Here is a 124,602-nt window from a genome sequence, read left to right on the forward strand (position 1 = left end):
CCGCTGTGCCACCTAGCTGCCCATTCTATAAAGAAAGGAATTTTTAAAAGTGCCAAAGGCTCATTGCTCATCAAGCTCATCAAGCTGATTGGGGTCTCCCCTACATACAGAACTGAACATAACACCCCCAGATACGGTCTCACTAGAGTCTAAGTACAGCACAATTATCACTTCTCTTATGGACATTTCCTCTTTTAAGCAATAAGCATTTATTAAGCACTAATTATATGTGAAGCAGCAAGAAGACTCATTTTCCTGACTTCAAATCTGCCCTCAAACACTTCCTACCTGGGTGACCCTGGGCAAGTCACTTAACCCTATGTGCCTCAGTTTCCTCCTTTGTAAACCGAGCTGGAGAAGGAAATGGCAAACCATTCCAGTATCTTCGCCAAGAAAACTCCAAACGCAATCACGAAGTGACACAACTAAACAAAACAACAAAATGTATCAAACATTGTGTTCTGCAGTGAAAACACAAACGAAAAAGATCGTGAGCTCGCTAGACGCTAGAAGGTAGAGATAAATTGTTTTGCATCTTTTTGTGTCCCTAGGGCTTAGCACTGGGAGTAGCACATAGCAGGAGCTTAAATAAATGTTGATTTATTGAAAACAAAGTCCTGCTCTTGATGGATTTATGTTCTACTGGGAGGAAACAACATAAATAAATAAGTGGGGGAGAAGGCCACCAACTAATGAAAAGAGACCTCTTGAAGGAGGGGAGCTGAACCTTGAAGGGAGCTCCAGGAGGGGAGAAGTGAAGAGGAAATATGGTAGTGCCTTCCACAAAAATAAGAGGCTGCCAAAGTTAGGAGGGTGAGTTGACTCAGTTTTGTCATCTGTTAAATGGGAATGAAAACATCTGCAGTGCCTGCCTCGTGGGATTGTTAAGAAAGCCACATTTATAAAACACATCTGTAAAAGTCACAAAGCCACAGCAACAGGCTGGAATGTTACATAGGCCTGCTGTGTCTGAGCCGTGATCCTTGATGCTGGGAAGGCGCCAGCTGTCACTTCCACTCTGGGGATTCATCCTTCAGGTGCTCCAGCCTCTCAACTGCACCCCTCCTTCCTAGAACCAGAGGACCACGACCTAGCACACTGCAAGCACACTGATTCCTAGGGAGGAGGGGAAGGACTTGGAAGAGTCCAGGAACTCCGTTGGTCGGGGGCTGGGGGAGGGGTATTCTGCTTGCCGATGTGGAACGATCCAATCGGTAGCATCATAGGGAACATTTTGAATTAACTCAATAATGCTTCTAGAAGCAGGATCAAGTCCACATTGAATATCAGGAAAAGGGATGTTTTTATCCACAACTATAAGTATGTTGCAGAACTTCATAGAGGCTGAATGGGATGTCCCAGTGAAGACTTCTCAGTGTAATTAAGGTAATGAGTTCAGAAGGTAGGATAGGGTTAAGAATAGATTTCTGTGAGTTATTTTTTTTTAGTGACATATATCAGTAGTTAAAATTTGTCTAGTGGTTAAGTCTTAACTTACATTTTAATCTTATTCAAATGCATCTTTGCTCCTAAAGGAATCTGGCTCCAGAAAACCCTTAAAAGGTTCCTTATCTACTCCCCTCATCTCCCTTTGACAGGATCTTTTTTCAGATGTCTTCCAGTTCCCAGCATTGTCTGTTCAGTGCCTAAGACCTTCCAAAATAATTGTAAATTATCTTCCTAACTGCACATTTTTTATTGCTTCTTTGACATTATCTCAACAAACTAAGAAATATAGAGATGTATACTATGTCCTTTGTCCTATGTTAGAGTCTGGCTTGTGAGATTGTGAGCCGAGTTAATGGACAGCTGTGAGGGAGGGGGAATTGAACCTTCAGGGTTATATAAAATCGACTTCTACCTCTTCGGGTGGTCTCCCCTCATCAGAGCTTACTGATGGAGGGACACCCAAATCTCGAGATTTGAAATAATAATAATTACAGCTATAATAAATTAACTTTCTGCTTCTCCTTGGACACCTCTGTGTTTTGTTTTATTTTTAATTTGAGTGGCATCCCACACAAGGCTAAAAAAAACCCCAACTTAAACAAACAACCTAGGCTTCCCCTAGTGAGTAGAGCTGGGAGAGTCCTGAGCTCTCCTTCTCTTCCTAGAAAAAAGAGCTTGAGCCGATCTTGGCGCAGGGCCTTTTGGGTGATGTAGTTTCCTTTGAGCCTTCTTCTCCATTGGTCGAGGCCGGCCAAGGACAACATTTCCCAGCAGGCTCCGGAGGGCCGTAACTTGGTTGCGAAGGAGGAGGGTGTATTTTGTGTTCCCTTCCTTCCAGTGGGCTCTCGGCCGTAGCTGCTGCCTAGCGGGCCAATCGGAAGGCGCAGAGCCCCCGCGCTCCACGTCCTCTGATTGGAAGATTCAGACTCAAAAGTCCGCTTTCAAATCTTTAACGGGTAGCGAGTTGAGTTGCGGCAGCTGGAGGGATACTGCACCGGCTGTACGGACTGGAGGTGAGTGAAGGGGTTGCCTGACCCCGCGTCCTCTCCGTTTGTTCTCCAGCGTCAGTCCGCTCCCTCTCTTCGGAGCCCCGCAGCCTCCGGAGGGATTCGGGGGGGCGGTGGCTGTACCACGCCTTGTGGACGCCGCCTCCCTCGCCTAGTTTCCCGGGGCTTCTCCCCGGCCTCGCCCGTAGAGCTGGAGGTCTGGGTGGGCCTCGTTCCCTACCTCCTCCTTTCTTATCCTCTTCCTCTTTTCTCCAGAGAAAGTGTTGGGAGCGTTGAGGGGTCCAGCCGCCAGCCTCGCTGACTGGGGGAGGGGAAGCCTCTGGCATAACAACAGCAGCTCCCGTTTTATTGTGTTTTCCTCTCTGCAGCCCAGAGATAGGGAGAAAGAAGGTGGGCATCATTGGCCCTCTTGTACATCCCTTCCCGGGCTTTAGCATCCGCGTCAGGCTCCGGGGAAGTGACCGACCTAAGATCACTCAATTTCTGAGAGCTCAGGTTTTCTGGTTTCCAAGCATGTGGGTGGGTGGTTTGTTTTTTGTTTCTGTTTTCTTATATTTATTTAAAGGATTTAAGGTTTACAAAGCACATTTCCTTCCACTACCTACTGGTTGGGTTGTTAAATATTGTTCCAATTTTACACATGGGAGAAACTGAGGCTCAGCCAGGTGAAGTGATTCCCCCTCCCCACCCCAGTCACTATTAAAGTCTGCAGACATTAAAGACCTACTATGACCTCAGCCCTATGATAGGGAGTGGTGATGAAAAAACTTACTTTTCAGTGGAAAGTAGATTTGCAATCGAAAGAATTAGGTGTGAATCTCCACTCTGCTATTTAAAACCTCTGTGACCTGGGCAAGTCTCTTCACCTCTCTTAGCCTCAGTTTCTTTACTTGTGAAACTAAAGGAAGAGGGACTGGATGATGTCCAGGGCCTCTTCTAGCTTTCAATCTATGATCAATCCCTACCCCCTCAAGAAGCTTGCTTTCTGTTGGGCAGACTAGAACATGTACATGTACATAGATGAGTGAGAGTAGTAAAAGACTACTGATAAGTGGAGCCGGGGGCCAGTTAGTAGTTCCCAAGTTGGGACTCTTAACTTATCTTTTATTATCTATTGATATTCTTCCCACTAGGAACAGATAGCATTCTTATTTTAAACACGTGGAAACGAAACCTGAGAGAGGGAGTCATCCTAGAGTCTGGTCAGTTACTACCCATGTGACCTTGGATTGGATGTTTAATCTTTGTAGGCCTTAGATGGCATCTCTGAAATGAGCAGCTCCTCTTCCTCCTCCTCCTGCTTTTCCCTCCTCCCCCTTTCCCTTGGAAGAGATCATCCTTGTGCTTCTTTTGTGAAGCAGCAGCTGAAGAGACCCCCCCCCACCCCCACCACCACATTTACTGTGGCCAGGATGAAGGAAGGGGTCAACACTGAAAACAACGACCACATTAATTTGAAGATGGCAAGGCAAGATGGTTCAAGTGGTGCAATTTAAGATTAAGAGGCACACACTACTTAGTAAACTAATGGAAGCCTATGGTGAATGACAGGGTTTGTCAGTAAGGTAGATCAGATTCCGATTTGATGGGCAACCAATGAAACAGACACATCTGCACAGCTGGAAATGGAAGATGAAGATACAATTGATGTTTTTCAGCAGCAGATAGGAGGTGTCTACTGAAAATATAGCCTGCAACTCTATTCCAGAACTGTGCTCCCAAGGAAAACAATACATTCACAATTAGAAAACCAAGATTTGGTTCATCCACTTCCTGACTACTACAGTATAGTTTTCTCTCTTCTTTGATTCCCTTCCCTCATTCCTTTATTATACATAAAGTAACAGGTGTATGTGCACAGGCATAAGGCGTTTTTTTTTTAACTAAGTGGCTGATGGTATGTTTTGTTTTGATCAACATCAAATGAAGGTGGGGAAGGGAAAAAACAAATTGGTTCTGTAAAAATGTCCCCTTTTTCCATTAGTGGCATGCTCATTCAACTTTTATCTTTACATTCCAGTAAGTTATTTTGCTCTCGCTGTTGAACTACAGCAACAAAAAACCTACAGAAAAATCCTTGCATACCTTGTTTGACTGGATGATTTCAATGTTTTTCTTTTATTATTGTAAAACCAAAGATGATTTTATAAATTTTTTTGTACGTAGCTGTTACATATGGGGTAATCTCTGTCTCTCAGTAGCATTTTCCCTTCAAGTCAAACATCTTGTTGTTTAACTAAACTTCTTGTTTAAAATAAATAAAGTGAAGGGGGTTTAGACTAGAACGTCTCTGAAGTTTCTCCTAGCTCTGAGTCTCAACCTAAGTGACTTAACCAGTCACACAGGTAGGGAGAACTCTCCCTCTCAGAACTGAGGTCTTGTAGTGCTCCCATCCACACGATATAGTTGAAGGAGCATCAGATTTGTGGTTGGAAGATCTGGGTAAGGTTTAAAACACTATAGAAACAAAAGTTATCAGTCAGCCAATGAGCGTTAATTAATCACTATGTGTCAGACACCAGTAAGCCCTAGAGATAAATCTAGTACCTTTTTACATGGCTTCACTTCTGATTTCATTCTCTTGTATTGATGTTGCATCTTTCTCCCTTGGACATCTTTTTCCTGCCTCCCCAATCCCTGGTTATCGTGAGGGCAAGAAAAGCTCTTGAATCCCCAGTGCTTTTCCTAGGACACTTCTTTTGTTTAGGTGGTAATAATGCCCAAGTACCTATTCTGCAGTGGACTTTGCTTCTCTCACAGTGTTCCTGTTGAATTTCTCTCATTCATTATTGTAGGCAGGGCTTCCTATGTGCTAGACACTTTGGGAATGCAGAAGTATGAAATGTAGCACTTACTCCAAAGGAGCTTCTTTTCCATTTAAGGATGTACAAAACATTTTGAGACTAGTACAAGTTAGTTTCTGATATATCTTTCAAGGAACCTTGAATGATTTTGATGTATGGATCCAACATCTTGTTGGAAGAGAACTTTCAGGTGCTGTTTTCTGGTTCCAATTTTTTTTTCTGTGATCAATAGACAATAAGCACATTGAATGAACTTGTATTCTCTACATTTTTCAGACTGTTTGTGATGGTAAAGATGTGTTTCATTGTACAATATAACAAAAGTCTGCCTGTTTCCTGCTAAAATCCTTCATTGAAAATGATCTGTGTGTGTCAGTGGGTCTCAGAGATTTTTTATAGCTGTGAGACAAGTAATACAGTCTCTTATGTGTTGAAAATATCACCCAGAAGACAATAGAGACATGCATGGTGAGTGTCAGTAGGTTAATAAAAGTCATCAGTGAGGAAGAAGAACAGCAGTAAAATAGAAATAAAGAAAGTCGTCAGAAAAATGTACAGAAAAGAATATGGGCTGGTCATATTGGGGACAGTTGAACAGCCCAAGTGTTCAACTGTTATCCTTTTTATGTCAAGAGAAAGCAAGAAAGGCCTTCACCTTATGTACATCTTGATCTAACATGGCTTGGCAGTAATGATTTGGGATCTATGTTGTTGGAAGGAACATTAAATGAATGAGATAATAGATTCATCTTAGTATAAACTGGTTTATCCCTTAGTGCTATATTGTATGGTACCTGCTGTAAGGCCTAATAGTAGCCAGGAGGAGAGAGCTGCCTGGAGGAGCTAAGAAGAAGTAGTGAATTATCTGTCAGTAGTGGTCTTCAAGCAGAGCCAGACAGACACTTTTTCACAAAGCTATGGAGATGTTTAATGCTTCAGGTTTGGATTGAACTAGCTGGCCTCTAACAGTCTGATCACTGAAGGATAGACTAATTTTGGGAATGCTTTCATAGAGAAGATGGAAAAGATTTAGCTTCCTTAACTACAGGTCCATGAACTTAAATAATTTTTTTGGCAACTATATTTAATATAATTTGTTTCTTTTATAATCTCATATATTTTAATTTTATTCATTGAAAAACATATTTCTAAATAAGGGTCCATAGACCTCATTAAGCTGCTAAAGCAGCCTATGATACAGAAGGGGTTAAGATTTAGATAGAAGAGAGAGAAGAAATGAGGGGAATGAGCATATCTTGTGCCCAGGTACTATCTCTTAACTATTGTCTAATGGACTAATGTTTAGACTTTGTCCTCAACATGATTTAAATAACCAGTTGATTACATTCAGCCTTTTTGGAAAGTTGTCTTAAACTTCTGTTTGAATTATCTGGTTTAAGAAGGGATAGCTTTCCTTTAGCATCTATCCAGCCTTAGGTTTGTCGATTCAGCCTTCATGAAATTGACTTCTCACCTCACTAAAATGGGAAATGTCTAATAGAAATTCTTTGTTGTCTTATTTGGTACAAGTAATTAATTACTTTTTTTGAAGTGAACATAGTTCTTGAAAATCTCTATATGTTGGCCAGAGAGCAGGGAGACACCTCTATCGCCATTGATTTCTACCTAGGGTCTCAGGTGTTAATTCATTAATATGAAAGCGTTAACTCCATTAGTGAAACAAGAATCTGTGATAATCCAAGTTAAAGAAGATGACTTGTCACCAGGAAATACATATCATTTTGTAAAGGGGGTCTACAGAGTATTACTCTGCAGTAAGAAATTATAAGTTCAGAGCGACATGAAAAAATCTGTATGAAATGATGCAGAGTGAAATAAATAGAACTTAATAAGATATATATACAATGAAATAAAATATACAGTGTATAATATAATAATATTAACATTGTAAATGCAAAGACTTCCTCTTTTTTTCTTTTTGGTGAGGCAGTTGGAGTTAAGTGACTTGCCCAGGATTACACAACTAGTAAGTGTTAAGTGTCAGAGGCTGGATTTGAACTCGGGTCCTCCTGACTCCAAGAGCTCCATTCACTGCACCGCATAGCTGCCCCAAAAAGACTTCTAAAAGGAAGTTGAACTCAAGAATAATTGAAAAACCAGTGAAGGTTCCATGGAACAGATGATGAAACATACATTGGGACCCCATTTTCCTTCACCTAGGATTATTCCTCTTCTTCTCTTATCCCTCCCTATACCACCCTATTCACCCCATTCTCTGAGAATTATAACCAAATCACATTACCAGAAATAAACCTGGAAAGGGTGAAGGGCATGGTGGTATGTTAATGGACTGCTCTTTTGTTCCACTCTACCTTGTGACTCCTTTCCTGGCCACTGCTCTTCCATTGTCTTTCCAGGTTATTAGAACAAGCTTCTTAAGGGCTGGGACTCGCTCTCATATTTGTATCCTTGTACTTGGCAGGTTGTAAGAGCTTAACGATGGTTTTCATTCATTCGTCTTGGCAGTCTTGCCAGGGACTTGGGTACTGACCTTCTTAAAGCTTTTCCTTCTGTATCTCCCTTGGCTTCCCTCATTCAGAAGTGTTTCTTCACAAGAGGTGGATCTCTTTGAGAGTATGGTAATCCATAATCGTCCACTAACATTTCTTTAGTGCATTAAGGTATACAGAACGCTGATATTTAAAACAGCTCCCAAAGAGTAGTGGGGTGAATGTTATGTTCATTTTATAGATGGAGATCATGGGTTCAGAAAAGTTAGGGGACTTGCCTAGGATTACCTAGCTAGTGAGTACCAGGTGTCTTAACTCCAAGACCATTGATTTTTTTTTCTCGATATACCAGGCTGCTTCTTCCCATTCCCACCATCCAGGGATTGCAAAAGTAGCTAAGTTTGGTGCACAAGTGCACAGCTATTGCTATCATAATGACACTGGCAAATTTTTTTTCACAGGATGAACTATTTACTCATTGGATTGTCATTTCTTCAACCCTCTCTAGGTATTCTGTCCAACCATCTACTCTGGGCTTTTGCCTCCTGTTCACTATCTGTTCTTTCTCTCCCTACCTCTTTTACTCCATCTAGTTACCTTAACACCAGAAGATTTATACCCATGCCAAGTCCTGCTTGTTTCTTCTAGGATGGGCTGTTGGCAAAAGGTTGCACTCCAGTCTTTCAGGTGATTTGGGAGAGGTTACACTGGGCTTTCACTCCCAGCCTGCGGGCAAGTAGACCCGCAGACAGACATGTCATTTTGAGATTTCTTTAGGTATTTTTGTTTTGTCTCTTGAGGTCTCTTGAAGGGTTAATTCTCATAGATTGTTAGAGCTGAAAGAGACCTTTTGAGCCCAGCCTAACAGGTTGTTCATTCAATACTTGATGCACCTTCAACTTAGTATTTTTCTTCATTTCTAGTGAGTCCTTAAACCAGAACTTTGTTATTTTGAGTACCAGTATCATCAGTTTTCACTTAGGGCCCAAGGCATGACTAAAAGTGGACTGTTACTCATAGACTTCTGGAGGTAATGGTCTATCCCTCCAGGGAAAGTAAGATCTTGAATTCATTTGTTCTCTCCCTACGAGAAAACTTCTTACTTTTTGAGGATAACATATAAGGGGTGGAGTGAGGAAAATGTTGGAAATATTCTATTTGCTTCATGTTTCTTGACAGTGATGGATTAAAACAAGTGTTCTTGTGTCCTGTGCTGACTTCTGGGTGTTTGGATGCTGGGGGATTGTCATTGGATTTAAAATTGACCCAATTTTGGAAGCTTCTTAGATCTGTTTCTGTAAACAGATCTGGTTTCAACATTGAAGAAGTTAGCAAACTTAAATGTGGAAACACAAAGTCCATTAAACTTCCTTCAGACTTAGTCTGACTTTAACAGTTAAGACTGCATGCTGGATTATGTTGCCATTTACTGGCTCCTGTTAATCCCTTACGTACAAGAAAAAAAATATGTAGGTGTTTTCTCCCTGGGCATGATGAAAATAACTTGACTCCATTTAACTTGTGGTGCTGTAACTAGATCTCTCCTCCCTTGTGAAGGGGTGTCCCTCAGGGAAATGGCTAATTGGATGGCTATTGGTACTTGCTACCTTGTTCTTTTCCTAGATTATTTTGCTAATTTTGACTTACCACCAAGAAGTGATCTGTACCTGCTACTCCCAAAACTCGAACCGTTTCATGATTTACATGATTTATTTTTTTCTACTATTTTAAATGGCAAAGTTAGTTGGGAATCTTACCTTAAAGTGCTTTACAGGAAAATTTGCTGGGGTACTTTATGATTTCAGTTTCAAAACACAGAAGAAAATAATCTTTTGAAAGCAATTAAGTGTCCAGAGGTTTAACTTTGCATTTTGGCCACTGCATCGTGTAATTTAATTTGCAATTTTTCCTCATGGAATTGAGGCTGACAGAACTTTACAAGGTGGATGGAAGTTAGGGGGCATCCAAGTCTGTTTTTCTTAGAGTATTGCAGCGACTTGACCACTGTCTCTGCACTGCTTAGAATGTACTGTCTTGCAACTAACTGCCTTCCACAGGCTGTACTATTTGATTTATGGAACTTGTCAAATCTAGTCTATTTTTGGATGGAGAGTGAAGAGAGACAGGAGGCTATGAGTGGCTGATATCAGGAATACGTGGAAATTGAGAGATTGTTTTGCAATTTCTGCAACTTTTTCTTATAAATAACTTATTTTTCTGGTTTTTCCCTTTTCAGTCAGTCCTCTGAAACTCATGCAGAAGCTTAAAGTTTATTGGAAACCCATGAGCTTTATAGCTCACTAACTTTTTTTTTTTTGCAGGAATTGCAGTAGAGATTTAGCAATAGGAACAGGATTGCAAATATAGACAGCTCTAATCAGGGACCAGATTTTCAACAAATGTTTGAGCACATTATAAGCAAAGTGCTGTGCTGGGTATTCTAGGTGTCATATCTAAAGACAAATGTAGAAGACAAATGCTATCCTCACGAAACTTAAAGTCTGACAGAGAGACAACCATTCACTTTTAAACTGTTTTGCCAGGTCATAAGTACAATAGAAGTTCATGGAATGGAATGTGATCTCATTGGCTAGTGATCATGGATTTAGAGCTGGCCCAGGGCCTTAGTACATCTAGGTCATCTAGACCAATCTGCTCATTTCAGAGATGAGGAAATAGGCTCAGAGAGATTTAGTCATTTGCCCAAGGTCACAAAGTTACTAAGTCATAGAGCTGGGATTTGAACCCATGTCATGTGACTCTAAACCCATGTCTCTCTCCACTCTACCACCCTTTCTATGTGTTCATTCTAGGCTGGAATACTCAGAGAAGGCTGAGGGAGGAGGTGTGGGACTTGAACTGAGCTTTGAAGAATGGGTGGTCTTTAGGGAGCGATACATTTTGGGCAGGAAAGACTTAAGTAAAGCCGTAAGCAAAATATAAATAGGTGGGAATATGTATTCCCATCCATGTTACAGGAAGTATTGAGAACATGGATCTGAGAAGAGAGAAGGCTGCTTCCTGGGGAGGGCTAAGGCTAAGTAATGAGGGTATAATCTGATTTGTGGAGACCATGAAAGGCCTGAAAAGCCTGAACTTGACATAATAGGGGGTCTGTTGTAGGTTCTTGGTCAGGAGAGTGACAAATATTCTGTACTTTCAAGTGAAGAGGTGTTTATTAAGTGCCTCTGTGACTTCTATGCCAGGCATTCTGGGGTTCCTTTAGAGAGCTGACATTCACACTCTTGTACTGCTGACAATTGAAAGTCTTAAGATAGAAACACACATCATCTTTTGAGTACCATAGACAAGAATGACGATTTGGTTTTTCTGACACTTTTGTTTCGGAGCATTTTGTCTTGTTTCTGCTATTCATTTACCTTGCATTTCAGTGACAGAAGTGCTACTCTAAAGTTATTTTTGGAGTGTCACCTGAAAGAGAGAATTTTAGGTAATTGTGGAGGTATATAAAACCATTTATTTGGAGCCTCGACTTTAGACATATCTAGTTTAATTACCTTATTGTCTAGTCTAATTGTCTTATTTGACAGATGAGGAAATTTAGGTCCTGGGAGGGGAAATGGCCTTGCCCAGTTAGTAGCAGAGGCCAGAGCATGATTCACATCTTCTGAATGCTAGTTTAGGGCTTTTTATACTACATTGTGCTTTTTTTGCATTTTCATGACATGCATTCACTTGAATTGTAGCATTTGAATCCTCCTCCATGTCAGTGTGTCAACTCTCACAAGCTTTCAAAGCACAATAAAACATTTCTCCTTTCATACCTGGTTGATGTGTGGCACTAAGTAAAAACAGATAGGCAGACAAGCAGATACTTCTGTAGAGAGCCTGAAGCTGGAATGGAAAGATTCTGGAGGTCAGGAAACCTATTCTAATCTCAGCTTTTCTATTTAGGTAAATTCCTTCTGTTCAGGTCTCAGCTGCCTCGTATGTCAGATGGTCTAGATGGTGTCTAAGGTTCTTACTAGTTCTGAACATCTACAATTCCATGTGTAAGATGACTTCCATGCAGTTGCAGTCAAACCTTAATTCAGCAGGAATGCTTGGACAAGTGGGGAATATTTGAGCCAGAAGGAGCCTTAGATATCCTCCCTTCCCTTATATCTTGCCTGAGGTCACACAGCTAGCTAGAGGTAGAGCTGGGACTAGAACCCAGTTTCCTGGCTTGTGGTTTAGTGTTCTTTTCTCAATAGTTTAGGTTTAATGGAATTTACCAGTAAATTGAGGGTTAAGCATCAAAGCCCTTTTGTTTTAGATTTTTTTTATTTTTAGCCCTTTTGTTTCAATCCTTATTGAAAAAGCCTTTCTAAAATCCCAAAGTTTGCTCTTCTGCAATATTAAAAAGAATAGACAGATAAAATGAACAAAATTGGATTTTTACTTGGAGATCTTGTTGGGACTCAATTGTCTTTCCATTTATTAATGTTGGGTACTAGACAGAGTGAAGGTATAGGAGAGAGAAGTCCTCATTGCTTCTCACCTGGATTACTGTAAGTAATTGTTTACTGACTAAACTACTTACATTGTCTGTGTTTCCTCACTTCAAACCTTCCTTCACCTTGCTGCCAAAGTAATCTTAATGCGCAGTTCTGATAATATGACTCCCCCATTTGAAAGCTTCCAATTGCCTGATAAATAAAATTTGAACAATTTAGGTTGGTATTCAAGACTGTATAATGGGAAGCATTCCTTTGCAGTCTTAGGTCTCCTTCGCTAGTCCACTTCACTCATCCCACCTTACAGCCAGCTGGGCTGTTCACCATTCCTCAGCCTCCTTTAGCCCTCTTCTGGCTCTGCTTTTGTCGACCACTGTGCCTGGACCACTGAAATGACAGCCTGTCTCTTCTTGTTGAAATCCTTTTTCTTTAGGACCCAGCTAGCTCCCTTCTTTCTTGAATCTTCTTTGGAGTTTTACCCTGGTCACTCAGTTAGAAGTGATTCTTGCCTCTTCATATCTCTATTGTTCTTTTCTGTGTTTTTATATTCTTATTTGCATTCTAATTATGTGTTCATGTTTTATTTGATACCCCACTTACCCCATATTGTGATTTTCTTGAGGACAAAGACTGTGTCATTGTTCCATCTTTTTATCCACAAAGCATAGCACCTTGTGTTTGCTTCTACCATTTTTCTCCCCGCTCTCCCCAGCCTCTTGAAAAATATACCCATTTCTTGAAACTCTACTCACATGTTATCACTTCTGTGATGTCTTCTCTGATCTTTCTATTTTTGGGCCTCCCTAAGATTTATACCTCTTATTTATGCTCTGTTTTGAATTGTAGTCTTTTGTATGTCATGTATTCTGCTAGATTGTAAGTTTGATGGAGGCAGGGACCATTTTTTTAACTTAGTATAACTTTCAGTGCTGAGCTTAGCTTTCTGAGGGTAATAGTTCCTTGAGTTAAAATGTTGCTGTGTTATGAGAGAGGATGTTTTCTCTTGCTTTCTTATAGGGTAAGTCATAAATAGCTGCCTTCCAATGAACTGGTTCCTAATTTTGCCACACTAAAGCTCTGGCGTTTTGCATCAGAATCAGCTAATTTTGAAACGTGATGCTGAATCTCTTACTTGGCAGCTTGGCTTGTTTGGGGGAATGCGATGACGCATGTGCCTTTTTTTTAAAGTGAGGAGTGTTGACAGAAACTCAATCCTGATTGAGGGTAAAGGAAAGCATCCAGTTCCCACCATGCCTGCAGCTCTGTTAACAGTTGGTTTTGGCCTTGGCTTATTCCATTTCCCACTTAGCTCCTGTGGGCTTTAAAAAAACTTTCTGTGACCTGAATTTGCCCAAGGTACTTACCTTGGTTGAAATATTGGTGTCATTTCTGTACTTAAGTCACTTGACCTCAGTTTCCTCATCTGTAAAATGAGGAGATTCTCTTAGCACCCCCCCCTTCCACTGGCACTCTGATCACATTGCCAGTTAAGCAAAACAATTGTTTTAATTGAAGAGGGTCAAGTTAGGCTTTTATGGAAGCAGAGGGAAGAAAAGGGTCTGGTTTGCTGGTATATGAATGTAATGCAATATTTTTTAACATTAAGAAATATGAGGAATTCATATTCAAGGAAACATGGGAAAATCAAGCTGTGATATGTTCAGGGTCTCCTGCATACCCCAGGTTCAGTGGCCTAGAAAATATAGCAACTCAAGAAGACAAGTTAAGTTGGCTTCAGGGCAACACTTGTTACCATAAAAGTCCTGCTATAAATATTTTGGTATATGTTAGAACTTTGTTTTTGTCTTTAACTTCCTTAGGGAATATGATCTGTCATGGAATTTCTAGGTCAAAGAGCGTTAACAGTTTGCTTACTTTTATTGCATAATTCCAAATTCTTATCCAGAATGATTGGTCAATTCACAGTTCTGCAAAAATACTAAGATTCATTTTTAAAGTTCACCTAAATATAGGTTAAGTACTTCTCTCTGTGGTGTCTTTTTTTTTTTTCCAGAAGCAATTATCTTTCTGGGAGTTTATGACTTGACTATAAGCTTGGTGTTTGGTTTTAGGAAAAACCCTTCTGTATAAAAATCTGAAAGAAATGCATTTGCTCCATAGGAGGTTGCTTTTAACAGTGAGATATTTAAAATGGGATTTCATTGATGAACATGGTTTATGGACATCTTTAGTGCTCAGGCACTAAACTTAAATTATGTTAGAACTAATAGGTCTGCATGATGAGCTAGTGTTGATTTAGCAGAAATCTAGGCTCTGCTAGCCTGTGAAGAAGTGTGTTTAGGGAGATCCAAAAATCCGTATCTGGTTTTGTAGCTCTTAAAAGGTTAAAAAAAAAATCAAACCAAAAGATACTGTATAAGGTGTTTTACAAGAGTCTAAGGTGCTGTATAAATTTCGGATATTAGTGTTAAATATTCTTATCTTTGCACACCTCCCACCTTGTTTCAGTCCCACAGTCTTGAGTTGCTGTTTTCAAAATGCTATGAGAGGTTGATGGATCGCATTCTCTCCTCTTACCTCCTTCCCTTTTCCCCCTTTGGTCTCTTCCATCACATTCCAGCCTGGGAAGCATGCCCAGTGACCTGGGGTAGACATTGAATCATGGAAATTTTAGATTTTTCCCATGCCCACTAATGTTTGGTTTGCCCAAGTAGGAAAACCGTATAAGATTGTTGGGTACAATCCTCCTCCAAGATTGTCCCAGGGGCATTTTAATCATCATCACTGAGGAATAGTTTGAGAGCCAGTCATATCCTGCTGAATGGCTCCTTGGTAGTGGTGCTTTGAATGAAAATGGAGGGAGAAAAGAAGCCACTAGTAGTTTAATACTAGTAGTTTAACTAGAAATAGAGACTCCAGTTTATCTGGCCTCCAGTTAGAAAGATAAAAAGAAAGGATAGGAGCTCTCTTTTACACTTTTTGGGCTTTCCTTTTTCTAGCTCTTTTGGAACTTGTCTGTAGAAAGACTTTAAAGTAGAGCAGAAAAAGTATTATATGTAGATTTGGGAAATCTGGGTTAAAATCCTAGCTTTGACATTTGTTGTGTTACCACAAACAAATCCTTAACCTTTCTGAATGTCTGCCTTGTGCCTTTTTCCTCCACTTCTTTTTCTCAAGCTTCCTTTTTCTTCCCTTCCCTCTTAGTATCTTTCTTTGCTCCTGTCTCTCAGCCTTAGCTAATTCTGTCTTTTTGCCTATTCTGCCCCTCCCTGTACCTCAGCCTCATTCCCTCTCGACTTTTCTCTCTCTTTCCTTTTCTCCTTCCTTCTGCCTCCCAGCGCGGCCAGGATCCCTCATCCTTCCTTCATTTGACCTGCCCATCCTTTCCACCTGTCTTTGGGAGGCTTCTGGGTATAGTGCAAAGGGCACGTAGGTTCACATCCCACCTATGGCACTTATTCTCGGTGTGACTTGGGGCAAACCACTTTATCACCCTGTGTGATTTGGGAAGTGGACAAGGTGGCCTCTGCTCCCTTCTGGCTCTGGATCAATGATGCCTTATTAGCTTTTTTCCCTTTCATAACTAAACTCCCAAAAAGAGTTATCCATACTTGTTTTCTCCATCCTCCTAAATACTCTCATTTCCCTTGGGGTCTGTGATATTACCTTCTCTTGGCCTTGCCTGCCTCTCTCTCTTCTGTTACTCTATTTCCTTTGCTGGATCACCACTCATCTTCAGCCTTTTGAACATTAGTGTCCTTCAGTGCCCTAAATGCCATCTGTCTTCCCTACCTTGTCAGCTCCCCTAGATTCAGTTATCACCTCCATGGCAATGACTCCTAAAAACTTCCCTCCCAGGCTCTCTCCTGAACTCCTGTCTGATACCCCAGCTTCTGCTGGATGTCACTTGTGTGTCCCGTCAGGATCACTGATGGAACTTGCCTTTCAGGCAGCATGGTATGGTGGGAAGAAACTAGATTTGATATCAAAAGGACGTGGGCTTGAATCCTTGCTCTCATACTTAGGGTTCCTTGTATGACACTGGCCATTTCAGTTGACCTTTTTGGGCTTGAATTTCCATGTCAATAAAATAAGGGAATTGGATTATATGACTTCTACCATCCCTTTCACCTCTAGGCTTGTGATTGTCTCCAAAACTACCCTTCCTCCAAACTTCTTCCTTTCTGTATAGTGCACATTCATCATCTCTGTCAGCCATGTACACAATCTTGGTGTCATCTTGAGTCTTTCTTTTCCATCTGCCTGTCCCAAAACTTCCCAAGTCTGGATTCTACCTCTGTGTTGCCGCAAATCAGTCGGTTCTCCACCATCCTACTTGAGGTCTTCATCATCTTTCACTATGGTAATAGTCTCCTTGCTTCAGTTTTCTTCCCCCCTCCAAGCTATCTTCTTCATAGCTGCCTAAGTAATCTTCATTAGGCCTGGGTTGTACCATGCCACTAAGCTGCCCTACAGCCTTCAGTGAAGTCCTCATGGCCCCTAGGGGAAAATAGAAACTCCACACTGCCCTGACACACCAGAGGGCTGTAACCGCCTTCACTAGCTAGACTTCATGTCCTCTCTTTTGTACATTCTGCATGATTGACGAACTGAGCTTGTGCTTGTTCCAGGCCTTCATGCAAACTCTTCTCTGTGCCTGCTTTTCTCTGCCCCAGAATCCTTCCTTTCTTCAGGGTTCAGCTCATTTGCCACAGCTTCAGGGAAATCTCTACTAACTGCTCTCTTTCCTTTCCCACCCTCACCCCCCTCCCCAGTTGCTTAGTGCTCTCTCCTGTTTCAACTTATCTTAAATTTACTTTTCTAGGTTGATTTTGTATCTTAGACTATTATTTCTTTGAGTTCAAGGCTTATTTAATTAAAAAAAATTTCTATCAAAATGCCTTTTATGTAGTATGCACTTAGTACATGTTAGTTATATTGAATTGAATTTGTTGACAGCAAGATTGCACCATATCACCAGGTGCTGAAATACCTCCAAGGTAAGGAAACATCGTCTTATGTCATTGTTTCCCAGACTAATTTTACTGCAGAATGTGCTATGGAATATACCCACAAAACAGAGGGATTTGAAAAATTTGAAGGCAATGTGGAAGAAATCAATTCTGTTTTATACCAGAAAGTGGATTAAGGATTTTTGATATAAACATGTTATTTAAAATTTAAATTGGAAAAATATTGCTAGCATCATAATAATTTTCTCATGCAGCCTTTTCCACCACATTTCATTGAGTACATTTTGACTACTTCATGGTCCCACTCATAACTTGTTTCTTCCTCAGACAGTGATTGCACCAGCTAGAGGGACTTGCTTCTGAATAAAGAAGCGGCTGCGACGATGTCCCAGAGCAAAGCCTCTTATACCTTTGATGCTCCAACGGCCTTCATCAATTTCACATCTTTGAATAATGAAGATATATATAATGTGGACTCCTGGTTTGGTAGGTATCTGCTTTCTTTGGCAGCCTTGAGGACAGTGTATGTGCCAGTTGACATCCTTTTCTGCTTATATTAAGTATTCATTCTAGTTGTACCCCCTTTGTTATAAGGAGGTTTATTTATTGCCTGTGAAACTAAATTCCCAGTCAATCAGTAAACATTTGTTAAGTGCCCCGTGTGTGCCAGGCATTGTGCTAGGTTGCTGGGGATAAGAAGGAGCTCACATTCTATTAGTAGGAAACAGTGTGTGCGTGCGTGTGTGTTAATTTTTGGGGGGTGAGAAGGTGCTAGTAGCTGGGAGAGTCATGAAGAATGAGGTGTTTGGAGGAAATGAGGAGTTTTGAGAGGTAGAGGTGAGGAGGATGTGTACTCCAGGCGTAGGGGAGAGCCTGTATAAAGGCATGGCTGTGGGAGATGGAGCATGGTGTGAAGAACTTCAAGAGGGCGTGAAGAGGAGTGGTGTGCACAGAGCTGCAGGTAGGCTGGAATGAGGTTATGCAGGGCTTGAAAATCAACCCAGAGCGTTTGTATTTGATCCTAGCAGTAGGTAGGAGCCAGTGGAGTTTATTGATCAGGGCAGTGATGTGGTCAGACCTGTGCATTTGAAGAGTGTCATTTTGGCAGCCATGTGGAAGATGGATTGGACAGGAAAGAGTCTTGAGGACAGAATAGGATTCTCTTTATATTTATTTTGGACCCTATCGAAAGTGCCAAATGGGAAGTCAATTCTTAAACTTAAGTTATTTATTATTATCTTTATTTAAAGATCTCTTTTTATTGGTACCTTGCTTTGTGTTTGTGTCAGGCTAAATGCTTGGAAGAATAACTGCAATGGTCACACCATGCTTTTGTTCAAAGAAAACAGAGGTTTGGGTGGGGGTAAATGTTGAAGCATAGAGTGCAGGGGCTATGGCTAGACTGCAATTCATGTGACTTAGAGCAAGACCTAGTGTTAAAAAGTCATTGTGAATGCAGTGTGGTTGCTTAAAAAACCAGCGTGATCTTAGTCCACATGAATAGAAAGGGGGGAGGTTATAGGCCCTCTGTCCTCTGCCATGGCCAGGTCATGTCTGCAACCTTATGTTTCACATCTTAAGGAAGGTCATTGACAAGCTGGATCAAGTTGGAGTACACTACAAACCACAGAAAACAAATAGATAAGGAACTTGTGAAATAGCTCACAAGCCAGGAAAGGGAAGGGAATAAGCATTTGTATAGCACCTACTATGTGCCAGGCACGGCACTAAGCGCTTTACAGATGTTTTCTCTGATCCTTACAACAGCCCTGGGAGGTAGGTGCAATTATTCTTCCCATTTTATAGTTGAAGAAACTGAGGCAGACAGGTTACTGTGACCTGCCCAAGGTTACACAGCTAGTAAGTGTCTGAGGCTGGATTTGAACTCAGATCTTCCTGACTCTAGGCCAGTGCTTTATCCCCTGTGCCACCTAACTGCTTGGCACTGCAATATTACTGTGTTGTAGTGGTGTCAGTTATTTTGACTTTTTCCAAAGTTATCTTCCTCTTCAAAAACAGAACAGCTAATGATCTGTTGACTTGTTTGTAATTTTATCCTTCAAAAAGTAGTGGATATAAATAAGGGGGATTTCTATTCTGGACCTGATTGTCGCCAGGAAAAAAGAACTATTGTTGGGATTTTCATCCATTTTCATGATGGAAATCTTGGGGGATACACAACCATTCAGTTTTAGAATTTGTGACAGAAGAGAAGAAAGCAAGACATACACCTTCAGTTTTTAGGAGAGCACATTTCATAGGGTTTAGAGAAAAGATAGGTGATCCTGTGATCTCATGGACTAAAATTCTACAGGGGAAGCCGGCCCAGGAAGGCTGAAGCCCTCAGGAGTAGAATTCTGAAGACAGAAAGAGAAACTATTCCAATGAAGAGGTAAAGGGGTAGTTGTCTGAAAAAAGACCTGTGTGGATACAGAGGATCAAACAACTTAAGACTATGGAAAGCTGTGTACAGAGAATGGAAGCAAAGGCAAGATATGCCACAAACACAAGATTCCATGGTCTTGCAACAATGGTGGGGTCTGCTGATGTTCAGAATGAGCTGAGGGTGGCAAATAAAGCAGAGCATAATGGGGAAAGGTTTTAAGTAGCATTGGGCTGAGAGGGAGAAGAGGGTCAAAGAAAAGGTGTCAGGAGTTTGGCTTTGTGGGGGTGGGATGCTGGTAGATAACAGAACACAGAGCTTGCTGTTTGACTCATATTTTTCTTGTTTTTTCCTCTCAAAGAGAATGATCTCTCTCCTAGGAAAAACAGAAAAATGGCTAATAAGGAATTGATACCCAGTACACCAGGAGATAATAGGAGAGCACCTGCCTTGGAATTTGTCACCAAGATGAGATGAACTATGTTCTAGGGCACTGAAAGAATTGGCAGATTTGATTACTGAAGCACTGTTAGTGACCTTTTCAAAGATTATGGAGTTTGGGAAGAGTACCACAGGACTGGGTAATGGCAGATGTCCTGATTTTCAAAATAAAAGGGAAGAGAGGAAGCCTAGAAATTGTTGGCCAGTGAGCTTAATTTAGATTTCTGGGAAAATTCTGGATTAAAGAGATGATGAGTGGGCATCTGGAAGAGGAAATAGTGATTACAAAGTCAATATAGTTTCATCCAAACAAGTCTTGCTAGACTATTTCCCCTGTTTTGGAGCAGGATTATTTGGTGGGTAGATCAGGAGAGTGCTGCAGATTTTAGCAAAGCATTTGACAGGCTCATGCTAGCCTATGGGAAAGATAGAAGAGATAAGTTATAATATAGATAGGTGATATGTAATCTATATTCTAATAATGTTACATCACAAATAACATAATATAAATATATTACTATAATATAGCATGTATAAAATATGTGTCTATGATATAGATAGGTGATATATAATCTATAATCTAATAATGTTACATCACAAATAATAAGTATGTTACTATAATATAGCGTGTATAAAATATATATTTATGATGTAGATAGGTGAATCTGGAGCTGGTTGAATGACACAGCTCAAAGAATTTAGCTATTAATGGCTAAAATTAGTTTGGAAGGAGATCTTTACTGCATTGTTATAGATTCTGCCTTTAGTTTTGATATTTAATATCAGTGACTTGGATAGGTCCAAAAATCGTGTACTGATCACATTTGCAAATAAGACAGCTGGAGAAAAAGCACATTGGATGACAAAGTCAGGATCCAAGAAGATTTCTACAGGCTAGAATATTGAACTGAAGCTAAATAAATACAGTTTCATGTGACCAAATGTAAAGCTTTATATTTGGGTCCAGAAGAGATTAACTTAATGAGAACAGGAAGGGGTGGGGGTGCATGGCCAGTTAGCTAACAGTTTGTCTGTAAAATATCTGGTTGTTTTAGTTTACCTTAACCTATTGATAGTTAATACTGTGATATGGTAGTCAGAAATTTTTAATAGAATCTTAGAGTACATTGAGAAGCACAGGTACAGCACAAGGGAAGGAAAAGTCTTATTGTACTCTGCCTTGGCCAGACTGTGTGATGAGTTCTAGGTACCTCATTTTAGGAAGAACATTGATAAGTTGAAGATCATGTGAAGATTGTTAATCGAGACAGTGAAGGGCCACCTTATGATGTTGAAGAGCCTTGGAATGTTTAGCCTGGGGAAAGGACATAGAAAGGATTTGAGAGGCTATCGTGTGAAAGACAAATGAAACTTGTTCCATTTGACCCTCAAGGGCAGAATTGGGGACAGTGGGTGGGAATTGTAAGTCGGCTAAATTTAAGCTTGAAATAAGGAAAAAAATTCCTAAAAATTTGGAGCTCATCCAAAGTGAAATGGACTGCCTTAGGAGGTAGCTGATTCCCCCTCACTAGAGGGCTTCAAGCCAAAACTGGATGACTGTTTGTCAGGAATGCCCTACAAGGGATTGTGTTAAAGCATGGCTAGACAGGGTGGCCTCTGAGTTAGTTCCCTTCCAACTTATGATCCTCTATGCCCATAGGAGAGCAACCAGAAGGGTAGGAAGACTGAAGACCAATGTCGTATAAGCGTCAGTTGGTTAGCCTAAAGAGGGGAAAATATAAGGGAGGCATGGTGATTATTTTCAGATGTTTGAGGAACAATTATATGGACACTGTAGACTTATTTTGTGTACCATTTTACTGGAACAGATCTCAGCTCAGTCTAAGGAATGATTTCCAAATAATTAAGGGGTGTTAAAAAAATATGATTAATTACCGTCAGTGTCTAGGTGACTGACCAATTTGAGCTGGCCTTTGTATCTGCTTCTCTTAAAAGGAGTCTAATATTTTATTGCTCTGAATAATGGCCATACTTGTTCTACCCAAATATAGCTTGTCTAAAACCTGAGTGTAACCTATGACTGTTGTTATTTTTCTTTTTGTGTCCATCTACTTTACTCCTAAAGAGATCTCATTTTAGGCATGTCACCTTTTTTGGGAACAATAAAGAAGAGCCTGTTAGTAGTGTAGAGAGTAGATGAAGATATAACCTCCAGTAGGGTTATCTCCTCCCCATCGCTCCATTCCATGTCCTTGACGTCTCAGAATATACTGGTATAAAATACTGAGAGAGCCTGTCATAAGGTCTTTGTTGCTTTTTGAGCTCTTGTTTGACCTGGGTTTCTTCTTTCCAGCAGAGCCCTGACTGCCTGCCTGTGTTGGGTTGTATTCTCAGCTGCCCCTGGCAACATTTTTTTTTTGAAGTGAGGCAGTTGGGGTTAAGTGACTTGCCCAATGTCACACAGCTAGTGAGTGTCATGTGTCTGAGGCTGGATTTGAACTCAGGTCCTCCTGACTCCAGGGTCCGTGCTGTATCCGCTGCACCACCTAGCTGCCCCTATGGCAACATTTCTTAATGCCACAAAACTTTCAGCAACAGCCAGTAGACCCGAGACCTAAGAGAGAAGCACTCTTGTAGGAGACCAGCTATGCAGCTGAGATTTGGAATCTCCTTGTAGATGAAATAGCATGACCTTTAGATAGCTTACAAATCTCTTAGATATTAAAGCCTTGCCACTACATTTTCTTAAGAAAATCACGATATAGTTAAGTTGTAGATAACACCAGGTCAGGCCTATAAAACGTCCATTGATTACAGTGCTGAATCCTTACTTTCACTATTCTCTAGCGTTTTGTGAAGTATCTTCAATATCTTTGGTAGAAATTTGATCCTAAGCAGTCCTTCACCCTCTTTCTGTGGGATCACATTTAGATTTGTCGTCCCTATGGTCCACAAGATTCTTTGTTTTATTTTGTGAATGTTTTCTTTGAGTATAAACTGGTAAGGGTTTTAGGTATCCTTCCAGGTGAATGTGCATGTTTGGCATGGCATTGACTTGTACTTTCTTACCTGTTATTTGTTCCAGCTGTAGCTTAAGATATGCCACATACCTTCCATGTGACCCTGGGCAAATCACCTAAGCTGTCAGAGCCTTAATTTATCTATAAACTGGGAGTACGTGGTGCTAATAGGGCTGTCCCATAAGTTTGTTGTGAATAAAGGGTTCTGTAAACTTTAAAGTGCAGTCTAATTGTGAGTATTTATCAAAGTGATCAAGGTGATCTTGCTTTTCTACAGAGGAGAGGGCCAATTTGGAGAACAAGCCTCCTGAAGATGAAGAAGTACCAGGGCCCTCCTATAGGACGACACCTTTGAGAAAGGCCCATGTACCCCAAGCAGTTGTCCTGCCTCTGAGATCAGGTGAGTGGCCCGGAAAGAAAAGATATCATAGAGAGAGATGAAATGGCAGCACAGATGAGGTGTGAGTTTAGATCTTCGCTCTGTTGCCAACTTAAGTGATCTGGAGAATAAGCTAAGTGCTCTGTGTCTTGGTTTCTTCTCTGAAATGGTAAAAACCTATTTACAATATAATAGATATGAAACCCATGAAAATTCTATATAAATTTTATTTTAAAATTTTATTTCATTTTATATTTAGTTCAGTTTTGTCTAATTTTCAGTCCCAAATTCTCTTTCCTCTCTCCTTCCCCCATCCATGAGAAAGTAAGAAAAAACCAATTACAAATAAGTATAGTCATGCAAAACAAATTTCAACATTAGTCACATTCCAAAGGGGGAAAAAAAGGCAAGAAAGATAGCAAAAAATATGCTTCAGCCTTGAATCAGTCAGCTCTCATTCTGGAGGTGCACAGCAGGTTTCATCATCAGTCCTTTGTAATTTTGGTTGGTCATTGTATTGATCACAGTTACTACGTCTTTCAACGTTGATTAACTTTATAATATTGTTGTTATGGTATAAATTGTTCTTCTGGTTCTGCTTACTTCACTTCATACAGGTTTTCCTAGGTTTTTCAGAAACCTCAATTTAATTTTTTAAGGCTTGACCTATCTATCTTGGCCAAGCTGGAAGTTCTGGGGCCCAATCCTACTATGGATTGGCCCAGGAATTTTTTTTTTTTTTGGTTAGGCAATGGGGTTAAGTGACTTGCCCAGGGTCACACAGCTAGTAAGTGTTATGTGTCTGAGGCCGGATTTGAACTCAGGTCCTCCTGAATCCAGGGCCGGTGCTCTATCCACTGCGCCACTTAGCTGCCCCTACACCACTTAGCTGCCCCCACAGGAATTTTTAACCTGCTGTTTCCAACCTGGGCTGCTTTGCTCTCTTTAGGCAACCTGGGGACCTCCCACTCCCAGGGTCTGTCTGTGTTGTTGAACTTAGTGCAGACACTCAAATCAGCATAGTCTCCTACAGCTCAGAACTCCTAAGCTGAAAAGATCTGTCAGCCTTAGCATTCCCATGTGTTGGCATCTGCCACCAAACCCAGCTATGTGAATATGGCATCATTGGGGGGAAATTGGACTGCTACAGGACAATTGACCATCACTTAATCTTAAGTATCTCCTATAGTACTGCTAACAGAAAATTTACTCATATTCAGGTTTTGAACAAATAACGTCATCCTGCTCTGGTCATTATTTGGTTTGACAAGAACAGGATTTTATGTATAGTGTTAAAAGCCAGTGGAACAGCATTTTTGCACACATGGAGTAAAGAAGATGACTATAATTAATTGCTATTTAGAGAAATTAACTCTGATGGACTTTGAGTACTGGAGTTGATCATTGTGGACTGGATAACTTACTGCCACTGTAAGGCCAACTTTATCAGATAAAGCCAGGTAGAAGGAATCTCAAGGTAGTTTACTTCTATAGTCACAGTCTCTGTTCTGTTCTCACTTTTGAAGCGGTTAATTGAAATGAGGGAAAGAATTACATGGTGAAAGCATACTTTTCCTGCAAAGTGGAAATAACATCTCAGAATAACATCACGGAATTTGATTCTAAAGTGTTAACGACATTCTGACATTCTTTGTTGGCATAATATTACATAAGGTATGCCTGTATTGTGTGGTTTAATTCTTTTCCTGTTTGGTCATCTGTCCAGCCCTAAGTTTAACTCAGGTTAAACCTTATTATAAAACTATAAAACACCCACTGTGCATGCATACTTTGTCTGAGTCATGTATCTAGTTTCAAAAAGATGACCAGTGTCTAAATTGCTGGTTACCAAATACAAGCTCAGAATCTTGTCCATTTGGTCACAACATAAGCATCTTTTAAGAGGTCATAAATCCCTGTTGTTTATTTCAACATCAAGAGCCTCTTTAAGTGTAAATCTGAAACTGACCCCAATCGCGTCATTAACTAGATCTGTGGTATCACACAAATGACTGTCCTTCTAACGAACCTGTCTTCCCTACATGGCCTGAGCTGTTAGAATGACTTGAAGTCTATTAATTATGTCAGTTGATTCATGAAGATAGGCAATATCATCCATCCAACAAGTGTTAACTTAAGTATAGACTTCTGGGTAGTGCGTTCTACTTGGAAGTGGAAGAGCAACAAAGATTAAATAAGACTTGATCCTTACCTTCAAGGTAATAATTTATTCTCGTAGAAGGTAAGGCGTATATACAGAGAAGAGTTTAATTTACATCATTTTAACATTTATAAGAAGTGAATATTCTACATTCTTAGGACTATTTGTATATGTCTTATCTGCTCTATGAGACTGCAAGCTCCAGGATGGGCTGTTTTCTATTGTTTTAAAAAAATTTCTCATAACTTCTAGCGCAGTATTTTGCCTGTGGTTGGCCCTCAGCAAATTTTTGTTGAATGACTTAAGTACTGTGTACTTATTTGGTCTTTGTGTTTCCTTTGATTAGAAAGAGATGTAATGTTTACCCAGTTTCTCTCTCTCTCTCTCTCTCTCTCTCTCTCTCTCTCTCTCTCTCTCTCTCTCTCTCTCTTTCTCCCCCTCTCTCTCCCTCTCTCTCTCCCCCCCTTTAAAAAAATCCAGGGACTTGCACAGAACAGAACAATAAAAAAAGTCCAAAATGAGTAGCAATAATTTATAGAAACTCCACCCCCAAATCCAGACCCTCACTCCCAGCCTTTCACTTACTATTTTTTAACAATTCTAGCAAGACTCATTGTCTGCTTTCTTAACCTGTAGTAAATTAGAGGTGGGAGGGGCACGTTGCAGGAAATTAGCTGAAAGAAATGAGGACTGACAATTTAACGGTTAGGAAGGAAGAAGGGGAAAATGGTGAAAAGCTTACACAACTTCAAAAACATAGCAATATGGGATAATTCATTGTAGAGACAAAGAGTCCTGCATACCTCAAAGGTCCCCAAGGGCAGTGTTGTATTATAATGCAGTGTTTGTAAAGACAACCCTTGAGGCACCAAGAAAAGTTAATATTATGTTAACTGCATAATTTAAGAAGGCAGGATAGTAAGCTTTTGCAGTGTTTAGACTTGACATTTTGGTGGAAGTCCCCATTTCCTGACTACAGAGAAGCTAGTTCAGGTTTTTAAAAACTAAATTATGAAACAAACCATTACTTAAAAACAAATAAATCCCCAAACTCCCCTTGGTGCTGTATCTGTAATTTATAAAGAAAGGAAACTGGAAAGTCTTTTGGATTTAAAGTCAGAAAGGCAAGACTTGTGACCGTGTCAAGTTGTTGAACTTTGTTGTACTTTCTTCGTATATGAAATGAGGTTAATAATACTTACTTTATCTACCATAAAGACTTATTTTGAGAGATCAAATGAGCTAATATATAAAGCATTTTGTAAAACACAAATGCTATATAAATAACTATTGTTTTTATTGCAAGTATTGAATACTAACATGAGCATTTTTACCCACTGAGTAGTCCTTTGCTCTCTCTAGGGGTCTATTATATGCAATTTTATGTATTTAAAATTTTGCATTTAAAAGACTTCTTCTATGAAGGAGGTCCATAGTCCTCAACAGACCACCAGAGAGGTCCAGGGGACCATACACACAAAAAAAGAAGAGCCCCTGATCTGCAGCACTTTTTTACTCTTCTTTTGTCTTACATCTTTGGTTTCCTGTGCTGACTCTGTGTCTAATACATATATAGATACATATGCATGACTCTTTGTTTTTCCATTTCTCAATGTAGTCGCCAACACTTATGTGGAAACAGAGAATCCATCAGAAGAATGTGCTCCGTCGGCTGCTTGCTACTCCTTAGGCTTCCAGGAAACTACCTCCAAAAATGCCCCTGTTTTGGGATCCCTCGTTCCAGGCCAGTCCCAAAGGTAATACCAGTGCTTGGGAGCCAAGAATGGGTTCAGACGTCAAGGCTGGGCTTAAGCGGACAGAGGCAGCACGTCTCTACTGAGCCCTGGACACGTGGGGATTGCACTTCCTAGGACAGATGGTGCCTCTGTCCTCTTCTCCTGGCGCGGACTCCTGTCTCTCCTCCTCTGCTCGGAATGGATTCTCCCCATCACTCCCTGCCCCAGTCTTTCTCTAAAGTTCTTCTTTTCCTTCAAAGCTTAGTTCTGCTGGCTTCTCCATGAAAACTTCTTTGATTCTCTTCTCCCAACCCTTGGAAATGCTTTTTCCATCCTCATATATGCCCCAACTCTCCTTTGTATCCTATTTATTGTAGGTGGTGTTCCTCTTCCCATTACCATTTGGTCCCTGAAGGCAAGAATTTGAAGCCAAGAACTTGGGTGTGTCCTTAGCACTTAGCACAGGACCTAAAACATCTGAGAGACAATTAATTAAATGCTTGTTTAACTGAATGGCATACTAAAATAATAGCTTTTTGCTGCAAGAATTAAGCTGCACTTGAAGATTCTTTATGTCTTAACAGAGTATTGTAATAGAGTGTCTACATTCAAATTGCATTTTTGTTGCCTTGTTTCCTGCCTAGTAATAAAATTCCCTTGTAATTTACAGGTCCAGGGTTCCTGCTTATTGGGTTGTGTGAGTTGGTGCCATCCTAACATGCCCGCCATGTATTTTAAACTAATCTCAAGGAAACAGGAAAGCAGAGCATTTGTTTTTTTTTTATAGCATAGCTAGGTGGAAGAAATGACAGATTAATGGTGCCGGGAACCAATGTCCTCTGGGCAGGTGACACTGGGACTGCTATTGCTTAAGCACAGCATTTATCAGCTCAGAAAAATCACATTTTGGGAAGGGAATCTCAGTCTTACTTAATTTCAAATTGAATCAGAAGACGCCACGCAGGTGGAGTACACGGCAGCAGTCTTACTGTTCTTTGTTAGATGTTCATGGGGCTTTTTAGAGTTATGATGTCATATACCTAGAACTGGAGGGCTCCTCAGAAACTTTGGGGTCCAGGCACCTCATTTTACATATCAAGAAACTGAGGCTTGCAGGGGCTAAGTGGTTTGCTGTGTCTACAGAAGGAGAAAGCATCAGAGGCTGGATTTGAATTCGGATCCTCTGACTCTCAAGCCAGTTCCCTTTCTATCACAGGTGCTGGTTTTCATGGTTTGTTGTCTTGGGTAGGCTGAGACTCAAACCTGACAGAAAGAGGCTAGGAGCAGTTCTGTTGGCATCTTTAGTTACCTCTTAAATGTTTCATTTTATCTTTGACAGAGGTCTGTCATGTGGTTACCATGAAGATATTCCCCTTTTCTAGCCATATCCTGGACATCCTTCAGGGAGAGAGCAGGGAGGCAGGAAAGGATGGCATGTACAAACAAGTTTCTATGTTATTTTCACATGCGTTCAAGTAATAGGCTAAGAATAACTAAAAACCCTGTTAGCTACAGTAAACAATGAGAGGGTTTTTTTTTCTTTTAGTATTGCTGTAGGAGAGGTTAGTTTGTACTAACTCAAGCTTTACTGTGAATGTAGTAGGTTTTAACTTTTGATTAGTTAGCTAATAAGAATTTATGAAGTGCCTGCTATGTACCAGGCACTACTAAGTGCTAGGGATACAAAAAGTGGCAAAAGACATTCCCTGCCTTCAAAGAGCTTATGATCTAAGAGGAGACAACAAGCAAACAAATATGCAAACCAGCTATATCCAGGATAAATAGGAAATAATCAACAGAGCCACTAAAATTCAGAGGGATTAGAAAAGACTTCCTGTGGAGCATGGGATTTTAGCTGGGACCTGAAGGAAGCCAGGGAATCCCAGGGAGAACATTCCAAGTGGCTGGGGACAGCCAGGGGAAATACCTGGAGCCAGAGTTGGAGTGCGAACATTCCAAGTGGCTGGGGACAGCCAGGGGAAATACCTGGAGCCAGAGTTGGAGTGCAGAGGAGAGACGGATGGGTCATGAATGGGTGGGAGGTGTATTCAAGAGATGTTGCAAAGGCGAAATTGACAGACCTTGGCGACAGATGGGCTGTGGGGGGGTGAGAGATAGTGAGGAGTCAGAATGACTCTTAGACTTTGAACCTGAGGGCCTGGGAGATGGTATTGCCCTCCACAGAAATGGGGAAGTTAGGAGGGTAGAAGTTTTAGGGGGAAAGATAATGAATTTGGTTTTGGACATGTTGAGTTAAGATGTTGCAGAACGCCTTGGGTGCACACAGCTTTCCCAGCCCTGCAAAGGGCCTTCCTTGTGTTGGCTGAGTAGAGCCTCTTAGTTTCATTCTTAACTCCCTGTGTGATTTTTTGCTGTCTTATCCTAAGAAATGTTTTCTAGCTGATTAATTTGCTTTATTGTATTACCTGGCCTCTTTTGAAATGTATTTTCTTGATGATTTTGTAAATATCACTGTCCTTCTTAAATCCTTCCCCGCCTCCCAGTAGAACTCTCCTTTGTGAGAGATAAATATAGTCAAACAAAACAGATTGACACATTGGCTAGTCCTGAAAATGTATCTTGGATTTCCTCACGCTCATTCACCCAGGCTTCAGTGGGCTTACTTGTCCCTTACAGCCCTCAGGCCCTTTGTGGCTGTGATGTTGTGATACTATTCTTTTCCACTAATCTGCTGTATAACATTAAGAAACCTCTGTTTTATTGTGGAATGTACAAGTTGTGTAGCAAATATTGAAATCAAGAAGAGACTTAATAAAGCACTTCCGTATTCCCCCAGAATTGTGATCTCACTGATGTGGATATAAGTTACTTTCTTTTTGAATATATTTTTAAAATTTTTTGGATATTTTATTTTTTCCCCAATTACATTTGCAATTTTGAGTCTCAACTTCCCTTCCTCCTTCCCTCCTCCCCCTCCTTGAGACAGCAAGCAATTTTGATATAGGTTATCCATGTTTAATCATGAAAAACATTTCCACGTTAGTCATGTTGTGAAAGAAAACACTGCCCAAGGAGGAAAAACACACACAAAAGTAAAGAAAATGAAAAATAATATCCTTTGATCTGCATTCAGACTCCATCAGTTCTTTCTTTGGAGGTGGATCGCATTTTTCATCATGAGTCCTTTGGAATTGTCCTGGATCATTGTATTGCTGAGAATAGCTAAGTCACTCACAGTTGATCATTGGACAATATTGCTGTTACTGTGTACAGTGTTCTCCTGATTCTGCTCACTTTACTTTGCATTCGTTCATATAAGTCCAGGTTTTTCTGAAATCACCTTGCTTGTCATTTCTTGTAGCACAATCTTATTCCATCACGATCATGTTCAGCCATTCCCCAATGGATGGGCATCCCTCAATTTCCAATTCTTTGCCACCAGAAAAATAGCTTCTATAAATATATTTGTACAAATAGGACCTTTTCACTTTTTTTTGTCCTTTGATATCTTTGGGATACAGACCGAGTAGTAGTATTTCTAGATCTAGGGGTATGTACAGTTTTGTAGCCCTTTGGGCATAGTTCCAAATTGCTCTGCAGAATCATTGGATCAGTTCACAACTCTACCAGTAGGGCATTAGTATCTCATTTTTCCCACATCCCTTCCAACATTTGTCATTTTCCTTTTCTGTCATACTAACCAATAATTTGTGAGGTGGTACCCCACAGTTGTTTTAATTTGCATTTCTCTGACCCATAGTAATTTAGAGCATTTTTTCATGTGACTATAGATACCTTTGATTTCTTTCTCTGAAAACTGCCTGTTCTTATCCTTTGACCATTTATCAATTGGGGAGTGACTTATATTCTGATAAGCTTGACTCAGTTCTCTATATATTTAAGACATGAGGCCTTGATCAGCTTTCTGCTTGCTTTCTGATCTTGGCTGCACTGGTTTTGCTTGTGCAAAAACTTTTTAAATTTAATGTAATCAAAATCATCTCTTTTACATTTCATAATGCTTTCAATATCTCTTGTTTGATCATAAATTTTTCCTTTCTCCATAGATCTGACAGGCAAACTATTCCATGCTCCCCAAATCTGGTTGTGGTATCACCCTTTAAGTCTAAATCATGTACCCATTTTCACCTCCTGTTATATGGTGTAAGGTATTGGTCTATACCTAGTTTCTGCCATACTCTTTTCTAGTTTTCTTAGCAGGTTTTGTCAAACAGTGAATTTTTATCCCAAACCCTTGAGTCTTTGGGTTTAATAAACACTAGATTATTATGTACCTAATTTATTCCACTGATCTATCATTCTATTTCTTAGCCAATACCAGATTAATGATTACTACTTTGTAATACATTTTGAGATGTGGTGCAGCTAGGCCACCTTCCTTCACTTTTTTTTTCATTAATGCCCTTGCTATTTTGTTTTTGTTAGAATTCAGTTATGAATCCATCTGGCCCTGAGGATTTTTTCTTAGGGAGTTCACGGACTGATGGTTTGTTCAATTTCTTTTTCTAAGATGGGGTTATTTAAGTGTTCTATTTTTTCTCTTAATTTGGGCCATTTATATTTTTATAAACTGTCAAATTTATTGGCATATAATTGGGCAGAATAGCTCCTAATAATTACTTTAATTTCTTTTTCGTTGGTGATGAATTCACCCTTTTCATTTTTGATACTAATAATTTGGATTTTCTTCTTCCTTTTTTAAAAATCAAATTAACCAATGGTTAATTGTATTTGCTTTTTTCTCCCCCATAAAATCAGCTCCTAGTTTTATTAGTTCAGTAGTTTTCTTTTGATTTTGTTAATTGCTCCTTTGTTTTTCAGGATTTCCAGTTCAGTGTTTGAGGATTTTTAATTTGTTCTTCTTCTAGTTTTTTAGTTGCATGTCTGATTCATTGATTTGTTCTTTCTCTATTTTACTGATGTAAGCATTTAGAGATAAAAATTTTCCACTAAGTACTGCTTTGGCTGCATCCCATAGAGTACATATAAGTTTTAAGAACCTAGGTTCTGGGGGCAGCTAGATGGCTCAGTGGATAGAGCACCGGCCCTGGATTCAAGAGGACCTGAGTTCAAATCCGGCCTCAGACCAAATACTTGAGACTTAGCTGTATGACCCTGGGCAAGTCACTTAACTCCAATTACCTAACAAAAAACCCCCCAAAACTAGATTCTATCATGAAATGTTTCATTCAGGAAGCATAAAGGGGGAAAAGTAAATACAAATGAAAGGCAGACCCTTTATGCCCTTCATACAGTGTTCACAGGAATCTTTGACATAAATAACCTATAACACATGCCTTGTGTAACTGTGATCCTGGGGTGATGCATCTTGGGACTTCTGTTCCCTCATTGTCAAAAAGAGATCATTAGACTAGATAATTTCTAAGGTCTTTGCAAGCTCTAAAATGTTATGATTGTGTTCTAGAAGCCACTGTTAAGACTAAACAAGAAAAGATTAAATTACTAGGGTAAAAACCACATATGTCTTCACTAGGTAAGAAATAAATCCCTACTCCTGGTCCATTTAGGGCAGTTAGGTGGCACAGTGGATAGCACTCTGGGCTTGGAGTCAGGAAGATGAGTTCCTCAGACAGTTCCTAGCTGTGTGACCCTAGGCAAGCCACTTAACCCTGTGTGCCTCAGTTTCCTCATCTGTCAAATGAGCTGGAGAAGGAAATGGCAAACTACTCTGGTGTCTTTGCCAAGAAATTCCCAAATGGAGTCGCGAATAGTTGGACATGATTGCAAAACTACTGAACAATAACATTAGTACACTGTATCAGCTCTTGCTGGTTTCTTCTCCAGGGTGAGTAGAAACTTGTCTGCTCAAAAGAAGTCAGAACAGCGGCAGAAACATCAGCTCAGAATGAAAGCAGAAAGACATCCTGTTGCGGTGGTCAATGATGAAATGCCTCCCTCCAAGAAAATGAGAGTGTGAGTAGCCAGTTGGTTGGGTTTTTTCCTACTTTAGGTGACATTGCTTATCCCTTAATCTTCTCATACTCAGGTGAGAAGGAACCTTTCCTTTGACTACATTTTTTGGGAGGGCAATTGGAATTTGCTTTTGCATTTAGTAAATATTACTGCCAATGTAAGGTCAGCTTGTCTCAGGTAGACTTTCAGTAGTCACTGAGTGTTCTGGGGACACTAATGAAATGGTAACTAAACTGAAAACATACCTGTTTCCTAAAAAGCAGGAAATTCAAGGCATGCCCGACTATGCATGCACTGTTGACTGCCCTCTTTTCCTGGATCTTCTTTTGTCTCTGGATTTTTGGTCAGACACTGCTATCTCTTGCTTCCCCTCCTACCTGTCTGACTGCTCCTCAGTCTTCTTTGTTGGATCATTCATTATCCATGTCATGCCCACATTAATAGTATGTATACCCCAAGGCTCTGTCCTGGGCCCTCTTCTCTGGTTGTTCTTTATCATCTCACTAGGTGATCTCATCAGGTTTCAGGAGTTCACTTACCAAATCTGTGCATATGACTCCTTGATATGTATATCCAGGACTAGTCTCTCTGCTGAGTTCTGATTTCACATTATCAACTGCCTATTAGGCATTTCCAGCTACTAGGTGGTACCATAAGCATTCCAAATTTGACATGTCCTAAACAGAGTTCATCTTTCTTCCTCACATCTCTCGTGAACCTCTCTTTCTATGGAAAGCACCATCATCCCTCCAGTCTCCCAGATTCACAACTTTGGTGCCATCTTAACTCTTCAGTCTCCTCTACCCAACGCTTGTGCTTGTGCTCTCCCCTGCCTTCCCCCAAGGTTGCCTGCGATCTGCTTTCTGTGTGGCTTATGTAGGTTCTCTTCACCATTAGAATGTAGACTTCTCAAGAGCAGGGACTCTTTCACGTTTGTCTTTGTATCCCCAATACCTAGCACTGTGAATTATGCCAGGAGGTACTTAATAAATGCGTGTTTATTTTGATTATGCTTTGCTTGATTTTATGCATGCCTCTGGGCAGATCAAATACATTGTCTGCTTTTATCCTTTTGTACTCTAGCACTGAGGGCAAAAGTAAGCCCATGGAAGGTAGTGCTTCCAAAAATGGTGCCCAGAAGAGTGAGCCTTCCCTGGGACGACCTGCAGGCAGAATAGCTGTGTCTTGCACGCCACCTATAAGGTGAGGATCTTCCCTTGCTGGTATTTGAACTGTATATCAGGCTCATGGATTCCTTTAGAAGTCTAAGTGGGTGGTGACTTGATGGTTTCCAAATGAGCCTTGACCTGGTTATGATGACCTTAATGAAAATGTATCTGGATTCATGTTTCGGGACTTTGGAAATGACCCTTCAGGATCATTTGAGTGTTAGCATCTTTTGTCCTCTCTCAGTCCCATCTTTATTTCTGACTAGCTTGATTTGCCCTTTAGGAAGAAGGTTCTGAAAAGTACAGAGGAACAAGAGTTGGAGAAGAGACTGAGGATGCAACAAGAGGTGGTAGAGATGCGTAAGAAGAATGAAGAGTCCTTGAAAATAGCTCTAGCAGGTATGGGTTAGCTGCAGCCTCAAGGCCGCAGGTTATGCGCCCCTGAGTCTGTATAAGTAAGATATGATTATTAAAGCACTGAGACTAAATGTGTTGTACTGCTAACTGTAGCACCACAATTTGCCCTCTAAACATTGGTCTTCCTGAGGATTCTTAGGGGCTTTGGTGTAGATGAGAGAAGGAGGAGTAAAACTAGTTCCTGGAACAATTACCAATAATGTTACCTGGTAATGGAAACATGATACCTTTTCAAGAATAAAGCAGGATTGGGAGGACTAAAGCCTGACTTGTTCTGTCCTTTGGCAGTATCCACAAAGACACTGTCCAAAAGGCTGAGTCTAACCCTCAGAGTGCCAGTGTCAGGTTAGGAAGCTGGCAGTATTATATGTCTCTAGGTCAGCAAGTTAAGAGTGTTAGTTGATCAGTATTCTCTGTTTATGGTGATTACATTTCCAAAGTTTTGGGTTTGCTTTTTTTTGTCCACTCCATCCAGGGCAGCCTCTGAAGAAAACAGTGAGCCAGGTAACCAAGTCAGTTGACTTCCACTTCCACACAGATGATAGGATCAAACAGCACCCGAAGAACCAGGAAGAATACAAAGAGGTGAATTTTACAGCTGAACTTCGGAAGCATCCTCCATCGCCGGTAAGGTGATAGGCAAAGTGAGCCTCAGTTACCAATGTATTCAAAGTGACATTGGATTAGTATTCTAGGTAATTATTACTTAAATCTCAGAGGAGATTTCTAGGAGTAAAAGTAGCAATATGTAGGTTAACACCTTGGCCAGCCATTCTGGAAAATAATTTGAAATTGTACCAAGCACTACATACCCTCTGATCAATCAGGATTACTACTGGATGTCTTTTGAGCATCCTCGGTACAAAGCACTGGTCAGATGGTGGGAGAATAGTGATTTCGGTGAGAATGGGGCAAAGACCCACATGAGGCAGGGCTCTGATGACCTATCTTAAGTCACTTTTCTTCTCTAAACCTCGGTTTCCTCATCTATGAAATGGAAGTTATCTTTTTATTACTTCACTTGTGAACAAATTTGCAGTGAGGAAAGTGCTTTATAAACTGTAGATATTAGTAATAATTTGATAATCCAAGAACATATTAAATCCATGTAAACTAACTTAACAAGTCCAGAACAGAATGAAGACCAAGGAGACCTGGAGTCATTGAGCACAACCAGACCAGATATGGTTAATTAGAAATAAATTCCATGGAGTAGATGAATCTTAATCAAGTGTCTTACATAGTAATTTACATCATTTATCTCATTAGATCCTCTACAACAGTCTCATGATGCAAGTAGAACAAATGGACTTTATACTTAATTTACACGTGAGGAAAGTGAGTCCAAAGTCATACATTAGTGAATATCAGAGCTGGAACTTGAGTCCAGTTGGCCTGAGGAGTCCATTCTTTTTTCCCACAAAACAGTCATGGCACAGTGACAGTATTTATGGGAAAGGAAAAGAAAGGGTCATCCAGAGGCTGTAATAAATGTGGTTAGGATTTCTCTTTCTCAGTAGATACTGATAGAGTATGTAAAGTGATTGACCTCATTTGCTTTTCTGTGAATATATCCTACCCAAAGAGCTCCAGTACTGGAGTCAGAACAACGAGGTGTGAGGCCCTAACTTTGACATTAGCCATATTACCTTATGAAAATCACTTAAACTTATTTGGCTTCTTCCTCTGCCATAATAAAATGGAGATAATTTTGTTTGCTCTGGCTACCTCACAGTATTGTTATGAGGATAGGGCTTTAGGATTTGTGCATAGGACTTGTACCACCAGGCCAGGGGTTAAGGCTGCAGCAATCACAGAAACCACTTTAAAAAAAAGTTTTCCAAACACTGAAAGGCTATTGCTGTTTTTTTGCAGAAAAGTTCTCAAAAGAGATTTGTCATTTTGCACACATCTTCTCTGTCTGCAGGCCCGGGTAGGCAAGGGACCTACCATTGCCAAGCCTTTCAATTTGTCCCAAGGAAAGAAAAGACCTTTTGAAGAAACAACCTCTACTTATGTCCCTCTGGCACAGCAAGTTGAAGCTTTCCATAAACGAACACCCACTAGGTACCACCTGAGGAGCAAGAAAGATGATGAGGGTAAGTGTTCCCCTCTAAAATTGGGTGAAAAACTTAGTTGAGAATTTTCCTTTGTTGTTTGTATCTGAAGCATCCATCTGGCTTCATAAGGAACCGTTCATAAGGAGCTAACAATACAGATCTTTTTTTTTTTAAGGCAGTTGGGGTTAAGTGACTTGCCCAGGGTCACACAGCTGGTAAGTGTCAAGTGTTTGGTCTGAGGCTGAATTTGAACTCAGGTCCTCCTGACTTCAGGGCCAGTGCTCTATCCACTGCGCCACCTAGCTGCCCCTAACAATACAGATCTTAAAAAAAAAAAAGCACATCACTTTGTGTAAGTAGCAGACATATGACATGATGTCTCTTTGACTTCTTGAGTCTGTGACACGTCTATAAACTTGTGGTTTGTGGAGGGGTGGTGGTGGAGAATGGTTTTATTCCCTGACAAGTTCATCCATTTGTTCATAATACTAAGTCAGATTTCTCTAATGCTTTAAGGCTGAAAGGTCATGTTTATCACAGTCATCCTATGAGCAGATGGCACAAGTTTTATCCCCATTTGACAGATGAAGTGGAATGTGTTTGATTCATATAAGTTCAGTTACAGGTCTTGTGACTTCAAAACCAGCTCTCACTCATGTACCTAGCCTCTGTATGTCTTTACCATTCTCACTTGCTCTTTTCCCCTTGGTCATTCCCCCATCTCCACCTCTTTGTAGCATTGACCAAGCAGAATAAAGAAACCCAGGCAGAAATCAATTCCGTTTCTTAATATGTGACTTGGAAGGCTAACATTTTGGCCAAATAAGTCAACACAGGATCTTATGTCCTAGAATCTCATTGTACTTCTGTATCGATCGCATATAGACTTTATAACACTGTTGTGTAACATAGACAAGGAGGAACACATACTGTTTTATTGTAAACTTCAGTGCATCTCTGACTTCAGCAATGTGGGTATTCCTTGGAAAGGGATACTTTGCAGCCTGCCTGCACTTTGTTGGCCTGTGAGCGCCTTGTTGGGTCCTCCCATATCTCCCAGAGGATCATCTAGCACAGGTGTCAGAGATCTTCAACTCCATGAGTGCCATTGTAGCCCTTAGACTGTTACCTTTCTGTCATTATTTTAAAAGTTTACCTCCTTTTCTAGTCACATATTTAATAAAAATAACTGACATTCATGTAGTGCTTTAAAGTTCACAGACATTTTACACATAACTCATTGGAGCCTCACAACAGCCCCATGAGATAGGTACTACAGGTAGTAGTATGTCCATCTTATGGAAACTCAGGTTTAGTGAGTTTAGTTAGGCTGCCTGTGGTTACACTGCTACAAGTATCAGAGATGAGATTTTAAGTCCAGCACATCTGGAGTGTAAGAATAATATTATTAATCCACTCAAACATATTGGCTCTCCATTTCCTATACCATCTCTTTTATGCTACTTCTTACATATAAACCATCATTGCTAACAACCTTGCCGTTGTTCTCTGAATCACTCTTAATTTTAATTCTTTTTTTTCCTTCGTAATTTATTTTTAGTTTTCAACATTCACTTCCACAGGCTTTTGAGTTTTAAATTTTTCTCCCCCTCCCTCCCCATCTCGGCGTACAGTCTGATACAGGCTCTACATATACATGCCTATTAAACATGTTTTCAAATTAGTCATGTTGTAAAGAAGAATTAGAACCAGTAGGAGGAATCATAAGAAGAAACAAAACAAAACAGAAGGGGAAAAAAAAGAACAAATAGTATGCTTTGATCTGCATTCAAACTCCATAGTTCTTTCTCTGGATGTGGATAGCATTTTCCATCTTGAGACTTTTGGAGTTGTCTTAGATCCTTGCATTGCTGAGAAGGGCTAAGTCTATTAAAGTTAGTCATGGTACAACATGGCTATTACAGTGTACAACGTTCTCCTGGTTCTGCTCACTTCACTCAGCATCAGTCCATACAAGTCTTTCCATGTTTTTCTGCAGTCTGCTCATCATTTCTTATAGCACAGTAGGATTCCTCTTAATTTTAATTCTTCAAAGAATAATGTTCCATGGTTTGCAGCTACAGACAGTTCTCACTTTATGTAAATTCACATTATACAAATTCCGCTTTACATAAAGAATTCTGAAAGAAATCCATATTCCAAAAAAACCCAAACAAACCTGTGATAACTTTACTATGCTCTCTTGCTGTTTCTGCCCCTTGACTTAGTACTCCACTGAATTCCTCCTGCCCCCAAGTGGAAGTAAAAGAATGGGCTTGTGGAGAGACCGCCTGCTGGTGCTGGCTAGTGGTGGGGAAGGTTGGCTTGAGACCTCTGCACTTTGCCCACCATGTATGTTTACCCCAATCTGTCTGCTATCCAAACTGTTTGTATACGACATTGCTAGAAGAGAAATCAGTGTTAAAAAAATGTGGTTTTGTGTCAGGGACCAACTAGAGATTGTTGAAAGTGCAGTGTAAATTTCCAAGTATAGTTCAGCTGACCCTCTTCCTACTCATCTCTGGGCCTAGCTCATCATTCATCTACAGTGCCTGTCCAAGACTCATGTTCAGAGGGACTGATTCAGTGGGCTCTGTCCATCTTCATATCCTAGTCTAGACAATAGGGACTTCTTCATCCATTTGAATTTTCCTGTGTAGATTCTTAGACTTCACACTTGAGTGGTTTGGGATCAAACTGACAACTTTGTGTGATGTCCTGGGCCTGTCTACAAACAGGTGTGTGCAGCACCATGTCGTGCTAGTCAGTAAACATTTCTTATGCATCTAGTCTATGCCAGACACTGTACTAAGGGTTGAGGATACAAAGAAAGACAAAACCCAGTCCCTTTTCTCAAGGAGCTCACAGTTTAGTGAAGGAGAAAACATGCAAACAGTTATGTAAAATCAAGATATATACAGGCTAAACTGGAAATAATCACAGAGAGAATGCACTAGAATTATGGGGCTTTGGGAAGAGCTTCCCTCAAAAGGTGGGGTTTTATCCAGAACTTGAAGAAGCCAGAAAAGTTGGGAGGAGGAGATGAAGAAGAAGGGCATCCCTGGCATGGACGACAGTCAGTGAAAATGGCTGGGAGTTAGGAACAGCAGTGAGGCCAGGCCATTGTTACAGGATCACAGAGTATGTGCAGGGTTGTAAGGGATTAGAAGACTGGAAGACTAGGACTCAGATGTGAACACCAGAAGATTTTCTATTTGATCCTAGAGGTGATAGGGAGTAACTGGAGTTTATTGAGAGAGAGAGAGAGAGAGAGAGAAGAGAGAGAGAGAGAGAGAGTGTGTGTGTGTGTGTGTGTGTGTGTGTGTGTGTGTGTGTCTGTCTCTCAATCAGACCTACACTTTAGGAAAATTACTTTGGCAGTTGAATGAAAGATGGATTGGAGTGAGGAGAGAGTTGAGGCAGGCAGACCCAACAGCAGGCTGCTGTGGTAGTCCAGGTGTGAGGTGATGAGGGCTTGTACCAGACTGGTGGCAGTGTCAGGAGAGGAGGGGACGTATTTGAAAGATGTTATGAAGGTGAAATTGAGGGGTCTTGGCAACAGATTGGATCTGAAGAATGAGAGATAGCGAGGAGTCAAGGATGATACCTACTTGTTACCTAGGTGACCCCAGGTGACTGGAAGGACAGTAGTACCCTCAGCAGGAAGAGGGGAATGTTTTTTGGCAAAAGATGAGTTCAGTTTTGGACACATGTTTAAACTGCTCTTTGATTTTTATTCTGTGCTGGAGATCTAACATAAAAAGGGTAAACACCTTTGTTGAGAATATTTCTTTTTTTTTCTACATCTTTGACATTGATAATAGAAGATAATTGTTACATATTAACATATAAAAGTGGCTTATGCATTGGAGGAGACTCTTTAATGCTGCATTTTTCTCTGTAGAGTCAAGTCCTCTTAGTGAAACAGAATGGATCTTATGTTCTATCTATACCTTTCAGTCATTTGTGTGACTGGAGCTGTATACTCTGCCATAGAAAATCACTCATCAGTGCCTTATTGTTCCCTTCTGATATTTTCTTTAAAATACCCTCAATACATGTATTGACTATTCTCATAAAGATTTTATAGAGATTAGAAAATAGGCCTGTGGCTCACTACTTATTGATTAGTTGGCCTTTTTTGGGTAAATCAAATTGTCCATTATTTCCCTCATTTATTCAGGATCTTCTAGGTATCTTGGAAAATCAGTCCCTCAAAACTGTTTACCTTTCAGCATGGATTTTTTTTTCTGTGTATACTTGATCTGATTTAGCTATTCTTCCTGTGTTTATCATCTTCCATTTTCACTTTCTCATATAGTCTAATTAGGATTGAATTGTTGGAGTCCATGTGGTAGTTCTACTGTCAACAGTGATGAGCATAATTTGTTATAGAATAGATGACAATTGGTTTCATTTTTATTTCTGTGGTTTTTTTCCTCCCTGGTTTCATTTATATATGATCCTGGGATCACAGCTTTAGGACAAGAAGGGACCTTAAAGGTCATCTTGTCCAACCCATTCATGTTATTGCTGAAGAAACTGAGAAGCAGAGGAGCTAGTAACCTGCTCAAGGTTATGCAACTAATAAGTTCAGAATGGCTTAGAGTCTCACTTCAAGGAGATGGTTTTTCTTTTCACTATTCTTCACTGTTAAAATAGGTAATAACAACAGTCCAGCGTTTATATAGCACTTTAAGGTTTGCAGAGTGCTTTGTAAATATTCCCTCCTTTTATCGTCAAGACAACCCAGAGTGGTAGGTGCTATTATCATCCCCATTTATTCAGTTTTAAGGAGTTGTGTTAGTTTGTTTATTGATTTGCACAGGGCTGCAGGTTGGAAATTAACGATCTGTAATGTGCCCCATTGTCGGTCAGTCATAAGGTATTTTGTTTGGAAAATGGAAGAGACTCATTTGAAAATCAGTGGAATTTTTCACAAGAAAAATGAACTTAAAAAAAAATTTTAATGAATGAATTGGTCTTTCTTTTCCAATCTTGTCCTTTCTCTTTGAATAAAAAGAAAGAAAAGCAAAACTTTTGTAACAAGTATGCATAGTTGAGCAAAAACAAATTCCCTCATTGGCCATATCCAAGAACTTTATGTCACATAATGCACTCTGAGTCCACCCTCTCTATGTCAGGATGTAGTTGTTATCACTGGTCGTCAGGAATCACGGATGATAGTTGTATTTATTTGTCGGAATTCTTAAATCTTTCAAAGTTGTTTCTCTTTTACAATGTTGTTATTGTATAAATTGATCTTTTGGTTCTGGTCACTTTGTCTCTGCATCAGTTCATAGAAGTCTTCTCAGGTTTCTCAGAAGCTGTACCTTTCCTCCTTCCTTTTACAGTACACTGTACCATAATTTGTTTAACTCTTCTCTAGTTGCTGGGTAAAATTTCCCCCTTTCTCCCCTTAGTTTCTAGGTTTTTTTGCTACCACAAAATGATCTCTGAAAATAAAAGAAAGTTCTCTTAATAAAGCTAGGATTGATAGCTATTCCTTTCCCCCCATATATTATTTTGTTCATGGGTTTGGCAGGTTAGTTCAGCTTGGAAATTTGAATGGCATTTAGTTTTGATTTCTAAAATAAATTATGAATAATGCTGTCTGTTGCTAAATATGTAGAGACCTTCATAAAAGAGACAAATGTGGTATAGTTGAAAGATCATTGTACTTACAGGACTGGGATTCAAATCCTGCCAGGTAGTTTGTGACCTTGGACAAACTGATTCATCTCTCTAATTCTCAGTTTCCTAAGGAGGTTGAACTAGATGATGTGGAAGATTCCTTCCAGCCCTGCATAATCATGTGATACCTGAAGATCCTTGGGGCTACTGATTTTAAAAGCACTTATCTTCTTTGAGTTGTTTATCAGTATATATGTTAATTTGTTTCATTCCTATTATCCCACCCAATTACAAAAAAGTCCTGTATTTGACTTTGGAAAGTTAATTTTTTTTCTTTGATACAAATATCTATTTCCTGGGAATTCATAGTACTGGGAATAGTCACTGGGCATTGAAAGACCTTTTCTTGAATCTGAATGAATAAAGATATTATTTGTGGTGATCATAAGCAGAGTAGTAGAAAGTGATGATAAATATGGAAGCCTGCATTAGCCACTGGGGGGGGGGAAATAGTCTCCATACAAGTGACTCTTGTTTGTTTTATAGTAAAAAGAACATTAATGTTTTATATAAATCAGAAGCTTTTCCTCCTGAGTGGAGTGATAGATTGGATGCTAGTGAAGACTGCTAAAATATGCCAAGGCACCATCTGCTCCTGACAGTTATCCATAGAAAAATGTCTACATTGTGACCTGGATATAACCTAGCTGGAGGCCCAGCTGATGTCAGGGAATCCAGTGACACTTTTATGGTTTCGCTTTGTAGGTCTGTTACCCTCCAAACCGTCAGTGCTCAAGATAACAAACCCACAGACTCCTGTATTTAAAACTAAGCAGCGCACAAGGCCTGTCACGTGCAAGAGCACAGCTGAGTTGGAAGCAGAGGAACTTGAGAAAATCCAACAGTAAGTCTCCACAGAACCATGGAAAATCTAGCTCTAGCAGTTGATGCACTTCCTTACCTGGTGATCTGTGGGAGTCACACTACATGTGTCCTTTTCTCACCCAGCCTCGAGGTGAGGAGCCCAATGACTGAGGCAACAGCTAGGGAGTCAGGTTTGAGTTGGGAGAGGTGAGGGAAAAGAAGCCAGCTATTACTTAAGAAAACCATTTGGTATTCTTCCAGATTAATTTGTGCAAATTTTACTCTTAAGCTGCTATATTAATAGCTTATTTTTGTGTAGTGCTTGGCAGCTACAAAGTGCTTTGTAGAGACCTTATTTGATTCTCACAACTCTGTGAAGCAGATAGGACAAATATTGTTTTACAGATGAGAAAATTGAGGCTTAGTGAGGTTAAATGCCTTTTCCATAGCTGTTCAGTTACCAGGAGGCAGAACAGGTCGTCTGACTCTTAAGTCCAGTGTTCTTCCCATTAACTGTGTTTCTAACACCCAGGGTCTTGTTATGCTAATGCCACTCAGTCATCTAAGGTTAAATGTTGTTGAGATGGGATATAGAAAGTGTTCTCCTCCTAATGGTACTATTTATTTTAGTGCTTGTGGAGAAGAGAAGCATGTATTTACTATGAGTAAAGAAGAGTCACATTCTGTGGAGTAATTAAGTGTTAGGTCATTATATAATAATTTCTCCTTTCTAGCAATATTGGAGGATGATATTACTCTATGATTATTGATACTTTAATAAAGTTTAAAATATGCTATTTATGAAGAGAAATCTCCATGATGATTGTTTCTGTCTTTGACACCATCTTTTTTGTTTGTTTGTTTTACTTTCTTGAAATCCCATTAATCATTCCACAGATACAAATTCAAAGCACGGGAACTTGACTCTAGAATCCTTGAAGGTGGGCCTATCATACCAAAGAAACCTCCTGTAAAGCCACCCACTCAGGCTATTGGATTTGACTTGGAAATTGAGAAAAGGATACAGGAACGAGAGGCAAAGAAGAAGTCAGAAGAAGAGCACTTTGAGTTTCATTCTAGGCCTTGTCCTACCAGGATCTTGGAAGATGTTGTGGTAAGAATTTTTTTTACTTCCTCAAATGCAAGTAAAAGTGTCTGAGAACCAGAAATTGAATAAGATGGGTGGGTACCAACTTGGTGGGATTTGTATTTATGTTTTAGTTTTTAACAAAGTAAGAAAAGGTTGGGGTATGGAATTAATTGGGTCAGGTTAATTGCAATTTCTGGTAGTTTTTTTTTTAAGTATAATAAAGGCCATTCATTCTTCCCCATTCTGGCATGGAGGTGAGTGACCCTATGTTCTCAGCGACTATGTCAGCAGTTTGTTAGTAATAATGATGATGATGATGATGATGATGAAAGCAATGATTATGTAACAAATAATGAATAATAGAATACCTAATGATAATATATTAATATAATGTAGTTATCATGTTATATAATGTGTTATATCTATAATTATGTTATAAATAACCACATTAGTATATTATAATAATCTTAAATCATAATTATTATAGCCAGCATTTATACTTCTCTTAAAGGTCCCAAAAAATATTTTACATGTATTACCTCATTTGACCATTACAACAAACATGTGAAATAGTTGCTATTTTTAGCTCCATTCTGTAGATGGGGAAACTGAGGCTGAATGAGGTTAAATGACTCTCTGTGGTCTCAATAATTTGTGTGTATTGGAGCTGAGATTCACGCTCAGATTTTACTGACTCCCAAGTTCTAGGGTCTATCCAAGGTGCTGCCTTCTTTCCTCAAGTCCTAACTGTTCTTGTGGAACTAGAAAAACAAACACTTTCTAATGGATTCATAGTTTTGTTGATTGTACTGGCTTTTAAGGCATTTGTATCTCAGACTGTTTTTTTTTCCTTTTTTGGTAAATTTATTGTTTATTTTTTAACATTCTTTTAAAAATTTGGATTCCAAATTCTCTCCCACCATACTACCCCTCCCCCACCCACTGAGAAGGCAAGTACTATTATGTCCATAATACATGTGAAATCATGCAAAACATTTCCACATTAGCCATATTTTTACAAAAAAGCAAGAAAAATGTAGAAAGTGAGGAAATTACATTTTAATTTGCATTCAGAGTTCATCACTTTTCTGTCTGGAGATGGGTAGCATTTTTCATCATTTGGAATTGTCCTAGATCATTGTATGGATCAGAGTAGTCAGGTCTTTCATAGTTGATCATCATTATGACATTGCTGTTACTGTGCACAATGGTATCCTAGTTCTTCTCACTTCACTTTGCACCAGTACATGTAGGTCTTGCCGTGTTTTGCTGAAACTACCCCTCCCTTTGTCATTTCTTAGGGCACAATAGCATTCTGTCGTAATCATTTGCCATAACTTGTTCAGCCATCATTCAATTGATGGGTGTCCCCTCGATTTCTAATTCTGTCACCACAAAAAGAGCTACTATAAATATTTTTGTACGTCTAGGTCCTTTTCCTTTTTCTTTGAGATACAGACCAAGTAGTGATACTGCGGAGTCAAAGGGTATGCACAGTTTTATAGGTCTTGGAGCATAGTTCCAAATTGTTTTCCAGAATGGTTGAACCAGTTTGCTACCCTACCAGCAATTCATTAGTGTATGTCAGGCCTGCATAACCAAAGGATTTCTTGTGGCCCGTGGGAACATAGAGGAAAACATCCTTTGCATATAGTAGAGATCCTTTGGCGTGCTGCAGTCTGCCCTTGGACTGCAGGTTGTGCAGGCCTGGTGTACATATTTTCCCCTCATCTACTCCAGCATTTGTCATTTCAGATTGGTTGAGGTAGTACCTCAGAGTTGTTTTCATTTGAATTTCTCTAATCGGTAATTATTTATAGCATTTTTTCATATGACTATAGATGGCTTTGATTTCTTCTGAAAACTGCCTGTTTATATCCTTTGGCCATTTATCAAGTGGAGAATGGCTCCTGTTTTTATAAATTTTGACCTCAGTTCTATATTCTCTATATATTTGAGAAATGAGGTCTTTGTCAGAGAAACTTGCTGTAAAATTTTTGATATTACTTCATTGTTAGTGATACCTTTTAGCAAAATGTAGTTTCCCTGATTATCTCTTTTAATTAGGTCTGGTTTTGCTTTTGCCTTGTCAGACCTCTTTCAAGCACGTGCACATGTGGCTGTGCAGTGATCTTACTTTGATTCTCTGTACTTATCCGAGTTTCTGTCTATAATCTGCAGTGTATGTATTCTAGTCTTGATGAATGCAGGTAGACTGGGAATCAGAAGGCTTGGGCTTTAGTTCTGTCTGCATGACCTTCATTTCTCCTTTTGTGGTCTCTTGCCTCCTCAGTAAAATGAGATTGCATAAGGCCTCGACAGCTCTGGTATCCTTTTGTTTCCCCTACCAAATCTCTTAGCTTTTTAGCAGCTGCCGTCTTTTGTTGTTAAGGGGTTCCCTGAACTTGTCCTTTTGAATTGTCCTATTTTCCAGAAACACTGAACCCAGTAAACTGACCTTTTCTAATCCAACAACCACATATTCATAAAGGATATTCTTTAGGCCAGACCTACACAGTCTGATGGTTTTCATTACTTTTTCCAATTTAAGTCTAAATTTTGCAATAAGCTTTTAATTTGAACATTTTATACCATGTACCAAAATAAGCAAGCACCAAATGGATAAGCAATCTAAATATAAAATAAAATACTAACAAACTAAAGGAAAATGGAAAGAGATGCCTTTCAGATTTATGGTTTTCAGGAAAATGTATGTGCAATAGAGGATATGTTTTATTTATATCTTTACATACCTTTCCAACTAGATTATAAGCTTCATAATGGTAGGAAACCTCTTCTTAATACTTCTTTGTGTTTCTTATAGCCAATTAGTCTAACAAATGTGTTCACAGAGGGCCTCTGTGTAAGATTTTGAGCTTGTACCTTAGGCTAATATAACAATAATAATAATATAACCGGGTACATTCTGTGGTTGAGAGCAAGGGGGTACAAATGGATAGATAACTAAGATGGAGTGTTCTCACTAACGTGATCCTGGATAGCTTTGTATTAAGCTAAAAAATGAGCCATGGACTTTAAAAAAATTAACTACTTTAAAAAGGGGTGGAGGGAGACGTGAAGCAAATGTTACCTCAGGAAAGTATGCAAGAATGTGCCTGCTAGCCCTGGTCTTCCTGCATCTGACTCCTCAATTCAGTTTCAAAATACCTCTGCTAAAATTATCCCCTCCATTCACTGATACTACATGTCTGCCCATGTAGTGCCCCCAGATTCCCATTAGATTTCAGAATCAAGTTCAGATTTCATTTTCTTACCTTCAAGGCTTTTCAGCATTTCTTGCTCTCACATTCCTTCTTTACAACTTTTTACCTCTAGCTCATTCCCCAAGCCCAGAGGAAATGAAATTTTAAGTAGAGAGGAATAGCACTTTAAGGTCACAAAAAAAATAAACAAACTTAGACTCGTAGTTGAAAACACAGGTTAAGTTGAAAGAGTTGGGGCCCCAGGATGATGGAGTGGAAAATGCCTTCAATTCATGATATCTGATCCTAGTTTTGCTTACACAAGACATTCCATTTCCTTGCTGCTGTCTATTCCCTGTGCCTGGAATGCACTCCCTCCTCTCTTCTGTCTGTCCGAATCCCTACTTTCCTTCAAGGCTCTGCTCAAGCTTCATCTCCTGTGTGGAGTCTTCCAATCCCTCTAGCTGCTAGTGCCTTCTCCCACTCCTCGTTATCTTTTACCTAGTTTTATATACTCATGTATACATGTTGTGTCCCTTGGGTAAATTGTAAGGTTCCAGAAATTGTTTTTCTTTTGTCCCTGTGTCTCCTTTGCCTAGCACATAACAGTGTTTGTTGGGTGATTGGTAGTCTTTTTAAGCAGTACCAAATAACTTATTTCACAGGCTGTTTATTTTTTCTCCCTCTCTCACCCAGAAAGCCAATCTTTTATAACTAAGAATAAAAAAAGAGATTTTTTTTCTTCTGTTTTGTTTTGTTTCTTCTTTCTTGTGGTTCCTCCTGTTGGTTCTAATTCTTCTTTATAATATGATTAATGTGAAAATATATTTAATAGGAAGGTATATGTAGAGCCTATATCAGATTGCACGCCGTCTTGGGGAGGGAGGGGGAGAAAATTTAAAACTCAAAAGCTTATGGAAATGATTGTTGAAAACTAAAACTAAATTAATTAAAATTTTAAAAAAGGTACCATAGACCAAAAAAAAAAAGAGAGAGAGAAAGAGAAAAGAAAAAAAGCAGCCCAGCAAAACTGAGTCCAACAATATATTTAGTGTTCCACACTAATAGTCCCTCACCACTGAAAGAAAGGCATGGTGCTTTCTCATAACCCTTCTTTGGACTCAAACTTAGTCATTATAATCACTCAGCATTCAGATTTTTTGGTTCTTTGCATTTGTTTTTTTTTTTGTAGTTATTATGCATATTTTCTTGGTTCTCTTTACTTCAGTGTGCATGAGTTCATATAGTACCAAGTAGTTTTGATTACTCCTTTTTGAAATTGGTTTGAGATCTAATAATACTACCTTCCACCTTCCTTACTACTTTTTTTCATTATTTCTCTTGACCATTATCATCATCATTATTATTACTGACATTTTGTTCTAAATAGGGTTCTTGTGGTCCATGAACTTAAAAAAAAAGTATTACTAGCACACATTAAATTAATAATTAAATAATATTCCATAAATTAATTTAGTAAAAACTGTTTCAGTACGATCGATTTCTTTTGAAATTTTACGTATTTTGTTTTATGCTTTTAAAGACATTCTAAGAAGGGGTCCCTAGGCTTTACCAGACTGCCAGAGGGGGAAGTCTACAACACAAAAAAGGTTAAGAACCTCTGCTCTAAATAAAAGATTTTACAATTTTTGTCTAATTCCATACACTAGCTCCTTGTTAGCCCCCCTTATTTTCAATATGGTCTATCTAATATTTGTAGGCTTTCTCTAGGAAGAGTAATGATACTTTTCCAGAAGTCTCCCTCAAAGTTATTTTATATGCTTTGTATTAGTCTTGATGACAGACTCTGCTATTTAGGAGGGAAGGAATGGTATCTTTTTTTTTTTTTTGAGGCAGTCGGGGATAAGTGACTTGCCCAGGGCCACACATCTAGTAAGTATCATGTGTCTGAGGCTGGATTTGAACTCAGGTCCTCCTAACTTCAAGGCTGGTACTCTGTCTACTTTGCCACTTAGCTACCCGGAGGGAATGGTATCAAGAAATACATCAGGACCTTTTAAGTGTAAAAAATGTTCTGCCATTCAGTCATTATCTTGAATGCCTACACTTTTTGGCACTTTCCCCCCATACTCCCCTTAAGGTGGAATTCGACCCTCAGTTTCCCATTGTGGCAAGCTTCTAAGTACAGCCTTCTGTGTCGTGTACCTTTTATTCCATCAATGTCGCTTTTGCTCATAATTGTTTTAGGAACCGCTCTTGGAATTGTCTTCAGGCCCAGTGATACTTTTTATAAAAAAAACTTTTTAAAGTTTTGTTGGTGCCTTTTGTTTTTAGATTAGTTCTCCTTACCTCCCAAGAACCTTCCCTTGAAACAAAGAGTAAAGTCTGACTTTTTTTTTTTGAAATTCTAAATGGTGACATTGATTTTTTTTTTCTCCTGACTGTGGTTACAAAGTACTTATGAGCCATGGCTGGTGAATACAATGAATGAATGAACTAAGTGTGTCAATAAAATAATGAGACTGATTATCTTGTGTGTGTTAAATGTTGAAGGTGTCATTTAACTCTGTAGAAGCTGAATGTCAACGAAGGTCCTCTGAGTAGGTACTTAGGAAGGTGACTGGCTGGTGTGTAAGCTTCAGGGCACAGTCTTTGTTCTCCTGGGAGACCTTGGGGTAGACTCGGGCTTCTTAGCTAATGCACCCTTTTTTCCCTCCTCCCAGGGTATTCCAGAGAAGAAAAAGCTCCCTACCACAATCCCCAGATCTCCTGCCTTTGCCCTGAAGAACAGAGTCCGTGTGTTCACCAGAGAAGATGAGGTGATTTGGGGAGGGGTGGGCAGGGATTCAAATCACTGACTTTTTCTCTTCAAACATGTACCCTTTCTACAGTTGTTTGAGTTCAGTATTTACCTTTGTCTGGAATTGACTTTTCAGAAGTGGGTTGAGAGATTCTAGCCCCTGGTTTGCTGTGCAGAGGAGTGTTGTTGTGAGTATAGGTATGTGCTCAGCTCTTTATATACATAGCCTCAACAGTTCTTGACAGTAGAGTTGAGGGGGCTGTACACAATGGATCAATTTACAACTCAGGCCCTTATAGAGAGATGTGGCAGTAGAGATTAGCCCCTGAAATTGGCCATTATGCTGCCTTTGGTACATGGTGTTCTAGGTTTCTAACCCCTGTCTTGGAGTATACACAGACTGTTACCAAGCTACAGGTCACATAAAGGGGTGTCATCTGTCTGATCTCTTTTTGCCCCAAGGGTCCTAGTTCCAACAGATGCACTGTGTGGCAAAGTTTCATGAAGTTAGTATGCGTAAACTGTCATTGATCAGGCTAGTTTCTTATTTCCTCTCCTAAATTGTCTATAAATATCTCTATGGATAGGGTAATTTTATAGCAGGTATCAGACATAAGGTTTTTTTTAGGCACATTTGTAACTAAAATACTTGTTAACTCTGAACCAAAGCCATTTATATGTTCTCAGTCTTGTTTTGGAAGAGACGTGAAGTCAGGAAGCCCAGGATTCAAGTCTCGCCTCAGACATTTATTAGCAGAGTGATCTAGGGCAAGTCACTGAACCTCTCTGGGCCTCACTGTCCTCATTGGTAAAATGAGGGAGTCGGATTGAATAGTCTCCAAGACTCCTTCCAGCTCTAAATGTATGCTCCTGTGTACCCCAAAGATCCATTCTTGTAAGGTTTGACAGTGAAACGAAGGTACGCTTGTTATCACAGTGAGCTGAACTAGAAGATAGCAGGCAGTAGAATCCAAAATAAGATTGTGATGTTTCCTGTCTGTGTTCAGATGTAAATAACTTTAGTGCTCCTTTAATGGAATGCTTTTATTTCACTCACAAACTATGTAGTCTGGGAGTTTTTATAGCTCTCTGAGCCTTTCAAAGTTCTTTTATATGAATTCTCTCTTAGTAGGATAGGTGTTGTTCCCATTTTCTGCATGAGAGAACAGGCCAGGAGAGGGTGATTATATTATGTAGCTAGTTAGTGGTAGGGCCAGTATCCTTAGGCCTAACCCCCAATCTGTAGCATTCACAGTTCCTGATGTGGAGGAGCTCTGTTTGTGACTGGACTTTTCCCTCTTAGGAAGAAGAAGAACCAACAGTGATCAAATCTCACCCCATGCCACACTACGGGGTGCCCTTTAAGCCTCGAATCCCAGAGCAGAGAACCGTGGAGGTTTGCCCCTTCTCCTTTGATTCCCGGGACAAAGAGCGGCAATTACAAAAGGAGAAGAAAGTAAAAGAGCTACAAAAAGGAGAGGTAGCTGTTTGCATTTTTGCACTGAGACTGAATGATGAATACAGTGAGCCTGTTAAAGATGGGGGTGTTAGCTTTCAATTGTTACAGCCTAAGTATTTTCCTTTTTCTGATTGCATTCAGTCCTTGAACCATGTGGGCCAATGGTGTGATGCAACTACCGAGAAAAGCCAATGAGATCTTACGCTCAATATGTGGTATCCAGAATGAGTTCTACTGTATTTTGTGCTGGTTAGATGAGATTTGGAATATTGTGTGCTCTTTTGGGCACCACATTTTAGGAGGGGTGGTTACAAATTAGTGCCACTAAGATGGTGATATGTCAGGGGATGTGTCCTAAGTATTGCTTTAGGTAACTAGGGAAGTGTAGAGAAGAGATGGCTTGAGAGCAAGGGGAGACAATCACATCTTTGAAATATATGAAATGTTATTGTTTGGAAGAAAGTATTTTGGGGGAACTGGGACCGATGGGTAAAAGTTATACCAAGCAGATTCACTCAGTGTAAGTAAGAATTTCTTCACAATTAGAGCTTCTAGCAATGGAATGGGCTGCTGAAACAGCTGGCGAATTCTATGTCAACCTGGGCAGGAAGACTCAATGAAGACCTGATGAGATGTAGAGATGGTTCCTATAGGGAGTAAAGGACTGGACTGTTTTACTTCTGAGCCACAGAATCCCAAAATTAGAAGGGATTTGATAGGTTGGTTATCTGGTCCAGCTGGTACGTGAACAGATGTCTAATAAACTCTACAATATTTCTAACCAAAACTCATTTAACTCCCCCCTTGAACGTCGTCAGTGACAGGGATGGGGAAAGGAGGAGGAGGAATATGTCACTGTTTATCAAGGCAGCCAATTCTCCTTTTGGACAGCTTGGATTGTTAGGAAGCTTTTCTTTTATATCACAAGCTGAAGACAGCATGCTACAGTTTCCAAGCATTTTTCTTTTGTCAATACCTTAGAACTTCTGCATTAGAGAAGAGCCATTTGACCTCATTCACAATGAGAACTTCTCATTTTACAGGCAGGTGCCCAGAGACATAAAGTGGGTTGCTGTGACTTCCAAAGGCCTCCTTAAAGCCTGGTCCCCTTATTGTGTCATGAAGGTGGCTCTCAGCTGGATGAACTTTGTTGATTATCCTTGCTGTGGTGATCATTCTTGAGTTCGGGGGGGGGGGGGGGGGGAGAAATGCCACTGGTAACTAACCAAAGCTTAACTGCAGGTGTGGAAGGAAGAGATCATCCTAAGTCCTAAAAACCCACAGAATCTGTGAATTACTAAGAATATACATTCCTTGAGGGAAGGGACTGTTTTTATTTTTTGTAGTCTGTTGGCCTCACATGGTACTTGAAATATATTAGACACTTAATTAGTGCTTGTTGAATTAAAACATGGACTTTGTACTCCTGTTTATTTATTAATTTAAAAACATTCTGAGAGTGGGTCCGCAGGCTTTAGCAGACTGACCAGTCCACAGCACAGAAAAGGTTAGGAATCCACGTACTGGACCTTGTTGCTGTTAACATCTTGATGTGCTTCCCTTCTCTGGGCTGTTTGAAATTTAGACAGTTCTCCTACTATACAAATTTGACTTCCCTGTGGGTGATTGCAGGATCCTGCGTCTGCACAGTCTCTGGCTCCTGACAGGCTGCTGCACCTCACTGAAGGGTTCCAAGACTGGGCAGCCCCATGCTGAGGGGGCTCAGCCGCACAGAGCCCGTGAGGGAACAGGTGGGGAGGTCTGTGGAATGGTGCACTTACATTAAGCGAGAACTGTCTGTTCCCTTAGATTCTCTTGGTCACTGGGGTTGTTAAGTAGCGGGAGAAGCTTAGGAATCAGAGGTATAGATGTGGCGTGTTGTAAATAACTGCCTTTGGACCCATCTATGTTCTCATTTAGAAACTAGTATTCAGTACTCAGTGGCAGAGATTTCTGCCGCTGATCTGACCATGTGCTTCCCACCTTGGCTGAGGAATTAATGTAGGGTGAGGACTGTGTATATATACAGGGTTAGATCATAGAGAGAAGATTTGGTACCTCTAGAAAGTCTGCCCCTCCTCTAGTGTTCAGCCTGGATGTGGCCTTGTTTGGAAGTTTGTGTTCTTGCTTCTGGGTCAGAGCCTTGGCCTATGGGAGAAGAATCTGCTCTGATGTCTTGGGGCAACACATGAATCCCCGAGAAGGCCCCACTGGTCTGTCTGTGTGTGTGTTAAGAAGAAATTGGGTATTATAGTTTGAGCTGGTCATATTACTGTCAGTAGCAATCACGGATGACAACCAATTCTTGATCAATTTGACTAGGCATATCTGAGATTGTAGCTCTGAGGCTCTGTCTATATCATGCAGTAAATTATGTCTCATACTCATTTTTGTCTTTTTTTTTTTTGATCAGGTTCCTAAATTCAAGGCACAGCCCCTGCCTCAGTTTGACACTGTTAGCCTGCCAGAGAAGAAAGTGAAGACTCTAACCCAGCTTGAACCTTTCCACCTACAGACAGATGAGAGAGGAGCTCTTAAGGCTCAGACTTGGAAGCACCAGGTGGGGACAGAGGGAGAGCAGTGGGGAAGTTACTAAGAACAGACGGAGCCATTGCACTGAGAGTCTGTCTGTCTGTCTGTCTGACATAAGGATTATATTTCAGAGAGTAGCTCTCTCAGCAATTACCTAGGACATGTCACCATTTACTAAAGTTCCTTAAAGGGGGAATATCTTTAAAACTTAATCAATTTGTTAGACTGATTTATTTCACATTCTGGAACTCTATAAACCTGCTTGTTGTATTGTATTATATTGGTGTGTTGACGAGCAGAATATGAATGGTAAGAATGCTTTCTCAGGAGAATGTGTTGTAAGTAAGTTTGTTAGACAGTAGATAAACATGAACATGGTGAATCAGTTGTCAACTAAATGTTGCCTTATTTGAGAGCTGAGTCTTTAGCTTATCTGGGGGAAAAAAAAGTCTCAGAAGCTCTAAATCTCACATTGTTTTAGCTGATTGTTTAGAGCCTCTGTCTGAAGGAAACTATGACCTGATCCCTGTTTGTGGGAAATCCCCTCCACTGCACCAGAGTTCTGCTTCCCAAGAACTAGCTGAATTCCCCTCACTGGTGGTGTTTTCTGGCAGAATGTCTAGTTTGGGTGATTATTGTTTTGTGATTAGTATATTTAAGTTGCCGATTGTCTATATGTGTTTAAATCAGGCTTCTGTAATCTCCCCTTAGTGTACGAGGTTACCTTCACTAGTGAGGAGTAGTGAGCTGGAGAAATGTGTCATCTCAGTGTATGGTTGACTTTTTTCCTCTTTGTTTTCTAAAGCTTGAAGAAGATTTAAAGCAGCAGAAAGAAGCAGCTTGCTTCAAAGCTCGTCCAAACACTGTCATCCATCAGGAGCCCTTTGTTCCCAAAAAAGAAAAAAAGCCAACGTCAGGTGGGATTATTGTGTCTACTTCCAAAGTACTTGGGTTGGTGATTGAAGAAGTTGCAGTGAGACTTCCGGGGCACAGAAAACTGCTGAGACTTTGTAGTTCAACGCAGTCAGTTGTGTCACTAAAGAACAGGCCTTTTTGGAGAAAGGGGAAATTTCTTCCTTTGTCCTCAAGGGAACATGGAGGTTGGGTTCAGTTCAGAGAAGCAGAATGTGTCTGGGGCCAAGAGCTTGGGTAGATGCAGCTGGCACTTCAACAAGAAGTACAGGTTTTCCCAGCTGTAGGTGAGGGCAGTAAGAGCCAGGTCTCCTCTTCTAGGATTAGGTCTTCAGGACATCTCCCGTATAAGATATTGTTAGAAATGGCTTTAATGGAATTGTGTTGTAGGTGGTGTTCTTTTTGGGCACTGGCCTGGTACTTGGGATCCCTAGGTGCTAAGGGCCAGCTCCTCTTTTTATCCAAGGGCCCTTCTGGTTCTAGTGTTCCGTGATTCTGGTTCTGTGGCATTTTTAAACTTTCATCTTTATGCATAATTAGACATTGTATGGCACTGAATTTCTCAGGTCAAGTGCATATCTGCAGGTAACTATTGTTTTGTCTGTCCGTGACTTAAAATTGCTGTTATCATACAGCCTAATATAGTGGAGTATGGGGTTTGGAGTCTAAAGACCTAGGTTCAGATCCTGCCTCTGCTTCATCTGGTGACTTGCCCAAGTCACTTAAGTTCTCTGGATCTTGGTTCCCTTAATTGTAGATGGAGCAGGTTAAACTAGATGATCTCTAAGCCTTCTTACAACCCTAAATTCCAGTGAGACCTAGAAACCCTGTTTTTTAAGTTCAGCTTTTGGCCTTCTAGTTGTACTAATGTTCTCCTGTTTATTTTTTTCTTCCTTTCTCCCTTTGATTGTTTTTTTTTTATTAGTAAGAAGCCACAGAGAAGAAAACCAGTTGATCCATGAATTTAAGATTTTTTTTTAAACTTTCAGGGAATATTTTGAGGTCTACTCACATTCAACCCCAATCTTCCTTCTTTATGGCACTGCACAATGATACCTGTTTGAAAAGATGACCTGAAGCATTGTGAAGTAGTCCAGTCTTACAGAGATAAAATGTCTCTAGTATTTGTTGTTGTTTAGTCATTTTTCAGTCATGTCTGACTCTTCAGGACCCCATTTGGGGTTTTCTTGGCAAAGATAGTGCAGAGGTTTTCCCGTTTCCTTCTCCAACTCATTTTACATTTTACAGAGAGGAAACTGAGGCAAACAGGGTTAAATGACTTGCCCAGGGTCACACAACTAGTAAGTGTATGTGGCTGGATTTGAACTCAGGTCCTCTTGACTCCAGGCCTAACACTGTATCCATTGTGCCACCTACTTGCTCTCATCTCTAGTATACCATATTTCATAAGGCATAAAGATGCAAACCTATTTAAGAAAATTTTTTGACAATTTTGAGCTGAAATATTCATTCTTTGAATACCCTTACAAATCAAGTTATTGATATAGATATGAATTTTGTATACTTTATAAAATGCAGGCTATCAGATGGCAGAGAATCTAGAAGGAAACCTTACATTATTAAAAACAGTTTTTGTAGTTTTTGCTCTTTAGTTGGTAGACAGCAATTTTGACATAAGCAATTATATAAAATTTTAGACATCAAACGTATAAAAATGTTTCTGGTCCTCAGTGGGAAGGCCAGCCCTCACCAACCATTTCATAGGCTTCAAAGAGTAATCATTCTGTCCAGGTCTTTTCAAATGCAGAAAAAAATGAAGCTGTTCCTTTTGTGCCATCAGGGAGGGCTCTGTATGCAGCAAGTCACCTCTTCTTTTCAGAAAGCAATTCTGTCCTCTGAGGGAAGGAGGACTTGCCACCCTCTCTGGGCATTCAAGCTCAGCTTAGTGGCATTTTCCTGCAGTTGGAGCCCTCCTAAGTCCAAATGAATAAACGTTCTCCAGCTCATGATGCGGTATAAGTCCATAGGCAAAAAGTAGTTACTAATTTATGTTATATTTGACATACATTATTTCATTTGATCCTCACAACAACCTTGTGAGAGGTAGGTGCTGTTACTTACTTTTTTATTATACTGTTAGATATCAGTGCAGACTTAAATGTAAGTAGTTATTAAAAGCATCAGAACTTTCAGTTTTTCCTCTCAGTCTGCATCAGTTTTCTCTGTTCATTCACATTCACTTTTACAGAGATGATTGTAATTAGTGTATAATCCAGTTGTCAGGTTTTGCTTTTTACTTTGTATTATTTTGTAAATTTTTCTAGGTTTCTTTGTACTTTTCATCTTTGTTCATCATTGCTTTATAACATTTCATCACATGAGTATGCCACAATTTACGTAACTAATGATGACAATTGGATTGTTTTTAGTCTTTTGCAATCATATAGTGCTTCTGTGAAAATCTTTGGAACAGATAACTTGTTGTTGTTGTTGTTGTTGTTGTTAGATTATTGGGGTTAAGTGACTTGCTGAGAGTCACACAGCTAGTGAGTGTTATATGTCTGAGGCCAGATTTAAACTCAGGTCCTCCTGACTCCAGGGCCAGTGCTCTATCCATTGTGCCACCTAGCTGCCTCATATAGACAACTTTTTTTGTTTGTTTTGACGATACTTATAAAGTACTTTCCAAACAAAGAAATTATTGGGTTGAAATGTATACTTATTTTTTGTAACCTTAATTACCTTCTGTTATTTTGCTCTCTAGAAAGATTATACCAGTTTTTAATTCCACTGGCAATGAATGATCATTCCTGTTTTGCCACAGTCCTTCCAATATTGAGTTTAGTTGCTTTTATCTGTTTTTAGCAATTTGATGGGTGCCAGATGATACCTGAAAGTTATCTTGATTTGTATCTTTTTGGTTATTAGTAAAGTTAAGCATTTTTTTTCAAGTGGTTATTAACAGTTTCTGCCTCTTTTGAAAACTGTTACTGACTTTTTAACAGTTTCTATTAAGAGACTGAAAATATCTAATCAAGTTTTTATGTCATATCTGCTATAAGTATTTTTCCCAAGCTGTTATTTTTCTTTTACTTGTTTTTAGTTATATAGAAAATTTATAAATCTTTCATCATAGTCAGACAATCTGTCCTGTCTCCATTAATTTCTTCTGTTTGTTGAATTGAATTAAATTTGTTTGCTTTCCGCAATTGAGATCAATATTAAATTCCATTTTCTTAGAAATCTTTTTTTATGTTTGTATCTCATTCTGCTGGAACTCACAGATGTTATTTGATGTAAGATGTGGATCTAAATTGCTTTTCCATCAAACTGACAGCCATCTTCCCAAGTACATTTGTTAAATAATGTTAAATGTTAATATAAAATGTTAATGTTAAATAATGAATCCTTTTCCCAATTACTATAGAGGTTTATCAATTGCCGATCTTTTGTGTATATATTTGACTATATGTTTTGTATATCCATTCAGTTCCATTGATCTATATCTTATTTTTTTTGCCTAGTACCAGTTTTGATAATCTCTTTGTCATATATTTTGAAGTCTGAGTACCAGGCTCATTTTATTAGTTTTCTTTTCAGTGTGCCTCTTAATATTCTTGTCATGTCTTTTCCCATACAAATTTGCTTATGATTTTGTCTAGTTCTATAAAGATTCTCCTTGTCTGTCTCTATACTCAGAGGACCTTTCTGGTTCCATAGTTCAGGAACCTTTTCAGCTGGCAACAGAGAGGAGAGCCAGAGAACGGCAGGAATTTGAGAAGCAGATGGCTGAGGTTGAAGCGCAGAAAGCCCAGAAGCTCGAGGAGGCCAGGCAGCGAGAAGAGGAGCAGAAGAAGGAAGAGCTAGCAAAACTGCGCCAAGAATTGGTAACGGAGTAGATGTCTTATGAGGGGAGCCTCAGGTTCACAGCGTTCTGCTCTGCCCTTCATTTGTTCAGTCACTCTGACGTATGTTTCAGAGCAAACAAGGGAGGCTTTGATTTGAACAAGTCATGCACTATTTGCCTTTAAGCACTAGAGGGACAGGATTTTAAGAACACCTCAGAGGACTAACCTGCATCAGTTGATACAGTGCATTTTTGAATAAAGTGAGATAAACATTTTTATTTCAGAGTAAGATTATCATATTTTTTGCATCAGCTGATGTGTCTGGTCCTCCTAGTGTTAATTGGTTCTGTTCCTCATCTGTGGTGCAGTGAGCTCTCTCCATTGGTTTTAGAATTCAGAGACTTGAGTCTTGGTGACCCTGAGCAAATTATTTAACCTCTTAGGACTCCAGTTTCTTTATCTGCAAATGAATGAAAAAGCATTCATTAAGCCTTTACTCTCCAAGCCCACTCAACACAATTCTCCAAGCATTGTGCTAAGCTCTGTGGATAAAAATTAAGATGATTCCTGCTTTCATGGAGTTGATCAGATGGAAAGGAAGTTCAAAGGAGGCAAGGATAGGCATTTAGCAAGGCCCTGGGATCCTTAAGTTATGTGTCAGGAGGGTGATTGGGAATGCTGAGGTCTGTAAGGGATAGAAGCAAGTCGGGTGGTATGACCTAGAGGCCTGTTAACAGGCCTGTAGCAGGGTAGATGGTGAGAATTGATGGGCAGCAAGAAAGTTGCAGCAAGCCCCTTCCTTTTCTAGCTACATTAACAGTCAAACAGCCCATATTGGATTTGGGGTGGGCCTGGGTGGGGAGAAGAGTACCTCTTCTGGTAGAGAGTCTTCACACTACCCCACCATCCCAGATAGGTCCTATAGAATAGGAATAATGACATATGATTTACCAACAGAGAAATTGTAAGGAAAGCATGTTTTAAATTTTAAAGTGGTACAAAAATATTAATTGTCATTACTACTACTACTACTACTACTACTACTACTACTACTACTACTACTACTACTACTACTTACTGAGAATTGGCACAGTGTGTTTGAAAATACTAAAACTGTCTCTGAGGACAGATATAATACTATGTTCTTGGCATATAGATTACTTACTATCCAATTCCCTTTCCCTCTACTTCCCAGCTAGAACCCACAGCTGTCATCAGGCCAGAATTCTCCTTTGTTGTTGTTTAGTTGTATCTGATGCTACAGGACCCCATTTATTTTGTCCATAGGATTTTCTTGGCAAAGATGCTGGAGTGGTTTGCCATTTCCTTCTTTAGTGTGCTCCCATTTTAGAGGTGAGGAACTGAGGCAAATCGGGGCTAAATGGCTTGCCCAGCATCACAAAGCTAGACGCCAAATTTGAACTCAGATTTTGCTGACTCCAGGTCCTGTGCTCTATCCACTGCATCACCTGGCTGCCCTTCTTTTTTCTGTGGATATTCCACCTTCAGTCCTACTCTCCCGCCTTTGTGTGCACCAGGTGGAGATGTGGGTACTCTCAGGCAGAGCTCATCCTGCCTCTTCATGAAGCTCTGGCACCAGAAATAATAGCTCACATATTATAGCACTCAAAGCTATACGAAGTGCTTTTCTCACAACTTAGGTAGTTTCAGAGATTTTTAAGCCCTTAATAACAGTGAGCTAGCAAATGAGCCAAGTCTGGAGGAGAGAAGTTAGAGGATTTGCCCAAGGACAGCCAAACAGGTAGTTCAGGGTGGGAGCTGGAACTGAAATCCTAATCTCTGACTCTAGGTCGCCTTCCTGTTGGGCCCCACAGTTTCTGAGCATGCTTGAGCAATCAGCCTTCCCTGTCTAAGCTTTATGACCTTCTCTGAATGCCCATTCCTTCATTCAGTGCCTGTTGTAGTTCATGTTCTTACCTTGATGATGGATCTTTAGTCTCATCAGTCCTTCCATTGGTGTAGATTTTAGCAGTTTGTATCTCTCTCTCTCTCTCTCTCTCTCTCTCTCTCTCTCTCTCTCTCTCTCGTTTTTTTTTTTTTGGCTTTTTGGTGAGGCAGTCGAGGTTAAATGACTTGCTCAGCGTCACACAGCTAGTAAGTGTCAAGTGTCTGAGGCCAGATTGGAACTCAGGCCTTTTTTTTTGGGGGGGGGTGCTAGGCAATTGGGGTTAAGTGACTTGCCTAGGGTCACACAGTGTTACATGTTTGAGGCTAGATTTGAACTCAGGTCCTCCTGAATCCAGGGCCAGTGCTCTATCTACTGTGCCACCTAGCTGCTGAAAAGGACTTTATTGTTTTGTTTTTTGGTGAGGCAGTTAGGGTTAAGTGACTTGCCCAGGGTCATACAGCTAGTAAGTGTGCATCTGAGACTGTATTTGAACTCAGGTCCTCCTGATTCCATGGCCAGAGCTCTATCCACTGTGCCACCTAGCTGCCCATAAATTCAGGTCCTCTTGACTCCGAGGCCAGAGCTCTATCCACTGCACTGTGTGGTTCTTTACTACATCTATTAGTAGGACTTTAATGGATTTAGGGAGATAATGTGGTGTAGCAGAAAGAGGACCACATGTGGGGTCAGGACCTGAGTTCAAACTTTGGCTCTGCCACCTAGTACCTGTAATTTGGGTGAGATCTTCCCTGTCTCTGTGCCTCGGTTTCTTCACTCGTGAAATAAAGGGTTGGCCTAGATGGTCTTGAAGGCCCTTTGTAGTTCCAAATCCCTTGACTGTTTTAGTGGAAGTGATTCTAGAGTGCATAGAGTCTCTGCTTTTGAATTTAGCTCTTAATCATAGACTGTGTTGTTTTGTTTGCTATTATTTCATGGTCACACTTATCTAACCATTCTTTGAGCTCTAGGAGGAATGGAACAATAACTTAAGTTTTTTCACTTATCTCTCATAGCACCTAGCAAATGTTGTTTACAAGAGTGCCTATTCATCTTCCTTTAGGCCCCCTCCCAAGATGATTTTATTACTATACTTTTGTGATTTCTAATGCTTTGTGGTTTATTTAATGACTCTCTTTTGGTAAAGGGGGCATGCCATACTTGTCATCCATTTATACATAAGGAATGATTTAGTCTGAAATAGTTTGAAATTGGGGTGGAATCCTTTTTTTTTGTTTTGTTTTATTTTGTTTTGTTTTTTAGCCCAACCTGTCCATTAAGTTACAAAAGAAAGTTGGAAACTGAATAACAGGCCCATAATAGTTGATTGCTGTTTTTTTCTTTTGTACTCTTATAGGTACACAAGGCGAATCCTATCCGAAGATACCAGGGTGTGGAAGTGAAGCCCAGCGAGCAGCCCTTGACCTTACCAGTATCTCCCAAGTTTTCTACCAGATTCCAGTGTTAAGCCACAGCTTCCTGTGTTTGTGTGTGTTCTTTCCTTGTGGGAGGTAGAGGCATAGTTCACGTTAAGAGTCTTTTCATGCTTTGCCACTGGGCGTGTCAGACACATTTCTATCAACTGTCTTAACTGTGCCTCACTCTTAAAGACTTCCAGCTGCGTAATTAATGCAAAGAAACCATGCTGATGCCCATAATGGATTATATCTAATCTAGCCACATAGTTGCTTCCTTTTAGCATGGGTTGGCCGTTAACGTGGGTCTTAATTCTTCTAGTGTCATTTTCAGCAGAGTATATGTATCCTGTTAGTCCATTATTTTTTAAAACAAGAAAATAAAGATACTTAAATATAGAGACCCACGGCTTGAATCATAATTGGAGGTCAGGATCTCTGTCTCAACTGCTTTGCTTTTTTCATTTTCTTTGCTTTCTCTTCCCATCCTTTGCTTTCTTTTAAGAGAGTAGGGTTGGCTCTAGAGATAGGTAGTTAATCACGAACTCTTGGCTTTCAGTTGCTAACAGAGAGAAAACTAGCCTAAGCAAATCTTTATTTATACTAATGAGTGATAAGGCCAGGTGGATACATTAAATTCATCAGATGTTCCAGAAAACTTTATTGTAGCCATCACCTAAAGCTCATATACCGTATCTTTGCCGGAGCTGTCATGAGAAACATTTAATGGATCTGAGCTCCTTTCCATCTCTTTTTCTCTCTTTCCCCAGACCCACCCCCTGCCCTCTCAAAAGACACACACTTCCTGTGGTGTTGCCAACAAGCCAGGATTGGGGGCAAAAAAGATAAAAAGAGCCTGGACAGTCTAATAAAATCTCTAAGAAGAGTTGGAAGGAGCCTGAGGGCTCATCTAATCCAGCTGCCGTACCTGATGTCTCATCCACAAGACTACCGAAAGGTGGTTATCCCACCTTTATTGAAGCACTGTGTGATGGGGACCCCGTTCCACTCTTGAATAGCTAATCATTTATAGTGAGTCAGAATTTGCATCCCCCTGAAATAAATTTGTTTATACTCTGCCTGTTTGTATTTATGAGATTGCAGGAGAGGTCTGTTCTTTTTGGTAAGTCTAAACTGGGCCCAGGGAAACTCTGAAAATAGTTTGGGGTGTTCAGACGGGAGGAAAAGTTACTTGTGCTAGTCTTTGTTGGCTATCAGCTGGTATTGACAACTAATCATTTAAGTCCATGCTAACCATAACATTTTCTAATAGGTTAAGATTTAAGAAATTTTTGTCTGTGGTTGTGCAGTCCTGTCTTAAATGCCATGCAGGATGTAGACCTCGAAGCTTTGTGTTTGTATGAACAGATTTAATTTGAGCCCAACATGATTCAGGAGCCATCTTGAGTAGGTAACTCACAGTGTGTCTATGTGAGTTGCCAAAAACCTAATAGGAAAGAATAATAGGATGGGATGATGCAAAAATTGACTATATTGTTGTCCAAACTCTGGGTTCAGTGGGACCCCTCCTGGAATTTGATAGTTGTGAAGAGAGATTCCGTGGGAGAGAGAATTTCAATACTAGCATTATTTTCCACTCTAAAAATAAATGATTAGCTTCCTCATCATGGCATATGGGTGTGACCCAGAGTTCTTCAGGCTATAAGGTCTTGTGAAACATGGGACCAGCGTTGGACTACATCACCAAGAACTGGGCTAATTAAATTTGAAGAGGCTCATTACCAAATTGGCCACATCAAGCCCTTTTTTTGTTTTAAATGTCTAAAAATCAGTGCCTTTAATTTCTGCTATCCCATTGGGTCTTCTTTTGTAATAAAGATTTTAAAAGAAAAGAGAGAAACTTTAGCTGAGCAAAAAATTAGTGAATAAATAGAGTGGCAGTAATTTGTAATTTTTCACCCCTATAAGTTATATCTCTCCCATCTTGCAGTGAAGAAAAGATGTATTCTCTTTTCTCTGGGTCCTGATTTGTTTTTTTTAATCGCACAATATTCATTTTCATTTTATTGTCCTTTCTGCTTGTAGTCATTGTATGTATGACTTTGCTTATTCTGCTTACTTCAGTCTGCATCAATTTATGTAAGTCTTCCAGTCTTTCTTTTAATTCTTCATATTGATTATATCTATAATCATTTCATTCATGTACCGCAGTCTGTTTAGCCATGTCACAATTGATGGGTATCCTATTTTGTGTTCAGTTCTTGGCTACCAAAAACAAAAAGTGCTCCCATGAGTATTGGGGAAACAGTTAATGTGGAGAAAAATCTTAGCGGCAAGTTTTTCTGACAAATGTCTCATTTACAAAATTTATAAGGAACTTGATTCAGATTTTAAGAAGAGCCATTCCCTGGTTGATAGATGAGCAAGCAGTCTTAAAGGGAAGCAACCAAGCTATCTATAGCCATGTGAAAAAATGTTCTAGTCATTAATTGTTAGAGAAATGAACATTAAAACAACTCAAATATTCCACTTCACAACCATCAGATTGGCAAAGTTGGGAGGAGCTGCCAGAAAACTGGTACATTAATATGCTATTGGTGGATCTATGAATTGGTTTAATCATTCTGGAAAGGAATTTGGCACTCTGTCCATCAAATTGTTGAACTATTCATGCCCTGTTGCCCAGCAATTCCATTACTAGGCCTGTACCTCCAAAGAAATCAAAGAAAGTGGAAAAGTTCCTTCTTTGTGCTGGCAAAGAACTAGAAACTAAGGATTGTCTGTCAGTTGGAATGGCTGAACAAATTGTCATAAATTAACGTAATGGAATACTGTTTTACCATAAGAAAAGACGAAGAAGAAAGTTGCTAAGAAACCTGGGAAGCCTGGTATGAATTTGATGCCCAGAGAAGAAAGAACTAAGGGAACAATTTACACCCTTAATTACATTATTAAAATGTTGAATACCTTTGAAATTAACACACTGATGAACATTAAATGATTTCAGAGGACTGGTGGAGAGGAGTGATAAAGCTGCAGGTACTTGAAATATTGAAGAAGGCTTGTAGCAAACGTACTTACGTATGACAATTTTCCATCTAAAATGGGTCTTTATTTTCTCTTATTTTGCTCTCCGATTTTTCCCAACTTCCCTTAATCCCAAGGCACTTCCAGTGCCTCAGGACCAAAATGTATGTCTGTCCAATGCATTTGAGCCAGATTTTGTTTGGAAAGTGCTGACCTGGTGGATCTGAGACCCAAACACTGCTCTTATTTGCTTCTGTACGGTTTCAGTTTCCCTCTGTGGTCATCTCTATCCCTTTTGGCTAATGGCCTCAGACCTAACCAGCCTCGAAGCAGTTGTGTGACAGCAGCCAACGGAAAGGTAGAACCCCTGTAGAAGCAACTGAGCTGGCTGGGGATTAGGGTTTGAGCAGTGTGCCCCCTGGGAGGACGAGGGCTTGACCACTTTTTCCTTTCCGTCTGCACATGCCATGCTGAGGCAGGTTGTCACCAGAGAGGCAGTTAAGAAGCAGTGGACTTCGTGGCTGGGTTCCTCTCCTTTTGGAGAGGCAGAGTGGGTGAGTTACAGCCCCCCAGTGGCAGGGATTCAGGTAGGAACGTTGTTAACATTCTGAATCTGGAGCTACCATCTGCCGTGCAGCCTGCTGGGACACTCAATTTAGACAACATATAAAGTTTCCTGGAGATGGGACAAGTCCTGACTCTGGTGGTGAGCTTGCTCAAACCTATGGAAAGAGCTGAAAGGTTAAAGTGTGTTCTGCTCCGGGCAGTGACGAGGGTGTAACCAGGGAGCTGGCATGCTTGATCTGCAGCCAAGTATTCCAGGACAGTTTGTTATCCAGCTAGAGCTGGTGTCGGCGCTGGCTTGAAATTCAAGGGGCAAAGTCATTTGTGTTTTTTGTTTGTTTTCCTTCATTCTCTCAGATGACATCTCTCTAATGTGTCAGAGGAAATGTCAGCATCATTGAAATTGCCAGAGCTTGCTTGCTTCCTTCATATCCCCTGGGAGAGAGGCTGGGCTTGGGCTCGGTTGTCACCATTCTTATATGCTAAAGGCATTAGCTTCCCCGGGGGGCCTGACAAGGGCAAACACCATTTCATTCTGACGATTCACTGCAGGGGGAGGGGACAGCAGTAGAGAATGTTCCATTCAGTGGGCGTTTGTTAAGCAGAACACTGCTGGATTAAAGAAAGCAGTGGGTAGTCGAGAAACTGCTGGTTTTGGAGTCAGAGGAGCTGGGTTTAAATCCTTGCTTTGCTATGTGTGTGATGGTAAAGCACGGCTGTGGCCTCTCATTCGTAAGATGAAGGGGCTTAGATTATGTCTGGGAGGCCCCTTTTAGCTCTGTATGACCCCTGCCCTTCTGGGGCTTACCCTCTAGTAGAGGAGATAATGAACGGTGCTTAGAATCCAGTGTAGTAAGCAGCAAGGCCAGTATTCAAACCAGTGGCCTTCAACCACAAGCCCAGTGTCCTTGCCACAAAACCACAGCTTTGCCAGTGAGGAAGAGAGTGCTCTGGGCACAAGGTACTGTGGTGATAAAAGCAGAAAAATGAGAGTAATAGGATTCTCTTTAGCTGGAACTCAGAATATGTGGTGGCAACTTGTGACATAAGAGTAGAAAAGGTAGGATGGGGCCTGGTTCAATTAAGGGTCTTAAAGGAGTTTGTTTTCCTTTAGTACGCAAAAAAAAAAAAAGTGGCCGTCGTTGAAAGATTTGGAGCCGAGGAATGGTTTGATTGGCTCTGTAAGGAAGGTTAAGTCTTGGAGCCTCCTAGGAGGGTAACAAGTAACCAACCTTTCCTCTTCCTAAAGTTTTGCCAATGCAACCTCCTGACACCATTGCAAAGACACCCCCATACCATGTGGGGGTAAAAATACAGCTATGTATGTGCTGTAAGAATTCTTGCCAAAGGGGCAGCTAGGTGACTCATTGAATAGAACACCAGCTCTGGAGTCAGGAGGACCTGAATTCAAATCCAGCCTTAGATACTTCCTAGCTGTGTGACCCTGGGGGAGTTACTTAACCCGATGGCCACCCCCTCCCCCTCCAAAAAAACAAGAATTCTAACTAAGTGTTATCCCTACTCTTAACTCGTTTATATAATATTTTAATGTTTATAAAGCACACTTCCCCTTGCCCCTTCCCCCCCCCCAGTTTTTTAAGGCGTATAGTGGATTCTCTCCATTTTTACAAGTAAGGAGAGAGGCTTTGAGAGATTGTGACATTGCTGGTAAGTGTCTGGAGGTGGATTTTGAGATTAGGTCTTTTTTCTCCATACCACACTACTTTCACCTGCTTCCTTGTTTTCATTTTAATGTGTTTTGTTGTTTTGTTTTGTTTTTTTCCCCTGAGCAGTGTAAGATTTCCTGAGCTGGCAATAGGCTGACCTGTTAAACTTTGTAGTGGGAGATGTTTCCATCCACAGTGGTGTGAAAACAGGCTGAGGTAGTGTTTTCACTTGTTCTGTGATTAAGTGAATCCCGCATGCTTAGACTCACACCTTCACTAGGTGACTTGAAAGTGAATTTGAACATTCCTCTGACCCAGCGGTGCCACTTCTAGGCCTATAAGACAAAGAATCAAATGAAAAAGAAAAGGTCCTATATTGCTAAAAAATATACAATAGCTCTTTGTGGTGGCAAAGAACGAGAAACTAAGGGATTGCTCATCAGTTGGAACTACTGATCAAATTATGTCATATGAATGTAATGGAATACTGTTGCACTGTAAGAAATGACAGAGGAGATGATTTTACAGAAATGTGGGAAGACTTGAACTGAAGCAGAGGAAGGGAGTAAAACCAGGAAAACAATTAAAATGAACAATTTTGCCTTAAGAACTGTGATTCCAGAAGGCTGTTGATAAAGAATCCTACCTACCTCCTGACAGAAGCAATGGACTGAAAGACAGTTTTGGATATGGTCATTATGAGAATTTGTTTTACCTGACCATGCATATTTGTTACTAGGGTTTTTCTCCCTTCCCGATGGGGGAGGGGAAACATGAAAGAGAAAGAATAAATGCTTGTTAGTTGAAAAAAATTAATTTTAAAAATGAATTTGAATTTGCCCTGTATAAGGCAGCATGGAGTAATGGAAAGCATTGTTAATCCCAGAGACCTGAATTCAAATGCTAGATTGAAATTTTACCACAGATGAGAAGACAAGTCACTTAATTTATCAGTGCTTCAGGTTCCTCAAAATGGGGATGATAGTTCTTGTATCACCAAGAAAACTTGTTGCTAAGAAACTACGTTCAGTTTGAATCAGTTGAACCTGAATTCAAAACCCACCTTAGATATTGTATGACTCTGGGCAAGACACAACTTTTCAGCTTCAGTTTCCTCATCTGTAAAATAGAGATGATAATGGCACCTACCTCACAGTGCGGCTGTGAAGATAAAATAAGAGAATATTGGTCAAGTGTTTGGAAGCCCTAAAGTGCTCATATAAATATCAGCTAGGTGACGCAGTGGATAGAGTGCTTGACTTGGGGTCACAGAGACCTGAGTTCAAATGTAGCCTCAGATACTTCTTAGGTCTGTGATCCTGGGTGACTCATTCAACCTCTGTTTCATTTTCCTCATGTCTAAAATGGGAATAATAATAGCATCTACCTCCCAGGATTGTCGTGAGATAACAAATGGAAAGCATTTAGTACAGTACCTAACACATCGCTATATGAATGTTGGGTGTATTGCTAATAAAATATTTTCTGGTAGTCTTCACTTTAAATTCTTGCCTCAGCCACCAGCTCTGTCCATCCCTGTGGGAGGATAGCTAATAAATTCATTTGATCTTTTTATTTCCATATAGACTTGAGTGTAAAATCTGTAGCAAGCCAAAATGTTTCCCTGGATGACTCTTTAAGGACTACTCTAGAAATAAAACTACAATCTAGATCACTCCAAGGATCAATTCTTGACTGTCATCTGCTTCCCTGGCATGCAGACATATTTCTCAAGGTCCCTTGACCTTGGGAGATTTGAAAGGCTCAATGTTCAAAATGTTTAATTTTTTTTTTTCTTTTTTGAGACGGGTACTTCTTACGTTGCCTAGGCTGGATGTGCAGTGACCACTTGCTGTCCCAGTGTCCCTGCCGACGGCACTGAAACTTTGATCTGCTCCGTTTCTGACCTGGCTTGCCTCGGTGTGGTGCCATCTTCCTCATAGGGGTTCACCATTTCGGTACAGTACTTACTACAGTCACTCACTTAGCATAGCCTACTGCAACTCAGAATTCCTGAACTCAAGCAAGCCACCAGCCTCAGCACCCATGGTAGCAAGGATTTTAAGCATGCACCACCATGTCATCTCATTGGATAAGGCTTATTCAGGGCAATCGTGCGATTGATTACAGAGTTGTTTAGTGTGGCCTTGGCTTCCTGATTGACTTGGATGATGCTGTGATCCTCCACCAGGACAGATTGCAACATGTTCAAACCTTCCCAGCTTGTACAATTCTTGTTCAGGTATGACCCACCACACAAGAAGTCTTAAATTCTTTTAATATTTCATGGATGCCAGTTCAGCATGTGGAATATCTTTTTCTTCTGGCTAGATCACTGACCAACCTCTTCTTCTAACCATTCATATTTAAGGACATCATCGTAAGAATAGTTCATATTTCCTTAGAACTCTAAGATTTACAACAAAGCTCTTTCCTTACAACCCAGGGATGGTAGTGCAAATATTATTTTCATTTTATAGATGAGAAAGTATAGGTGCAGAGAAAAAGCGATTTCTTCGAGGTCATTTAGCTAGTGTGTGTTAGAGTTGAGATCTTTCTCACTGCTTCCGCCATTTTGTATGCCACCCGCAGGATTAGTACCTTACCTTGCTGTTTCTATTTTGCTCTGCAATTTGACTCAAACAAGTGATCCATGGTGACTGGGAATAAGGACATTTCCCCTGGTTGTACGGGGGAGAAAATGAAAGTGCCTTGGGTAATGAGGATGACTAGGAGCAGGTGACTGTTAAATTGGATACTTGTGCGTCCGCGTCCCCCGTCCCCGTCCCTCCCCCCACCCCCCCGCTGGCTGGTGTGAATTGGATAGGATCATAGTTGAGTTATATAGACCATATTAACTGTCATTGGGTATGTGTCACCAGGGGCTGCCAGAAGCCCCTGCTGATTTACCAAAAGCTGCAGAGTGCAGGGCGGTGCCAACCACAGGAGGCTAGCGACAGTTAGCAAAGCCGGGAACGGGGCTTCTGGAGGAATGATACCTCGTGTATACATGAAGGAACTTAACACGGGTCAGAACTAAGTGAATAAAGCACAGCTCGTGCTCCTTTTTGTAGGCTGGTGGTGAAATTCAGGCAAATTCAAGTTGGGCAAATATACATTCAGTGTCCACTATCTTCAGGGTGCTCTGTGCTAGGCTTGGACGATATTTAAATAAGGCTTGCAGGAAGCTTATAGAACACACACACAAATGCAGAAATGAGTTGCAAAACTAGAACAACCAAGGAAAGCTTTCTGGAAAAGATGGTTGTTGAGCTTGAAGGATGAATAGAATTTTAACAGGTTGACAAGGAAAGGGAAACACTTTCTAGATTTATGGAATGTTATCAGCAAAGGCACAGGAGTAGGAAAGAATAGGCTATGTGTTTTGGGGGGAAGAGGGTTGGTGCAGCAAGGAGTTCAGTTTGGCTAAAGGAGTTTTGGGAGATAAGGATAGAAAAGTAGAGTGGTACGGGATTGTAGAGGACCTTGAAAGCTGGAAAACCTTGAATTTTAATTTTATCCCTCGGGTCATAAAGAGTCATTAAAGAGTTTTGAGCTATTCAATTATCTGCTCAACATGGCATTTTCTCCTTAAAAGAATGTTTTTCTTTTTTTTTTTCTTTGCTATTGGGGTTAAGTAACTTGCCCAGGATCACACAGCTGGTTAAGTGTCAAATGTTTGGTCTGAGGTCACATTTGAACTCAGGTCCTCCTGACTTCAGGGCCAGTGTTCTATCCATTTCGCCAGCCACCTAGCTGCCCCTGAATGTTTCTTTTATTTACATGTAGGCTTGTTCTCCCATGACTTTTCTTAGTCTGCAGAATGTATTTGCATCTGCAAGGTATAGGTTGGGGGGAGAAGAATGAATACAGGCCATGAACACTCTCTAATCTTTATTCTTTGTCTTCTATGTTGTTTGTTGTTGCCTGTAGACATGTCCAGGACTCCATCTTAAAAAAAGACATCCCTTTGATTCTCTCATCTTCTGTCGCTCTTCGCTTTCATGGCTAAACTCCTAGAAAAAGCTATGCACTAGTGTGGCTTCCAGTTCTATTTCCTTTCCTCTCACTCTCTTAATGTTTCTGCAGTCTACTTTCCAGCATCAGTACTCAAGGGAAACTGCTCTCTCCAGAGTTACCAATGATGTCTTAATTGCCAAATCCAGTAGCCTTTTCTCGGCCCTCATCCTTAATTTCTCTGCAGCATACTCAGTTTTATTAATCTTTCTTCTTGAATTCATTTTCCTCTCTCGGTTTTCAAGACGACTTTCCTGTTTCTCTTCTTTTACCAGACCATTTCTTGGGGTTCTTTGCTGGATCGTCGTCCATGTCGCACTCTCTAACTATGGTTGTACCAAGAAGGCTTTGTCCTGGGTCCTCCTCTCTTTACACTCTCAGTGACTTCATCAATCCCGATGGAGTCAGTTATCTCTTTGCAGATGACTCCTAGATCTTTATATCCATTTTTTCCCTCAGCTACAGCCGTAATTCACCAAAATTGCCTGACAGTTTGAACTGGATATCTTTTAGGTATCTCAAACTCAACATGTCCAAAACAACTCGAGTTTATCCTTAAAACCTACCCCTCTGCTTAACTTCCCAGTTTCTGTCTAGGGCATCACATCCATCCAGTCGTACGTGTTCGTACCCTGAGTCAACTTCCGTTATTCATTCGTCTTCACCCTACGTCCAATCAATTGCCAAGTTTTTTTTTTTCCAATTTACTTTCACAACGTCTCAGGCATTTGTTCCTTTCTCACAGGGCTTCTTAGTTAAGGCCCTCATCACCTCTTGCCTGGACTAGCATAATATCCTTCTCATTGATCTCCCCCTCAAGTATCTCCCCATTCCAATCCACGCACAGTTACCAAAGTAATTTTCATAAAGCACAGGTGTGATCATGTCATTCCCTGCTCAGTCATCTCTAGTGCCTCCCTGTTATCTGTAGGGTCAAATATAGACTCTTCTGTTTAACCTTTGAAGCCCTTCACAGTTATTCCCGACTACCTTTCCAGACTTATCATATGTTATTTTCCTTCCTGCATTCTGTGATCTAGTCAAACTGGTCGCCTTGCCATTCCTCACATACGACATTCCTTCTCCCAGCTCTCTGCCTTTGCTTGTGCAGGCTGTTTGCCAGGTTTGGAATGCATACCTCCTTTCCTCTGCCTCTTAGAATCCTTGCCTTCCTTCAAAGCTCAGCTCAGGGACACTTCCTACATGGGCTTGCCTATTTCCTCCAGCTGCTTGTGTCTCTACTCTATCCCCGGCCCCCAAAGTTATCTTGTATATATTTGGAATCAATTTTGCATATATTTGTGTACATGTTATTTCCCTCAATGGAATGTAAACTTCTGAAGGGCCCTTTTATTTTTGTCTTTGTATCCCCAGCATTGGCTCAGTGGGTGTCACATAATAGGTTCATAATAAATGCTGATTGATTGATTTATGCGTCCAGGGACCATACCAGATTGCTTGAGCAATTTTCTGTGATGCCAGTTGAGAAACCTTTCTGGGTTCTGTTTGCATCAGAGACTAAAAGATTCCTATGGTTTCCAGAGCCAGGACATATAATTTCTGACATGACCCAATCTCAGGGCAGAGTTTAGATAAGGCATGAATCCTGCTTCCAAGGAGCTTACTTAGATGGGATGTCTTGGTATGACAGGACATGGTCGCATCCTTCCGTGGCCAGGTTCCTTACCAGCCCTACTTTATTTATCCTTGAGAACTTCTCAGGGACTTCATTCCTTTTCAGTGTGTGTGTGTGTGTGTGTGTGTGTGTGTGTATACACATACATATACACACATATATATTATCTATCTTTCATTTTTCACATCATCAGAATTTTCTCCAGTATCCCTTCCCCTCCCTTCCCAGAGAGCCATTCATTACATCAAATGATATTTTTAAAGGAAAAAGAGGAACAAGAGGGAAAAAATCGGCAAAGCAATCAATACATCAAAAAAGTCTGAAAATGCCCATGAATGCCCATCTTGCAAAGGAGGGGGTGGGCATATCCTCTTTGGAGCCATGCTTTTTTTTTTCTTTTTTGATTAGGCAGTGGGGTTAAGTGACCTGCCCAGGGTCACACAGCTAGTAAGTGTTATGTGTCTGAGGCTGGATTTGAACTCAGGTATTCCTGAATTCAGGCCTGGTGCTCTTTCCATTGTGCTGCCTTGCTGCCCCCTCCTTTTTTTTTTTAGTAGTAATTTTGCAACATTCACTTTTGATTGTTTCTTGGGTGTTCTCATTATGTGCATTTTGTTTGTTTTTGGCTATGCTTACTAATTTCACTCTGCATCAGAACCAGCAAATCTTTCTATGCTTCTCTGTATTGATCATATTCACAGTTTGAAGCACACAAGGAAACTAAAATTGAAAAAGGTTATAAGCACCTTGCCTAGGGTCACCCAGCTGTGTCTGGGTATCTGAGACAGGATAGTTAGAGATAAGGGAATGCCATTCTAGTTTCAGGGAATATTGTGAGCATGGGAGAGGTGGGGATGAGAACTGGTCCAGATAGCTGGAGTATAAGAATACAGTGAGAGGAATTAGTAAATGATGATTTTTTCTCTCCTAACGCGGTGCTCTGCCCACAACCAATGTTTGTTGCATGAGGCATATTGGAGACATGCTGTGGAGGGAGGAGACTTTAATGCCAGGTCCGGCATACTTTTGTCAGTAGTCAAAGGGTGATCAGAAAGGTGCCTTACGACACTTAGTTGAGCAGCATGCGTAGAGTGGATTGTAGAAGGGAGAGATTAAAGGCAGGAAGACCACCTCTTAGGCTCTCTGCCTGGATCCTGATTTCAGCAGGGCCCATGGGCAACAGCTCAAGCCTGGCTGTGTCCACCCTGGTTCTTATGGTAACGGACCCAAGCAAATGGTATAAATAGCACAATGGCAGATAATCCAATGAGACACCCTCTGCAGCAGCACAGAACATGCATTCCTCACTTCTTGGGCTGTTTCCTGGGATCAGGTGTCTCGGCAATGCCTTTTAGTCCAGGTAAAGCCAAGTTGGTTGGCCTGTGCTCCCCGCCCCAGCATTTTGGCTACGCTTTGCCTTCCCCTTCCATGATCTCCTTACCCCCCCCCCAACCCCAGACTTCATATCTTCATATAGTGATGCTTCCAAGTCTATTCCTTGGACATTTCCTATCCTTGGAACAGCTGCACTGGGCCTGCCTGGTCTAGGGTATCTTCCTTCCAGTTGATCCTATAGGGAGATGTTCAGTAGTTGTAGGGTGTGTCGAGATGACCTTGGTTCCCTGATGTCACTGGAGTGCTATGTTTGGATGTAGTCACTGGGTCGCAGGAGTTCTGAGAGGTGGGGGTGGGATGTGAGGAGGAGATGTAAGAATCTGCTTGCCGTTGTCTGGGGGTTCCCAGTGAGTGTTCACCCCTTGTGTGGGAGGAATTATTCTGTAGGACATAGGATTTGGAGTTGACAAGAACCTTAGAGAATATCTAGTCTGATGCCTTTTTTTTTTAATAGATGAGGAAACAAGACCAGAGAAGGTAAGTTATTTGCCCAAGGTCGCATAGCAACTAAGTGGCAAAATTAGGACTGAAATACAGTCCTATGATTGCACATCTAGCATTTACTGCATCGCCTCTAACTCGATGACTGATGCTCTGGGGGTGTACCTAAGATCAGAGTAAGTGGTAGGAATTTTAGTACTTGAATGCCAAATGTTCAGATTTCAGGATCAATGTGTTCAATATGTCAGTGGTGAATGTCTACTATCTGCTCAGTCCCTGCCCTCAAAAAACTTACACTGGTAGTTGAGAGACAAGACGTACACATGAATCCACAGAGGTTATTAAAGGAATGTAGAGGGGGTACAAGTCAAAGATGATGGAGTTCTTGAGTCTCAAGGGCTTGAGGGATGATGGTGTCATTGATGGAAACAGGGAAATCAGCCTGGTAAATTGGAAAAGACACTGAACTTGAAATGGGAGAACCTGGTGTTAAATCCTATCTCTGTTACTAGCTGTTTGACCTTGAATAAATTATTTCCCCTCTCTAGGCCTCAGTTTCCTCCTCTGTAAGATGAGAAGAGTTGATCTCAAAGTCTATTCCAGCTCTAAAACATATGAATCCTAAGTCAGGAGAAACAGCAGCTTAAGGGGGATGGGGGTGGGTTTCAGCTTCTCAGGAAGGAGAGTAACTCCCGTTTTTTGTACCTATGTGAGTCACAGGACACTCTCTATGGCCCTTCTTCATTCCCCTAGAGACTGAACCATTACCATGGATCAGTAATGTTCTTAACTGATCTTCCTTCCTCCTGTCTTTTCCCTTTTCTAATCCATCCTTCCCGAAGATGCCAATTTTTTAACACCTGTGTCTGACCAGATATCACAGAGCTGCTTAAAAACTATCAATAGCTCCCTACTACTAAGATAAAGCTTGAACTCCTTGGTATGTTAAGCTATCTAGAATCTAACCTTAAATCTATCTTCTCCACCTTCTCTCACACTGTTCCTTTTCTTAATGCCTTTTTTTTTTTCGGCAAGGCAGTCTGGTTTAAGTCACACAGAGTCATACAGCTAGTAAGTTTCAAGTATCTGAGGCCAGATTTGAACCTGGGTTTTCCTGACTGCTGGGTTGGTGTTCTATCCCCTGTGCCACCTAGCTGCCCCCCACCCCTGCGCTGTGTGTGCTCCACATAGTCACGTCATCTCTCTCCCATGCATAGAATATGAAACCTCTTCATCTCTGCCTGTTGAAATCTTTCCCTGCTTTCATGACCCACTCAGATGTTGCCATGTCCACGGATTCTTTCCTGATGCCCCGTTCCCTTCCAACCCAAACTGATCTCTTTCTCTTCGTATTCTCCTGAAGCAGTTTGGATCTCGCCTCTGCTCCCGCCATGTTCTACCTTTTACTTGTCTGTGTACGTGACATAACCTCCAACTCTCTCCAGCAGATTGAAAGCTCTTTGAGGGTTGGGAGCCATCTTTGGATTTATGGAGCTGAGCAGCCAACATTCACAATGGCTTTCGGGGCCCCAGCTTTGTCATCCATACCATAAGGTTATTTTAGAGTTTCCTTCCAATGTTAACATTCTTTGATTGTGTGAATCTATAAAAGGGATGGATGTAAGAGGTACTGAGAGGAAAAAAAAAAGAAAACAACGTGCCTGGTGACTCATTTGGACATGTGCCATGAGGAAGAGGGGAAGAGAGCTGAGGTTTCTTTGCTTGGGTACCCATCTATATTTTCTATGTTAGGGCTCTGCACAGGAATGGCCATAACCATATTGGTTGCTTGTTGAACCTCTTGGGAGATGTAGCGGTCCAGGAGTCAGCCACACTCATAGGATTCTGAGAACACACAGTGAGCCCCAGATTGGCCTGTAGCAAACATCTTTGGCTTCTATAGTAGAGCTCAGGTCATTGTCTCTTGTTTGCTAGTGTTCTGACTTCTAAGACCCCACACCCCCTTGCTGAGCTCCGCTTGACCCCTATCGGACTTCATTTACTGCTTTCCTGGCCCTTGACATGTGTCTGCCTGAACCTTCCAGACATGTCTGCCTGTCTGGGCTCTGCCCAGTACCTGGTTAAACCAAGATACCTTTCTGATCTCTTCCGGATTTCCACCTATTGCCTACCTCCCCTTCAATATGCATCTGACTCTTCTTGCTGTCCACCTAGCTGACTTAGGATACCTGCCTGACTCTTGGTCAGCCCTGTCCTGTGTGTCTTCCTACTGTTGGTGTTAGAGAGGGGAGTGCGGGTTGTGTGAGAAACCTGTGCTAGCAGTGGGAGGCTTGATCTCTCTCTCCTCTCCAGCTTTGGGTTGAGGTAATAATGGTTTTCTGGCTGGGAGCTCAGACGCTTTGGTGGATCCCATATTCTAGCTAGTGGCTGTGGCTTTCCTCTTTAAAAAAAAATGGATTATGTGTTAATGAAGTTGAATGAGATCTTGTTCTGGGAAGAGGCACAAAAGACCCTATATGCACTCTCCCTCCCAAAATAGCCTGATGACTGTTTCATACTTGGTTCCTACTATCCCACTTCTGGGAGGCCACACAATGTGACCGACGGATCACCAGTCAGGGAGTCAGATTTGGGTTCAGGTGCCAGCTCCGTCATTCACGGTTTGACCTTGGGCAAGTCACTTGCTCTTTCTGTACTTCAGTTCCCTCTTCTGTAAAAAGAGGGAGTTGAAGTAGATTATCCCTAAGGTGTCTTCTAGCTCTGACACAGCATCCTAAGGTTCTTTTACACTCCACCAATGTGGAGAACCAGCAATAATGTAAATGAAAATACTGTGAGACATCAGAATTCAGATTATGTGTAATAACTAATGTAACTCGAGTCCTAAAGCCCATCGGTGTGGGATTGTTTCTTTGTTGGAGGAGATTAGTGTCCTTTCTTGCATGTGACAGACTTTGACCCAATTCCTGCACACTTGACATGCAGAGACATGCAGAGGATAAGAGGCAAGAGGTTTCAGTGAACAGTGTAGGAACCCCAACCATCCATCCTCTGAGCTGGATCCTGGGTATTTGACTTTGGGATTCCATAGTACCTCACAAGTGGAAGGATACATTGAGGCTGGAACTTAACAAGGACAGATGTATTCTCATTGAATGGGTGGGGTACAGGATGTTCTCAAGGCACAACCCACAGAACCCAGCTCACCAATTCTAGACCATTCAAAGAAAGATCAAGGAGGATTCCTCTGTCTGTGACAGAAGATTTCAGAAACCATCTCAAAGAAATGCCGGCTAAGTGTCTCTGATAAGGGCCTGTTCTAAAATATATAGAGAGTTAAGTCAAATTTATAAGAATACAAGTCATTCCCCAACTGATAAAATTTGGTCAAAGGATATGAACAGGCAGTTCTCAGATAAAGAAATTAAAGCTATCTATAGTCACATGAAAAAATGCTCTAAATCTCTATTGATTAGAGAAATGCAAATCAAAACAACTCTGAGGTACCATATCACACTTATCAGATTGGCCAACATGACAAAACAGGAAAATGATAAATGTTGGAGAAGATGTGCAAAAATTGGAACACTAATGCATTGGCGGAGTTGTGAAATCCAACTATTTTGGAGAACAATTTCTAACTATGCCCAGAGGCTATAAAAATGTGTATACCCTTTGACCCAGTAATAGCACTTCTAGGGCTATATCCCAAAGAGATCATACAAATGGGAAAAGGACCCACATGTACAAAAATATTTATAGCAGCTCTTTTTGCAGTGGCAAAGAATTGGAAATTGAAGGGATGCCCATCAGTTGGGGAATGGCTGAATAAGTTGTGGTATATGAATGTAATGGAATACTATTGTGCTATAAGAAATGATAAGCAAGCGGACTTCAGAAAAACCTGGAAAGATGTATATGGACTGATGCTGAGTGAAGTGAGCAGAACCATGGGAACACTGTACACAGTAATAGCCACGTTGTGCGATGACTAACTTTGATAGACTTAGCCTTTCTCTGCAACGCAAGGATCTAAGACATCTCCAAGGGTCTCATAATGGAAAATGCTATCCAAGTCCAAAGAAAGAACCATGGAGTTTGAATGCAGATTGAAGCATACTATTTGCTATTTTTTTTCTTCTGTTTTGTTTTGTTTCCTCTTTCTGATGGTTTCTACTATTAGTTCTAATTCTTCCTTACAACAGCACTAATGTGAAAATATGTTTAATAGGAATGTATACGTGTAGCCTATATCAGATTGTGAGCCTTCTTGGGGAGGAAGGGAGGGAGGGAGGAGGAGAAAAATTTAAAACTCAAAAGCTTATGGAAGTGATTGTTGCTAAATCAAAATAAATTAAAAAAAAAAAAAGAAATGCTGGTTGATGGCATCATCACAGAATCCAGCAGCCCTTATACATCACCTAGAGGGCGGTGCCTAGGAAAGATGGAAAGGTACAGATGTGTGTTAATTACCAAACTTTGAACACAAGGACCAAAGGAGACCAGTACACTATGCCGTGGATACAAGATGCCCTGGGTTATCTGTTAGTCAGCCAGGGTTTTTTCAGTCTTGGACTAGCATGGTGGATACTACCAGATTCATATGCCTACGGAAGACAAGGGAAAGAGTGCTTTTATCTGTCCTGCTGGGTTTTACCATTTTGAGAGCCTGGGAATCTTGCCTGTTTACAAGATAGTCAAATAGTCCCAGAGAAGGGAGGGGGGTCTATCAAGACTATTCACCACAACCACCTATTGCCCATAGCAGAGTTAGTTGGACTTTCTAATGAGCAGGTGTAGAGAACCGATGGATACTCACCTAGGCAAAGGCTGAGGAAAAGAGATGGTTCACCGGCTGTGCCAAGACTTTCTGATTCAGTATAAGCAATGAAAATAATGTGTTCTCTAAAAGAAAAGAAAAGAAAAGAATGTATCCAGTGAAGGAAATTATGTGTATTGTTACAGGGCAGGACAACTGAACCCAGGGACAGCTCTTTTCCTGCCTGAAATTGCTATAGAAACTCCTGGGGGTCAGATTCAACCCACAGAACTTGAATGTACTGATAGCCAACCTCAGATGGACGCCAACCCAGGTATAGACAAATAAGTCTATAATTATCCTGATGGTCAGTCTGTGACATCTACTAGCTGTGGTACAGGAGCAGAGAGAGAACTAGGTTTATTAGACTAGTCACTAAGCTGTTACGATATCCCAGGTAACACTGAAGATATCACCCATGAGAAATGTATCTTGTATGTCATTGAACGTAGACTGCATGTTTGGGTATGGTTGTGTTTTTTATTTTACTGTTTTGTTCTTTGGACTATATTTTGTGCTATGTTTATGCTATAGCAATGCTAGTTGTTAATTGTTTTGTATTCATGCTACTTCTTCTAGTTAAATTGTATTTTATATATAGGCATATGGCTAGCATGGCTGTTGCAGCTGGCTAGCTTTGCTTTGCTAGCCATGCTTTTGACTGACTGCTGTGTACTATGGATATGTATGTTCTTTCAAAATATGCATGTGTCATATCCTGTTTGTAATTATGGATTTTATCACTGTAGTATTCTCCCAGATGATGCTTTGAATAGTATCATGTCTACTGCATGTACTGTTAATGTGCATTTATCTGTCTTAATTTCAATAGTATCAAAGGTTGGTTACCTAGCATGCCAGAAAAATCATCCTTGTTGTTTTAAAACACTGATGCTTGTGTTTATGCTGTGTAGTTATCAATTTTGACTGGCCTCAGTTGATCTTTGCTAGGGACTACAAGGAGTTTCAGTCTCTGGAGGAATGTAACTGAATCTCAAAACTCTTCAGTATGGAAATTTCTTCTCATTAGTGGAGGTTCACGTCCCATGCCGGCCCGTGAGGTGGGGCAGAGTTGGTGAGAGCCAGAGAGAGGAGAGGTTCAAGTTCTTCAAGCTCTTGTGTTTCTTTGAGTCTTAAGTCTCTTTAGGCTCTGCATTGCTTCGGATGCTTATGAGTTCCAGCTTTGAGAGAGTAGATGGGTGATGCGAACCCCACTTCAGGCTGCTGAAGGGAGAAGCTGACATGAAGAGCTGGCAATTCCCATCGTATCCCTATCCCCAGCTTGCTGCATGAGAAACTTCAGGGAATTTTCCCTTGAGTGAAATCCAGGACTCTTTCTTGATTGAGACGAGTTACCTGACTTTCAATGGGGGAGCTCCTTCACTCTGTATTGTCTGGTATATATTCTCCTATGTACACTTTCTCTGATTTCTGTTTTGCTACTGATCTGGATAAATGGGTTCTTTGTGATAATTGCTTTGTGCTCATTGTGGAATTGGTATTTGGTGGGAAGGGAGTCAAGCCTTGCATGTAAAGCTTAGGTCCTCTTCCCCATTAGGAAACAGCAATCAGAAGTTTAGCTTGAGTCTGAAAACTACATCTCTTATAATAGTAATAATAAAATAATGAAGTGGAGCGTCTACGTATGCAAAGTGGCCAGGCTTCTGCCCCTAATTTCCTGCTTCCCCCTTCCAGCAGGAATTAAAGTCTCCTTTAGAGAAAAAGTATGGGGAAGAGGCTGGAGATGTCTATTCTGTCTCCCTATGAGCTACCCTTATGCTACATGTAGGGGCTGGTCCTCATGTAACATGGAAGTGTCATTGTGTGGTGTTATACCAACACTGATCTCAGAGGTTTTTTTTCTTCTTCTTTTAACTAGCTTTGTTACAAAGGAGGTTTGTACTAGGGTAGGGAGAAGAGAAGTTTATTAGGATGTGACCATGGTGGTTTTTTTTTTTAATTTTCAGTGCCAATTTTAAATAGATTTTATTCTCCAGGACAAGAATTGCACTTCCACCATGGTGTTTTTAAAAAAGATAAAACATTTTTTAAAATTACTGAATAGATGGCAGAATAGGAGCAGGAACTCACCTGAACTCTCCCCAAAAAAAGCAAGGATAGCAATCATGATCTCAGACAAAGCAAAAGCAACAATAGATCTAATTAAAAGAGATAAGTAGGGAAGGTACATTTTGCTAAAAGGTACCATAGACAATGAAGTAATATCAATACTAAACATGTATGTACCAAATGGCATAACATCCAAATTCTAAGAGGAAATTTAAATGAATTACAGGAGGAAATAGTAAAACTATAATAGTGGAGGGCCTCAATTTTCCCCTCTCAGAACTAGATAAATCTAACCATAAAATAAACAAGTAAGAAATTAAGGAGATGAATAGAATTTTAGAAAAGTTAGATATGATAGACCACAATGCAATAAAAATTATATTCAAGGGGCAGCTAGGTGGTGCAGTGAAAGAACTCCAGACTTGGAGTCAGGAGGACCTGAGTTCAAGTCTGACCTCAGACACTTGACACTTAACTAGCAGTGTGACCCTGGGCAAGTCATTTAACTCCGCTTACCTCACCAAAAAGCAAAAAAAAAAAATTATATTCAATAAAGGGCCCATGGAAACATAGGTTAACAATTAATTGGAAACTAAATAATCTAATCCTAAGAATGAGTGGGTCAAAGAACAAATCATAGAAATAATCAATAATTTCATTAAGGAGAATGCCAACAATGAAATAATATATCAAAATTTATGGGATGCAGCCAAAGCAGTATTTAGGTGAAAATTTATATCTCTAAATACTTACATCAATAAAACAGAGAAAGAGTAGATCAATGAATTGGATATGCAACTAAAAAACTAAAAACTAAAATAAAATCCCCAATGAAACATGAAATTGGAAAGCCTGAAAATCAAAGGAGAGATTAATAAAAGTGAGAGTAAGAAAACCATTGAACAAATAAATAAACGTAAGAACTGGTTTTATGAAAAAATACCAATAAAATAGATAAAACATTGGTTAATTTAATTTTTAAAAGGGAAGAAAACCAAATAAAGCAATTATTAGGAGCTCTTTTACTATATACCAAAAAATCTGACAATTTAAGTGAGATGGATAAATATTTACAAAAATATAAATTGCTCCGATTAATAGAAAAATGAAATAGAATAAATAACCGTATCTTAGAAAAAGAAATTGAGTAAGCCATTAATGAACACCCTAAGAAAAAGTCCCCAGGACCTGATGGATTCGCAAGTAAATTCTACCAAACATTTAAAGAACAATTAATTCCAATACTGTAAAAACTATTTGGAAAAATAGTCAAAAAAGGATTCCTACCAAATTCCTTTTACAACACAAATATGGTACAGATACCCAAACTAGGAAGAGTGAAAACAGAAAAAGATAACTATAGACCAATTTCCCTAATGAATATTGATGCAAAAATTTCAAATAAATGCCAGCAAGGGGATTACAGCAAAGGGACAGCTAGGTGGTGCAGTGAACAGGACATGGACCCTGAAGTTAGGAGGATGTGGGTTCAGTCCTCAGACACGTACTAGCTGTATGACTCTGGGCAAATCACTTAATCCCAATTGCCTTTCCCTCCCCCCTCCAAAAAAAAAGAAGAAAAAAAGATTGCATATCACAAAAATCTCAACCTCACAAGAGATTATATATCACAAAAATCATACGTTATGACCAGGTGGGATATATAGCAGGAATGTAGGGCTGGTTCAATATCAGGAAAACCATCAGCATAACTGACCACATCAATAAAAAAAACTAACAGAAATCATATGATTATCTCAAAACATGCAGAAAAGGCTTTTGAAAAAAAATACAACACCCATTCCTTTTTTGGGAAGGCAATCAGAGTTAAGTGACTTGCCCAGGGTCACACAGCTAATAAGCGTCTGAGGCCAGATTTGAACTCACATCCTCCTGACTCTAGGGCCAGTGCTCTTTCTATCCACCGCACCGCCTAGCTGCCTCTATGCATTCCTGTTAAAAACGTTAGACAGCATAGGAATAAATGGAGCTCTACTTAAAATGATATCTATCTAAAAGCATCAGCAAGCATTATCTGTAATGACGATAAGCCAGAAACCTTCCCAATAAGAAAAGGACGAAGCAAGGATGCCAACCATTATTATTCAATATTATACTAGAAGTGCTGGCAATAAGAGAGGAAAAGTAAATTGAAGGAATTAGAATAGGCAATGTGGAACCAAAGCTATCGCTCTTTACAGACAATATGGTGGTACACTTAGAGAATCCTAGAGAATCAACTAAAAACTAGTGAAAATAATTAACGTATTCAGCAAAGTTGCAGGATATAAAATAAACCCACACACATCATCAGCATTTCTATATATGACCAACCAAAGTCCAGCAGCAAGAGATAAAAAAAGAAATTCCATTTAAAATAATTATAAGCAATATAAGATATTTGGGAGTCTACCTGCCAAGACAAACCCAGGAACTATAGGAAAACAATTAGAAAACATGTTTCATACAAATAAAGTCAAATTTAAACAATTGGAGAAATATTAATTGCTCACGGGTAGGATGAACCAATATAATAATAATGACAATTCTACCTAAAGTTAATTTACTTATTCAATGCCATACCAATCAAATTACAAAAAAAAAAGATATTCTAGAGAGTTATAATAATAAAAATAATAACTAAGAAAATAATAACTAAGTTCATCTGGAAGAACAAAAGAGCAAGAATATCAAGGGAATCAGTGAAAAAAAAAGTGAAGGAAAGTAGCCAAGCAATACCAAATATCAACTGTATTAAAAAGCAGAAATAATCAAAACAATCTGCTATTGGCTAAGAAACAGAGTGATGGATCATTGAAATAGATTAGGTATACAATATACATTAGTAAATGACCATAGTAATCTAGTGTTTGACAGACCTAAAGATCCAAGCTTTTGGGAAAACAACTCACTATTTGACAAAAACTGTTGGGAAAACTGGGAAACAGTTTGGCAGAAACTGGGTCTAGACCAGCATTTATACCATATACTGAGATAAGGTCAAAATGGGTTCATGATTTAGACATAAAGGGTGATATCTTAAGCAAATTAGGAGAGCACGGAAATTTTTACCTGTCAGATAAGGGAACAATTTGTGACCAAACAACAGATAGAAAGCATTATGGGATGACAAATGGATAGTTTTGATTACATTAAATTAAAAAGGTTTTACACAAACAAAACCAATGTAGCCAAGATGAGAAGAAAAGTAGGAGACTGAGTAAAAAAAAAATTACAGTGAGTTTCTTTGATAAAGACATCATGTCTCAAATATATAGAGAACTGAGTCTAATTTATCAGAATACAAGTCATTCCCCAACTGATAAATGGTCAAAGGATATGAACAGACAGTTTTCAGAAGAAGAAATCAAAGCTATCTATAGTAATGTGAAAAATGTTCTAAATAACTATTGATTAGAGAAATTAAAATTAAAACAATTCTGAGGTACCACCTCAGACCCATAAGATTGGCTAATATGGAAGAAAAGGAAAATGACAAACGTTGGAGGGGATGTGCGAAAATTGGGGCACTAATGCAATGTTGGTGAAGTTGTGAACTAATCCAACCGTTCTGGAAAGCAATTTGGAACTATGCCCAACAGCCTATAAAACTGTGTATGCCCTTTGACCCAGCAATGCCATTACTAGGTCTGTATCCCAAAGATATCAAAGAAATATGTACAAAAATATTTATAGCAGCTCATTTTGTAGTAGCAAAGAATTGGAAGTTGAGGGCGTGCCCATCAATTGGGAAATGACTGAACAAGTTGTAGCATATAATTGTGATGAAATACTATTGTGCTATAAGAAATGATAAAGGGGCAGCTAGATGGTGCAGTGGATAGGGCACTGGCCCTGGATTCAGAAGAACCTGAGTTCAAATCCGGCCTCAGACACATAACACATACTAGCTGTGTGACCCTGGGCAAGTCACTTAACCCCATTGCCTAGCCAAAAGAAAACAAACAAACAAACAAACGGACAAGAAATGAGAAGCAAGATGCTTTCAGAAAAATGTGGGAAAACTTACATGAACTGATGCAAAGTGAAATGAGCAGAACTAGGAAAATATTGTACATAGTAATAACAGTACTGTATGATGATCAGCTGTGAATGACTTAGCTATTCTCAGCAACACAATGATCCAAGACAATTCTGAAGGACTTAATGATGAAAAGTGCTGTCCACCTCCACAGAAAGATCTGATGGAGTCTGAATGTAGATTGAAGCATACTTTTTTTAAACTTTATTTTTCTTGGGTTTTGGTCTGTTTTCTTTTTGTTGTTGGAAATATTGAAATGTTTTGCCTGACTGTGCATGTATAGCGTATAGCAAATTGCTTGCTTTGTCAAGGGGAGGGGAGGGAAGGGAGGGAAGGAGAGAATTTGGAACTCAAAAAAACTTTTTAAAATTTTTTATTAATTTATTTTGATCTACCAACAATCACTTCCATAAGCTACTAAGTTTTAAATTTTTCTCTTCCTCCCTCCCCACTTTCCTCCCCATGATGGCACGCAATCTGATATAGGCTTTACGTATAGATTCCTATTGAACATATTTTCACATTAGTTATGTTGTAAGGAAGAATTAGAACCAATAGGAGGAACCATCAGAAAGAGGAAACAAAACAGAAGGAAAAAAATGGCAAATAGTATGCTTCGATCTGTGTTCAAACTCCAAAGTTCTTTCTTTGGACTTGGATAGCATTTTCCATTATGAGACCTTTGGAGATGTCTTAGATTCTTGAATTGTTGAGAAGGACTAAGTCTGTCAAAGTTAGTCATTGCATAACGTGGCTGTTACTGTGTACAACATTCTCCTGCTTCTACTCACTTCATTCAGCATCAGTCCATACAAGTCTTTCCAAGTTTTTCTGAAGTCTGCCTTCTCATCATTTCTTACAGCACAATAGTACTCCATTACATGCATATACTACAACTTGTTCAGCCATTCCCCAGTTGATGGGCATCACCTCAATTTCCAATTCTTTGCCACCACAAAAAAGAGCTACTATAAATATTGTTGTACACGTGGGTCCTTTTCTCATTTGTATGATCTCTTTGGGACACAGCCCTAGGACTCAAAAAAATTTTGAAACAAATGTTAAAAAATTTTTCCGTATATAATTGAGAAAAATAGTACTGAATCATAGGACTTTATCAAAACTTTATCCAACCCTGCTTCTGTGTTAGGTTTAATCTAACACATTTCTAGCTTACCTTCCCTTTCCTTCCCTTGGCCCTGTGCTCTTGTGTCCAGGTCATTAAACATTTTCTGCAATAATAGCTTTGTGAAGTAGGTATCTCCACTTCATAGCTGGGGAAATGGATTCAGAGAAGTGACTTGCCCAAGGTGAAAAAGGCCATACATTGTCAAGGAAAAAGTGGGTTTGGAGCCAGAACCCCTACATTTGAATCCTGGTTCTTCAGTGAGCTTCTCATGTGACCTTGGACAAGTCACTTAGTTTTTCTCTGTTGCTTCATCTGTAAACCGAGTATTTTGGTCTCTGAAGTTCTTTCCGGGTCTAGGATTCTTGAAGTAGCAGAGCTAGAATTCAAACCTAGGTCTTTCACCTTCTAAACCAGTCTGTCTCTACCACAACAGATTGACAAATAAGGAGGAGACCTCGCCTGAGGCCACATTGGCACAAGCTCTTTCCCTGTGGCTCCCCAGAGGCAGCTGCTGCCTTCACCCTGAGCTCTGGGCCCCAGGGCTGCTGGGGGGGGGTGTGGGCTTTGCCCTTGGCTCCCATATTAGGACCGGGATGGGGGTAGGGGGAGGGGAAGAGAGGAAGTTGGCTGTTCTCTTCAGAGTCTGAAAGGTTATTGCCCAATACCTAGCATGTTCCATCACAGTGTAGTGAGACAAGGGGGCGGGGGGAGGAGGGAGTTGGTTGTGGGGGAGAGGGTCAGGCTGGGAGATATGTCCCTCCAAGCAAGGCCTTTTAAAGCTTTGACGGCCTCTCCTCTTGGAGGCTGGGAGAATTTCCATGTTCCATGCCAGGAGCTAGGAGAGGACATGGCTGATGATCAGGCAGACAAGGCTTTGGGGCTAGGGAAGGGTTAACCCCTCATCTCCCAGGGAGTGAGAGGGTTCTTCTAGCAACGGGAGACTGATTCTCTAGGGTAAGAGCTCCTAGGAGCTGGAGCCAGAGGTCCAAGATGCCCAGGGTGTACTCTCACCCAAAGCCCTCTCTTCCACGTCCCTCCAGTTAGGCCATTACATTTAACTAGAGTAATTACATCCCACTGACCTTAATTCCCTAGGAAGTTTTAATTGGCTCTGGGATTCCCCCACTTCCTGTCCTACCCCAGTAGGAGAGGGGCCTGAGCAGCTGTTCCAATGTGGAGGCACCCAACTCAGAAGCGGAAAAGTGGCCTGGGCCCTGCACAAGGATCTGAGTGGTGCTAGGCCTGGGATGGGGTTCCCTGATGGGGTGTTGTGATATGTGTGTGTGTGTGTGTGTGTGTGTGTGTGTGTGTGTGTGTGTGTGTGTGTGTAAACTTCCCCCCCCAGATTCAGAGACTAGCCAAGGAAGGGGAAGGGCAGGTCCAGGGAGGCAGCTGACCAGAGGCAGCCAGGGAAAGACAGAGGTAATCCCGTGGATCTGTCACCAGGCTCCCTCAGGAACCAGGCCAGCCCCCCAGCCAGCAGAGATGAGCCTGCCAAGGGAATGTGCTGACTGCGCAGGAACACTGGAGAAGCCACCCCCTCGCTCTGAGGACCGGCACTTTCTGGGGGGCCAGGACTCCTGGAGCCTCTAATAGGATGGCTTTAACATGTAAGAAATTCACGGGACTTAGAACTGGAAGGGACCTGAGAGACAAGCTAGTCCATCCCCTTTGCCCTCAATGTTGCAGATGAGGAAACTGAGGCCCAGAGAGGCCAAGTCATTTCCTCAAGGTCATAGGTAGTAAATATCAGAGCTAAGACACCCATCTCTTCAGACTCCAAATTGAATATGCTCTCCCAGACTGGTCTCAGTTACTGCCTTGGTCCCTAACAGAATCCTTACTGCTACATCCCCCCACAATAGTTCTTTCTCAGGATTACAGATACAGAGCTGGAGGAACCGTTCAGTGTAACCCTGTCATTTTATAATAGAGGAAACTGAGGCACCTTGTTCAAGCTCACCCTAGTAGTAATCACCAGAGGAGGGGCTTGAACCCAGCTCCTCTGACTCAAGAGTCAGTGCTGTTTCCCCCATCCCGTTCTCTAATTATCATAACGTTAACAACAGTTATTGCCACCACCGGATATGTAGGCAGCTAGGTGGTACAATGGATAGCGAGCTGGGCCCGGAGTCAGGAAGACCCGATGTCAGATCTGGCCTCAGACATTTACAAAGTTGTGTGACCCCGACCAAGTCACTTAACTTCTGTCTGCCTCAGTTTCCTCAACTGTAATATGAGGATAATAATAACATCTACCTCCTAGGATTGTTGTGAGGATCAAATGAGATAATATTTGTAAAGTGCTTAAAGACACAGTGCCTGGCATACAGTAAGCACTTAATAAGTGCTTGATTCCTTCCTTCCCTATAACCTGACTTAGGTCCCACACACCTAATAAACATCTGTAGTAGGATTTGAACTCATATCTCCTGATTCCAAGGCCAGTGCTCTATCCACTACAGCTAGGTCCTAATTAGTATGAACAGTGAATCTCAGAAGTTGTCATGTTATTCGAATCTACACCATGTGTTTCCATTGGGCTGGAACCAGTGGCCACATTTTACATAGTTATAATTTTGAACAGTGTAAATTCAGGCCTCGAGCCTGTCAGTGGGTTAGGGGGGTGTTTACCCTAAGCATGTGAAGACTTCCCAGGTGGAATGGGTGGATGAGAACAATTTGTTCCAACGCCACAAAGGCAGCTGAAGCAGGTGCTGTGGAGCACTTAGGGCTCGGGCAGACATCGAAGATGCCAAGGTTATCCGCTGCATCCCGGACCATCACCAGATGTCCCGACTTTTGTCCTGCCACTGGACTTCGATGACTCAGGAAGATAGAGTGAGGCTGACACTTTGTGCAACTCTGCCTCACTGAAATCCAATTCACTTCGGAGCCAAGACATCACCCCGTGATGTCATTGGTCCTCTTCAGGAACAAAACAAAAACAAAAACAAATGATGAGGAATGAGTGTGAATTCAAATGCATGCGACTACTTAAGGGAATTATTCTTCATGCCAGTTGGGACCTGGCTGCACACTACATTAGAGGCACTAGAGCCTCAGCAAAGAGAGCATTTTCTATTCTCTGCTGATATCTCTATACACAGGGGATCCTCAAAGTCTTGGTTCAGTTTTAACATTAAACTGGAACTAAGGCTTTTGGGACATGCTCTATATGCAATTACATATATTCTCATTTTATATATGATATACACATATATGTAAGATATGTACATAAACACATATGTAAGATATACACATATACACATATGCATAATCGATAGATTTTAGATGGCAATGAGTTAATGTATGTAATGCATTTTTAAAGTCTTAAAGCCCTATATAAATGTCAGTTCTTATTATTCCAGATGGTCAGAGGATATGCAAAGAGGGTTTGGAAGTGGATTATTCATTCTTCAAATCTCTAGTGTTGCTAATTCTCCCTAACAGGTAGTCTTTCCAGTTTTCTTTTAGAAAGAAATCTCCTCTTGTCCTATCTTCCCTGGAGATGGAAGAAATCCTGGAATCCTAGAATCCTCCCAGTCCTCACTCCCTCTCAACATTCAGTTCAGTCCAGTTCTAGCCAATGAACATTTATGAAGCATCTACCAAGTACAATCTACAAAGACGAAAACCACTTGGATTCCAGCTCCTTAGCAAGAGATGTGAGGGGTAAGTAGGCGGGGAGCAGAGGGTTCGAGAGGGGAAGCACGGCCCCCGGGCAGGAGCTCAGAGCTAAGTGGTTTAGCTGCGACTGGGTATGGGGAAAGAGAGTCAGGGGAAAGGAGACCGGAAACGTGGGTTGGAATCAGGCTGTGGAGGACCTTGAATGCCAGTCAAGGAGGCTTGTAGTTTATCCCATGGGCAACAGGGAGCCTGTGAAGGCTTTTGAGCAGGAGAATGACACGGGCACCCCGGAGAATTAGTAAGATTATTTTGGCAGCAGTGTAGATACAGTTTTAAGACAATAACAATTTTTTTAAAAAAATCTTATCTCCCCAAGTGACCAGGAGATTCCATGAGATGAGGACATCTACCCTCAAGAAAGTAGTTTTGGGCACCTATGGTTTTGTAAGACCCTCTCTCTCTCTTTTTTTTTCTTTGTCCAGACCTTCAACTTCATCATGGTAAGGAACTCCTCAGGCAGACACTTCCTTCACTGATGCTGATCAGTCACTCATAGTCTAAAGAGCTGACTAGGTTAGTTATTGAGAGGTTAAGTGACTTGTCTAGGGTCACACTGCCATCATAATCAGATTTGAACTCAGCTCTTTCTGACTCCAAGGCTAGTGGTCCATCTACAATGCCACGTTGCTCCCTGCAAAGTACTCTGGACAGTAAAAATGAGACAAGACATACTGTCTATGTGCTGAGATAGGGCATGTGTATACACACAAAAAAATAAATAAATAAACTCACAATCTCTAACAGCCTCTAGGCTGTACCCCATGAGCAGTACAGAGAGGAAGGGATTTAGGAATCAGAAGGGAGAAAGAGCTCTGTAGACTGGGGTGGCTAGGGAAGGGCTTCTCAGACAAGGCAGCTTAAGGGGGCAGCTAGGTGGCAAAGTAGATAGAGCACCGGCCCTGAAGTCAGGAGGACCTGAGTTCAAATCTGACCTCAGACCAAACACTTGACACTTCCTAGCTGTGTGACCCTGGGCAAGTCACTTAACCCCAATTGCCTAAAAAAAAAAAAACACAACAAGGCAGTTTAGAGTGTTCCAGAAGTCTAAGACTTGGATTTTGGGGGTACCTTGTATTTGAAGGACAGCTTACTAAGCAGTCATTCAGTAAACATTTAAACATCTGCCATATGCCAGGTACTATGTTATGGGCTAGGAATACAAAGAAAGGCAAAAGACAGTCCCTGCTTTCACAGATCTCACAGTCTAATGGGGGAGGGGCAGGGCCAACACCTAGTTGTTCTGACTTTAAATCGATCTCTCCCTCTCTTCCCCATACCACACCGAGATAGGAGTCATGTCCCCTAAATAGCCCCTCAAGGCTCTGGACTGAGGTGGGGAGGGTGGTAACCATGAGGCCAACCCGGGCCAACATTGTTCCGGTCCTTGGTGGTGGATGTAACTTAAGTACACCAAGCAGACTCGGGGAGACTTGTGCCTCCACTGGGAAGGCCCTGAGTTTCCCCAGTGTCCTCAGGGCAATCCATCTAGGGTCACTGCCCAAAGTCACAGACTAACAGAATGATGGAGCTAGGAAGGAATTCAGGACACAGAACATAGAATGTCAGAGCTGGGAAGGATCTTAGGACATGGCAGAGCTAGAAGGGACCTTAACAGTCATAGAAAAACCTCCTGTTTTTATAGAGTTTAAAACTGACAAGCATTCTCCTCACCACAATCCTTCAAAATGGATTGTGCAAGGATTATTTCCCCTGCTATGCATTTATAAGGAAACTGAGGCTCAGGAAGCAAAGTGACTTGCCCAGGGTCGCACAACTGGTATGAATCAAAGCCGGCTTCAAATTCAAGTCTCCTCACTCCAAGTCTTGAGCTGGTAAGGATCTTAGAGTGGAGGAAGAAGGGTGTTAGACCTTGGAGCCTGTCTATTGTAGTCCCCTCATGTTTCAGAGAATGAGGCAGGCCTCGAGTCCTTAGTGTCACCGCGGGTCTGAATTTCCCTTCCAGCCCAGTTTGGGCCCCTTTCAACACCACTCCTCCCCTCACAAGTGTGGCTCCAGACCAGATATTATTAACCTTTTATTTTGTATCATGGACCCTTTTGGCAGTCTGGTGAAGCCGACTCCTCAGAGTTATGTTTTTTAATTCATAAAATATAATGTATAGAATTTCAAAGGAAACTATATTGAAATATAAAACCATATTGGAACCACATGTGAAATAGGAAATCGTATTGAAATGTGGTCATCAAAATTAAAAAAACACCAACCACCAAGTTCACAGCCCCCTCTGAAATGAGTCTGTGGGCCCCAGGGTGAAGAACCCCTGATCTAGAGGGATAGAAAGGGGTGATACCCAGGCAAGATGCTGGTAGTCTAGCCATCCTCTCCGTACCGTGCAGAACCCAAGGAAAAAGGAAAAGCGTGGGTTTATCAGGAACAGATATCTATGTAGGTCCAGGGGTGCAGAGGCCTGGGTGATTGGGCAGTGACTGCTTCCTCCCTGTCTCCTCTCTCATCTGCTTCTGTTTGTTTCCCTGCCCCGGCTCCCCCAAGCCTGAGCCCCTGCTGGCCGGCAGGGTGGCCGTGGGAAGAATGGCGTGTCCTCTGAATCTGGGCCAAGAGGAACAGGTGGCCCGAAAGTCGAAGCTTGTTGGGCTCATAGCTGCATGGCCCCCGTGTAAGGGATCCTTCTCGTCCTGCACCACCTCCTCCTCCTCCTCCTCCTCCTCCTCTACTGCCTCCCCAGCTCCGTGCACTCGTTATAGAGCAGCACCCGCTCCGACAGCCACACGTCTCTGCCCTGGCCCAGGCCTGGCCACCAGGTAACCTTCCCCCACCCCCCCACTCACCCTGTCCCCCCAGTCCCTTACCTCTCAACACCTTCCAGATCTGAGGGCCATTCATATTCAGTCTGTGCAACTCACCATCAGGACTGGATTCCCTATGCCCCCTGGCATGCCCTAGAGCTGCCTCTAATGCCTTCTCTCTCACCCCTCAGTTCTCTGGATTTCCCAACCCTGCCAGGACCCATCTTGGTCAGGAGCTCCCTTAGCTTACCTCCTGTTTCCTTCTGTCCTTTCATTCCCTGGGACTGAAACCTCCCCTCCCCTCCTCTCTCTGCAGGCAATAGTGCGACGCACTAGAGGCAGACAAGCAGAAGGACCAGCCTCCCTGATGGCAACCACGGGCAACGGAGCAGCAGAGCCAGGAACCCCGAGCCCAGAAGCAGCTCCAGGTGCTGGGATTGCGGGTGGTAGGTAGGGGGAATAGCCTGCCCTGGGGCGGTAGCTGGCGGAGAACTTGAAACCCTGAGGTGGGAGGCTGAAGTGAAGCCCCCTGCCCCCCCTGCCACCCTCTGGGCTGGAGTCCTTCTCTTTGTAAGTCTGTGCCCTAAGCTGCTGTATTTCCTGCCATCCTCTGCTTATAGTCCCTAGCTCAGAGCGCAGGGCAGTAAGGGATGCCTTCTGGAGCCTTGTGTGGGAGAGAAGAAATTCTCTTCTTCCTCATTAGAAAGGAAGCTCCTTGAGGTCAGGGGCTGTAGTTTTGCCTTTCTTTGCATCTCCAGTTCTTAGCCTAGGACCTGGAGTAGAGTAAGCACTCAGTAAGTTCTTGTTGACTGATTGATGCTGAGTCTAAGCTCCTCATTTTATAGACTAGGAAACGGAGGCCCAAAGATAGGAAATGACTTTCTCCATAAGTAGTAGAATTGGTATTTTAAACCAGCTCCTTGGGCTCCAAATCCAGGGCTTTTCCCACTACTCCACAGGTCTCCTCAAGAGAAATAGGAAGTACTGGGCAGGCAGTTAGAGTCTGGGCACTGGGCAAACCCCTGGCATATTCCAACTCCCTTTCTTGAAAAGATGCACAGCCACCCTGTGCAGAGGGTCCAGTTCTGGGCATTCCTGGAAAGGGGCAAGTGGGATACAGGGGTGGGTCTCACTGTCAGCCAGCTAGGGGAAGTGGGACCTTGGGAGGAGGACATGAACATTTCAGATACAGAGGTGGAAGCTGTGGGCACTATCTAGCTGTCCTGAAAGGGCCTGGCACACGGGCCAGGAAACTAGGACCTAACAATATGGTGTTGGGGAAAGAGTGCTGTACTTGGAGGCAAGAGAGATCTGTGTTCAGATCCCAGTCCCAGTGGTATGTGATCAAGGGCAAGTCCCTTCCTCTTTTTTTTTGGTTAGGCAATGGGGTTAAGTGACTTGCCCAGGGTCACACAGCTAGTAAGTATCAAGTGTCTGAGGCCAGATTTGAACTCAGGTCCTCCTGACTCCAGGGTTGGTGCTCTATCGGCTACACCACCTAGCTTCCCCCAAGTCCCTTCCTCTTCCTGGGCTTCAGTTTCCTCTTTTGCAGAATGATGGGACTGCATTAGATGATGCTTAAGGTTCCTTCCACCTCTAATATCCTAGGATTGTCTCTGAACCTTAGCCCACCTTTGTAAAAATAGTGGAGGGGTAGGGTTGGGGAGGGCTATAATCCTTGCCCTATCTGTTGCTTAAGCTATAGAAATATAAGTGGTTGTTACTGTTACTGTGGAGAGGATTAAGAAGACTGGGAAGGGCCAGGGAGCTCTAGCACATTGGCTTAGGTGGAGCTCAGGGGACCACCCAGTTTAATATCACCTTCTCATTTGCAGACAATGCCCCCAAAGGCAAGGCTGATGAAGCTTCTCTTGTCCAAGAGAAAGGAGCTGTGCCTCCAGGCCAGCCCCTGCCTGGAAGCCCAGGCCCCCCCAAGGAGAAAGCGGTTACTGCTGGTGGGGTGGCCCACCCAGATGGAGGGGCAGGAGAGGCACCCCTGGCAGTGGAGGGGAGTGCTGGCCCAACGGCTGCCTTGCCCCAGCAGTCCCTACTGATGGAATCGTCAGAGAAGAAACCAGAGGCTGGCACCAAGGGGTCTGAGACTGGGCAGGACAAGGGTGGCCAAGGGGCAGGAGAACGGACCAAGGAAGAAAAGAAGCCAGCAGGCAAAGCAGAACCTAGGAAGGCCCCTCCACCCTTCCTGCACAGCCCCAGTTGCCCTGCCACTATCCAGAGGTAAGTGCTCTCCCTTCCTAGCACCCACAGGGCTTTTCACCTGAGCTATGAGACCTTGGAGCCAATGCTAGTAAAAGGCAGGAAGACCTGGGTTCTCCTCTTAGCTCTGTTACCAACTTGCGTGATCTTAAACAAGTCATTTTCCTTCCCTAACTTTCTTCTCTGCAAAATGAGGAAGGGTTGCCCTAACTGTCTCTCTAAGGTTCCTTTCAGCTCTAATAAGACATTTATAAGTCTAGCATCCTGTAAAATTATTCCCCTTGTCTCTCTCTCTGGGGTGCCAGTCTTTGTCCTCCCTATTCTGAGGAACAGCTCATCAGGTCTCCTGACACCATGCATGACTTTTCTTGGACACCAATTCCCTTCGTCCACTACCCCGAGGCCTAGAATTTGACTTGGTGATGGAATTTGTCTCTCTGGTAACCTTCCCTGTGAGCACGGACCCTACTTGGGTCTCTGAGATGTCTGGTGAATGAGGAGCCTTTACCAATGAAGGGCTCAGTAGATCTAAAATCTACCCTTTCCTTCTCTTCTAGCTCTGAGAAACCGATGGAGGAGAGCCTGGGGGAAGCAGAGAAAGCTCTCAGTGGAAAGCAGGGTTCTCAGATCTCAGAAACGATCCCTGGACAAGCCAGCTCCCCCCCGGGTGCTACTAGCAAGCTTGCAGAAGGAGGGAAGAAGTTAGTAGATCCTCAGGCAGGGAGCCAGAAGGAGAAGCCTTTGGAGAAGGCTCAGGTCCCAGAAGGAGAGGGATCCCAGACCCAGCCCAGCCCAGCTAGTCCTCCCAAAGTCCATCCGGACAGCAGCTCAGCTAAAGGAGAAGGGGACAACCCTGAAGGGATCGTGTTCCAGGCTGTTCCCTTGGAAAAAGAGGCAACAGAGAAGACCGCCTGTCCTAGTGCCAACAAAGAGGATAACTATGAGATTCTGGGTAGGTTTAGCGAGGAGGTGGGGTTCAGCAGGGGTGTTGCCTGTATCTAGGGCATAGTTTCCAAACTCTAGTGCTTTCTCCCCCAACTCAGTGGGGTCTGTAGCCTGCTGAAGAATCAAAGGGACCAGGATCTTGTGCCAACCAGATCCAAGGCCCAGCCTGAATGGCCCCCAGGGCAGTAATATTAGACTCAGAAAAGATACTGCCAACCCTACTCTCCCCCCACCCCTCCAGCCTGAGGACAAGTCGGGGCCTGACCTTTGCTCGCTCAGCTCAGGCTCCCAGACAGGATTCCCTTCCTGGCCAAGAAGAGGGCTTGAGGCAGGGACACTGAGCCCTGACATCGAGCAGATGTCACTGGATAGGGCTGGAAAACCAAGCAGCCTCATGCATTGGGGCAGAAGTCTGAGTTCAGCTCTGGTTTCCTCCCCAGCTTCCAGTCTGTCCTCCCACCCCCACTCCATGCCTACACTTCTCCTACCCTAATGAGGCAGAAGCCTAAGCAGTATGTAAGATGCTTTGAGATCCTTTGCAGACCAGAGGAAGATTTTTGTTTTGTTTTTTTAAAGAAAGGAAGCAGGCTTGCTAACAAGAACAATAATAATTACACATCATGTTTCTATAGTGTTTCAAGCTTTATAAAGTACTTTTTGTTTTTTTTGCTTTTTGGTGAGGCAATTGGGGTTAAGTGATTTGCCCAGGGTCACACAGCTAGTAAGTGTCAAATGTCTGAAGCCAGATTTGACTCCAAGGCCTGAGCTCTATCCACTGTGCCACCCAGCTGCCCCCGACAAAGTACTTTCTTCACATAAAATGTGAATAATCCTTTCTCAACCCATCTCACAGGGGTGTTATGAATAATGACGACGACGACGACGATGATGATGATGATGATGACAGCTAGTATTTATTAAGCATCTACAATGTGTCAGGAACTGTTCTAATTATCTGACCTGAGTGGCTTGGTGCAGATGTGAATGACTGTGATCATTAGGTTCTAGATCCAGCTGTGAAGGATTGTGATAAGGACCATAGGTAGCAGGAAAGGATGCCAGAGGCCATCTAGTCCTATCCTCCCATGTCGCAGATACAGAAACTGAAGACTAGGGAGTTAAATGACTCGTCCAAGGCCATGTACATAGTGGATAGCAGAGTAAGAATTTGAACCCAGATTCTCTGATTCCCAATCCATTGCCCTTTTTCAATGTACTCAGCTTCCAGATGTGAGGGAGTTTCATTTTTGAATTCTAGATACAGATGTGAGGGGGCTAGACTTCTAAAGATTGTTAGGTTCTAGACTCAAATGTGCAAGGTTAAATTCTAGCTGTAGATATGAAAATTTGGGGCTGTTTGATTCTAGATAATTAATGAGAGGAGTTGAGGTTGTTAGGTTCTAGATATGAATGAAAGATATTGGAATTGTTAGGTTCTAGACAAAACTGGAGGGGTTAAGTTCTAGAGACTGATAAGAAGAGTAGGATGGTTATGTTCCAGATGCAGATAAGAGGGGTTGGAATTGTTTGGTTCTAGATACAACTGTGAGGGCTAAAATTCTAAATATTGATGAGAGGAATTGAGATAATTGGGTTCCAGATACAGATGATGGGGATTGGGATTGTTGGGTTCTAGATACAGTGGAAGGAAATTTAAAGGGTTAGTTTCCAGATACAGATGGGGGGTTGGGATTGTTGGGTTCTAGATTCTAGATCATTCTGCTGGAGCGAGAGGTTGGGAGTGGCAGTCTGGGTATGGAGATGAAGGGCTGGGCTCGTTGGTCTCTAGATGTGCATGACTGAGACTTTTAGTTTCTAGATACAGATATGAGGGGCTGTGAGAAAGCTGCCAAAGTGAAGAATTTGTGACTTATGGAATTAGAAGGACTCTGGATGAAATGCCCGGCTCACTACTTGTCTTTACTTTAACCGATGCAGACATAAGTAGACCTTGGTCCCTGCCTTCAGGGAGGTCATAACGGTCTGGGCTGGGGAGACATCTCAGGTGGATCAGAGTATGTAAATGCTGATCTTTGGGGCACAGAAAGAGGGACTCCAGGAGCCCACAGAAGGGAGGAGCTCCACGAAGTCTTGGGCTGCATTGCTCCAGGCAGGTTTGATGGGCATTCTCGAAGGCCTGGGGACTCCAGAGGGGCTATAATGGGAGCAGCAGTGCCTGACGAAAGGAGTCAGACTGAAAGATTTCTAATGGCCTTTCTGGTTCTGTTCGGGCACATCCTAAGATCACATTCAGCTCTAACACTCTATTATGAAAGAGGCAGCTGAATAGACATCCAGCATAAAGCAATGGTTTGGGAGTTAGAAAGACTTGGATTGAGTCCTGCCTGTGACACATACTTGCTATATGACCATGGACATGTTACTTAACCTCTAAATGTTCTCAGGCAACTCCATAAAACCACGTTAGACAGGAAAAAAAAAGGGGGGGGCAGCTAGGTGGGCGCAGTGCATAGAACTCCAGCCTTGGAGTCAGGAGGACCTGAGTTCAAATTTGGCCTCAGATACTTGACACTTAACTAGCTGTGTAACCCTGGGCAAGTCACTTAACTCCGCTTGCCTCACTAAAAAAAGCAAAATAATAATAATAATAATCAGTTAGAGAGGAGTTGCTGTTCATCAGTGGAAAGAATTTCCACCCCGGGAGCTCCCTACACATGGAATTACTGGTATGGAACACAAACATTCTGTTGAGGGCCCTCTCAGATCTAGAGTCTGTGACTTTATCCTGAGGCAATAGAGAACCATAGAATGTTCTTGAACAGAGGAGGAACAAAATGAACCTGAAGGGAAATAAGCATTTATATAGAGCCTACTGTGTGCCAGGTGATTCACAAATATTATCTCATTAGATCCTCAGAACAACCCTTCAGGTAGGTTCTATTATTATCCCTATTTTCCGATTGGGGAAACTAAGGCAGACAGAGGTCAAATCACTTGCCCAGGGTCACACAGGTGGAAAGTATAAGTATCTGAAGGCAGATTTGAACTTGTCTTCCTGACTTCAGGCCCAGCGCTCTATCTACTGCTCCACCTAGCGGCCTCCTAGGGGCACATTAAGGCCTTGATGAATAATACTTGTCTTTAATTCCTCATGGGATGGGTATGGCTGGAATAGACTCTTGTCAGGGCCCTGGGGAGAGGTGAGGCGGGGTGAAAAGAATATGTGGGGTCAAGAAGATGGTGGAGAGTCAGTAACAACCTGCCACACTGGACCCAAAGTCTTTCCTGTGCCACACTGCCGCTCCCTTGCAAAGAGGCTGGGCTCCTGTGACACAGGTCTGAAGGAAGCCTTCTGAGAGGGCTGCCTCCCATAGAAAGCTCTGCTGCTCCACGGGATCCAACCCATTTACTTTCAGCCCTGAGCAAAGGCTGCTTATTCCTGGTCTCTGGCACTAGGTGGCAACCTCTGTCTATGGCAAACGTGGCTTCTCAGAGTCACTGGGGGTTTCTTCCCCTTCTTTCTCTCCCCCAAATAATAATAATTAATATTTATATAGCACTTACTATGCGCCAGGCACAGTGCTAAGCACAATTATTTTCTCATTTGATCCTCAAAACCCCAGGTGTTACTAATATCCCCATTTTACAGATGAGGAAACTGAGGTAGGCAGAGGTTAAGTGACTTGCTCAGGGTCTCATAGCTAAGAAATGTCTGAGGCTGGATTTGAACTCAGGTCATAACAGCTAACATGTATATAGATCTTTAAACTTTACAACGCCCAATCATGGGAGGTAGGTGCTATGATTGTCCCCATATCACCAATGAGGAAACTGAGGCTGAAAAAGGTTATAAATGACTTGTCCAAGGTCATGTAGCTAGGAATATCTGATGCAGGATTTGAACTCAGATCTTTATGGTACTAGTCAGATACTCTATCTGCCATCTTGCTGCTTCTCTTTCTCCTCATAACCAGTATGTTTCAGCCCCTGTGTCCATGAATAAGGCCATCAGGGAAGAATGTCTCCAGGAAGGGGTTGGTTCCCTAGCCCCAACAGACCTCTGCCTTGGACACTCGATGACGGTAGTAGTGGGACTGGGAGGTACTCGGAGGTGTCTGTAAGGCTTTTAGGGTCCTGGACTATAATGAAATATAGAATGACAGCTCATTCAACTTGCTCATTGTACAGAGAAAGAAACTGTCCTGGAGAGGTCAAGTCCCTTAATCCCAGGCCGTCGGAGTGGTAATCAGAGTAGTAATCACACAGGTTGTCGGGCTAGGATTCAAAAGCTCAAGTGCTAAATTCTACGATCCTATGATCCCAGGTTCTCTGATTCTCAGCCTACTTCCCTGTGGCTCACACAATTTTAGTCCAAGTCAGGACTCGAATCCAGTTCTTCTGACTCCTGAACTAGCCCTCCTTCCATTACAACATACTGCCTCCCTCCCACATTATCAGCCGTTAATGCTTGCTCCCAGAGCTTTAGCAGGGATTAACTAAAATCGGCTGAGCATAAGGAAAGGACTGGGGATCCGCCTGAGTTCCTAGGGGGTTGGGTGGGTCAGTTGTGGAGGTGTTTTTCTAAGGGAGTGTGGTCCTGCTCCTTTCCCAGAGCTGATTCATATTCTGTCTGCTTAGCCCAGTCTATGCTCTGCGCTCAACAATCTCTGAATCCGTGAACAAGCATTGATTAAGTGCCTCCTGTGTGCCACGCAGCAGAGAATGACAAAGGCCAGCCCTCCTGCCTTCATGAATGTGTCTTTTATTTGTTCTCAGATGACTGCCCCCCTCCTCCGGCTCCCTTTCCCCATCGCATTGTGGAGCTAAGGACCGCAAATGTGAGCAGTGAATTCACCATCAATTCCCAGCATCAACTGGGAGGGTAAGAAGCCAGACTGATGCATGGGTGGAGAGCCTATGCCAGCCTGGTTTGGGTGCAAAGGGAGGGCAGGCAGGAGGGCAGGTAATTCAATCCCTTGAGATTTATTGAGCACTTACCCTAGGTGCTAGCGATGAAGGCAGGGCCCTCGTCTGGTTGTTGAGGAGGGTGAGGAGGAGACAGGGAGAGGAAATCGACACTGGAGATCCCTACCTGCCCACCTTTAGCATAGATGGACCCAAGTGGGTCCAACTTGCCTGGCAGTGTGCCTTGTATGTAGAAGGCATTTAATAAATGCTGGTTGAATTCAATTCAATTGGACTGGATTGAATTGAATTAAACCAAAATTGATTCCAACCCACCATTTATTAAGTACCTCCTATGTGCGAGGCACTTTGCCAGGCATTGGTGATATAAAGACAAACAGGAAGCAGTTCTTGCCCTCAAGGAGATTATATTCAACTGTGGAGATCCAACATGTACACAGAGAAGTATTATACCAGGTAATTTGAAAAGGGAGAGAGTATTAGTGCCTAGGGGGGAAACTAGGGGGAGTTTCAGGAATCCCCACATCTCTCCCGCTTTATTGGAGGCAGAGAAAGGTGAACGTGGGGAAGGCGGGTGCTATCCCCTTAGCAAGGTAGCTGTGGAATATTCTCAGAGGGAGTGGAAAAGAGTGCTGGAAAAAGCTGGGTTCAAATTCTGCTACACTTACTGGCTGTGGGACCCTGAGCAAGTCATTTAATCTCTTTAAGTCTCAGCTTCCTTGTCTGCAAAATGGCATAATAACAGTGCTCAAACTAGGGAATATTTATGAATGTTTTGTAGACTTTAAAGCTGGGGTATGCTGGAACCAACTCCAGCTGGCTCAGGAGAGTCAATTGTTAAATTTTCAATGTGAGCATTTACACCTCTTAAAAACCCACAAGTCATTTATTGTTTTATTGATTTGTTGTTTTGTCATTCATCTAGACCAGAGGTTCCCAAACTTATTTGGCCTACTGCCCCCTTTTCAAAAAAAATTTACTCAGCAGCCCCATGGAAATTTTCTTTAACCCTTTAGCATTTTTTATGAAATTTGCATCATTAAAATATATGTGTGTGTATATATATATATATATATATATAATATATGTAAAAAAGACACATCTTAAATTTAATAATTTATTGTAAATTTGTGGGGTTTTTTCCTGCATTGAAACTTTGATGATGCAATATTGCATCATGTAACTGTATAGTACTGCATTGTAAACAAGTCATCATACTCACATATTCCTGCTGATGCATGTTGGACTTCCTGCCAATGCGTGACATGCTCATGTGCCAACAGTTGCTTGTTAAGACCTGTCATCGGACTTGACCACTGATCAGTTATAGCTTGCATTTTACGTGTTTATTTGGAAAATAATGTAAGCACCATGACTTTAACTCTGTTACACAACAGATGAAACGTACAAATTTTCTTATTTTCTCTTCTTTCCTTGTGCTTTCACCACCCCCTTATTTTTATTCAATGCCACTCAATTGCACCCGAGACTACTACTTCCACCCACCCCCCCATTGTCCTCCTAAGGGGTGGTATTGGCCATTTTGGGAACCTCTGGCTAGACTTAAGAAAGTGATAGAGAAAAATAATGAAGATTAAACCTAAATGTGTGCTTTGTATATGCATTTTTTTTCAGGAGCTGGTTATTAAACATTTACCAGCATACTCCTGATTAAAGCAAACAGATTAACATTAGCTATTATTATGCCTGACCTTGGACAGCCCTGACTTAGCTCACATTGCCTCTCACTGCTCAGGTCACAGGATATGGGGGTGACCCAGCTTAAAAGGTGGGGTGTGTTTGTGTAATGTTTTGATGTTCTTTTGTACACACACACACACACACACACACACACACACACACACACACACCCCGTGCATACAAAACCAGTGATCCTTCCTGGTTCTCCCTTCCCTATAGGCTTTGATCTTTTGGACCTCCCCTGGGGGAAGATTGGAGCTCCTAAGAGAGGCCTGAAGTGTCCTTTAGTTATCCCTCAAATCTACTTGAGGGCCATCTCCAGTCATCCTGATGGATATTTGGCCACTGGACTCAGATGACTCCAGAGCAGAAAGTGAGGCTGGTGACTTTGCCCAGCCCTCCCTCACTTAAATCACCTCCCTGATGTCATGGTCCTCTTCCAGAACAAAGGACAAACAACAATAATCTATTTAATTTATTTGTTTTATTGTTGGATTCTCATGGCAGTCTCACTTGGTCATTACAATTTTATAGATGAGGAAAGGGGCAGCTAGGTGGCACAGTGGTTAAAGTGCCAGGCCTGGAGTCAAGAAGGCTTATCTTCATGAGTTCAAATGTGGCCTCAGACACTTACTAGCTGTGTGACCATAGGCAAGTCACTTCACTTTGTTTGCCTCAGTTTCCTCATCTGTAAAATGAGCTGGGAGAAGGAAATGGCAAACTACCCCAGGATCTTTGCCAAGAAAACCCCAGATGGGTTCATGAAGAGTCAGACAGGACTGAAATGGCTGAACAACGGATGAGGAAAATGAGACTCATTGAGAAGAAGGACCTTGTTGGAGGTCACGCAGAGCCAGGGCTAGAATCTAGTCCAGTTATCTTTCTCCCCAGGGAGTGGGTGGGGTCAGTGATCAATCTGGGTTGGGGCCAAGCTGTTGTTGGGCATATTGTACCTTGTTCCTTTGGCCAATGGCCCTCTGACCCTCAACTCCTCCTTTCCCTAGGGGGAAATTTGGGGAAGTTTGCACGTGTACAGAGAAAGCCTCGGGCCTCAAATTGGCTGCAAAGATCATCAAGAAGCAAAGCCCAAAAGACAAGGTGGGGTCTTCCAGGGCAGCAGGTGGATCCTGTCTGTCTACTCATCCTCTGGGAGTGGATGGGGCACTGACAAGCTGGGTGACTCCAGCTGGGTGGCTCTACAGGCATCCTGTCTTTCCCAGCTCCCTCCATCTATCACGCATGTCCCTTCTAGAATCTCTCTCCCCTGTAGAAGGCTATAGGAAGAGAGCTCCGTGGAGAGAATACCTGAACTGCAGATTCTTCCACTTTCTCCCTACCTAGGGCTCTGCCTTCTTGATCAGACTCTAGACTTTCCCTTGGTCCAAAGAAGGCAGTTTGAGGTCCATCTCTCTCCCCTTCATCCTTGCCCCAGAAAGATACCTAGCCTCTATAATTCCAGCATCCAGCACAGGATTGCAAGCAGCGAGACATTTGTTTAAGGCTTGATGGTCATGAAGGTGATGGTGAACATGATGATAATGGTGATAATGATGTCGGTGATGGTGGTGGTGATAATGATGATGGTGGTGAGGCTGCTGCAGAGTTAATGGTAGTAGATTTAGTGACCAGTGGTGATAATGATAATGGTCGTGATGATGATGTGGTGGTGATGGTGATGATGGTGGTGGGGGTGGGGTGGTGATGGTGGCGGTGATGCTGTTGCAATATTAATGATGCTGGTGAACATGGGGACTGTGATGGAAGATGTTGTGGTGATGGAGGTGATGATGATGATGGCAAATATAGAAAATGGTTAAAAAAAAAAGGGGGTCTAGCGATGATGGTGATAGTGATGCTGTCAATGTTCTCTGACTGTTTCTGGAACCCAGGAGATGGCACTGTTGGAAATTGAGGTGATGAACCAGCTAAACCACCATAATCTTATCCAGCTCTATGCAGCCATTGAGACCTCACATGAGATCATCCTGTTCATGGAATTGTGAGTGAACAATTAGGGAGAGGGTGGGCATTCTCCAGGAAGACGGAGGAGCTCATTCTGCACCTGAGCCTTCAATGTGACCTCCACTTCCTAAACCTCAAGCGGCCTTCCCTGAAGAACTGCAGGCCCCCTCCCCTAGATCCATATCTACCCCAGGAAAGCCAATCTTCTAGTGCCAAACACACATCTAGCCAGTGTGGGGTGGTGGGAAGTGTTCTGTGTTTGGCTCAGAAGATCTGGGTTCAAGTTCTGACTTTACCATGTCAACAAACATCTGTTCAGGAAACATCTATCAGATACCCACCATGTGTACAGCTGTGTGCTTTGTGCTGGGGAAGTCACAAAGTTTAGATGAGACAGGATGCCTGCCCTCATGGAGCTCACATTCTAGTGGGGGTGGGAGATAGGGGGAAAAGATACAGACAAGGTTGCTATGATATACAATATTTTGTTATACATATAGTGAGCAGTACAAATAAAATGTCATGCATGGGAGATTAGAGGAGGATCAGGGACTGCTTTCTGGAGGAGTTGGGCCTTCAAGAGTGTGTGGGATTCCAACAAGCAAAAGAAACAGGTTGGGGGAACATTCTAGGCATAGAAAATATTGCCTGAGCAAAGGCATTTGTCAGTGCAAGGTATCCTGGGGGAGGTCCAGCTTGGATTGAGTACTGAGTATAAAGCTAGAAAGGTAAATAAAGTGTTGCCAGATAATTGCGGGCTTTGAAGGCAAGGAAAGGGACTCTAACCTTTACTTGGCTGGTAATAAGGAGTGACTAGAGTTTTTGAGTAGGGGCATGACAAGACGGATTTATACACAAGGAAGATTTATACAACAGGATAAAAGATAGATTGAAGGGGGGAAAGTGTGGAAATAGAAGAATCTAGGCAGATAGTAATGAAGGCCCATACAAGAGGAGTGGCAGGAGGTACAGAGAGGATGGATGAGGTATGAGAGAGAATTCAGACACAAAACTGACAGGTTAACTGGAGGGAGAGGTGAAGGAGCAAGAAGAATCAAAGGTTGCATGAAGGTTTGGCTGGAAAGGAGGGCATTGCTAGATTGGGGCCCTGAGAAAAGTTCAGCTTGGGTAGAGGCTGTGGGTCCACAGCCCTTGGTATAGAGGGTATGGAGAATATGAGTCTGAGGCTAGCAAGATGGGGCGCTGCTAGACGGTAGAGGGCTTGGGTGCTAGGCAAAAGTATTTGAACTTTCTCTGGCTATGTGATCCTAGGCAAGTCATGGTCTTGCCCTGAGCCTCAGTTTCCTCATCTGTAAAATGGGACAGATAATCCTCATGTTATTAACCTTCACAAAGCTGTGTGGGGAAATCTATCTAAAAATATCGGCTCTGATGATGTTGATTGTTGGATGGGGCTGGGTGGGAAAAGAGGGTGTCTAGAGACTGGGGTCATGGTGGCATCTTATACACCCAGCGTGGAGGGCGGAGAGCTGTTCGAGAGGATTGTGGATGAGGACTACCAGCTGACCGAGGTGGATACCATGGTGTTCGTCAGGCAGATCTGTGACGGGATCCTCTTTATGCACAAAATGAGAGTCCTTCACCTAGACCTCAAGGTACCTGGGTTGCCAGAGCCAGTCTGAGCTTGGGTCAATGGACTGAGGAGGAGGGGTGAGGGGCACGGGAAGGTGGTCATGAATAGGCCTGGAACAGTCGGCCTCCGAGTGTCCTATGGGCCCTGCTTGGGTGGAACACTGTCTTGAGTTTGCAGAACTTACATGGGAAGAGAACTCCTGCTTTCTGGGGCTCTTCCAGCCTTACTTTAGGCCTCTCAAAAATAGGGATGATAATGCTTGTATTCCCTGCTTCACAGGCAGAGTGAGGAAAGCCCTTTGTAAATATTAAGGTCTACAGAATTTTGAAGTCTGAATAATTATTATTACAGCCTAGCATGGCAGACAAGACGGATGGAGGCATAGTTAGAGGGGCACTGGGAAGATCACATACCCACTGTCCTGGGCCAGCGCCAGAATCTTGCACCATTAGAATTCTATTCTTACCATTCATTAACACCCAAGTTTATCAAAACTTTTCCTGGGAACAGATTCTGATTTGGGGGAATAGGGAAAGAGGTCCAAGCCCAGGATACTGTCTGAGCAGGACAGATCGGCCTAGGTGGGGGGCCTTGAGAAGCCAATGGCTGCAGAGGGGTGCTGGGCACCTGAGAAAGGGTGCCACAGGGAGATGGGGCCTGCAGGGAAGACAAACTGCCCCAGCATCACTCTTTCTACTGGCTCATCATCACCAAAGACCAGGTCTGGGTGCAAGTCATACAGAGGTGATGGGGAGGGATGCCTTGCCCCTCCTCCCCAGAGGGACATTCAGACAATGTCAAGATTCAGAATGCTGGGAGGGACATTAGAACAGAGTGGCAGAAGTATGTGTGTTTGGTGGGGGGTTCTTAGAAAACAGAATTTTAGAACTTGGGAGAGGTATCTAATAGAATGTTAGAACACAGAATGTTAGATCATGGAATGTGAAGGGACCTTAGAACACAGAATGTCAGGGTGGGGGAGGTGGTCCTTAGAAAATAGAATATCAAAACTTGGGGGTGGTATTTAACAGAATATTTAGAACATAGAATGTCAGATCCTTAGAAAACAGAACGTCAGAACTTGGGGGGGGGAGGTGTAGTAGAATGTTAGCACATAGGTTGACAGAGCTGGGAGGGACCTTAGGATATAGAATGGCAGAGGCTGAGAGGTCCTTGGAAAATAGAATGTCAGAACTGGGGCGGGGGAGGGCTAACAGAATGTTAAAACATAGTGTTAGTTAGATCATAGGATGTTAAAACATAGACTGGTGGAGAGCTGGGAGGGACCTTAGAACATAGAATGTCAGGGTGGGGGAGAAGGTCCTTAGAAGATAGAGAATGTTAGAACTGGTGGAGGGGTCTAACAGAATATCAGAACACAAAATGTTAGAAGATAGAATGGCAGAGCTGGGGGCCTTAACAGAATGTTAGAACATAGGCTGGAAAGAACAGTAAAGTCCATCCACCTCATTTTAGAGATGGGAAAATAGGCCCAGAGTAGGGAGCAGAGTGATATAGTAAGTGTCAGGGCCAGTACTAAAAGCTCATGTCATGAGGCCTTGAAGAAAAGAGACAATTTGAAGAGCTGAGGAAGGAAAGTAGGGAAGGCCTTTCCCCAGGGAGTACCTTGAGATTATTTGGGGAGAGGGGTGGCAGGTGGTGCTGGGGTAATCAGGGTAGGTATCCAGGCCAGGGCAGAAATAGGAGCCTCTGGGTCTGAGGGGGCTGTGTGGGTGTGGGGGCCTTGTCCTGTCTCTGCAGCCTGAGAACATATTGTGTGTCAGCACCACGGGACACATGGTGAAGATCATCGACTTTGGCCTGGCACGGAGGTACACCTCCTCTCCTCCCTCCCCTGTCCTGTCCTCCCAGCCCCCTCCCTCCGCCCCCATTAGTGGGTGGGGTAGGGAAGAACCACTTTTCGCCAGCCCTGTGACCTCCTGCTCGAGTGGGGAGGGGAGGGCAGGCTAGCGGAAGGGGAGTGTCCCAGTCTGCGGTCTGCAGTCTTCCCAGGGGTTTGGCCAGGAGTTTGAGAACACCAGCATGCCCTGTGCTTGGGCCCTGGGCTTTCCGGCTGTGTGCCTGGAAGTGGAAGGGGGGGGGGCGGGAATCAAAAAGGTAACGACCCTTTTGGGAGCCAACACCCACCCACTGGCACCTGAACCTGAACCTGAACCTGTGCTCCCCTGCTCCCTTCTCCCTCCAGGTACAATCCCAACGAGAAGCTTAAAGTCAACTTTGGGACCCCTGAGTTCCTGTCCCCAGAAGTGGTGAATTATGACCAAATATCTGATAAAACAGACATGTGGAGTATGGGCGTGATCACCTACATGCTGTGAGCCAGGCCTCTGGGCCTTTCTCTGCAGCCCAGGGAAAAGGGGAAGGGCATTAGTCTTGCTGAAGGTGGAAAGGAGAGGACATAGAACTCATAGCCTAGCCAGTTGTGTCCAGGGTGCTAGACTGAGAGCCAGCAGATAGGGGATTGCATCCCACTTTTGCTTCTTCCCACTTGTGTGTGTCCTGGACCACTCTGGGCCTGTTTTCCCATCTCTGAAATGAGAGATTTGGGTTAGATGAACTCCAAGGTCTTTTCTAGCTCTCTCTAAATCCTGGGAAGAGGTATAGACAGGGGAAAGACCACTAGAGTTGGAGTCAGAGGGCCCCGGTCTCTGTCATAGCTTTGCCACTAATCTGCTGGGTGACTTTGGACAAGTCTCTTCATCTCTGGGAGCCATGGTTCTCCAAGTGCATCATGGAGATCATAATAGCTCACCAGAGAGGCGTGATAGATAGAAAACGGGCCTTGGATCCAGGGGGAACTGGGCTTGAGTCCCACCTCTGACACCTGCTGCCCTGTTTGATCCTGGGCCAAGTTGCCTAACCTCTCAATGCCTAAGGTAACTGTCTAAGGCTGCAGGTCACAGAAGCTGCCCAGAGGCATTCCTTGCTGGGACTTCCCTATACCCCTCACATCACCGATCTGAACCAAAACCAGACAGACCTCTATTCTCATTAATAAAATCGCCATTTCTATAGTAAACATGGATCACCAAATACTTTAGGTTTGCCTCACCAGATTGTTACAGGGAGAAAAGGACTTTGTAAACCTTAAAATGCCGTAGAAACGTGTTTGGTTAAGGTCATTTTATTTGCTAGCCTTCTTGAGGCTAGTAAAGGAGAGAGAGGGAAAGGGAATGGAAAAAAAAATCAGATTCTCAAGAGAGGAAATAACTTCCCTAAGATCCAGAGGTGAATTATCAGAGCCTTTGAAAGGAAAGAAGTTACAACCCAATGTTCTAGTCTCAGATGCTAGAGGTTCTCAGAGACTTGAGAAAGAGAACAGGAGGGTGTGAACTTCCAGGGAGGCCTCCAGGGCTGGAAGGGTGCTTCCTGCTGCCTATTGGGCAAAGGATCAGATGTCTTCTGAGCAGGCTGGGATGGGCAGTCCCTCTTCAGGGATCAGAGCTGCTGGGACATCGGAAAGAGCCCTTCCTATGTGAGGGAGCTCCCAGCTCTGCTACTGACTTGCTGGGTGATTTGGGGCAAGTCTATCCTCTTTTGTGGGCCTTGGATTTCCCATCTCTAAAGTGGGGATGATAACACTTCCCTTCCAGCAACTGAATGAAATAACAGATGTGACGGTACTTTGAAAAGTATCCAAATGTCATATGGCAATAAGTTAGTATTTATATGGTACTTTGTTATTACTGTTGTGTTGATTTAGTCATGTCTGACTTTTCATAACCCCATTAGGGTTTTTTGTTTTTTGGGTTTTTTTGCAAAGATACTGGAGTGCTTTGCCATCTCTTTCTCTAGCTCATTTTACTGATGAGGAAACTGAGGCAGAGTTAAGTGACTAGCCCAGGGACACACAGCTAGTGAGTGTTAGATGTCTGAGGCTGGATTTGAACTCAGGTCCTACTGACTCCAGGGCCAGTGCTCTATCCACTGCACCACCTAGCTGCTCCTAAACTTGTTTTTAAAAAATATTTTGAATACTGTACTTCAATGTAATTGGATTCTTTTGTAATCCCATGCATTTTATTTGATGCATTTAGAAATGTGCTTCTGAGAAGGGGTCCATAGGCTTTACTGGGCTGCTGAGGGGGGTCAGGACACAAAGTTAAGAACCCCTGAGATCTCTAGTGGAAGCCATTCACTCCACTTAGAGACCATTCTTATGATGAAAAGTTTTTCCTTCCATCTTTTGGCATTTACAACCATGTTCCTCTGACTCTGCCCTACTCCCTCTCCTCTCCTCCCTCATAACCCTTTCTTCCTCCACATACTTCCCCCTCCCACCCCTCCTGGCAGGCTGAGTGGCCTCTCCCCATTCCTGGGAGATGATGACACTGAGACCCTCAACAATGTCCTGGCTGCCAATTGGTATTTTGATGAGGAGACCTTCGAGACCATCTCAGAGGAGGCGAAGGACTTTGTATCCAACCTCATTATCAAGACCCCCAGGTGAGGCCTGGGCCCCTGTCATTTTTCCCATCCTGACTGTCTCTTCTGTGACCCCACCCTGACCCCAGTCCCATTCATCGCTTTAAATCACTCATACAAAATGGCCTACCACTTGGGAGACCCAAGCTGTGGTTCTGATTCTGCTCCTCACTCACTTGGGGCAAATCCCGTTCCCTTTCTGGGCTTCAGTTTCTCCAGATGTGACACGAGGTTAGACTAGATCAGTGGTTTTCAAAGTGTTGTTCTGGGACTCCTGGGGGTCCCCAAGACACTTTCAGGGCATCTGCAGAGTCAAAACTATTTTTATGGGAATCCTAATACATTTTAATTTCTAATATGGTAAATATTGAGAGATACATTACACACTAACAAAGCTCTTTGGAGGGGACCTCAGTAATTTTTAAGAGTATAAAGGAGTCCTGATACCAAAAAATTTGAGAACTGCCGAACTGTGATGAAAATGATGCCTAAAGCCCCTTCCAGCTTTGGCGTGCTGGGATTCCTTGACCAGAAGCATCCTTCCTCCCAGCCAAGGGCCCTCTTCCCCATCCCTCCGTGGGGTCTGGGATATGTGGGTCAGCAGGGTTCTGCAGAGTCCGGGCAGGGTGGATGTGGACTCTGATGAAGCCACCTTCCCTAGAGACCGGATGAGTGCGGCTCAGTGTCTGGCACACCCCTGGCTCAACAACCTGGCAGAGAAGGCCAAGCGCTGTAACCGACGCCTCAAGTCTCAGATCCTGCTCAAGAAATATGTGATGAAACGCCGCTGGAAGGTATTCGGGTCAAAGAGGGGATGGAGGAGGCCCACGAGGGTGGGGCCAGAGAGGGGACCCGGAGGAGTGCACAGTATCTGGGTCACGGACCCAGGCTGCCCCAAGCTCACCACCTTGGCATACAGGCAGAGAGTTGGAAGAGACCAAACTCCCCTCCCACCTCTTGGAGTTGGGGCAAGTGACTTTCCCAAGGTCACCTAGGTAGTAAGGAACAGAGCCAGAGTTAACACCAGGGACCTCTGATTTCAAGTGATTTCTGCTACATTTTAATTGCTGCCAGATTGGCAATCCTGTTATTTGATTTGGTTCGGTTTAGTCAGTCAATCAACAAGCATTTATTAAGTGCTTACTGTGTGCCAGGCACTGTGCTGACTACGGAGGAATTAAAAAGAAAGGTAAAAACATAGTCTCTGCCCTCAAGGCACTCACATTCTAAGGTGCAAAAAAACCACACATTGGGGGGCAGCTAGGTGGCACAGTGGATAGAGCTCCAGCCTTGGAGTCAGGAGGACCTGAGTTCAAATCCGGCCTCAGGCACTTGAAACTTACTAGCTGTGTGACCCTGGGCAAGTCACTTAACCTCGATTGCCTCACCTCCCCCCCAAAAAAAAAACTTTAAAAAAAGAAAAAAAACATATGTTCAAAATATGTACCATGTGAATCAGGGAGGATCACAGAACTTGAGTTGGAAGGGACCTTAGAGTCATCTAATTCAGTTTAATAATAATAATAGCTAGCTAGCCCTTATACAAAGCCTTAAGGTTTGCCAAAGGTTTACAAATATTATCCTATTTGATCCTCACAATGACCCTGGGAAGTAGGTGCTTTTATTATCCCCATTTTACAAGTAAGAAAACTGAGGCAGACAGAGGTAAAATGACTTGCCAAGGGTCACACAGCTAGTAAATATCTAAGGGTGGATCTCTCACTCCAGGCCTGGTCCCTCTCCACCATGCCATCTAGCTGCCGGTGACTTGATTCAATTTAGCAAACATTTCCCAAACCTGTACTCCAAACAGGGGCCTCACACGAAGATTAAGTGAGACCTAGGCAGTGGGAATGTGTGGACAATAATAATGGCAATCGTAATAATGATAAAACAAAGCCTTCTTCTGATGCTTCCTCCTGGCATCGCGGAGGTAGGCGGTGCGGGGCTCTCACAGGCAGCACAGACTTCGCTTGCTTTCGCCAACCTGTGAAGGCTTTGAAAACAGCTTCGTGCTAGACTGTGTGTCTGACTCAGGAGAGCCAGCCTAGCTGAGTGCAGAGAGGAAGCTCACATGTTGACACCCCCCCATCCCCACCCCCGAAGGCCATTCGGTTTGGCTGCAACACCTTACGAGAACCCTCCAAGGTGTGAAGATACCGTGATGGTTTCTGTCAGAGCAGTAGTGTCCTGATGAAATCACAGATGCCTGAAGAACTGAAGTGACAAAAGTAACTGCCATTTCTTCACTCCTTTGGGGTTTACAAAGAACTTTCCTCATGACAGATTTAGGCACAAGTGTAACCAGGCCGGGGCAATTGGAGCTTTGTTCTAGGGTGCTGAAATTTAAAGGGCACCAATAGTATATGTATTCCTTTGGTGGAACTAAAGCTCAGAAACGTTTGACCTTAGCATTCAGTTAGAACTGAATTGTCTTAAAAAGGTTGACGAGGGCAGTAGCTAGGTGGCGCAGTAGATAGAGCTCTGGCCTTGGAGTCAGGAGGACCTGAGTTCAAATGTGACCTCAGACATTTGAAACTTACTAGCTGTGTGACCCTGGGCAAGTCACTTAACCCCCATTGCCTGGCCAAAAAGCAAACAAACAAAAAAAGGTTAGTGAGAGGGAGTTTTTCATGTTTGTCTTGGCCACATATTATGGTATTTGCTCCAGGTACCATAATTGTTAATTAGAGCTCTCGTAGATTATTATTATCCCTATTTTACAGGTGAGAAAACTGATGTTCAAAGAGCAAAGGGATTTGCCCAAAGTCACATAGGTGGTAAATATCAGAGATGGAATTTGAACTAGAAGCCTCCTCTCACCAGAGCCTATGCTCTTTCTACCGCCTCTGCTACAAAACGATGTGTGATCTGTGCTACAGGATAGGTCCCTACAAAGTGATTTAGGATGGGAACAGCTAGGTGGTGCAGTGGATAGAGCTCTGGCCTTGGAATCAGGACCTGAGTTCAAATCCTGCCTCAGACACTTGACACTTACTAGCTGTGTGTGACCCTGGGCAAGTCATTTAACCCTGATTGCCTCACCAAAAAGCAAAAAAAAAAATGTTTATTTTAAAAAGAAGTGTTTGGGGCAGCTAGGTGGCACCGTGGATAGAGCACTGGCCCTGGATTCAGGAAGACCTGAGTTCAAATTCAGCCTCAGACACATAACACTTACTAGCTGTGTGACCCTGGGCAAGTCACTTAGCCCCACTGCCAAGCCAAAAAAAAAAGTGATTTAGAGTAATGTCTGAGGAGAGTGAGAGCACTTCCATCTGGGAGAAATCAGGGCAGGCTTCCTGGAAGAGGCAATAGCTGAGTTGGGCCTTGAAGGATTTTGACAGATGGATATGAGTGAAACACTAATACAATAGACATAAGGGTCCTAAGGGGCATCAATCTTTGAATGAATCTTGGAGGAAGAAAGTCCATGTCCTGACTAGACACTTTCTATTCTCCCCTAGAAAAATTTCATCGCTGTGAGTGCTGCCAACCGTTTCAAGAAGATTAGCAGCTCAGGAGCCCTGATGACTCTGGGGGTCTGAGGCCAAGAGGGCTGTGTGGAGGCTGCCACAGAACCACCCAGAGAGCCTCAGGGGGCCCAAGGGCCCTGCAGCTGGGAGGGCCTGAGGGCAATGGGCCAGGCCCCCAAGGAAAGGACAGTCGGGGTGACCATGCCTGGACTCCAACAGCTCGGGCTTGGTGACTTGCCTCCTAACTGAGGCCCGAGCCATTCTCCGGCTCAGGGTGGGGGCTTCCCCTGCCACAAGGTGACCAGACCCACATCCCTCCCTGTTCTCCTCTCCAGGCCCCTGACACACAGACACACAATTAACCCTCTGGGTCCTGTCGTGCTTCCCCGACTGGATGCCACCTCATATACAGGCTTCATAGGATTTCAAGCAAGAAGGGGCCGTAGAGATCATGTAGCCCAATTCTCTCACTTGACAGATGGGGAAACTGAGTCAGGCCAGAGTGGGGAAATGGCTCTCTGTGGTCACACAGTGATCAGATAGCAGAGCTGGGATCGGAACCCAAGTCTTCTGGCTCCAAATTCCGCGCCCTTGTTCCTACTCTTGGGTCCTACTCTCTGAGCCCTGGAAGGGTATTCAGTGGGAAGGTCCCTCTCACTGTGCTGGGGCTATGGAGCCCATGATTCGAGGGGACAGACTTGTTTAAGACCCCGTCCAGCTTTCACTCCAGAAACTCCTCTGACCTCAGGACCTTGTATCCCATGCTACATCTAAGTAGCCTCACTGCCCCATTCCCTTTCCCCACTCTCCAGCCTCAAGGGGAGTTAATAGCCCTTTCTTGGAGCTAGTAGGTGGGTGTGGCTCATGGTCAGACTTAAGGGCCCTCAGAAGAGTAGAAGACATTACAGCATAATGGAAAAAGAGCTGGATTTAGAGTCATGAGACCTGGATTCAAATTCTGGTTCTACTACTTACTAGCTGTGGCACCTCAAGCAAGTCACAACCTCTGGGCCTCAGTTTCCTCCTCTGTAAGTGAGAGGATTTTATAAAGTGTTCTCTAAGTTCCCTTTCAACTCTAAATCCTATGATCCTGGATGCCCCAATGCTCCCAGTTCTCCTAAACATGAAGGGTACCCAGACTTTAAATCACTGTTTGCTGGGTGAGCTCTACAGCTGGGGTGGGGGGAATCCAGGGAAAAAACAGTTCCTATTATGCCAAAAGGCTCATTGCACAGAACAGAAGGAAGGAAGGAAGGAAGGAAGGAAGGAAGGAAGGAAGGAAGGAAGGAAGCCCCTGACCCAGATCCCAGAAGGAGTCCCTAGCCAGGGGGATGAGGGTGGGGGTAGACAGACAAGGGCTTTGTGTTTTCTGCTCACCCCCCTGGCCTTCCCAAGCCACCAACGGAGGCAGAGAGAGATGGAACCTGCCTCCTCCCCAGAAAAGGATTCCCCCACATAGCTAGAGTCCAGAGAGGCTGCGGTGCTAATGCAGACCAGCTGGGCCCCTAGCCGGCCTCCTCACCCCTATGAAAGCACCATTTCACAGTGACCACCAACAGGCAGGAACTTCTGTGTGTGAGGGAGCCAGAGCTCAGGAGGAGGGCAGCCCTGCCCTTCCCTCTGTCCCTTCTCCCCCTCTCCTTCCCCCCCCCCACATATACACATCCCACCATGGGTCAGCAAGAACCTGGGAAAACAGAGGTGGGGGGCAGGAGCGCTCCAGCAGTGTCCTAGCAGAGTCAGCTAGCTCTCGTAGATCGGCTATCCAGAAGCGCTTGCCATCTCTCCTTCTTATATAACTTCAGAAGGCCCGGAGACATGAGCAGGATCTTTAGATGACATCTTTGCCATCCGGAAGTGCCCAGGAACAGCCTCACTGCTCATCCCACCCTCCACCTAGAACAGGTCTAAGCGATGTATTACTGCTGGGCTCTTAGAGTGAAGTCACATGGATGGTCAGGGTGTTACAGCAGCTGGGGGTGAGGGCTGGGATGATGGATCACATCCTCAGAATGAAGAGGAGATTCAAGAGCGCTGGCTTTCATGTAAATAAATGTACAGGTTGAACAGCATCAGTCTGAATATGGAGAGGGAGGGAAGAAGAGGGGAGGGGAGGGGGAAGCCTGGGCAAGGGGTATGGTTCCCCCACCACCACTCTGTCAGACAATGAAAGGACCTGGGGTCTAGTTTCCCTGTTCTTCAAATCACATTAACTCCAAGCCCCCAGTTTTCTGTCCCTTGAACATGACCCTTTCCCTTATCCTAGAATATTGGAGATTATGTAGCTCCCCCAGCTTCCCCCGCCCCATACACGCAGAGTTTACAAATGGGGGAAAATTGAAACTCATGAAGGGGTAGGGGTTTGTCCCTACTTTGCTGGTGACAAAGCAAATTAATGGAAGAGGAATTCGGGTTGTCTGACTCTCCAAGACTAGGGCTATTTCCATTATAGAAAGAGGGGCTTCTTTCTACCCTCTGCTTTCCAGTTCAAGGCAAAGATTCCTAGACTGAAGAGGGAGACTTACACCGTTGGACAGGTTTAAACCCTGAAGAAAAGATGGGGCAGGTGTGATCATTTGACAGATCATGAAACTGAGTTCCAGAAAGGGAAAGTGATTTAGCTAAGGTCACACAGCCCAAAGAGTAGAGCACACTGCTGAGATAGGTGTAGGGTGGAAGAGTAGGAAACCTGTGGGCATGGGAATCTGCTCCCAGCTTTTCTGACATTCAGAGAAAGCCCAGCTAACAAGGTTTGCAGAATGAGGGGGATTTAGTTCACAGTCACAGTGGGTGGTCAGAGAATTTCCCTAGGGATAGAGGAAACTTTAAAGCTCCCAGGAGTTCCCTGGCCTCCCATTCAGCCTTTTACTCCACCTGCCATTTGGATCATCTCCATTACTTCCTCTTGCCCTAGTCCTATTTATTCCCCCACCCAGGCTGAGTCGCCACCCAGTGAGGGTGGGATGAGTCATTTGGAGAGGCTGGGGTGGGGAGATCAGCCTTGGGTCTGCACAGAGAGAAAGGAGTATGATGGTCCAGCCAGTACTAGTGAGCTAATGGGGTGGGGCATCCGGCTCTGCCAGGGAGTGGTGCAGTCTTGTGGTAGGCAAAGGCCCACGGTTCAGTCCTTGGGAGCCAACCGGGGGAAAGATGCCCTCTCTGAGCACTTTCCTGTAGGGCAGTGGGGCATAATGCAAGTAGTACCAGATATGGAGATGGAGGACCTAGGTTTAAATATTGGTTCTGCTACTTCCTGCCTCTCTAGGCCTCACAGATCACAGATCCATAAAGATGGGAGAAACCTCAGAAACCATCTAATACAACCCCCTCATTTTACAGATGAGGAAACTGAAGCCCATGCAGATTTAAATGATTTACTTAAGTAATCTTCATTTGCAAAATGAGTGAATGAGATGATTCCTAAGGTCTCTTCCAACTCTAAATCTATGATTCTAGGATTTGTCCTCCCTACCTTCCAGGAAAAGGCCCCCAAAAGAATTTCACCCTCAGTTATCCCCAGATATATGCCCCATTTCTTTCTTGGAGGGTTCCTCCATAGGTCTCTAAGATTATGTCATCCCTATCTTGTGTAATTTACGTGCTGGGACGGTCTAGGTAACAATAAAGATAATATTAGCCCACATGCCTATAATGTGTAAGACGTATTATGGGGCTATCTAAATATATTAATATGTATACATATATATGTATATATGTGTATGTATATGTACATTTCTATGCATATATGTATACGTGTGTGTGTGTGTGTGTGGTGTGTGTGTGTGTAATGTAGCTAGATATGATCCATCTCTGCAGAGAATAGGAGAAGAGCGATGCTAGTAACATTAGCAGCCTGGCTGAGGGTTGGAGGGAAGGGAAAAGAGGATCTAGGCCATGACTATGCTATCTCATTCCTCCAGTTTCCAAGAATGGTATTAGGCTAGAATTATATCTATCAACTGTCCCTTAAACATCTCTGGTTTAGGAATATGAGTCTGAGTTCAGAAGGAAAGCTCTCCCTGTGGCTCTCAAGGGGATAGGTAGCCCTTTCTTGGCTTACGTTCCCAGCTTAACTCTTTCCTACCAAATGCTGGTCACACAGAAAACCATCATGATTAGCAAATAGTGAATAAACCCACTTATTTAAACAAAGCAGCAAACTGAAATTAAAGAAGTTCTAAAGATTAGACTGTACCAAAGGACACACAAGAGTAAACGAGCTCTTCAGCTGGAAGCCAGATAAAATCTTAGCTCAAACCAGGAGAAAAAGAATGATCTCACCCAGGGAAATTCCATTTTCAGCAGTCTTAGAGTTGTAAGCTTTCAGATAGTCAAAGATCACAATTCAAAAGTTCACATCTCTTCCCTCTCTCTTGACCAGTTCCCTAGAGGTCCTCTCTCAAAGCCTCTGCAGCATCTGCCCTAAATTCTCTTAGCAACTAGCAGTCACATCTTCCTCTACTTATATGAAGCACAGCCCTGGCTGCTCCTCCACCTACCTTACCTAGATGGGAATGAATGTTTCCCTCACAACAGCTATGTGTGGTAGGTAGGATATTATTCCTATTTTACAAATGAAGAAAATGAGGTTCACAGACATAAAAATGACTTTCCCAAAGCCACGCAGGTAATGTTGACAATAATTTATAATACTGATAATAATAATTAATAATACTACATTTCTGGGGCAGCTAGGTGGCACAATGGATAGAGCTCTGACCTTGGAGTTAGGAGGACCTGAGTTCAAATACAGCCTCAGACACTTGACACTTACTAGCTGTGTGACCCTGGGTAAGTCACTTAACTCTGATTGCCTTACCAAAAAAGTAATAATAACAATAATAATAATACATTTCTACATTGCTTGAAGTTTCTCATGATAGTCCCTGAGGAGGTAGCATAAGTGTGGCCACTTTTTTCTTTGCCTGGACCTGTGACTTCACAGGTGTAGAGAACTGCTCCCAGTGAGGAAGTTCTTTTTACTGTTCTGAAATTTATAGCCTGAGAACATTGCCTAGGGGCACCAAGAGGTTAAGTAACTAGCCCTGGAACAATTTTTTTTTTCTGTCAGAAATGAGCCGAGGTCAGGTCTTCCTGACCCCAAGACAGACAGGAGAGTGGCTTTCTAGCCCTAGCTTCATGCTGTTACTTTTCTCATTTTGACAGACTAGAAAACAAGAGACTCGGGGAGAAGGATGGAGCCTGCTTCCCCATGGAACAAAGCTTTGTCTTTATCAAAATATTTTCCTGCGCCCTGGCTCTTTTGATTCCCCACCCCCATCCCTGCTGTGGGGTGGCAGGGCAAGTATTTTTCCCATTTTACAGATGGGGTAAATGAGGTCCAGAGGAAGGAAGTAATTTGTTCCAGGAAACTTGGGATAGAGTTGGTACTAGAGCCGAAGGATTTGTAGGTAGTGGGGATGATGATGATGGTGGGGAGACTGAGGTGACTGGAGTAGTGTGGCTTGCTCAGTCCAGAGCTCAGAGGGCATGGAGTTTGGGTGGTGGGGTGTGGAGCAGGGGAACTAGGGCCTCTGTGACTCATCTCCTCTGTGTCCCTTCCCCTCCCTAGGCCTAAGCTGAGGTTTTCTGGGGGACCCATTCCCACCCCCATCCCTCACTGGCGTCAGCAGCCAGCAACCCAAACCTGGCATGGGCCCCAGACGTGTCACTCTCACCAGATCTCCCCGCCTGCTTACAGCCGCCAGGAGGTGGGGCCTGGGGGAAGTGGGGTGGTGGCGGTGAAGGAGGCTCTTTCCCACCATCTGATTAAGGCTGGTGAGTCAGCGTGGGCCCCAGCCCTGGGCAGTCTCCCCAAGCAGCCCAGCCGGCCAGGAGGAGGGAGGAGAGGAGGAGGCAGATTCCAAACGGTTGGCTTCCTGCCACCTCTCGCTGAGGGATTGGAGGAAGGTCTGAGGGGTACAGGCCAGTCTGCCCCAGCTGTTAGCTCCGCTCTGCACGGTGCCCTGCCCAGGATGCCCTCAGGTTGTAGGGGTGGAAGGATCACCTAGCTAGCCCCCCCTTTCCATTTCATAGTTGGGCAAAGAGGGGATCAGAGCGGTCCAAGGACTGGTCCAGGATCATTATCTAGTGTGCGGCACAGCATGTTAGAACTGAAGGGGATCTTAGACATCCAATTCAACCCTCTTCATTTTACAGATAGGGAAACTGAGTCCCAAAGAGGTTTATCAGTTTGCTTGCCTTAAATCATATAAGTGCTTATTCTTCTTTCCCACCCAAGTCACGTGGTAGGCAGAGAGGAAGAAAGTAAGCATTTACTAAGAGCCTACTGTGTGCCACGTACTGGGTTAAGTGCTTTTACAAATGTTGACTAATTTGATTCTTAAAACAACCTTGAAAGATAGAAGCTATTATTAGTTCCATTTTACAGTTGAGGACACTGAGACAGTCAGTAGTTAAGTGTCTTGCTTGCGGGCACACAGCTAGTAAGTGTCTGAGGCTGAATTCGAACTCAGTTCTTCTTAACCCCTGGCCCAGTGTTCTATCCAATGCACCAACTAGCCGCCAGCAGTCTCAAGATTAAATTTCAAGTCTCAGTGCCTCTTTCTGCCTTTTTGACTCCAAGAACAGCGAACAAGGTTGGGAACTCTTTCCTTGCTCTGGTGCCCTGCCCCACAAGTGGGTACTACTACCTAACAGCTGCCTTCCTCTGCCTCCCTCCAATCTCTCTTCTGCTCAGGGAGGTTCCCTCCGAGATGATTTCCTGTCACCAGGCATTGGCTCGGCTCCCTCCAGTGACCACCCCTGTGAGTCTGGAAGCCACAGAGGTCCCATCTGGTCTGGATTAGGCCTGGGTCAGTGACGTTGTCTTTCCTGTCTGGGCCCAGCAGCCTCTGATTCCAGCTGCCACCTTTGGCCCTGGGGGAAGGGAGAGGTATGTCCCTAAAGTCCGACAGAGAGTGATCCAGAGGCAAAGTCATCTCTGGAGGCTGTGAGGATCAGAGATGTCCTTAGGGTTGTGAGGGGGCCAGAGTCATCCCTAGAATATGTAAAGGGCCCTAGACATCTCTTGGGGATGTAAGAAGTTCAGGGCTTTTCCCAAAAGGTGTGAAGAATCTAGGATCATCTTTTAAAGAATTATTTTTTTTTAATGAACAGAAATCTATTTTCACTCTCTCCAATCCCTTTCCCCACAGAAAAAAAAAGAAAAACAAAATCCTCATAACAAATATGCATAGTAAAGCAAAACAAATTCCCATATTGGTCATATCCAAAAATTGTATATCTCATCCCCTCTCTGTCAGGAAGTAGGTAGCATCTTTCATCGCTGTCCTCTGGAGTCACAATTGGTTATTGCATTGATCTGAGTTGTTTGTCTTTATAATGTTGTTGTCACTATGTAAACTATTCTGGTTCTGCTCATTTCGATCATACAAGTCTTCATCTGGCAACATCCTTGAGGGATTTGAAAAGTTCTATCTGCCTTTGGCAATACAGGGGGCCAATGTTGCCCTTAAGGAATGTGACAGTGCCTGGGCCTGTTCCTGTGAGAGACAGGAGTCATTGTAAGCGGATGAGAGTGGCCCAAGACCTTCCCCAGGAAGATTTGGGATTAGATTTTTTTAGCCGATGGACTTTTCCCCTCTCTTCCCCTTCGTGGATCCAAGTGAACAGTGGGAACTGGTGTAGAGGAGAGGGGGGAGTAAGAGGGAAAACGGACAGTCTCAGCTTTGCCTTCCCCAGGCTTGCAATCCGTGTGAATATAAGCCTCAGACTTTTCCTCTTTCTTTCCTCCCACTGACTTCTTTCCTGAGTCACCCCCAGCTCGCCAACAGCAAACTCCAGCTCCCAGAAAATCATCTCGCCTGTAGATATCTTGCATGCGCCTAGTTATTTATATGTTGTCTTCCCATTTGAACGTGAGCTTCTTGAGGGCTGGGACTATGTTTTGCCTTTCTTTGTATCTCTAGTGCTGAGCACAGGGCCTAGCACACAATAATAAATGCTTGTGGACTGACTGGCAAAGAGCTAATTCCATGGCCCCCACGAGAACGTGCTATGGTGGGATTTGGAATCACAAAACTTGAATTTGATTTTCAACTCTGTAACTTACTATATGACCTTGGACAAGTTTCTTCACATCTGTATCTCAGTTTCTTCATCTATAAAACGAGAGGGTTGGACCAGATGATCCCTATTACACTCAATGTTATTTTGTTCTGTGGTCCCTTCCAGTTTTGATATAGTGTAATTATGTCTCTGACCAGAGGGTCGAGAGAGAGGGAACCAGGGTGGGGAGGTTCAGGGTTCCCTTAAATCAGCCCTACCTCAGATCTCTGGCTGGTTTATGAGACATCCAGTTCTCTAGTCACAGCATGGTAGCATCAGACATTCTTAAGGAACAATATGCTGTGTAGGGGAAAGGAGTCATGTGTACAAAAATATTTATGGTAGCTCTTTTTGTCGTGGCCAAGAATTGGAAATCGAGGAGATGCCCATCAATTGGTGATTGGACAAAAAAATTGTGGTATATGAATGTAATGGAATACTATTGTTCCATAAGAAATGATGAGCCGGTGGATTCCAGAAAAACCTGGAAAGGCTTATGTGATGCTGAGTGAAATGAACAGAACCAGGAGAACATTGTACATAGTAACAGCAATATTATACAATGATCAACTATGATACTTAGCTCTTCTCAGCAGTACAATTCCCTTTGTTTGTTTGTGCTGAGACAATCAGGATTAAGTGACTTGCCCAGGGTCACACAGCTAGTAAGTGTCAAGTACCCGAGCTCATATTTGAACTCAGGTCCTCCTGGTTCCAAGGCCAGACCTCTATCCACTGCACCACCTAGCAGCCCCAATGTAAGATAATTCCAGAAGACTCATGATGGAAAATACTACCCACATCCAGAGATAGAACTATGGAGTCTGAATGCAGATCAAAGCATACTATTTTGTCTTTTTTTTGTTGTTGTTTTTTTCTTTCTCATGGTTTTCCCTTTTTGTTCTGATTCTTCTTTCACAACGTGACTAATGTGGAAATATGTTTAATATGGTTGTACTTGTATAGCCTATCTCAGATTGCATGTCATCTTAGGGAGGGGAGAGGAGAGGAAGGGGGATAATTTGGAACTCAAAATCTTATAAAAAAGAATGTTGAAAACTAAAAATAAATAAATTAAAACAACAACAAAAACAAAAAAGCAATGTGCTTTGTGCTTGAGGACCTTGAGGTCCTCTTTTAGGAGTGGGGCAGAGTGAGTCGGCCTGATTTGTGGTTCTTTGGCCTTCCTGGAGAGACTCTAACATGTGTTGGGTAGAGTTCTCATGTAGTCAGCAGGACGAGACAGAAGCAGTTTTAGAGACCTGGTCTGCCTCCTCTGGGCATAAGTGGGTGGAAGGGAAGAGGACGTCCTGGGGAGTCTGTCACAGGGAAAAGGAATGTAACAAATTACAGCAGGAAGTGGAGTGTGGGGGAGAGGCTGGGTGTAGGGGAAGATAAGGTCTGGGTGGGGAAACTCCTAGAGAAAGAGGAAGAGGAGGGGAGGAAGCTGTATGACCTTGGCAAGTGACTTTCTCTCTGTGGGCCTCAGTTTCTTCCTCTGTAAATGAATAGGTTGGATTAGATGACCTCTAAAATCCCTTTCAACTCTGGAACCTATATCTTAAGGCCTTTTCATAATAAAAAGCCCCTACATGGGTGAGGAAGGGGACCAAAAGAGTTCAGAGCAGCTCACCCAGCTCCAGAGTCCTGAGCCTCTCCCCTCTGCTACAATTTCCTCCTCTCTGCCCCTGCCTTGATTTCTGTCAGAGGAAGGGAGATAGGGGCCTGACGTCCCTCCTGCATCATTGGCCAGAATGTCCTCCTCCCACCTTCCAT

The 124,602-nt window shown here is 42.4% G+C and overlaps 2 protein-coding genes across 4 annotated transcripts; both read left to right on the forward strand.

Moving 5' to 3' along the window:
• Positions 1-2,286: 2,286 nt before the first annotated feature.
• Positions 2,287-62,753, forward strand: TPX2 (TPX2 microtubule nucleation factor). Of its 3 annotated transcripts, none has more exons than XM_020990698.2 (17): positions 2,287-2,462; positions 17,450-17,608; positions 23,205-23,327; positions 27,086-27,224; positions 32,991-33,119; positions 34,203-34,322; positions 34,572-34,687; positions 35,181-35,332; positions 36,633-36,804; positions 43,165-43,303; positions 44,161-44,377; positions 50,241-50,336; positions 51,621-51,797; positions 54,190-54,336; positions 55,114-55,225; positions 58,902-59,068; positions 62,293-62,753. In XM_020990698.2, the coding sequence occupies exons 2-17, from the start codon at positions 17,506-17,508 to the stop codon at positions 62,401-62,403; spliced, it is 2,220 nt and encodes a 739-aa protein (XP_020846357.1). In that variant the 5' UTR covers positions 2,287-2,462; positions 17,450-17,505; the 3' UTR covers positions 62,404-62,753. The 3 variants fall into 3 exon arrangements, with proteins under 3 accessions (XP_020846357.1, XP_020846355.1, XP_020846356.1); XM_020990696.2 differs by having other exon boundaries at positions 2,288-2,462; positions 58,881-59,068; XM_020990697.2 differs by having other exon boundaries at positions 2,288-2,462; positions 17,454-17,608; positions 58,881-59,068.
• A 770-nt stretch (positions 62,754-63,523) lies between these two features.
• On the forward strand, positions 63,524-116,828 carry MYLK2 (myosin light chain kinase 2). Its single transcript, XM_020990702.2, has 17 exons — positions 63,524-65,696; positions 88,526-88,689; positions 90,546-90,754; positions 91,192-92,601; positions 93,281-93,549; positions 93,851-93,962; positions 95,370-95,769; positions 96,306-96,700; positions 101,431-101,536; positions 104,286-104,379; positions 105,171-105,280; positions 106,718-106,859; positions 108,599-108,669; positions 109,044-109,172; positions 111,152-111,304; positions 111,945-112,077; positions 114,748-116,828. Exons 6-17 carry the CDS (start codon positions 93,902-93,904, stop codon positions 114,826-114,828), a joined length of 1,875 nt encoding a protein of 624 aa, XP_020846361.1. The 5' UTR covers positions 63,524-65,696; positions 88,526-88,689; positions 90,546-90,754; positions 91,192-92,601; positions 93,281-93,549; positions 93,851-93,901; the 3' UTR covers positions 114,829-116,828.
• Positions 116,829-124,602: the final 7,774 nt, after the last annotated feature.

Source organism: Phascolarctos cinereus, unplaced genomic scaffold, assembly GCF_003287225.1.
Source record: "Phascolarctos cinereus isolate Bilbo 61053 unplaced genomic scaffold, phaCin_HiC Scaffold_2;HRSCAF=192, whole genome shotgun sequence".
NCBI classification, from domain to species: domain Eukaryota; kingdom Metazoa; phylum Chordata; class Mammalia; order Diprotodontia; family Phascolarctidae; genus Phascolarctos; species Phascolarctos cinereus.

Coding starts and splice junctions, on each gene's coding strand:
- MYLK2 (XM_020990702.2), top strand. CDS start 93,902: ATGGCAACCACGGGCAACGGAGCAGCAGAGCCAGGAACCCCGAGCCCA. Junction 96,701..101,430: donor GGATAACTATGAGATTCTGG/GTAGGTTTAGCG, acceptor ATTTGTTCTCAG/ATGACTGCCCCCCTCCTCCG. Junction 101,537..104,285: donor TCCCAGCATCAACTGGGAGG/GTAAGAAGCCAG, acceptor TCCTTTCCCTAG/GGGGAAATTTGGGGAAGTTT.
- TPX2 (XM_020990696.2), top strand. CDS start 17,506: ATGTCCCAGAGCAAAGCCTCTTATACCTTTGATGCTCCAACGGCCTTC. Junction 34,323..34,571: donor TCTTGCACGCCACCTATAAG/GTGAGGATCTTC, acceptor TTTGCCCTTTAG/GAAGAAGGTTCTGAAAAGTA. Junction 44,378..50,240: donor GGATCTTGGAAGATGTTGTG/GTAAGAATTTTT, acceptor CCCTCCTCCCAG/GGTATTCCAGAGAAGAAAAA.